The following is a 135304-nucleotide window of genomic DNA, read 5'->3' on the forward strand; positions in this document are numbered from 1 at the left end:
TGAATTGTAACAGAAGCAACAGAGTCTGGGGGTGGTGGTGGAGGCGCTGTGGGAGCAGGGGGGGCACAGGAGAAGTCTGTACCTCACCCAGTGTTGCTGGCAACTTAAACTACATTGAAAATCAAAGTCTTAATATATTCCCATGTGGAATACATGGAGAGGCCTGTCTTTGGTGCATGACACCAACTATTGCCATTAGAGTCCCTCGAAGTCTGAATTCTGTCCTGTAACATATCATTGAGGCTGTTATCATGGTCATCTGCTGGGGATAAGCTGAAGGGAAGGGTCAGGGTGCAGAGGAGCCTCATGGATCCTGCCACAAACCCTCCCTGTGGCCCTGGGACCCTGGTGCCCCTGAGCAGTGCCCTCAGCAGGTGGAGAGAGGAGGAGGAGCAGCTGAGGCAGCCCAAGCTCACACTTCTGCTTCTAGGAGGTTTTTGTAATGGCCCATATAACTGTGGGAGGGTAACTGCTATCTTGTTGACAGTAATAAGTGGCAAAATCTTCAGGCTCCAGGCTGCTGATGGTGAGAGTAAAATCTGGCCCAGATCCACTGCCCCTGAATCTTGAGGGGACCCCAGATTGCAAACTGGTTGCAAGATAGATGAGGGGCTTAGGAGCTTGCCCTGGTTTCTTCTGATACCAGTGTAAACTATTGCTAATGCCCTGACTGGCCCTGCAGGTGATGGTGACTCTGTCTCTACGAGACACAGGCAAGGATGATGGAGACTTTATCATTATGATGTCACATCTGGCATCTGATATTGAAAACATAAAAATAAATACCCTTAAAATTAATCATGTTTCAAGAGGACTTTCCTGAGTAGCCAGGCAGCACTGACCACATTATGCTGGGGACATCCCCAGTGTTGTCCCTTCTTACCTTAGAGGCAGAGTAGAAGGAGCCCCAGGAGCTGAGCAGGGGCTCTCAAGGCCATGCTGTATCCTGACGAGGACTGACTCCTGTGCAGGGTGTGAGCAGCCTGTTATGAAATCTTCATGGCAGTGGGCTGTGCTGTGGGCACATGCAAATCATCAGGGCTGGGCAGGCTGGGCACAGCTGCTGGGTGGGCTCCTCCTGATCAATCAACACAGGCTCAGTGTGTCCAAGTGTCCCAAGTCAGACCAGGGCAGCTCAGATTTTCTTGGGGTGAACATGGTTCCCTGGGGCCACAGGAAACTGTCAGCCCCCTGAGCAGTGAGTCATGATGTGTAGTCACTTTCTGGTTCAGGACAGGCTGTCCTGGTGTCTTAAGCACAGTTCTGTGTTGGTAACCCTTGGAGGAGAAGGAGGCATTACAAAAGCAAGGGGATAGTTTATGCTTTGGAAGTAAAAACAGAAATAAAGACAGAAAGAGAGGAAGATGTATAAACTCACTGAGGTGTTTGGGGTTTCTGGACATTGGCACAGCATGGGTAAGAGGCAGGGAAGGAGGGACCCACCCATGGACCCAGCCCTCCCTGCCTCAGAGTCCCACAGAGCACACTCACACCCATCATGGTGCCCATCTTCTCCAGACCAGCATGTCTAAGCCAGCCAGGCTCTTCCTCTTATCAGTCCTTTATAAGAATAATAATTTTACAAAAAAGTGAAAGTACTATAGAAGACTAGAGAATACAGGACTGGTCCAGCATCTTAGTAAAAACAGCAAAGATCCTGATTCCTTATATATCTCTGCTTTTCCAGTATTAACAAGGGGCCTTTTAATTCTTAGTAATACCTCATGACCTCAAGAGGGCTGCATTCTCTCTAAATATTGTGTCCTGCATTAGGTCCTCTGGCAACTTTTCCAGGAATAAAACAGGACATAGTTCTTCACTTTTGTTCTTGTTAGAGTTACCAGCAACCTTTCTTACTTTACACTTTCTTTCTTTCTTTCTTTCTTTCTTTCTTTCTTTCTTTCTTTCTTTCTTTCTTTCTTTCTTTCTTTCTTTCTCTCATTCTTTTAGTCCTTTCTTCCTCCCTTTGGTGCTGATGACTGAACCCAAGGCCTGGTTCATGAGGCACAGTTCTCTACCTCTGAGTCAGAGCCCCAGCCCTTCCCTCCCTCCCTCCCTTACACATAATTTCTGGGATCATCAGTTGTCCCCTGATATTTCCTCATGCCTTGGTCTGGGAGGGCTCACCTGTTCCTACCACAAACAGCAGGACAGAGCTGGTGAGCAGTAAACTAAAGGAAAGGGAAAATGTTTTATAAGCTTTACTGTATTATAAATAACCCTGTGCTTGTGCTAAGATCCTTAGGGAAGAGAGATGACAATGAAATCTTTACTGTGGGGCTGGGAAGAATACATTCAGGTCAAGTTTTTCCTTAGCAAGGTGACAACCTGCAGGTGGAAAATTGTGGGAATGTGTGCAGAGCATCTGAGGAAGAAAGGACTTTGCTTGTGTAGTAGTGTCATGGTGAGATCGCAATAAATCACCCTGTAAGTCTTAAAGCAGGGGACAGGACATTTATTCAGGAGCTGGTTTGTCAAGGCGCAGGCAGCAAGTCTAAACTCTTGGGGCCCCCTCCAGGGTTTGAGTCCACTTTTTACTCCGTAAGTAACGAATGGCAGCACATTAATCACAAGTAGCTGTTGCTGGTTCAAAACCACAAACAAACATCACAAGATCTAAAATCAGAAGCAGCAGGAAAGTGGGTCAAAATCACTCTAGGTGAGCACAGGTTAAAGAATGGTCACCAACATCTAGATGACCATTCTCTGGCAGGACGCATGGCCCAGGAAACGTGGGGACCACAGAGAGAACAACTTCACATTGTATAAGAATTGCCATTTTGTGTTGCCAAACTGCTGTGCCAGCCCCTGTGGATGGGCACAGAGGCCAGGGTTCCCATGGGAGAAGCACTTCTTACAGGAGGTGGAGTCTCAGGGTAAACTGGAGTTTGTGTGGTCACTGCTCATGTAGACTGACCCATAGCTGTAGATGGGAGAGGCTGGGCAGGGCCTAGCCAAGCTAAGCTCAGGAGGGGCTGCCCCAGAGCTGCAGGCTCAGGCCCTGGGTTGTGAGGACTCAGCTTTCCTGGGCAGAGGGGCTGAGGACCTGGGGAAGCAGAGGCCCTGCCCTCAGGCGGTGGGCAACAGGTCCAGGGAAGGAAGGTGTTCCACACCTTGAGGCTGAGCCAAGCTGAGAGGCCATGGTCAGGGGAGTTTCAGAGACCAGGACTCAGTGTTGGGCCTAGGTCTGTGGGGTGGCTTCACTCTGTGCTGAGCCCACTGTCCTGGGCAGAGACCCTACTGCACCTTAGAGGAGGGTCAACAAAGACCCACCAGAGCCTCATCTCAGCCAGAGTCCAAATTGCTTAGAAATGAATGAAAGGAATATTATATGCCACATATGTAATATTTAGGAGATAAATTATGTGGATCTACCTGTGTTTACTCTGCATTGCCGCAGTCTGGCTGGGCACAATCAGGAGCCACTTGTCAAAAGAAACTAACTTTATTTTTAGAACCACACACGCCAAACAAAACAGCCTCTCAGGAAAAACCCTCAGAGCCTCAACTGCCACCACCGGCTTTCCACAAGCCTCTCTCTCCCACTCAAGCTTCTCTTCACCTCCCACAATCCTCCTGCTCTTGAGGCCGATTGGCTGGGTCACATGGGCGGAGCCAAAAAAGTCCCCCAATGAGCAGCTCCGTGGTCTGAAAGGGCAGGGAAACAGCCCAATGAGCATCACCGCAGAGGAGCCAATCAGCTAGATGTTGCTGGGGCCGCTGTGAGCCAATCATCAGCTGGCAGCTGGAAGTTTGCTGGCAGCTGGAAGTTTGCTGGGGCCCCTTCGGCTGTGGCTCTCAACACTGCATCTCTAGTATGAGTACATGTCTGCACATAGATATGTCTTGACTTTTGGTTAAATGTGTGATTTTAAGGTTGTGTTTGTTACTTTGTCATTTCTGGTGATCTGTACAGGGTCTCTCACATGCTAGGCCAGCAATGAACTACATTCAAATCAGTTTTCTGATTTGATCTGGAAACCCTGAAACAGGAGCAGTAGGTCCCTGCTGAATTAGTCTTCTTAGAATGATGATGAGCATTGTCACTATGGAGACCACAATCAACAGAATCCAGAGCCCCAAAGGTTCTGTGTTGTATGCTGTAGGAAGGCCTGAACTGTTTGGATTGAAGCCACAACTACCAGGAAGAGCTGTTGGTGTAATGGCTGCACACCTTACCTACCTACAGTTTCCAACGTTCAATCCACAAGCATGAGTTTACCCACTGACTAGGCTAAGGCTCTCCTAACCCCTAAAATTTACAGAGTCATGGGGAAGCACAGCACACCCATCAACAGACGCTTAGGTGCCCCCCTTAACAATCGTGGAAGGCTCTGTTTACACTCCTGATAAGGTGCCAATTAACATCGTGATCAGTGAGTAAATATTCATTACCTCTCCTTTGGATTAATTTTTAAAGTATCTATTTTTTCACTTTCATTACTCTGGAGGTCCTACCAAATTCCACAAGGCAAACAAAGATATAAAAGTCACTCATTTTGAAAGAAAAAAATAAAATATATTTATACACTAATAACAAAATTTGTACATATTTTTAAAGATATTACTGAAAATCTCTACTTTTACAGTCTCTGGACTCATTTTCAGTATATCAGTACATGTTGTGGATTAAAGAAGATTTGTATAAATAAAGACTTTATCATGTTCATAAAGTAGAAAACTTGATGGTATTAAGATTGCATTTAACCCAGAATTTAGACACACACACACAAACACACTACACACTATATTCAAATCAAAATCTACAAATGATTCCGTGAAATTGATGAACCTATGATAGAATTCATAAGGAAATTTAAAGTACCTGGTATGACCACAGAAAATTTAAAGAGAAAAATATTAATGATCTCTTTTTTTTTAAAGAGAGAGAGAGAGAGAGAGAGAATTTTTAATATTTATTTTTTAGTTTTTGGCGGACACAACATCTTTGTTTGTATGTGGTGCTGAGGATCGAACCTGGGCCGCACACATGCCAGGGAAGTGCGCTACTGCTTGAGCCACATCCCCAGCCCCTTAATGATCTCTTATTTTGAAACCTATTATTAGGAATATAGCTCAGTGATAGAACATTAAAGAATATTTGCCTAGAATATAGAGTGCCTGGGTTTGTTCCCCAGCACAGCAGGAAAAAAAAGAATGGCTTATAGATCTTCACTAAGAGTGCACTCTAGGTACAACTACAGTGGATATACAAAAACAAAACAAAAAACAACAACAAAACCTGAGAGTCCATAAGGACCCACATGTACAGTGTCATATGATTTCTAATAAACTAGTAAAGAGGGATATACATTTTTTTCATTTTTTCAAAGATTTGCAAAGAGCAATTGGATATAAAAATAAAATTAAATGGACTTTAGAAAAAAGTTCTCACAAGTATCTTATCAATAAACCTGGGAATTAACAGAGGATCAGAGTCCATAGGTAAGATCTAAATTAATGAAGCTTCTAGGGAAAGCTGAGGATGACTTCCAGCCTAAAAGAGTTAATGTTTTAAACAGAAAACATGTGTATAGAATCATCACAGGAGAACACTGATACATTAGACTTAATTACAGCTCATTAAAGAAATTATCAAAGACAAAAATAACTGAAGCTCAGTGGCAGAGCACCTCCCTCGTACATGGAGGCACTGGGTTCAATGCTCACCACCATATAAACAAATAAAGAAACATATTGTGTTCACCTACAAATAAAAAATTTAAAAAATCATAATAATTGGCTAACCCATGTTGGTGAATTGAAAGATGCCCAAATTACACCATGTAACATAGAGATTCAATGCAATCCTTATCCAAAGCCCAAAAGTATTTTTAATGTAAGTTTGTGGAGTCTGTCACAGCAGACCCTAAAGAGCCAAAGCAGTCTCAAGAAACAAGAATAAGCTGGAATCAGTGTCTTTCCTGATTCCACTTCCTGATTTCAAATTGTACTGCAACAGTGGAGTAATGGAAACATTGTGATGTGGGGAAAACAGCCTGATACATAGACCGTGGCACTAAACTGAGAACCAAGAAATAAGCCACCATGTCAATGGCCCACCAGTCTTGAAAAAAGCACTGAGAACACACACAGGAAAAGGAAGTCTCTTCCATAAATAGTGTTGGGAAAAATACACACACACATGCAAAGAATGAAACTGGAACCTCATGCAACACGACATATAGAATTGAACTCAATTGGACTAAAGATGTAAATATAAGATATGAAACTGTATCACCTAAAAGAAAACATAGGAGAAAAGATCCTTGACATTGTGTATCAGTGACTTCCCAGATGTTACAACAAAAGCACTGGCAACAAAAACAATCATTGACAAGTGGGACTAAAAAATTGTGTACAGCAAAGGAAATAATAAGAGGAAGAGGAAATTAAGAGAATGAGAGACGATACCTGCAAACAAAATAAACCAAATAGAGTTAATATCCAAGATATATAAGCTGTTCACAAAACTCAACAGCAAAAATGGAAAATAAAAACAAAACAACAACAACAAAAATAAATAAAAATGGACAAACGACCTGAACAGACATTTTTCCAGAGAAGATGTGCAAGTAGTCAACACATACTTGAAGGTGCTCAATGTCATTGTTACAATTTAAAAATGAGGTGTCCCCCAAAAGTTCATATGTGAGACAATGAAAGAAAGTTTAGAGGTAAAATTGTGGGGTTAGGAGAGCCTTAGCCTAGTCAGTGGATAAATCCATGTGTGTGGATTAAATGGTGGTAACAGTAGGTAGGTAAGGTGTGGCTGGAGGAAGTAGGTCCCTGGAGATGTGACTTTTGACTTTAGGTTTTGTCCCTGGTTAGAGGTGCTCCCCCTTCTCCTTGATACCATGTCCTGAGCTGCTGTCCTCCTCCACACCCTTCCAACAACATGTCCTGCCCCAACTCAGGCCCAGCACCATGGAGTCAGCCATCTATGGACTGAATCCTCTGAATCCACAAATCAAAACAAACATGTCCTCTTCTATGTTGTCTTGTCTGGTGTTTGGGTCACAGCAATGAAATGTTTAGGTTGACTAAATCAGAAATTGTTACCAAAAATGGGGGTCAATTTTGTGATTAACCTGGTCAAGTGTTTCAGATTCTTTGAAAATATTTGGAACTTGTGGGCAGAAATTTGAAAATTTTAGAGATGAAAGTTGGAAAAAGCTTTAGATTGTTGTGAGCAGAGTTTACTGTGTAATTCTTCTGAAAGCTCAAAAGACCAGATGCTGATAGGACTGTGGACTGTAAGGCTGGGCTCATGAGTTTTCAGAGAAAGTAGACTATTGGAAATTGGAATAGAGGTGACTTGTGTTGCTCTCTGGCAATGAAGTCCACAATTTGTACATGTTTTGAGACTATCTGTGAGAGTGAATTTAAAGCTGATGGACTAATTATTCTGTTGGAGAAAATTTCACCCTCTATATGCTTTAAATCATCTCTTTATGTAAATAATGGTTCCACTATATTGTTAAGGGGCTAATATCATGAAAATGTTGGTACAAATGCAGTCTATATTCAATCTATGATTGATTAAATCCAATAATGCAGAAACCTGGAATACAAAGGTTTGACTTTACTTGTCAATAAAATATTTTAAAATTTAAACATAGAAAGCCAACTGCCAAGTGATGGACTGGGAGAAGATATCCCAGGGTCACCAAGAGACCTGTTCACAGGGACTTTGAGAAGAAGAAATGGGCTCCGGGGAAACACGCAGATCAGCAAGTGTGGGGCAGACCTGGACTGGCAGCTCCAGAGCTGGTGTTCTGGGGGCTCAGTTCCTGCTGGTGTCCACATGCAAGTCCCAGATGCTCAGGGCATCCTTGGGGCTGGGGGAAAGCAGTGCTGCCCTTTGGGAGCACTGTGCCCCATAGGCTCTAGGGCAGCAGGACAGGAGCAGGGGAGGCACTTGCTCTATTCTGACTATCAGCAGGGAAGGCCCATATGATAGCTTACCCCCTCTTGTTCCTCTACTGACAGCCTGGGCAGGCTGCGGGGACCTCTCCCAGGGCATTGCAAACCCACAGAGCCCTCCCCCTCCAGCAGCCTCAGACACCTCTCCAGACATCCTCTGGAATGTCCAGGGCCCTTCAGCTCAGCCAGAGGCTTCTCATCCCCAAGAGGGACTAAATCCCAGTTCCCTCAAAGAAAAGAGACTGGAAACTTTAAGCAGGAGCTGGGCCCCTGCTGAGTCTGCAAGCTGGCCCTGCTCCCATCTGCCTAGAAGGCATTCCCCACTTGACCCCAGCACTCCTTGCAACTTGCCTGGTCCTGGGACTGCAGGAGGCAGCCTCTCTCCACACTGGCTGCAGAACTTGGGGGCCTCCTCACAGGAGAAGTGCTGTCTCTAGCTGGGGGAATCCTCCAGCCCAGTGTCCCTTCCCCTGCAGGTCTCAAAGGATGAGCAAAACTCCCCAAGGCAGCTGTTATAAACTGTGCCTCCTTCTCAGGTGACTACAGTCCCATTTCAGTTTCAGTTTCTAAAAAAGTGAGATTGCTGTAACCAGAAAGTTCCCCTGGTCAATTGACACCCAGCAGCAGTGGGTCTCCTGTGACTGCTCATGGCCACTGGCCCATCCCAAGTCCCACTCTGCCCTGGATCCCCCTCCATGCAGAAGACACTGCCTTCTCTGTCTCTGCCACCATCCAGCAAGCTAAGACTGTAGCTCAGACTGCAGGCTAGGCCAGCTTTACCAGACAAACACTGAGAACTTGGGGGAGGTGGGCAGGGGGACTTGGGTGGAGTTGCAGCAGGGGCAGAACCTTGGCCTAACACAAGTGGCCCCCAGAAGTGTGTAGAGCTGCTTGAAAAGCAAGGTTGGAGCTGGGTGTCACTGCCTAATATGGGTGTCTTAGTATCTCACCCTGCTCTCCTGAGAGAGAGGACAAGACAGCTGCCCCATAGGTAACCCTAAGCACAGGTGAGAGTTGGATGAGTCTTATAGGGACAGCTTTACAGCACTAGAGAGGTGCGAGTGGACATGATCACCTCTGGCTGAGCACCGCTTCTGGCAGAGGCCAGCCTGTGCTAACGGGTTGGGTTTGGAGTTCCCAATATCTGGTGGGACACTGCCATCTATGGAGGACCACTCCTTTCCTTGACCACGTGGCATCCAACTAGGGAGAGAGTCATGGCCACTCCAGGTTGAGGTCAATATGGCAGGCCTTGGCTCTTCCCTAACCCATGAATCCCAAAGCACACCTACCCAGCCACCACCCTCTTCTGCTGGTTGTGCACATGAATTGCAATGGGTATGATATCAGTCCAGTACCTCCTTGCTCAGGACTTAAAGAGGTGTGCATAACTCCTGTTCAGGCCAGTCCCTGACACCCTACTGTACAGGAGACTGCTTCAGAGAGGTCAGAAATAATCCAAGAGGGCATGATTCCTGTGGGTGTTTGGTATTCTGGGCTGGGCACATATCATGTATCTGCCCTGCCTGGAAATTCAAACACCCACAAGAAAACTGGGAAGGGACCATCCATAAAAGGTAAGGAAACCTTTAGGAACAACTCCCAGGAGCTCCCCCTCCTTAATGCTGGCACTCGGCAGGTGCTGGAGGCACATGCTACAAGTCTAAGAGTGAGGCACAGGTGGGGCCTACCCCTCAGGGTCCTCAAGCATGTTAATATCTTGAAGATGAGGAACTCTGAGGCTTCACCACCTCCACAGCCTGCCCTTCCCTCTTCAGCCTCTTATGGCTTCAGGGCTGACCCCAATGCCCATGATGCCAAGGTCCTGGGAAAAACCACCCAGCTAGGTTCAGGACTGAAGAAGGTAGCACAAACTCCAGTTCCCACCCTAAAGAGTCCTCTCTCTGGCCCCTCTTTTGAGTCCCTGAGTAGAAGTTCATCTTGTGAAATGCTCCTTCAACTGCACAAGAAGGCAGCTTGCCCTCTCAGTCCCACACTTATATTTTTGTGGGCAAAACCTGGCACAGTGATGCTGTCATGAGAGCTGGAAGAGAGCCTGGAACCAAATCTAAACCTAGATACGGGAAGATGTGAGTCACTGGGGAGTGGAGGTATGAGCTGACAAGACTCATGACACAGCATTTCACCACTTTGTGTAGGGTCCCAATTTTGAAAAGGTGAAGAAATCAGAGAGAGAGGGGATGATGAGAAGTCTTCTGACTGGGGAGTCACCATGGAAATCAGGAAGATGTCAAACTTCCAAAATGTACATATTAATCCAGGGAACTTAGAATCTCTGGGGACCAGTAAAAACTCCTTCCCCTATAGAAGTTCTAATTCCCAGAGCCAAAGATACTCATACCCTAAAACACAGACTGATCCAGAGAACCAGCTTCAGGATATGGCTAAGGGCATCATCCTACAAGACTGCCCCTGAGGTACTCTTGGCTACAGATATCCTAGCTTTCCAGGAGAGATTTTCAAGCTCTCTAAGCATGTCCAGCAGCAGTGCATCAACTTCTTGGGGGCTGCATGGACTCTTAACTAGTGAAGACAGCATCAAGGACCTGCAGGAGCCCAAGATCCCTGAACTCCAGGATCCATGGAAGAGCAACAGAAATAAGCGCAGGTCAACTGCCAAGATAGAGGACAGAGTTGGGCCAGGTCAAAATTCAAACATAGGAAAAAATGTTTGCAGGAGAAGGCCCTCCTGTGCTGGGGAATTGGGCCCCTCTGCCCTGGTCATGGAGGTAGGAGACACTGTGCAGGACAAGTTCTCCCAGGCTCCTTCAAAGAAGCACATTGGGACAGGATAAAGAAATTTCCACAGTATATTTCCCCCAGTAAAGGCAAGGGGCAGACAAACTCCCCACCAAAAATCATGACCCCCATCAACTTCTACCTAAAGCTGAGGGTCAGTCTCAGGCTGACTGTTTACAGACAAGAGGGCATTGGAAGCCCAGCCACCGATGACCTCTGTTGGATGAATCATAGAGCAGAAAATGAGGTTTCATCATGATCATTCTGCCTCAAAGAAAAACATGGTCAAAGAGGTATCCCAAGCCCCTGTGGGGTAGGCAATCCCAATATTTCAGGGGTCCCTCCTCCATGGAACAAAGGAGAGTTATGGGACATAAGGCTTATGGTCACCAGGCCAGCCTCAGTGGTGACAGACATCCTGTGGATCAGAAACAAGGAAAACAACCAGGCCTTCCTGCCCAAGGAATCTGCACCTCTGCCCAGCCCCTGCCAGCATAGGCCCCAGGTGGCAAGCATATCAGGCCATAATGTCCACTGTCCAAGGCACTGTGCTCTTCAGAGACCTATGTTGTCTGGTCAACATCAATATGCTTCTCACTCCTGTCCTTCTGAGAAGAAATTTTTCCCATAATTCAGACCATACTGAGAAAAACTGTCCCCATATGAGCCTAATCTTTGTTTAATAAAGGCTTTTTTCCTAATGAGGTGACAATTGCTTAATGATACTGTTTTGTTGTTGTTATTGTTTAATCAGACAGGCTTCTGTCTGTGTTGTGCTGGGTCATAGGGAAGGTGGTTGTGACTGTTATTCATTAGAAGAGACTGTATATGCATGGAGGTGACATTGAGTACCCACCCTTATGCCAGATCCCATCAATATACCATAAGAATGCATGACTTGATCATTATAGAAATAATAGAGTGCCTTTGGGACTCATCAAGATGGGGCAACCCCGCAAGGACCCCACTCTAAGGTCTGAGTCAGCCTTTCCCTCCATCCTGTGTTTTGTGAGGCAGTAGAGATTGGTGTACAGGGTTCCCATGGGACTTAGTAGCTTCCTATGCCAAAAATGGGCTCAGGAAAGTTGGGGAAAGGGGTTGTTTCCTGGCCCTGAGTTCAGAGGTAGTCAGAATCCTGGCTGTTGGATGTTTTGGTGGGGAACAGGGGAGACCTGCCCTTAGAACCCCTGCCTTATGGAGGCTAACATGGAAATGGGTCTTGTCAACTCCTTTTAGCTCTGGCTCCATGATGTGGCCATGTCACCTCTTTCTGCTCCTGCCATCATCACTCTCTAGAGCCTTAATCAGGATGGAAATTTTAGGTCCAGGTGGGAGTACCTTGGCAGGAACTGCAGGTTGGCTGCTAAGGGCTGTGTCATTTACAGCACCCTCCCAATGCCCCCAGCCTGCACAAATATGCACGCAATAACCATCTGACAGTGGGGCACTGTGGGCAGAGAGTGGGACATGGAGGATTGAAATGGAGACAAAGAAAGAGGCAGAGGAACACACCCTCCCAGTACCAGCCACCAGCCTGGGAGGAGGAGACATCACAGACTCACCCTGGTTGCGCCCCTGTGCACCCTGCTCTGGCTCCCAGACCACAGGCCTGGGGAAGCCTTTTTAGCAATGACACAGGCTAGAGAGGAAGCAAGCCCTTTGGTAGAGAAGATTCATTTCCTGACATTATACTGAATGAGGCTGGGTGACTTTTTCTATTTATAGAAGGGATGAGTTAACAACTGGCAGAATAGCCAGGACCAAGGAACTCTAGCTGTGACTCCCAGTTTGGTGATCTTTAGACACATACATGGTTCTAGCACTTCCTCTGCAGTGGAAAGATGGGGACCTAAAAAGACCACAGGGGGTAGCCTGGGGTCACAAAGCAAGTTTTTCTAGGTTTCTAGAACTTGTCCATAGACTAGAGAAGAGATGGTTCAGTTAGAACTTGTCACATCAGAGCAATGACTTGTCCAAAACGTGGGAGCAAGCTGGATGGTGGGGGAGGGGCAACCAGGAAGGAGTCTTCCTCCATCTCACTCTGCTTCCAGTACAAGCTGCTTCTTCCCAGGGTGGGTCCACATGGGAAAGCAGGCAGGCCCCACAGAAGGAAGAGGAGAAGCCATGCCTGCAGAGTGTTTGATGCTATGGTCCACCTGGGAAGGCAGCAGCATCACTCCAGCATCCTCTGCCCTGTTTGTTCCCTGATGGAGAGTCCCATACTAGGAGGTGCCACCAATGCAGATGATATAGGCGTGGTCCTTCTCTTATGCCTGAAAGTACTCCATAGGTAAAACCTGGCAGTCCTGGCAGTGTAATCCCTGAGCTAGGTCCTGTCCCTTCATTGATCATAATCAACCCCAGGATGGGCCTAGCCTCAAGAACAGACCCAGATGAAAAATGGGCTAGAACAGAGACAGGTCATTAACTCTGATCCTGCTGGGTCCTATCTGAGCCCAGAGAGGCAGGTTCTCCATGCAGAGGACTAGACAGGGACCCCAGGAATCCAGAGTGAATAATGCCACAGACAGTGACACTGTTGGACAGCAAGAAACATGAGGGAGAAAGTCTTGTACCCTGTATTGCTGCCAGCTTTCTCATCTATGAGAAGCAGTAATGCCAACAATCAGGAGACTCTACAGAGACCCATGAAGAGCATGAAGAGACTCTTCACAGAAACTTTTCACAGAATTTTGTTAGACACAAAACCCACAGACACATAGCCCTTCAGAGACCCAACTGAAAGATTCCCCACAGAGACCACCACAGAACCTCCAACACAGCAGTCACAGAAACCCAAGAACCTCCCTCAGAAATAACACCAACTTTAGGGTCCTCACATTGAGATCTCACAGAACTCCTCGCCACAGACCTTCCAGGGGGACCTCTGACAGAGACTTGTACAAAGAGAAACCTCAGAGACATAACACAGAGATCTTCCACTACAACCTTTCACTGCCACAGGGTCCTCATGCAGTGATCTTTCACAGAGACCTCCCACAGAGTTTCAGACCTTGGAGAAACATCTCCACAGAGATGTTCTACAGATTTTTTCAGTGAGAAATTATCACAGAGACCACAAAGAAATACACTATGAAAATATCTCAGAGAAACATGTGACTCCATAGAGGGTACTCACACAGAGACTTTACACATACTTTACCAATTTTGAGAGATCCACACAAAGATGTCACATAGGCACCTCACAGAGTTCCCACAGGGACTGAACACAGAGACATTTCACAGAGACTTTCAACAGAATCTCCACATCCACTCTTCCTTCCTCTGAAACTACTTGGTCAACTGGCAGCACAAGAGGGACACCGCCAGCCTTTTGCTGCCCCCAGAATACCAAGACACTGAGACACTGTAAATATGGTCTCCCAAATGGTGTTCTCTCCTTGGGAAAAAATCTTTGGGAAATTCTGTTCCTTTCTAATGCCATTGCCTCTGAACAAAACTACAGATTCCAAATGTAAACCTGCAAAATTTCTACTTCTACAGGTTTTCACTAGCTTCAACTTTAACCCACAGTTTAGAGAATCACAAATTTTAAACATGAATAAAACACTGTCAGCCTCCAGTGACAGATATTTCCTTATTTGCCCAGTTTTAGTTAACTTTTCAAATGTATAAATGTCATTTCTTTATCTCATGGGAGACAAGAACTGAATTCAGGATAGTTGATTAGTTTGGAAATACAATAAATACCTACAGCAAAAGGACTCTAGAAATGTAATAAGCCAGGGCTGGGGTTGTGGCTCAGTGGTAGAGTACTCGCCTAGCACATGCGAGGCCTTGGGTTTAATCCTCAGCACCACATAAAACTAAATAAAGAAAATAAAGGTATTGTGTACAACAAAAACAAATATTTTTTTAAAAAAAGAAATGTAATGAACCTGCAAAGAGGCATCTGGACAAATGCCACCTCCCAGGGGCTGGGCACCCACACATTTTTCTAGCCATCCACACAAACACAAAATATGCAGAAAAGATGGAGAAGACTTTATGGAGTTACAAAAGGAAAGTGAGAAAGTAGGAAAGAAAAAGAGAAGCTTCCACTAACAGAAAGTGTGCAGTCTCTCTCTCTCTGTCCCTCTCTCTCTCTTTCACACACACACACACACACACACACATACACATACACACACCCCACACATTGAGGAAGTGCTACACACTAGGCACTGTAGTTAAAGTGAAATGAGTTGTGAATTAAAAGAGAAAAATTTTCTGCTGCTATGAATTATATAGTGCAGGGCAGAAAACACAAAAATAGGCATAGCCTCACAGCCATCCAGCTGCAACTACAACAAGGGCCATAACCACTGGCTTCAGCAAGGGAACTGTCAGACCCTCTCTGCACTGAGACTTCACCCTCTGCCCTCATCGTTCAGAACAGTGCCCCACAGGTGCAGCCCTGGAGCACATCATAGTCTTCTGAGGAGACAGAGGGCATGGCTCAATCTCCCATACCTGGAAACAGATTAGAATGTCAGAAATACAACTGGGAGAGAGAGACCCCCCTGGATCCTCTGCAATATCCTCCTCATCAATAGGCAGCATCCTTCCCTTCCCTCCTCCTTCCTTTCTTTCCTGTTCAGAACCCAAATATCCCTACATAGAAAGCCCAAATCCTCCCATGGTTCTCACCTAGTACCTCAAAGTCCTGCAGGGTGGGGCCCCTGGGGGCCTCTGTGGCTTCTCTCATCATGCCCCTCCCCCATGGCACTGCACTCATGCTAGGGTTTTCCCTGAACCATTCTGGATGTTGTTTCTTTCTGAAACCCTCCTTGATTTCCCTGTGCCTGGAATGCCCACCCCTCCCCCAATGCTACAGCACTCCTTCCCTTCTCAATGGGCTTATTCCTGAGTGCCCATCCCACAGATCTCCCATGGTCCCCAGGAAGGCCAGGTCTGTTCTTCCTAGTCCATGCCCTTGCCTGGCCCACTGCTATCTACAGTATTTATGTATTTATTCATTGTTACACCCCTGTCCCCCAAATACAGGATCATGGAAATGTGTGTGTCAGAAACAGGCACTTGGAATGTGACCACAAGAGACTGATGAGTGCATGAATGGATTCCATGGGAAGTGGGAACTTGGGGCTAGAGATGACCTGAATTTGACCTTTGAAACCAGGTAGAGCCACTCTAATAAGTCATTTCCCTGAACCCAGAAACCTATCAGCCTGGCCTGGTGCTGGTTTCTGGAGGCAGGAGATTTTGTGAGGCCATTGTGCAGAGGCTGCTGAATTTGTGGGATACTGTATTACTCCATTGAGTAGCTGTAGAGTGTGGGCAGAGAGGCCTGGGGAGCTGAAGGAATTGTGCATCCAGTTTGTCATCAAGATCAGTGGGGCCTGGTCCTAGTGTCCTGGAAGAGCCCAGCTTTGCTGACAGATCTATCTGCCATTCTCTGTCTCCATCCTCTAGGTCCTCGGAGGCTGTGGTGACCATTCTTGCTTTCTGTGCCCAGTGAGCCCATGAAGATCCCAGCTAGTCCCATGAGGTCTTAGTCATCCCTCTGCAGGATGATCAGGGTGGCTGAGTCCAAGTGCAGAGAACCTGCAGGCAGTGGGCATAGCTGGGAGTCACTGTATTGAGGCTTCAGAGGTCAGGGTAAAGTGGGGTAATCAGCCCCTGGCACAGGCCTTTAATGCATCCCCAAAGTCAAGTCCTGACAGGAAATGCCCTAGGCCACCCCTTCTGCCTTGAACTGCTCAGCTCATGGGACAAAGGAATGGTGATGACCTGGATTTATCTGTGCCCCAAGTCCTCTGGCTCCGAGCTCAGCTCTTTCACAGCACACAAACTACTGGGGGCTCAGTATGTTCTAACTGCACTGTTCTCTCCACTGGAGCCCTACAGTCAAAAGTTGGCCCCAGAGGGATTGTGAACTGAGGACCCAGATCCAGATGTGGAAGGGTGGCTCTGCAGGGCTCCTGGTCATGAAGACAAGGACACCATGGAGGCCTGGCAGACTCCTTCTGTGGGGAAGGTTGTGCATGGTTTCCTTGAGTTTATTTTTAGTTCCCTATAGAGAGTTCCTGGCTCTTCAGGGTTTTTGATATACCTCTGCATCTTCTGCAAATTAACTTTATCCTATTCCTTATTGTCATTTGATTTTATTTCCAATCCATTTTTACAGTTTGAGAAATCCAGTTCCTTCAGAGATTCACCCTCAATGACTCTACAGAATGCCCGTGCAGCTATTGTTTTTCCTATTATTTACTCAGCATCTTCCCCAGACTCTGCCCTTGACTGCTGGGCCATGTACAGTGAGGACCTGAGTGTGTGACCATGAGGCATGAGTGTTCAACTGACCCAGAACCACCACGGAGAGCATCAGGCCCTAGGTGAGAGGCCTCTGCTAGAGGATTTTTCCCTGGAGTATGCATCTTGGTGCATCAAATAGACCTATAGAATAAACTGAAATTAAGTAACTACCAGCAGTAACGTCGTGTGCTCCATTAAGCTTTTTTTCTGTTCCCTTCTATCTAAAGGAGTATTTCAAGGAAAGCACTTCAGAGTCACAGCTGCAGCAGGTGATGGCCTTCCCGGCAAAGGCATCATTTCAAAGGAAGGTTTAGGCAATGGAGATAAGCTATGATTCATGACCAGGACAGCTGCTTTAAAAGTCGGCAAACTTGCTCTACTGGAACTGAGCACAGCTATCACAAGATGGGAAGTTCATGTTGCAGGTAATTTTTTGGATTTTAGCAACCCAAACTATGAGCACAGTTTAACATGTATAATAATCATGAACTTCATATGTTGTGGACAGTGTCTATTTTATTTAATATCAGAAACAAATACTATACCAATTCCTGTTTATTTCCTTGCTGTCCTTTCAAATATGAAGGAAAGTCATTTCCATGGAATTATGGATAGGTTAATGAGACTGAGATAATCAGTCAAGAACTAATTAAAAAAATGCTGAACTAATTGAAGACTTAACTAGAAGCTTTTAAAATATTTTTATCAAACATGAGGCTTTCTGTTTTAATTATCTTTTTTCACACTAAAGGACTCAACCAGAACTATTGTAAAAAGAAAAAGTTTATTTGACAGATAACAGTTTTAGAGGGCTAAGTTCATAGGAGGCTGGCTCCATTCCTTGGGGCTCGAGGTGGGGCAGAAAATAATGACTGAATCATGTGGCAGAGGGAAGCATCTCATATGGTGATCCTGAAGTAGAGAGGTAGTCACTCTCAGAATACAAAATATATACCCTATAGCTATGCCCCCAATGAACCACTTTCTCCAACCATACCTTACCATTTTAGTTACCACTCAATCAATCTCAATCAGGAGATTAACTCATTGATTGGGTTAAGAATCTGACAACCCAATAATTTCTCCTCTGAACCTTCTTGTATTGTATTACACATGAGCTTTTGGGGGGACACCTCACATCCAAACTATAACACTTTCCTATTGCCATTTCTTGTTCCATTGCCTTCTCCTGTTCCATAGCCTGCTCCTCACCCATCAAAATCTCTTGTCTTATTACCTTCTTCTATTCCATTGCCATCTTCTGTGCCATTGCTTTCTCCTGTCCCAGCAATCTCAGTCCATGTTCTCTCCATGTGATCCATGTCATCCCTCTCCTGGTGGCAAATGGCTGCCAGAATCTCATGCCTCTCCAACTCTTCACACAGGGAATTCCAGAAACACCATGTTTGCCACCCACCAGATGACTCATTCTGTGCAAACAACCCACTCTTACAAGTAGAGGCCAAAGGTATCTCTTTCATTATCTCTTATGTACAGAAATTGCAGGAGATACTGGTAAGAAAGAAAGCATAACTAAAAATTTGTAACTTGAGAACAAAAAAGGAATTAGATGACCTCCTTCATTCTCTGAGGAGCACAGTAAAGTCACTGGGCAATGAGCAGGACACTACCACCTCACAATCCTTCTCAAACACAAAAGGCAAGCCACAGCAGCTGTCTGTTCCTTAGCAGCTTGCGTATTCCAAGGTCTTGGGAGAACACTCACAGTAGAAATGCAGCCAGCTTTTGTGGGGCCTTCTAAACAGCAAGGCTCTGGTGCCTATGATAAGGACCTCTGCTAGGCTTTCCTCCATGTTATTCAATGAACTCTCTAATTCCATACCAATACAAATTTATACTAAAGTATCTGCATGACACTTTTCTCCCGGCCCTTGCTCCACCGTATTTGTCAAACCTTAAACATTAAAATAAGATCTTGCGTAAAAAAAAAAAAAAAAAAACTGCTGAGAAACAGAAGGTTGCTCTGGCTTGCCTTTTGCCTTTTGTGTTTGAGAAGAGTTGTGGGGTGGTAGTGTCCTGCTCATTGCCTAATGATTTTACTTTGCTCCAAACTTATCCTTGTCTGAGTCCCCACCACTTAGCTCAGATTCAGAACCAGGGTCATCTAACATTGTCTCTCCAAATCCTGTCAGCCACTCACCTCTGAATAGTACCTGTTGCATTTCCTGCCCTACAACCCAAAATGGGGATGCAATGTCCTGTTCTAATTGCTATTTAACACTTAGAACATCACCTTTGAAAGAAGCAACTAAAAAGTATGAGGGCTTTACCTTATGTGAGCAAAACATCTCAGGAATTATTTAGATAACTCACAGCACATTTCCTCCTGGAAACACAAGGCCACAGCCAGATTCCCAAGTTATTTTATAAGCAATGAATACCAGAAGAAACTGGAGTAACACCATTTTTTCTTTTTTTTTTTTTTGTTTTGGATGTGTGTGGTGCTGAGGATTGAACCCAGAACCTTGTACATGAGGGGCAGGTACTCTACCAACTAAGCTATATCTCCAGACCCTCAAGTAACACCTTTGAGGAGAGGTTTACTCAGCTCTGGCATGGAGTATTCCACAAGATCCAGCTATCTTCAGACACAACAGAGCCCAGGGTAAAGTTGCCAAGCACAGATATGCCAAAGGACAATTATGGATCTTTCTGGAGCTTCATGATTCCAGATGATACCAGCCAGAATGGCAGGGAACCCAGAAATGGTACAGATGGGGAAGTACTCAGGCAATTATCTGGAACATAGTCTAAGGATGATCTAAAAAGTTAGGAAGGGACTTGATGAAATCCTACAGAAGTAACTCAAAATTATTCACAAAAAGACCCAGATACGAAGCATACAGATAGCTTGCAAGTATATTCGAGAAGGAGGCTGGAGCAAATCAAAGAAGGCATGATTCCTGTGGGTGGTTATCATTCCAGGCTTGCCACATATTATATCTCTGCCTTGCCTGAAAATTCACACATTTGGGACCTGGGGATGGGCAATCATTGAAAGTTTGGGAAACCTGAGGGAATCTTTCCCAGGAGCTATCCTTCCTGGATGCTGGCACTCAGCAGGTGCTGGAAGCACACAATAAAAGTCTCCCTGTGAGGCACAGGTGGGGCCTACCCCTCAAAGTCCTCAAGCACATAAATTTCTCCAAGTTGAGAAAGTCTCAAACCTCAGCCCTTCCATAGTCTGCCCTTCTCTCATTAGCCTCTTATGATTCCAGAGCTGACTCCTTTGTGCACAATGCCAGGGTACTAGGAAAACACACTCAGAAAGGTCCCACCCTGCAGAATCCTCTCCCTTGCCCCCTCACTTGATTCCCTGAGCAGGACTCCATTTGGTGACAACTGTGGGCCCTCAGAGGCCCTCTAACTGAGGGGTAGCCTGCCCTCTCAGTGCCCCTACTTAGATTCTTGTGGTCCGAGCCTGGTACAGAAATACTGTCCTGGGATCTGGGAAGAGAGCCTGGAACCAAGCCCAAGCCCAGAATAGGGCAGGCATGAGCCACAGGACAGTAAGGTGTGGACTCAAAAGACCCATGCCACAGCATATCAATACTAGATCAATGGCGAGTCCTAAACTTCAAAGGTCAAATGCATCAGGTAGATAGAGAAGGCTGAGGATAGGCCCTCTGAAGAGGTAGTCACCATGAGAACCAGAAAGATGTCCAACTCCCAAATTGTTCGTTTGTATCTGAGGAGTTCTGGGATCAGTAAAGTTACCCACTCCTCTTGAAGTTCTATTTCCTAAGAGCCAGAAGATTCCTGCAAGAGAACAGAGCTGAGCCAGCCTCAAGGTCTGACCACTGGCATCATCCTTGAAGACTGTGCCACTGATGTGTTCCTTTGGGACCATACCCCTGACATCTGACTTCCTGGAAAACTCTGTTCACCTTCCTGAAGATATCCAGCAGCAGTGTGTCAACATCCCAGGGGATGTGTGATCTCTTAACCATCAAGAAAAGCAGCCAGGACTTGTAGAAGCTCAAGATCCCAAACTTGCAGGATCCAGGGAAGAACAAGAGGAACATGGTTGGTCCCACTGATGAGAGAGAGGGCTGTGTGTGGCCCAGGTCACGCATGCAGGAAGAAAGGTCTTGAAGGGAAGCCCTCCCATGCTGGTGTATGTGCTCCTTGCTCAGGTCGGGGAAATAGAGGGCACTCAGTGTGGACAAGTCCTCTGAGTCTCCCTCCAGAGAAGGAACAAGCCCCTTCAGAGAGACACTTCAAGAACAGGATACAAAAATTTCTGAAGCACATATTCTCCAATAAATGTAAAGGGAAGGCACATTTCTTGAAAAAAGGTAAATCTCCATCAGCCATTTTGCAATCCTCATGTCAGTAGCAAGCACAAACTTTATAGACAGGGGGGCAGCTGATGCCCAGATACTGATAACCATTGTTGCATAGATCCTAGAGGAGAAAATGGGGTTTCAGCATAAGCTTTCTACCTCAAAGAATAGCCTGCACAAAGAGGTACTCCAGACCCTGCTTGATAGATAACTCCTGTTACCACAAGGGACTGTCCCCCAATAGCAAAGTGAAGTGATGTGTAATTTGGCTGGTGTTCACCAAGCTGGCACCAAGGAGGCCACAGCCTTCCTCTCAAGAAGAGATGGATAAGAGACAATGAAAACAATCGGGGTGTCTGCACCACTCACCAGCCCTTGCCAGCAAAGGCCTAGAGCACCAGGAGTCTTGGGCCACCATGTCCACTGTCACAGGCACCATTGTCTACAGAGAAGTTTGATGATGTTCTGGTGAATATCATGCTTCTCTCTTCTTTCCTGTTGGAAAATCTTTCCCCCAAGGAACAGCTCATTTCATGTGGAGGAAAAACTGTTTTGTCATGAAGACATCCTCTGTGTGTGAAGGGTGTCTTCCCACTGAGATGTCTATTGCTTTTAACACTTGTTCTTTCTCATCTGAGGTAGTGTCTTCTGTCTGTGATGTAGTGGGGTGTAGGGAAAGGGTCAAAATGTGCTCTTCCACTCCTAGGGAGAGGACATGTAGGGAGATCAAAGTGACATTGAGGACCACCCTTACTCCAGATTCTCTCATTGTATTATGTATTTATCATTTGGTCATTACAGAAACAATAGAAAACTCTTGAAACTTTCCAGTATGAGGCAACCCCACAAAAACCATACCCCACAATCTGGCTCAACCTGTCTCTCCCTTCTCCCCCTGCCCTTGAACTTTGGCAGCTTTGGGGACAGGTGTTCACAGGCACCATGGAACTTGATGGCTTCATACACCACAATGGGTACAGGCAAGTTGGGGAGGGGCTTAGTGTGCTGGCCCTGAGTTTAGAGGTGGGAGAGTCTAACACCCCCCCCATATCTTTGTGTGTGTGTGTGTGTGTGTGTGTGTGTGGTCCTGGGGATTGAACCCATGGCTTTCTACCTCAGAGCTATACCCTCAGCCCTGTTAGGTTTTTTTTATTTTGAGGCAGGATCTCATTAAGCTGCTGAGAGTGGCCTCAAACTTGGAATCATCCTGTCTCAGCCTCCTGAGAAGCTGAGATCACAGATATGCCTAGATCTTTTGAGGGGGACTAGAAGACCCCCTACCTTACGGACCCTGCTTTGCCTGGTAAAGGTGGGAATGGAGATGGGCCCCACAATCCCCTCTCAGTTCAGCCCTTGTAACATGGCCATGTCACCTTTCTCTGCCCCTGCCTTCTCATACTCAAGAGCAGTGGCCCGCATGGAATGTGGAGGATTATATGTGTGGGTGTGGGAACTGTGAGTTGACTGCTAAGGGTCATGTGGGTGTATCCCTCCTGTACATGGCCCATTATATGCCCCTTTGGGCACAACTATGTATGCAGTAATCATCTACAGACTCACACNCCCCACTTACTAGGGGGTAGCCCAACCTCTCTTCTGTATTATTATTATTATTTTTTGAGGCACTATAAAACTAGCTTCAGTAGATTTCTGAAATGTTCTTGGGTGCTAACTTGTGTCATTAAAAAACAAATCAGTAAAATCTTCTAAAGTCCTCTCTTTTCAATTCATTTTCTTTTAGTCTCAGACTAGTGTCCTGGAGGGAGTCTCTTGTCATGATTTACAGAAATTTGGCAGCCTCATGTCTGCTGTGATCACCAAGTCCTGGCCCAGGAACAACAGAGTGGCCATGGAAGGCCTGGATGAGATTCTTGAACACCTGCTCACGGGGCCAGATGTGAAGCAGCTCTTCAAGTTGTACAGTGCGTATACGGCTGGTTGGGGTTGCTGTCCTTCCTCAGGCAGCAGAACAGGGCAAGGTACTTGACCTGATCCTCAGCCTGCATGTGCTGAGATTTGGTAAAGGCAGGATGGACAGAGGTGCCCAGGCAGGTGCTAGGCATCTCGTGTAATTAAGAACATCTAACAGCAGAGCCAGAGTCTGCTGAATGCCTGCTGGACATGTGCTTCTGGGGGGACACACTTGAAGCAGCCCCTCTGAAAGTCCCCAAGCCCCTTGATTTCCAGATGAGAGAATAGAAAAGTGCCCAGGACACGTTGCTTACCCAGGGTGTTGAAGACTTACTGTCTCCAAGATAACAAATGATTAGAAATCAAGTCCAAGCCCAGCTTGCCTCCCTGTGAAGCTCACATTTTGAGACCAATATTGATAACTAACAAAACATGAAGTGACTCTTCAGCCGTCATCTTCCCAAGTGTCATGCATTACCCTGGAAATGATGGTGCAGGTTTATGTGTAAATTGCTAGATTCAGATCCTGTAGTGGGAAAGCACTGGGTGTGGCAATAAAAACCCAGGGCCAATGATTGTCTCAGCCAAACCAGCTGCTCTGTTCTACACCAGGACGTAGGCAGGAGTGGTGTGTGGTCCTGAAGGTGGCTGCTGTGTGCACGGGCCATAGCAGCCTGCTGGGGAAGAGTACACTGTATTACACGCTGCATACTTGGCAGCACACAGTTAAGGCTCCTCCTTGTCTTTTCCTGGTTCATGGCTCTGTTCCTTTTATCACTGAGCAAAGCCCCCTTGTCTGGATGTTCTTGGGTTGGTCAGTTCTCCCACTGAAGATCATCTCAGCTACACTGTGTGTGTGTGTGTGTGTGTGTGTGTGTGATGCTGGGGATGAACCAGGGTCTCGTGCTTGCTAGCCTAGCACACTACCACCAAGATGCACCCCAGCCCCCGGCTATCTTTGTTTTTAATGGTAAAGATAAACTTGGTCTTCTTATAATACTATACGAGCCTCATATTATTGTGAGATAAATACTCTGGCAGTTAAAATAGTCATGTTTTAAAATGTTGCCCTCTAGTTGCTCCAAAAGCTCATGTTCCAGGTTTTGATTCCGGAGACAGGATAGGCAGAGCATGAAGCTGCAGCATGGATCTGCCTTTTTCCTGGGTGCTGTGCAGATGCTTCCCTGCACCCATGGAGTGGCCTCTGATGTGAGCTTGTCCTGTTGCAGTTTATTTTTGTACTACTGCAGGGTTTCTCAGGACAGGTGAATTTCAAAAATATCTTGTGTAGTCCAAGAACTATGTTCACTGTAACGTGGGCTCAGGCCTTCAATCCTGAGCACTGTGGTTCTCCTGGCTGATTCTGTCCATTGGAAGGGTCTCCTCCTTCCAGTCAGGAGATGCACTAGGGTAAAACTTTAACCTCACAGGTACAGGCATAGCTGAGAGGGACGTCAGCACATCTGGAAACACCACTGACTGCTGCAGGCACCCTGTGGGCGTGGGGCTGGTGTGAGGTTCTAGCTGCAAAGAGGTGAGAGGGGCAGGGACTCACTGCTCTCCTTACCTGATTAGGAACAGAGGAGAAGCTGTTAGCCAACATCACAGAGGACGCCAAGAGGTTGATGGCTGCCGCCAGCTCTGTCTTCATGAAGGTTGCTGGTGACATCCTGGATGGGTCCATATTGGTCAGATGTTTGGAGCTGATCCTGAAGCACAAAAGTCAGTTTCTGGACCTGTGGCAGTTAGGTGAGCTGAGGCCAGGCTGGTAAGAAGACTGTGTTCACATGTGTGCTGGCTGTCCTCCTCTATGCCACCAAGTGGAGGCCTTCTTGTCCTGCTGGTGGTGACTGTGGGGCACTCCCAGGGAGAGAAAGGGATGCCGTGAAGTTTGTTTCCTTTGGCTGACTTTGTCATTGTTTTCCAGAGACAGAAAGTTCTTCATTCCAAGAGAAAAATTGTGACATGGAAGAGACACTGAACTGGAGGATGGATGAAGTCGTGTTTCTGAAGAGAGAGAAGAGACAGGTGGACAGCCTCCTGAGGCTATGTGGGAAGGTGAAGCACCTTGTCCAAGGTACTGCTCCTGCAGTCACACTGGACACCCTTGAGAGCTGTCACAGGGATGAAGCAGGCCACAAATAGTGGGGCCTTATTTTTCAGGGAGAAGCTTTTAAAAAACATTCTTGACCCAGTTTTCAATGTATTTGCCTGGGGAAACACCTTCCCCTTGTACATTCTTGTTTGTGTACCTCCACACCCATCGATGTCCCTGATTTCCCAGTGTCAGTGTCCTATGCTGGCTTCCCAAGGAGGGGAGGTGTAGATCTTTCTCCAGTCTGTGCCCTGAACATGAGGCTGCTTGCTGCTCTGTCACTCGCAGTGGTGTCCTGAGTTACTGGTACCTTCTTCAGGGTCAGGCCTTCGCCGTGGTGTGAACACAGGATTCACAGGCGAGCCATGTGGTGGACCACGGCCACTCCACGGTTCTGGAACAAACTTTCTGTAGCTGGTGGAATTGCATTTCTTGCCTTGGTACTTTCTTTTCCCCTTTTTCATTGTGTTTGTTTCAAATTCAGCCCCAAACTGAACCAGCTATCTGAGTGGATGTCTCTGAAGAGTCTCTCAGGACAGAGGGCTTATTTTCCCTAGCAGGGAGGTGGCCCTCAATCTCCTCTGTCTCCCAGGGTTGCCTTGGCCTCTGGGCTGGTAGGGCAGGTCCTGCATCTCTGGCCTGTGCTTGACTCCTGTTTGACAGAGGGTGGCATCTACTGCTTGCTGGGACAGGGACACAGGAGGCCAGATACAGAACTATGCCCCTGCTGTAGGTTGATCATTGGGCCAGGGGCAGAATTTCCTTCAGAGTGCTGCCTGAGTGCTGCATTGGGATGTCAGATGCATTCTCACTACTGATCCTCTGTATGGAGCTTGTTGTCCTTCTCTGGATGCTCTTGAGAACTGTCGGGCCCTAGTGTTCTGAAGTTGACATTAATCTGTGCCTGGCCTTGGGTCTCTTTTCCATCTCTAGGATGGGGCACTGGCAGGTCTCAGCCAGAGATCTAGTCTCAGAGCTCTAGGGCGTTCTCCTGAATTGGTTAATTATGCTTTCCCTGTTGCAGGGTGCACATCAGCAGCTGCTGGGCCTCCTGGCATGGTTGCCTGACTCCCATGACATCTCTCCTGCTTGGGCTTCACTTCCTGAGCCTTCTCTTCAATCTCCTCCTGTAACCTGGGCATTGAATTCTTCATTTCAGCTCTTATATATAGTTAATTTGAAGGCACTTCCTTTTTTCTTTTCTTTTTTGGCACTGGAGTTGAACTCAGGGGCACTAGAACACTGAGCTACATCCCCAGCCCTATTTTTGTATTTAATTTAGAGACATGGTCTCACTGAGTTGCTTATTATTTTTCTTTTGCTGAGGCTGGCTTTGAACTCGTGATCCTTCTACCTCAGCCTTGCCAGCCACTGGGATTACAGGTGTGTACCATCGCGCCCAAAACTTTTTTTTTTTAAAGATATTTTTTTTAGTTGTAGATGGACATAATACCTTTATTTATTTATCTTTATGTGGTGCTGAGGATAGAACCCAGTGCCTCACATGTGCTAGGTGCATGCTCTACCACTGAGCCACAATCCCAGCCCCTCCCTTTTCTCTTGAAATATTCATTTATATACTATGTTCTTGTGGTTCGTGGTTGCAGCATGTTTTCCCTTTTTTTCCCGTTTCATCCAAGTTGCTTTTATCTGTTGGCTTTCTTTCTTTCTTTCCTTTTTTGCATGTTGTGGATGGATGCTAGGCTTTTTTTTTTTTTTTTTTTTTTTTAATGGCACTGAGGATTGAACACATGCTAGGCAAGCATTCTACCACTGAGCTACACAATCCCTATTGTTTTTTTGGATATATTTCCCACATTAAAACTTTTTCTGTTCTGATTGGAGATTTTCGTTTGTCTGTATGAAGACAGTCCCCACAGGTGGATGGACAGGCTAAGGGCTTCTGGACTGTGACCTATGGGGCTCTGTGGCTGCCCTTAAATTGACCTAGTCCTTGAGGGCTTCTCTTGTGAGCTGGTCTTATTTGCACCCCCTGCCTGCTGCCAGATTTCTGGAGCCAAGAGGGAGAGGAGGAGAGTGAGCCCCACTTTTATTCCAGTTTTCATGCCCTGGTGACTGTGTCATCCTCTTTGTCCTTAGATTGAATACTCCCTGTCCTCTGTAGCTGCCCAAGACAGGTGTGTGTCTAGAAGTCGCCTTCAGGCCAGAGAGTCCTGCAGTTGGTCCTTCCTGCCCCTTGACGGGGCGGGCAGCCCCCATCTGCCTCCATGGTGGAGGTGGACTCTCACCAACTGCTTCTTAAACAGACTTTGAACCCAATTCCAGTTCCCTCTCTGCCTCCTCCAGTCTAGGGTGACCTTAACATCTAGTGTCCTTGAGTGCCAGAAACTTGTGCTGGGCCTGGCTGAGCTTACCTCTGCTGTGTCCTTAGGGTCTCTGTTCTCAGGCCCCAAGTGTTATTTGCCACTGGTGTGGCCATCTTTCTACTTCTCAGGTTGTGTTGTTATTGGGCTTCTTTTCTACTGTCCTTGTTCCTGCTGGTTATGATGTTTTAAAAGCATTTTCTAATCTGTCACTGGAATGGGATTTGGGAGGGAGATGGATTTGTGTTTCCAACTGGTCTCTCCACACAAGAGCTTCCAGTCTGTTCTTTATCATGAAAACTGATAAACAATCCCGTGGCAGGGTGGAGGGGAGGAGGGATGAATTCTTCTTAAGAAAAAAAAATCCCATAAATAATATTAATTTGTGTTTTCTCAAAGAAGTTATTAGAAATACTAGAAAAGTAAAATAAGATGCTACCGTGTCTAGCAGTTTAACTTCCATGTTTCCTTGTGGTTTCCAAAGTGGATTTTGGAGAGATTGAAGCAAGACACTCAGAAGACTTGAACTGCAAAAGACTGAATGAAGCCATGAGGGTGAGACAGCCGCTGTCCTCAGCCTGCAAGCTGATGACGCACTACAACCTGGACCGTGAGGTCCAAAGAATGGCTGCAAGGATAGACTTGCTGATGGACAGCCACATCTTCCAGATCTTCTGGGAAGAAGCTTCAGAGTCATTAAGCCATCCCCAAGGAGAATCTGAAAGACGAACCCTTGCGCTTTTAGAGGCCTATGAGTACTTGTACTCGCCTTGTTACCAGAGGTTCATGAAACTGTATCAGGATCTGAAGTCAGGAGAGATCACCTTTGGAGAAATTAATGTCTTCTTCAAGGACTTTGTAGATAAATACAATGACCTGACTTTAGACCTCCAGATCATGTGTGAAGTAGACTCCCAGGCCCAGAGGGGTTGGATCTCAGAGCGTGTTGAACAGATCAAGGAGTACCATAGCCTGCACCAGGCAATCAGCTCTGCCAAGGTCATCTTGCAGTTCAAAAAGGATTTTGGATTGACTGGTGACTTCAGTGTTATTTACACTTTAATAAACTTGGTAAGTTATTTGCTGGGGACTCCTGGGAGGTGGGGGCCTACCTCAGACTCCTTGGAAGCCCCAGGGATTCTGGGAAGATCAGTGAGGCAGCCCCCTCCAAGGACTCTCATCTGGGCTGCACTCAGTCTGGAACATTCCAAGCCCTGGGTTTTTACCTTTGCTTGAGACAGTGTGACTGTTCCTTAGCTAGTGAGTTTTCTCGGGTCTATATGAGAACCAAAAATTCAGGGTAGAAAAACCTACCCCTTTCCAGAGGAATCTCATCTCTTTAGGTTATGAAAGCACAAAGGGAAATATTTTGTCATCTGTCTAGGTACCTCTCCTAGTTGCAGTGGGAATGCCAAATGGTACATTGCTCCTGTTGTGCAATTGCTCCAATGGTACATTGCTCAGGCCTGAATCTCTTCCTGTTTCTTAGTCTCACATTTCTAAGGTGTGTGGATTTTCAGTAGAGGCAGGTATGTTAATGCTTAAAATTTAATACATAGTGTGGAATTGTCTATACCTAGACGTGAACCCTTCGGTAAGTCTATGAGTAACTCCCCGAGAGAAGCTAACAACATGGACCTGGCTGGGCTGCTGTGAGTAGCAGGTTTCTAAGTCTATGAAAGCTTCCTCACAGGACCTGGGTACTGGGGACAGTAGCAACTGCAGCTTAGCAAGGAGGGCTGTGAAGGTCATGCTATCCTTGGTGCAAGAATGTGTCAGGCTCTGCTATAGCAGCTGCTTGTCCAGGCATACTGGAGGGCAGGTGTGGGTGGTTGCTGGAACAGCCCACAGCAGAGCTTCATCTTGCAGATTGATGATTTCAAGGCCACCCACCATGAGAGACTGAACCAGATTAGCCCACAGCTCATCCAGGCCAAGAAGCTGTTGCAGGACATCAGTGAGCCCCGCCGCCAGTGTCTGGAGGAGCTGGCCCTGCAGAAGGAACTGGTCAGCTGGCTACACGACGAGCTGAGAGGTAGGGTGGGAGCTCAGCTTCAGGTGTTTGCCAAATGGGGTTCCTGACCTCAAGGATGTCCTGCCTCAATCATGTGCATGTGTTGGGTTGGGGGGGCAGTGTCTGCTTCTAGGCCCACAGTGGAGTTTGCATCAGGACAGCTTTTCAGGCTTCTGGTTAATACTGTTTCCTTTGTTGCTCTTTCCATCTGTGGACACTGGCATCATTTTCATAAGCATCCTGACTCCTTTTTCTCCTCCAAGCTCATTCTGCCAGAGGCCTAGGCGTGCTCTTGCCCACAGAGGGGTGTTGCTGCTGTAAGCTTGTGTAACCTGTATACTTCTCTTCCAGCTTAGGGCTGGGCAGCCTGTGTGGTTGTGTGGACTAGATAGAGGCAGGGGAGGAGAGGTGAGAAAGAAAGTTCAAGGAGGTGGAGCGGGGACAGCACTCACACACCACAGAGGCCTAGAAGGCCACCTCCTGCTGGCCACTGAGGCGTCACTGGCTCCAGCTCTCATCCAGAGCTTTGCTGCTTCCACCTTGTACTCCTGAGTCTGCTTTGACTTACATTCTTTGATTAGTAATTAACCCTAGGGGAATTATCTCAGTTTTTAAAATAATTCACTGCCCAATATTATTATTTTTATTAGTTGCTCAAAACATTACAATGATCTTGACATATCATACATTTGATTCAAATTATTTACCAATGGAATGTGTTTTTGTTTAGGTGATAATGTTTGTAGATTAAAGGAAATAAGGTACACACAAGCCTAGAACAGTGCCTGGGACATTGTTTGGTAAACATTAGCTGCTGGTCAGTGGTGTCATCATATGCTGCAAAAGAAAAGGTGTCCTGGTGTCCTAACGGAAGGCAGGAAGTGCCACACACGCTAGGTGTTTACTTAGTGTCTATCGATGGCCTCACGAAGGATCTTGCCCCAGGTGAGAGTTGTGCAGCATCATGGAGTGGTCCTGTGCTGACTCCCTCTCTGCCCCAGGCATCACCGAGCTCAAGGTATTTGTGGACCTGGCCTCCATCTCAGCTGGAGAAAGCGACATTGACGTGGACCGGGTGGCCTGCTTCCATGATGCTGTGCAGGGCTATGCGTCCCTGCTGTATCAGCTGGACAAGAAGGCAGGCTTCAGAAAGTTCATGGAAATTTTAAGAGAACTCTGGAAGGCTCTGCAAAATGACCCCCATCTGCCCAGTAAGCTGGTGAGTTTTGTTCCTGATTCCAAGGTGTGGAGGTCCTGCAGCCTTGGGAAGCAGCTGTGCTTTGAGGGCACGTGGGCATGGAGGCGTGTAGGCAGCCATTTAAACTGATGTTTAAAACCAGATTTTCTTCACTATGGAAATGCTTTCTTTGTCTTGGGTTGGAAGAGAACTACAGAGCTGCATGTCAAGAGCAGTCGCCACCCTACAGGACAAGTGTGGAAAGAGCACAGTAGGAAGCGTGTGAAAGGGTGTGCAGCAGTTTTCTCTGAATTTAGTAACTGCCCTTTTATTTAGTTACTTTTTGGTATTTTTCACAATTGATGTTGATTAATTTTTTTATCAGAAAAAAAAACATTTAAGTAAATTACCTGTACCAGCGTCTGAGTAAACTTACACTCATAACTCACCCAATGAGAAGAGATGTCCAGAGGCCTGCACCAGCCTTGGGACGGTCCTGTATGTGGTTGGAGGGTGGGGGGATGGACAGAGAGAGCAGTTTGCAGTTTTTCTGCTAGAAGCCCATTTTCTGTTGCGATTTTTCCTGTTCTTCTGGTCATGCTCAGAGACCATGACAGGACATTAAGAACTTAGGGCTCCTGTTCAGTCAACCATCTCTCCTCAGAGGGCCTTTGTTCTGGGAACCCAGGAGGATGGTGGCCTGCCACCAGAGAGCATGGCCTGTGGCTATCTTACTAATCAACCATAAGTGCAGGCCAAGTGCATTCCAAGTGTCAGCTAGAAACCTGGCACCAGTGCAGCCACAATGAGTGGCCAGGGTCCTGAGGAACAGGCAAGGTCCTGAGGGAACAGGCAGGGGTACCTGAGGCAGCCTCAGGCAAGAAGTTATGCCTGGAGCCCTGGAGGAGGGTGGCTGGAGTTTGCCCAGCAAGGGCAGAGGCAGGAGGAGGACATCCAGGAAGATAGTCATTCGAACCCTGGCCCATGTTCTCTGCTTTCGTTCCAACAGCGAGATTCCGCTAGGAACTTGGAGTGGCTGAAGACAGTGAAGAAAAGTCATGGGTCCATTGAGCTCTCGTCCCTGTCCCTGGCCACAGCAATCAACAGCAGAGGCATCTATGAGATCAGGGCATCCACAAGCGACCAGAAGGTGAGCCCTCTCAGATTCCAGGTGCAGTGTTGGTGGCATGCACTGGCCTGCTGCAGAGTCAGCGTTTTAGCCACCAGAAAATGGCTTCTAATCATGTTGTGCCTCCCAGATCTCCCCAGATGCCATCCTGCGCCTGATCCTCCCTGGGGGTCACAGTGGCCTGGAGCCAGAGCGCTCCTACACTTTAGAAGAGCTGAAGGATCTTTTAAACAAGCTGATGCTGATGTCTGGCAAGAAAGACCACAAGAATATGGAAGTGGAGAGGTTTTCTCAGGTGAGCAGGTGCCCTGTTGCCTCAGGCTGGGCATGCTCACTGCCCTGCTTCCTGCAAAGGGGAAGGGGCAGGGGTTGGCTTCTGGTGGACAGAGTGGCTCCAGAGAGTGGAGCTTGTGGGTCTGCAGGGTGCACCTTGCCTGGAGCCACATCTGAGGTGGGACAGGCCCTGGAGGCCCTGGAGGCATCCTTAAGATCTGTCACCACTGGTGGTTAATCAGCTGCATTTAGCAGGAGGTGACCAAGTAGATAGTTCTGAGAAGAAGTATGAAAGGCTTCATTTACTCTGTAAATTGGCAAAGTCGAACACCTCAAGATTCTAATGGGCACTCTTCATCAAAACTAAAGTAACTGAGCCAGGTGTGGTGGCACATCCCTGTAATACCAGTGACTCAGGACGGAGTCAGGAAGAGTGTAAGTTAGAGGCCAGTGTCAGCAACTTAGTGAGATCCTGTCTCAAAATGAAAAAGGGCTAGGGACATAACTCAATGGTATAACACCCTGGGTTCAATCCCTGGTAGCACCCCCCCAAAAAAAACCCAAAAAAACCCTAAAATAATTGTAGATATAGGTTGTTGGTTTTTGTAATAGTTTCTCTCTCTTTCTCTCCCCCCTTCTCCCTCCCTCTCTCTCTCTCCCCCCCCCTCTCTCTCTCCTGTTATAGGTTCTTTCCTTACAGTTTATTTGCACTTCACAGTAGACAAGTTTTCATCCAGTGCAGCCATAGAGCCAGGTTCTGGCACATACTAGGCAAGTGCTCTACCACTGAGACCAGCCCAGCCCACAGTCAACATTCTTATCTGCCACCTGATCTCTTCCTGAAGGTAGCTGCCCTCTTCCTAGGCTTTTCATGTTTCCCAGTGACCCTGAAGGAGGAGTGAACCCAAAACCCTTGACTTAGAACCCATGTGTGTCTAGATTAGCATGTCCCCCTGCAGTAGCTCACTGTGACCTCTGCCTTATGCCCTTGTTTCCCCAGTTATTCTGCTATGTGCAGCGGCTCATGCAAGCCTTCCTGAACCTGTACTCTGCGGGAAACATGCTGTTCCGGACCTGGACTGCCGAGGTCTACTGCTGCCCCAGGAATGGCGTCTCCATCTGCATGGACTTCCACTTGGAGTTGGTAAGCCAGTTGACAGAGAGTGGGGATGTGACCCGGCTCCTGGAAGCCCTCTGCAGGCAGATGGAGCACTTCCTGGAAGACTGGAAGGAGCTGGTGAGCAGAAAGCGCAGGGAGCACTTCTACCTCAACTTCTACACGGCCGAGCTCCTCCTTGGATGGACTTCTCTTCAGGTCACCTTTTTCTTGCGTAAACTCTTGACCTCTTCTGGGTCACATTGGTGTGATCAGAGGGGGCATAGCTGCTCTGGCTCCAGGAGAAGAGTGCTTTGCACCCTCCCTTCAGTCACTGTCATGTGTCCTTAATAAGAGGTGGTGACTTCCATTCTGTTGATTTCATCCCATGAGCATCACTTTGCCCTGTCAGGACAAAACCTGCCCTCCCCTCCCTGCTCGGGACATACCTCTGCTTTTACTTTATTATACTTCCACTGATGTCATCATGGAGAATGCCAGGATGCTGAGTGGGTGACAGCTAGGGACTCTGGCTTCATGGTGTAGTTGTGCTCTAATCTGATGTTCCATTGCATCAGTTTTGATTTTTACATAGAGAAGTAACTGTTTTTTTGATTTTTTTTTAAAATGGGGATTTACCTCAGGGGTGCCCTATCACTGAGCCATATCCTCAGCCTTTTTTATTTTTTATTTTGAGACATGGTCTCACTAAGTTGTTTAGGGCCTCACTAAGTTGCTGAGGCTGGCCTTGAATTTGCAATCTTCCTGCCTCAGCCTCCCAAGCTCCTGGGATTACAAGCGTATGCCACTGCTCTTGCCTAAGAAGTAACTTCTAATCTCTTTGGATTCTGTTCCTCTTGGTCCATGGGCTTGGGGTCTCATTTCCTTATTTTAACATTACAGGGAAGTCTCTCTATGTGAAGAGATTGCATGAAAAACTGAAAAAGAAGTTAAATAGTGAAAAGGTGCCTTTAAAGATTGTTCGGTTGACTGACACTCAGGTGGATGAGGGCCGCATCCTGGACTCCCTCCTATCTTTCTGGGATGCTCAGTTTCGGAAAACGCCTATGATATTCCACTTTGATGTGACTGCTTCGGTAAGTGCCTATATGGCAGCTGAATGGCCACATCAGAAGGTGTAATTCCAAGGGCCCTACTTGCTTCTCCCTGTATGAAGAGTCCCTTCTTTTTACACCTACCTGTGGTCAGTACCCTTCTCTTCAGGAACAAGACAGGAGGGTCCTGGGAGTTGGAAGAAATGGTTGGCATTTGTGTATTTTCAACCCATGCTTCTCTGTCTTTAGGTACAGACTGGAACTTGGGTTTTTCTTTTCAAACTCCTCATTTTACAATACCTAATGGGTATAAGTGGGAAAATGTGGCTTCGGAACCCATGCCATTTATATATCATTGAAATCCCAGTAGGAAATTCAGTACTGCCAAAGAGGTCTTCAAAGCTGGTAAGCACACAGGGCATTTGCAGGTGATCACAGCACACCTTTGCTTCTGTGGCCTATGGCCTGAGTTGACACATCTTAATTGTTCCCCACTTTCATGTTCAGGGAGCAGCGAGTATGTGTAAGGCGAAATGCATGCTTAGACTTAGATCTTAATGATGTCTGGAATGAGAATGCTCTCGTATTTATTGATTGGCAGCGTCTTGCATTTGTCTGGATCTGTCAGATCCATGCTGTGTCTGGGTTGAGTCTCACCCGTTCTGAGTGTTCAGGAGATTCCTCTGTTGATGGCCATTGTCTCTTTTACTGCCAGTGAAGATAGCAGGGCAACTTTGCACATAGAAAGCTATTAGCTGGTGGGAGTTCTATGGTCGCACATGTGTTCGTGCTTGGAGGAGAGATCACGCCACAGGAGGCTGGGTTGGAAATGGATTCCTGGTTAATAATACAGCTACTGTAGTTGAGCTTCTTTAATACTCTAAGGTGCAGATGCCAGCCTCTGTGAATGAGAGGCTGCAGAATGCAAACAATCACTGTGTATTTAAGTGATTGTTTTCATAAAGGCCGATCCTGAGTAGATCGCATGGAGGGTTCATATATATGGGCATCTTTCAGGAAATCAAGTTCTAACTTATATTTATGTCTCTCCTTTGCAGAATCCACATGCCCCCCAGTTTAGTTTTCTTGACATCTTCCCCAGAGTCACCTGCAGACCTCCCAAAGAAGTGATAGCCATGGAGCTGAGCCCTGAGAGAAGCTTCAGAGAGCCTGGAATGGACGAGAGAGAATTCCGCAGTGCCACTTTCCAAAGACCTTACCAATATTTAAAAAGATTCCATCAAAAACAAAACCTAGACACATTTCAATACCAAGCAGGCTCTGTTGAAGGTACCCCAGGGGAGTGCATCCAGCACCTCCTCATATATTGTGGGGTCATCAACCCCTCCTGGTCAGAGCTCCAGAACTTTGCTCGGTTCCTCAACTGTCAGCTCAAGGACTGTGAGGCCTGTATGTTCTGTAATCCAGGCTTTACTGGATTTACACTACCAGGCTTCAAGAATTTTGTGGTCACCTTCATGATCTTCATGGCAAGAGACTTGGCCACACCAACGCTTCATATCTCTGACCAGAGCCCAAGGAAGCACATGGTCACCATGGATGGGGTTCATGAGGAAGAGCTCGCCCCCTTCACTCTCCGGAGGAGGTGGGAGTCAGAGCCTCACCCATATGTTCTTCAGTGGTGACCACGAGACCATGACATTCATAGGCTTCCATCTCGGGCCCAATGAGAATGGCAGCATTGATGCCATCAACCATCTCAATGGGAAGATAATCAAGAAAGATGTCATGACAGAAGAACTATACAAGGGGCTGTTGCTTCAGAGGGTGCCCTTTAATGTTGACTTTGATAACCTGCCCAGACATAAGAAACTCTTGAGACTCTGCCAGTCACTAGGAATTCCTCAGGCCCTTGATCCCCATGAAACATATGAGCTTACAACAGACAACATGCTCAAGATTCTGGCCATTGAGATGCGATTCCGCTGTGGGATCCCAGTTATCATCATGGGAGAAACAGGCTGTGGGAAAACCAGGCTCATTAAATTCCTTAGTGATCTGCGGCGTGCTGGTACCCAGGCTGAGACCATGAAGTTGGTCAAGGTTCATGGAGGAACAACCACAGCCATGATCCACTCCAAAGTCTTGGAGGCTGAGAAAACTGCCTTATATAATAAAGACCAACACCAGTTGGACACCATCTTGTTCTTTGATGAAGCCAACACAACAGAAGCCATAAGCTGTATTAAGGAAGTCTTGTGTGACCAGACCGTGGATGGCCAGCCCCTGGAGAAGGACTCAGGCTTGCACATCAAAGCTGCCTGCAACCCTTACAGGAAGCACTCCCAGGAGACCATCTGCTGTTTGGAGTCAGCTGGTTTGGGGTACAGGGTCAGTGCAGAGGACACAGCAGACAGGCTGGGCTCCATTCCCCTCAGGCAGCTGGTGTACCGTGTCCACGCCCTGCCCCCGAGCCTGATTCCTCTGGTGTGGGACTTTGGGCAACTGAATGACACTGCTGCAAAGCTCTACATCCAGCAGATTGTGCAGAGACTGGTGGACCACGTCAGGATCAGCGAGGAGGAGACTCGTGTGATCACGGAAGTGCTCTCTGCCTCTCAGAGGTTCATGAGGAACACAAAAAGTGAGTGCAGTTTCGTCAGCCTCCGGGACGTGGAGCGCTGTGTGAAGGTGTTCACATGGTTTCATGGCTGCAGAGAGATGCTCTTGGTGAAGCTGAACACCTTTCTCTGTGAGACAAGTGTCAGCAAAAATAACTTCAGGAGTGACCCTGTCCTCTGGTCCCTGGTGATGGCTGTGGGGGTCTGTTACCATGCCTCCCTAAAGAAGAAGGAGTCCTACCGCAGAGCCATTTGCAGGTATTTTCCAGAACCATATGACAACAGCGGGGTCATCCTGGACGAGATCACGCAGGCACAGGATCTTTTCCTGAGTGGGGTGCCTCTGAGGAAAACCATAGCCAAGAACTTGGCTCTGAAGGAAAACGTCTTCATGATGATCATCTGCATTGAGCTGAAGATACCCCTGTTCCTTGTGGGAAAGCCTGGCACCTCCAAATCTCTTTCCAAGACCATAGTTGCAGATGCCATGCAGGGCCAGGCTGCGCACTCCGCTCTCTTCCGCAGCCTGAAGCAAGTCCATCTGGTGTCGTTCCAGTGTAGCCCCCACTGCACCCCACAGGGCATCATAAACACTTTCAAGCAGTGCGCTCTCTTCCAGCAGGGGAAAGACCTGCAGCAGTACGTGTCTGTGGTGGTGTTGGATGAGGTCGGCTTGGCAGAAGATTCCCCAAAAATGCCCCTGAAGGCTCTGCACCCACTGCTGGAAGACGGGTGCATTGAAGGTGATCCTGCCCCCCACCAGAAAGTCGGCTTCATAGGTATTTCCAACTGGGCCCTCGACCCTGCCAAGATGAACCGGGGCATCTTTGTGTCCCGTGGCAGCCCCAGTGAGAAGGAGCTCATAGAGAGTGCCAGAGGGATCTGCTCTTCAGACAGCCTGGTGCAGGACAGGGTCCAAGGGTACTTCGCTCCTTTTGCCAAGGCCTATGAAACAGTGTGCAGCAGGCAGAACAAGGAATTCTTTGGGCTTCGTGACTACTATAGCCTCATCAAGATGGTCTTCGCCACCGCCAGAGCATCTAACAAGAAGCCTTCTCCACAGGATATTGCACATGCAGTCCTTCGGAACTTCAGTGGCAAAGATGACATCCCTGCTTTGGACATCTTCATGGCCAGTTTACCTGAGGCCGGGTGTGTGGAAGAGGTCAGCACCCTGGAGCTCATCAAGCAGAACATTTGTGGGAGTATGCAGAACATACTCCCAGCAGTAGGGGAACTGGAAGAAGCTGAGTCCCGCTACTTGCTCATACTGACCCAAAACTATGTGGCCCTGCAGATCCTGCAGCAGTTATTCTTCAGTGAGGACCAGCAGCCCGAGATCATCTTTGGTTCCAGTTTTCCCTGGGACCAGGAGTACACCCAGATCTGCAGAAACATCAACCGGGTGAAGATCTGCATGGAGACTGGCAAGATGGTGGTGCTGCTGAACCTGCAGCACCTCTATGAGAGCCTGTATGATGCGCTCAACCAGTACTACATCTACCTCGGGGGCCAGAAGTACGTGGACCTCGGGCTCGGCACCCATCGCGTCAAGTGTCGGGTCCACCCTGACTTCCGTCTGATTGTCATTGAGGAGAAAAATGTGGTGTATGAGCAGTTCCCCGCGCCCCTCATTAACCGGCTGGAGAAGCACTACCTGGACCTCAGCTCGGTGCTGCAGGGGTGGCAGAAGAGCATTGTGCAGGAGCTCATGCAGTGGGCAGAGCAGTCTGCTGACGTGAAGGCCCATCAGTTCCTGGCTGGGCACAAGTACAGCCCTGCTGATGTCTTCATCGGCTACCACTCTGACGCCTGTGCCTCTGTGGTGCTACAGGCTGTGGAGAGGCAGGGCCCCGGGGACCTGACACAGGAGCTGTATCACAGAGTATCTGAGGAGGCCAAGCTGATCCTGCTGGACTGTGCCACACCAGATGCTGTGGTGCGGCTGAGCACCTCCACACTAGGCTCATTTGCTGCACAGACCCTGTCCCAGGAATACTGGAACAAGCAGCAGCACCACTCCTTTGCAGATTTCCTCCAGGACCAACTTCACAATGCGGACCTGGAGCGCCACGCCATCTTCACAGAGGTGACTGCCCCCATAGCCTTTCCTTTTTCTTTCACCCACGAGCCCTTGCTCTCTGGTGCCAGAAGGTCTCAACTCCATTTAAGGCACTGTTCAGAAGGAAAACCGGTATGTCCCCTCCATGTTAGGCAAAACAAGGATAAGTCCATTTTGGTCTCTCTCACCTGTGTGTGAGCAGAGCTCTCCTCTGACAGCAGCACTGGGCACACTGTTCACTTCCCAGAGTGCTGGGCCCACCCGGGTTATAAGTGATTGGCCTGCTTCTCATTCTTGGACAGCTTAAGAGTAATGAACGAGGTTGGTTCTCCTTAAAGACACCGGCCCACTGTGAGGGCTGGCTGGGTATGTGTCAGAGGCAGAGGGATCCTTGGGGCATAGCTGTTGAGTCTGAATTTGCATCTGTGCAGGATTCAGGAAGGGACTGCTGACAGAGCTTGAAATTCAAGCTGTGAGTGCTGGGTTGTGGGGATGGGATAGGGGGAGAGACATGTGGAGGGCCTTGTGGATAGCCTTGAGCTTGGTCTTGACTGCACAGAGAGGAGCTATGAATGAAAGTGTACGTAGACAGGCCCCAATGACTGGCTGATGGAAAGACAGTGGAGTAAAAGAGTGACATTGAGAGGATAGATCTGTCAGGAAGTTCTGGCATGGTGCAAACTGCAAATGGTTAGCTGGCAGCGTGGGTGGGCTAATCATCAATTCCATGGAGGGTGGCAGGAGGTGGAGGACAGCCTTCCTGAGCTCACTGTATCTTTGTGCTATCATCATGGAGACCCCAGGAAGGATCGATGGGTTTGGGAGCCAGTGGTGACATCTGTTTTGAATAGGTTTGGATGTCTGCTGTGTGGTTAGATGTAGGAATAGGAAGCTTGTCAGTAAGGACAGGCCCAGAGAAGGGGACTAGATCCAGGTGGAGTGGCACATGCCTATAATCCCAGTGGCTTGGGAGGCTGAGGCAAGAGGATTGAGAGTTCAAAGCCAGCCTCAGCAATTTATGGAGGCCCTAAGTAACTTAGCAAGTCCCTGTCTCAAAATAAAAACTAAAAGGAAGGGTTGGGTTATTGCTCAGTGGTTAGACACCCCTGCATTCAATCTCTGGTACAAAAAACATGGGGTCTGGAGAGCTGAGGTCCTATGTGCCTGGTGATATCTGGGTTTGCACTATGGGGTGTGGTCCATGGCAGAGAATGGAGAACTACTGAGGGGAGGGAGCATTGCCAGTGGCTAACTCCTGATAGCATGAAATAAGATTACAAGAAGAAATGGCATTGTGCTGAGCCCTAAAGGATCAGGAGGCTCCCAGGTAGGGAAAAGAGCAAGAAGAGAGACATTGACATCTCAGGAGGAGATCAAAGCATCTTTTAGTCAGGACAAGTCTTCTCTCGGCCTTCTGTTGACCCTGGAGGTTCTGCTTGCCTCAGCCACTCCTTGTATATAAAAACTGCTCTGGGTTGGGCTTCTTTCTGTCTGAGTGCCCACTGGCCCTGGGTTCTGACCCGGTGCTCTGTGCTCTTGCTTAAATTCAGCTGATTGCTTGTGTGCCCATTATGTAGGTCACCACCTTCTCCAGACTGCTGATGAACTGTGACTGCGAAGCTCTAGGGACAGAGGTGAAGGGCTTGGCCCCTAAGCCTGTGATCCTGTCACTGCAGCAGTTTGACACTGAGTACTCATTCCTCAAGGAAGTCCGGTGAGGTGCCCTGCCTGCCCATCACCCTTGGCCCCTGCCCTGGGAACGTGGTATCGCATGCCAGGGTGTGGTAACCACTTGTAAGGAACTCTGAGTACTATGGAGGCTCATTGCTCAGCCTCCTCGTATGCCCCTCTGGCCCCAGTTGTAAGACAGCTGTGTCCGTCTGTCTCCTGAGCACTGTGTGGCCCTTTTCTTCTCCAGTGGATTGCATCCTCACCTTGTGGAGGGAGACCCCACCTGGATGCTGGGTTCTGCATGGCCTGTGTTTCCCTTCACTTTGTGGAGTATTATGATCCATGTTTTTTTGTTTTGTTTTGTTTTGTTTTTTGCTTGTGATGGGGATTGAACCCAGGGCTGCTCTACCACTGAGCCACATCCCCAGCCCTAATTTTTATTATTATTAATTCTGAGATAGGGTCTCACTGTGTTGCTGAGGCTAGCCTGGAACTGGTGACCCTCCTACCTTAGCCTCCTGAGCTGTGGCTGCCCATGTTTTAGGACAGAGGACTCACTGGGGTGATTCTCTTTTCCTTTCAGAAGCAGCTTAATGAAGACAGCCAGACGTAAAATCCTCATTGTCCAGATGGATTTTGATGATGGCGCTCACCGTGCTCAGCTCATTGCATCAGCTAAGTATGTTCTCAGTAGTTTTCTAGGAAAACATAGGAAGCCAAAATCTCCCCAGGACATCCTGAAGAATTTTTTCCATGAAAACAGTGTGGAAATAAGAATGACTCTCCCTCCCAGCTCCTGACATGGGCTAGAGAAGCTAGAGAGTAAAGGATGAAGGAAAAGGCCAGTAATGGCACAGAAATTGTGGAATGCAAGACCCGTCAATAATGGAATTTTTGTAGTGTTTAGGAGAATGTGTTAAAGCTGCATTTGCAGTCATTTGCAGGCCTTTTTTGATCATTTTGATTTTGAATCACATAATTAAAATTAAAGTTCAGTCTGCGATGTAGCTTGGTGGTACAGCACTTGCCTAGCATGTCTGAGGCCCTAGGTTTGATCCCCAGTACTGCCTAAAAAAAAGAAAAGAACTTATCATAAGTTTAAGGGCAGTAAGACTATATAAATAAATTAATATTTATTGAACATTTTTGTGGTGTTCATAAATCTGTTGCTTTCATAATCGCTGTGTTCTGTTACCTCATGTAATTAAGAGTGACTTCTGCCCCTTTAAAGCACTGGGAGCCTAGTACAAGTTAAGGCCCAGCCAGATCCTATAGGGAGGTGGTCTGCGGCCATTGGGTATGCAAGGGCCACCGTACCACACTGTACTTTCTCAAAATGGGAAGGCCAGTAAGCCCCAACCTCTGGCATGTGGGTGCCCTGAGACCTGCAGGGTGGGTGTGGATTCTGATCAGCATTGAGAGGTAGGAAGTGATCCTGCCAATTGGAAGCCACCCTTCTCCTCTCATGAGAGATGTGGTGGCCCCTGGCATTGTGTGGAATGTGGTAAAGCCCCAACAGCTCCTGGGACGCGGCAGCCATCTCACACCTTAGCTTTTGCTCCATTGCTTGCTTTGTTTTGATTTTTGTTTTCTCAATAGGTATTCTGCTATTAATGAAATCAACAAAATACAAGGAACTCAGGGCTGCGTCTTCTATTTCATCACAAAACTGTCCCGGATGAGGAACAGAGCATCCTACGTGGGATTCCATGGAGGTAGGGCCAAAAGATGAGTGACTGTCTTTAAGTATGTCTGGGCTGCCTCTTGGGGTCCCATGCTGCTCACATCTAGGTCAGACACCAACCCCATCTGTCTCTGGGCTTCTCTGGGCTCACTGTTCACAGCCATCGCTCTGGAACTTGCTGCTACTATGTCAGCATGGCCTGGTCTACCTCAGGAGTGCATGGGACACACTCCTGCTCCCACTCCTCATTATACAAATGACTCAGAGATCTTCCCCTTTCACACCAGCCCTAGTGCTGACTCCTTTGCCTGCTCCTGGGAAAGTACTGTGTTCAAATCAGTCCATCCCTTTTTCTGTGGAAGGTCACCGGTTGGCTTATGTAAGACAAATAGTATTTTGGAAAGAGGGAAACAAGTTTAATAATTTTATAGATGGAAAGTCAAACTGTCAGCACCTTGCAGCACTTTCTAATTATGGGACAGTAAGTATGGTAAGATGAACATAAAGAACTGTGAACAGGATCCATGGAGACTTTGCATGACTACATAAATCAGCCTCAACACCCATGTTGATGGTGAGTGTGCTGATGTGATGTAGGGGGTCTGATGGGTTTTGGTGTGTTCAGAGAGGTACCGATCATCACTCTGACAGTAGTGTGATTGAGCATCTGGACAGAGGTGTGCCCCTGCTCATGACAGACAAGAAGAAAGCAGAAAGATGTGAGAAGACTTGGTGGCTTTGTTCTTCACAGGGCTGTGGCAGTCTGTGCACATTGATGACCTCCGAAGGTCCACAGTCATGGCTGCTGATGTGACTAAGCTGCAGAGTGTCACCATTAGTCAGCTGTTCATGCCAGGAGGCAGCCCAAAGTGTGAGTTGCAAGGTGGCAGACTGCAGAGGTTGGGGTGGAAAGGCAGGTGAAAGGTGCCAAGTTAGGCAGCCTCCTGTGAAGCTGGAGTCAGGGCTGCCACATTTGAGTCATCTTTGAGTCTTGGCACCTGCCCTCAGCAGGAACTCAGAATGTGGCACTGAACTGCCTGGCTCATGGTCAACATAACCAGAGCCTTGGGAAGGCCAAGGAGCAGCACCTAGTGTATCAGCTGGTGTGCTGTGGGTCATGTGCCAGCCCTCAGCCCAGGCTGTGGGGCACCTGACTAGTGGATGATGGATGCCCCCTTAACTGGAGCTGCCACTGAAGCTTGGGACAGGAAACCCTGGTGAGGCTCAGCCTAGGCACAGACGTGGTACTACCCACCCCCTTCCTTCTCCAAGTGGTGAATTGATTGTGTTCCCTTCATTTGCAGCGAAAGGCAACCAGGAGGAGGTGATGGAGGCAGAGACCAGCAAGTCAGGGGAGGTGGCAGAAATGGAAATGGAAAAGGAAGTTTCTGAGGAGATGGAATGGGAGGCCGCGGACCTGCGGGGCAGTGATGTGAGTTCTCCTCTGTTCCCCTGTTGGCTGCAGGTGGCTGATCTGGAGGAGCACAGGCAGCTGTGCCAGCGTCAGGCTGAGTCTTGCCTTCTCTTTATGCTGGAAGTGTAGGGGACTTACCAGGACAAGATCTGCCTTTCCCTTCTTTATGAAGGCTCTTAGTTAGCTCTAGGAGCTGTCCCTCAACCACTGGCCAAATTCGTGATGTCAGCCACCACCTTGCCAGTGGTCCTCTGGGGGTTGGGCAGTACACAGGGATCAGCCGGGGGAGCTCAGTAGATGAGCTTTACCATGGAGACTGGTCACTGTTGATTTGGGCAGGTGGACACCAGGCCACCTTCTCGTGTGGGTAGCTTAGCTTTCACCCACCCTGGACATGGCAGCAGCAGACGATGTGCTGTCTCCCTTGGCAGGCACAAGTCCTGGACACCACCAGACTGCTGAGGAGCTGTGTGCAAAGTGCCGTGGGGATGCTCAGGGACCAGGAGAGCTGCCCGCGCAACATGAGGAGAGTCACCATCCTCCTCAGCCTCTTGAACAGGGATAGTGTGTGCAGTGGTATGAGTCATGTCCCTGCTTCTCATCCTAGTCCAGCAAGCCCTTCCTGAGCAGTGGGAATCAGGTGGCTGAGTGTGGCGAGCTGCCCTTCTGGGTTCCTGTGGCTTGGCAGATGCAGCTGGCATAGCGGGAATCTCAGGACATCTCATGAATTCTGCTCTAGAGTTGGCCTGGCCAGAGGACCTGTAGCTTCCCTCTGCGGGAGAACTGGTCAAGCAGCACAGAAGAGCCTCCAACTTGGTGCCCACAGGTGGACCAAATTATGTCCTTTTGCCTTTTTACAGCCGCGTTCTTGCGGATATCTAAGATGCACCTCTCCGTCCTTCTAAAGAAGCAAGAAGAGAACCAGCTCTGCAGTCTGAAGGAGTGGGTGGGGCGAGAGGCTGCGAACCAGGATGCGCTCCAGGAGGCCGGCACCTTCAGGTACTGCAAGCAGCAGGCAGTGCAGGGACCTACTATACCATCCCAGGGGAAGGAGCACACCAGGTGTTTCTTTCTCCACCTATGTGGGGGGGCAGAACTATGTTTTTGCTCCAAGAGGCCAAAACAGACCTGGATGGTGGGCATGTGTGGGTTATTGGCCATGCAGGTGGTGGTCCTGGGGTGTTCATTGGCCACCTGGATGTTGGTCTTGGTGGATTGTTGGCCACCTGAATGGTGCTCACGGGGATGGTTCTCCTCCTTTCTCTGCTTTTGTGTCCTTAACTTTTTTCATAATAGAAAACTTTAAAAAAAATTGTTCTCAGGATGTTTGCCAGCAAGTCATAAACCAAAGCCAGGTTTGCCATTCAAGGTTATTAAAATTGAGATGGTGATGTGCAGGGAAGTAACAGAAATTATCTTCCCATCCCTACAGCTTGAAGTAACAGCAAGTATAAAAATAGGACCCAGGAGTGTCATTTATTATCCGTGATCCTTTTTCTATAATACCATGACCCTTTTCTTCAGACTTGAGACAACCTTTGAGGAGCCTGTGCTATGGGGACAGGAGGGTTGCTCAGGGTCTCAGATGGAGGTCTGAGGGTCTGAAACCACCTGTTGGCAGGATGATCTTAGGCCACTGAGGTTCTCCAAGTCCCTCCAGCTCTGCCCTTCTGACCCCCTGGCTCCAGGCCTGCTGCCCCACGTGGCCCACAGGGGGAATGTGGGCGATGGCAGAGTCCTGGGAGGCCAGGGCCCATGGGTGCTGGCTTCCTCACCACAGGAAGTTTTCTGTTTCAAGTTCTCTCTGCAGTGCTCCTTGACTTCTTTCCTAGTTACATTGTCTGAAGGAAGTTTGTGAGCCCAGAAACTGAACATGGCTTTTGTCCCCCTGAATGGTCTGTCTCCCTTTCCTAGCACACGTCCAAGCCATGTCCCATCGCCCCTTTGCCACTGCTGCTCTGGCCTTGCTGGGTTTGCCAGCCTCCCTTTTCACTGCCCCATGGTCTCCACAGCACCCGAGACCAGTTTCTTCCCCGTGGTCACCAGCAACACCCAAGAACAACTGGACCTGTTTGCATGGTACCCTCAATGCTCATTTCTGAGGCTGGCAGGATGTCATGACACTTCACCAGCACTGTGTGTCCGGGACTTAATGTCACATACCCTTGGGGCTAGATAGCCAGCCTCCTTGGAGTCCTTTATGCCAGGAGTCCTCTGGTTTTTAGTTCATCATGTTATGTAGCCTGTTGCCTTCATTTTTTTTTTTTTTTGATTCTCAAGTTGTTTTAAATTTGGTCTCTTTGAGACCCTCTGCGGTGACTGTGTTACTCTGGAGCACTTTTCAGGGCTCTCAGCTGCTCTGGCCCAGGGCCCTTTTCACCGCCTCCCCCACATCCGTTGTGTGTGTTCTAGTCTGGGGTCTTAAGTCAAGGTCATTGTCCTTGCCTAATGGGATTTTTTTTTTCTCAGTAGATGTTTTTAAATTATCTCTAGAATCCTGTGTACTATATATACAGAAAAAAAATTCCCTACAATGGCTTCACTTTTTTCCCCAAAAACAAATATTTATTAATTCTTGTCTTTTATCATAAGTAAAAAATATATCATTTTAGCATGAATGTGAGATGTGGTTAATTCAACCAATTAAGCACTGTCAGTCTAAAGTACTCAGGGTTAGTTACAGAAACACCTATAAGAAAAGCCGAATTCTAGATAAACATGTTTTCTTATTTAACTTTGTATCAAATTTAGTTTGATCTCTTCATCTTTATTATATTTTATCTATAGCTACTTTTTTTTCTTAAAATATTCATTTAATTTTTTTAGTGAAGTTGGTCTTTATTTGATTTGTTTATAGCACCTAGTAGGCTTGTTCTGAAACAAAATATCAGCAAATATTTCTTCACCTTTTCAAGGCACTAGTTACTGTTATTAGATGTAGAATTAAGTTCTATCCAGTCCTGCTAACTAATCTTAAGACAATTGCATTTGTGAATCTCTTGTACTTAAAAGTGATAGAAACTTCAATTTGCAGCCCTGGCTTGTAAGCTAGATGGCTTGAGGAAGGAGGTGTCAAGAACAGCACTGGCTGTGATACTGAGCCACTGTCCCCTATCCCCTGTCCCACTCAGCTGCAGGCATACCCTTTGGAAGCGGGTCCAAAGCGCAGTCACTCCTCTGCTGGCCAGCATGATCTCTCTCATCGACAGAGATGGCAACCTTGAGCTTCTTATCAGACCAGACTCACCACCCTGGGCCCAGGACTTGTGGATGTTTTTCTTTAGTAACACTAAGTTGCTGAACATTCCACTTGTGATGAATAACATAAGGTGAATGAAAATCCACACGGCACCCTCAGTAGCTCTCCTGGGCTTGAGAACGTAGGCTCTGTTTTCCAAGAAACGTTTCGCCAGCTCCTTCTACATCCTAGAGGCCATGGCATCCTGCAGGCCTTTGTTGCATCTCCTCTCTCCTTATTTTCTTCTCTCAGGGCACCTGTGATAGCTCAGAAAGCCGGGTTGGACTCTGTGTGCAGTGGGGACACTGCCCTTTGGAAAGAATATGTCCTTAATCATGCTCATGTTCCATTATGCATGATCTCTCTCATCGACAGAGATGGCAACCTCGAGCTTCTGATCAGACCAGACTCACTATCCCTATTTTGTGCAGGGCCTTCCCAAGTTTCCTGTTCAGATTGCAGGGTCTTCAGTTCTGGAATGTAGGCCAATAAGGTGCAGGGGAGGGACAGGCGCAGGCACTGGAGACCTGGTTCTGCCAGAGGCTTTGGGCCCCTCCTAGGCCCTGCATAGGTGGCCTGCTTTCATGCTATCTGTAAACAGGGGTTATGAGGTAGCCCACCAGTTCTTGTTCAGCAGGAGTCCTGGCCATCAAAGGAGACAGCAACTGTCTATGCAGCCTTGTTTTATTTTGATGTGGTGCAGGGGATGGAACCCAGGGCCTTACACATGCCAGGCAAGCACTCTACCGTGGAGCCACCTCTGGCCCACAGCACCTTCACCTCTCATTCACCTCACCTCACTGCAGATCCAAGAGTGAGATGTCCTCCATCGTGGTGCAGAACTATATGAGCCTTCCCGAGGGTGCTTGCAACAGTGTCCCCTTCAGCTGGAGAATCAGGGACTATGTGGAAGAGCTCTGGGTCCAGGCCCAGTACATCATGGATGTAAAAGGTGAGACCTGCTCAAGATGGGCCCGATGCAGCCCTGGTGAAGCAGCCTTTATCCACAAAGACACTGCCTGACCATCAGTGGGCAGACAGCAGCCAGCACCTGGTAAATTCTGGGACTTGTAGTTTTCACACTTTGCATGTGGAATAGGCTCAAGTTCATGTCCTGCCTTCATTTTGAAATTTCTGCTGAAGGAGTGAGAGTAATCAGGAGGTCAGAAGCCTGTAAGTCACACCATCAAGTGAGCCTGTGAGGTGATTTAGTAGTGTACTGACCAGCAGGCTGGTGAACTGGAGCATGTTCCAGCAGGGACAGGGCTTGCTACCTGCTGCAAGTTGACCATTCCTGTCCTGAGGCTCAGACCCAGGAAAGGTCCCCTTTAAACTTTCTCAGCAAATGCTAGCAATGAAAAGAGTGTGTCCCCTTCTTCCATGCTAAGCTGTTCATCCATCCTGAGTCACACAAGCTAGAGAGTGTGTGCTTTGCTGTCACTTGCTGGGGACTGAGTTTGGCCATAGTCATTCCAAAAAAGCCAGTGGCAGGGCTGTGTTTTTGGAAGTCATCTTTCATGTACACATGAACTCATCGTTTCAACATTTACTTAGAGAACCAGTATGTTCAAAGTGAACTTGTTTTCCTGGGTCTGTATTCTGCTGCATATCCTAAACCAATGTGAAGCAGTCTGTTCCCTGCTGAGAGGGTGTTTCTTCACCTGGGGCAATGCCCTACCCAACCCTGCTGGTCCAGCAGAGTGTGCAGCTGGGAGCCAACTCCCCATCTGCTGGAAGGCAAATCTCCCTGGTTGGCATAGTCTCTGGCCCCAGCCCCGATGAGTAGCCCACTCAGTCCTGATTCCCTAGGAACCCAGGGTTACTGGAGCCCATTACACTGAACAGTCGTGCAGCACAAAACTCAGACTCCCTCAGATATTTTTTCTTGTTGGGGCTAGCATGGCCTAAATTGAATGTTGATCCTGCCTTCCTTTCTGTGTCCCCTAGTCTATACATCCACCACTCTCTAGTCCCATAAGGCAACCAATATCACTTTGTCTCTGAGTCACCCCCAGGGGCTGCTCTAGCCTATGGCTCTCCTTCCTGGGGAGCAAGCTTCTCTCAGCTTGTGGCTTCAATTGTCTCAAGCCACTCTGGCTTCCTCCCTGCAGGACGGTCAGATAAGTTAGTAGAAATCTTCCAGCAGACTCCCCTGGGCATGTTTCTTGCCAAGCTCCCTGGAGAGCAGCAGCAGGAGCTGGTTCAGTGCTACTTGAGGGACTTCTTGCTCTTCACCATGAGAGTGTCCACCTGGGAGGAGCTGAAGGTAGGTATCCACTCAAGGTCATGTGTGGAAATTGCATGGTCTGGTCTGGGGGCAAACATGGGAACTCAGCTTTTGAGAGCTAGTGCTACCATGTAGGTTCATCTGTGCTTGATGAACCCTGTCAAGTGCCAGGCATTCATTAGAACAGAATGAAGCCATGCAGAACGCTAGGCTGAGAATGTCCCTTAAGCTGCTCAGAACACAGGGCCAATCCTCATCACTCGCCAAGGCCTCCAGGAATGCACATTCTAGTAACTTGAGAAGCTCTCCAGATTCCTTGTATCACCCCTCTTGAAATTGTTGAGTTTCTCTTGACAAAATTAAGATAAATATGTAACTGACCTCTTAAGGTAAGAATAATAAGTGAAATTCAGTGGAAAGATTGATAGGTTTTGTTTTTGGTGCTGGGGAGAAAACCTAGAGACTCAGTCCCACCAGGCAAGTGCTGACTGCAGAGCCAGAGCCCAGCCCAAGATGGAAACTCAGCTGCCTGGTAGTCACACGCAGAACAGAAAAAGAAGGTGGAGAATATGAGAGAATATACTCTAGCCTGCATGACGAAAGGTTAGCGAGGAGTTTGCAGAGAATGAGCAGAATATACTCTTATTTTTAAAATGGGTAGAAGTTACAAGCCAGCTACACAGGGTGTAATTGTGCAAGTTTCTAGAAAGCTTTGCTCACATGCTTAGCCCTACCAGTGACTCAAGAGAACATATAGAGTCTCTAGATGCCAGTTGTACCTGCTCATCTGGCAAAACTGAGTTTTCAAAAAGAAGGGAGGGCTTACAGGCTTCCTGGGCAGATGCTGAGCAGTGGTCACATGGCAGGGTGATTGGAGAGCCTCCCCCCCGCACACTGCTGCTCATCAGAGGTCAGACAGGTGCTCACAGCAAGGTTTTCCTGCTTTTTGTCTGATTTTGAAGAATTAGAAACAATTTAAATGTCCAATAAATGAAGAAGGGACAAATTATAGTATGTCCATTTTAAAATGGTTGTTTGCAACCATTGAAAAACAGTGTTTGCACAGATAATGAGTGATAGAGGATTCTCATAATCTAATCTTGAGTGGAGAAAATCAGGAACACAGTGATCTTGATTTGAGGATGGTTCTGAGGAAAGGCACAGCTAGGAAAATGGCTAGAGGCTCTACTGAAAAGCAATTGGAAGATAGGAAGTCTGGGTTGTAATTCTCTTTTTTGTGATTTTTGAATAGTTCTGATTTCCCACAAGAAAACATCTCTTTGTAATTTAAAAATTCATACTGAAAACCTTTCAAAACCCCAGTTTCTGCAGATGGCGCTGTGGTGCTGGGTCTGTGAGCTTCGAACAGCCTCAGAGAGGCCCGAGGAAGGGCTCTACCTGCCGTGGGTGCACCTGGCCTATCAACATTTCAAGACCCGGCTGCACAAGTTCTCCAGAATCTTGACCATCCACCCACAGATTCTACAGAGCCTCACTGAAGTTGTACAGAAGCACGACATGGCTGGCAGTGAGATGGTACAGCCCCCCGCAGGAGGCGCCTGTCCCCAGGAGCACAAGGAGAGACCCTTTAGGGGCCTGGGAGTCAGCATAGCCCAGAGGTGTTGGGAACAGCTGGATAGTGCTTCCTCTATCCCAAGACCCAAAGGAGCAGGTTATGAGCCTGGAATGCAAGGACACACTCTGCCAGGACCTCTGGCCTAAGGGGCCCTGTGGGGTCATGTGACCACTCTCCTCTTCCCAGACACTAGATGTGTTGGCCGCAATGGCCTGTGCTGAAATGCTGATAAAAGACACCCTGAAGCCGAGTCCCCAGGCCTGGCTGCAACTGGTGAAGAAGCTGTCCATACCGCTGGAGCTCGTCTGCTCGGATGGGTACTTGCGAGGCAGTGGGAGCACAGCCAGAGCTGTCACTGTGGAGGTCAGGTGAGACCCAGAGCCTGGCTCTCCCTGGCATTCTCGGCCTGTGATCATCAGTGGACTCCAGGTCCTGGCACACCTGGCAGCAGGGTGAGCAGGTGCTCCTGCCATGGGAAGGGCTCTTTGTGCACTCACTCTGCACTTGATGAACCCTGTCATGTTCCAGGCATCTCGTTAGATGCTTGAGAAAGAGGAGAACCACATGCAGGGAGGCCATGGTGCCCCAGAGCCACAGAAAGGCAGGTTATTCAGCTGCACCTGGAGAACCACTGTGGTGGCAGGGAGCCATTAGAATGGACAGGGGCAGGCAGGGCAAGCAGAGGGGCAGGCCTTCAGGGTGGGGAGGGTCCCAACCTGTGCTATGCTGTGAGGGTCAAGAGGAACTCACTGTGTGCAGGATTATGAGAGAGTGAGCACAGTGGCTGAGCATGCTGAGATAGCAAAGTGAGACACAAAGTCCTGCCTGCATGGAGAGCCGGGGGAGTGCTGAGGGCAGGGCTGGTGAATAATTCCTCCTGTCAGCTCGCCTTCCCGTGCTGCCTTACACCTGCCTTCTCATCCCCTCCTCCTGTCTCAGAGGTCTCTGTTGGAGCTGAGTGTGTAACACCCTCTTTTGACAGAACCCAGTGGAGTCGTGTTTTCTCCATTGCACTCTTTGTGGAACACGTGCTCCTGGGGACTGAGAGCCAGATTCCTGAGCTGGGCCAGCTGGTGACCAAGTATGTCTTCTCACTAGACAAGGTGAGCACTGGGCATGTATCTTGGTGGGATGCAGAGACATGTGTTGTTCATGAGTTTGCCCTGCCTGATTGCTGTATCGTGCGTGGCATGTCACTTAGGGATAATAATGACTATGTAGAACGGGACTTTTGCAGGAAACTTGCTTGTGGATGCTTTGCAAGAGCTGAAGAGTTAGGCTCCACCCACCTTCAAGCTGACCTAGAGCAGGCCAGCATCCTAGCCCTCAGGTACAAAGTCACCACCACCCTGAGCAGGGTGAAAGTGATGCAGGAGAATGCCACTGGAGCGGGAGACTTCAAAATACATGCAATTCATTGGACCAAGGGAATAGAAAACCACTGAGCCTCTGCTCCCAACACCAGATAAAGCCAATGATAGCACAACCGGTGCCCCTCAGAGAAAGCCACCATCTCTGTGGCCAGGCTATCTGGCAACAATGGTCACTCAGCACAACCGGATTCCCACCTCTTTCACCCCATGACCTGGGCTAGGGTAACTGTTGTGTGATCTCATCCTGTGGTTGGAATGCCATTGACCTCCAGAGTGCCCACTGTCAGGGTATCTGAGAAAGGCCATTGTAGACAGGTATGCAGCCTTTGAAATGCAGGCAGGCACACAGGAAATAGATTGGCATACCCAGACTTGACCAGAATGTCAGAGGCCTTGTGACTGTTGTGATTGCTGTGAACTTTGGTGTTCACCAACTTATTTGAGGCCTGCTTTTACTTCTTTTGGATGTATAACTAGAAGGGGACTCACAGTATCAACTTATTAAATTTCTCTGTCTCTCTCTCTCTCTTTTTTTTTTTTTTTTGTCCTGGTGATGGAATGCAGGGGTGCTCTACCACTGAGCTACATCTCAGCCTCTTTTTAAATTTTGAGTCAGGATTTGGCTAAGTTGCTGAGACTTGCCTTGAACATGTGATCCTCCTGCCTCAAGCTTCTTTATCGCTGAGTATGTGCCACCTTGCCTGGTTCAGAGTTTTTTGTTTTGTTTTGTTTTAAAAATGAAGAATTTTTAATAGAATTTAATAATGAATAAGTTTGTTTTAATAATGAAGAATAATGTTTTAATAATGAAGAGCTTTTTTAGAATACTTCTATTTATTCCTTTATTTTATCGTGGTGCTGAGGATAGAACCCAGAGTCTCACACATGCTAGGCAAGTGCTCTACCACTGAGCTACTACCCCAGTCCTCAGAGGGTTTAGATATTCATTGCCATAATAGCTAGTGATGCTGAGCTCCTTTTCTTGTGCTCTCAGGTATTTATGTATCTTTGGAGAAATGTCTAAGTCCTTTATCCATTGCTGAGTTGGTTTGTTAATTAACAAATCAAATTTATCAGGATAATAAACACACATCATTTCCAAGTTTGATCAATCCTGGGAATTCAAGGATGGCTAAAAAATATCTATGAATGTCATCAGTTATATAAGCTAAAAAATAAACTCTAAATAATAATTTCAAAAGGTAAAGAGAACATTTGACAAAATGTATGATTTAGAAAAAATATACCCTGGGCAAAGTAGCAATAGGGAACTATTCTTACTTGTATAATGCCCTTATAGAACATCAGTACTCACATTGATACCACAGGTTACCAGTGACAAGTTTTGCTTCCTTACATGGTGAAGTTTGAACATTAGAGAAACACGCAGAGGCAAGCATATAAAGCATATTTAAAAATGGGTAACATAGACTTCTCCCAGAAGGGAGAAGGAAGCCATAGCCGGTATCCTGGTATCCCAAGAAGTGAGGGTGTTCTGCCTTTTTATATGTTCTAGGCTTCCTTTGTTCTCCTGTTCTCTTCTCCTTTATCTCTCTCCTTCCTGTGTAAGTGACTAAGCCCAGAAGATGCTTGGTGGGATGGCCAAAAGGTGAAAAGCAGATGGGCTGGAGGGGTCAAAGTGGAGTGATCTGGGCAGGAAGGGGGCTTAATTAAAACTCCCTATAGGGAGGGACAGTCCCTAGGACAGGTTACCTTGGCAACATGTTGGAGCAGGGGCAGGTTATCTTGATGAGGGTGGAGGAAGTGTTCTGAAGGAATTAACATTTCAATCCTTCCATTCTCTGAATTGACCCATCAGCCTGTCTAATTCTGGCTTCAATATCATGCCTGACCACAAACTCTCAGAAACAGCCATTAAATCATTAAATTCACTATCTTGCATTGCTGAAGATGTACATTTCTAAATGAGTGTCCTGGAGACACTTTGATTTATTTTGTGGCCCTCAGGTGGAACTCTGGGCCTCATTCATGCCAGGAAAGTGCTGTACCACCCAGCGGCTTCCCAGCCCAACTTCTTGTTTTTACTGAAGCAGACATACAGGACTGTTAGTACAGCACTCTTTAGACTCGTGAAAACTCAGATACACACTAAATATCCATTACTGGAAACAGGTATCTGAAATATTCACGGGAGCTGCCATACAGTGGTTAATGCCAGTGATCTGCAGCTGATCTCCCAACCAGGAAATGGCACAGGACAATGGCAGGATGTTTACACAGGCACACAAGACCTCAGAGAAGCTTAGGAATGTGGTTACCCGGGAGCAGAGGGGGGACACTTAATTAGAAAGGGCTGCCTGTGCTGCCACAACTGGATCTATGTGTTGTTCCTTTAAAATATGATATAACCAGGGGTGGCAGTACATACCTGTAGTCCCAGCTCCTCAGGAGGCTGAGGCATGAAGATGGCTTGAGTCCAGGAGTTTGAGAGCAGCTTGGACAACACAGCAAGACCCCATCTCTAAATAAGTAACGAAATAGATCTAAAGCCAATATTACAAAAATGCAGAGGTCTCTCAGAGCTTAATGGTGTGTAGCAACGGTCATCACATTATTATCATTTAAAGATTGAAATTCATCAAGAGAAGGGAAGGGGCAGACCTGAAAAGAAAAGGAAGGAAGAGGGAAAATTTAGACACTGGGAATTTGGTTCTTCTCTTTTAAAAGCAGCAGAGCCACAAAGAGATAAAAGGATGGGAAACTGCTAAGAATCCCTGAGGCCTTGGGCTGCCCCAAGGCACAGGTGACCTCTGCCCCTCCTCAATGGGTGCCACCCCTCACCAGGCCTTTCTCCTCCAGTGTCTTCAAGAGAACTCTGACCTCAAGACCCACAGGCCCTTTGTGGCTGTGATGACCACTCTCTGTGAGTGCAAGGAGCAAGCCAGCAAGAGCCTGGCCAGGTGAGAGAGGGTCTGGGCTCCAGGCGGGAGGGATTGCTGCCCCTGGGGTGCTGGCATCTGCCTTGGAGCCCATCGCCTGCTTGGATTTCAGGTTTGGAGTGCAGCCATGCCTCATCTGCCTGGGAGATGCTCAGGATCCTGTGTGTCTGCCCTGTGACCATGTGTACTGCTTGCCTTGCATCAAGATCTGGCTCATCTCCAGGCAAATGATCTGCCCCTACTGTTTAACTGTCCTGCCAGAGGAGTTCTCTATGACAGTTTCCCAAAAGCACAGGTAAAACACTTTTCTCTTTAAAAATCTTCCTCTTTTTTCTGTCCTTTTTTCTCAAATATAATATTCAGAAATTCAATTTCTATTAACCTCCATCTGATAAAAGCCTGGCTTTAGAGAACTCTCTAAAGTGAGACTCCCATTTGGGTACCTCAGAATTCCTCTCCCCAAGGTACACATGTCCCGCAACATTTTGAGACAGCAAATTTCAGAAACTAATAAATGAAGCCCTTGAAAGAGACCCAAGAAACTTAGATACAGCTTTTCTGTCCTCCTTTTCATCCGAGTGGTGTGTACAGGGGTGGACTCCAGGCCTTGTGCAGGCTAGGCAAGCAAGCCCTCTACCATGGAGCCCCACACCTGCTCTTGCCCAGTCTTTGGGAGGTGCGGGAAGAGAGCTATGGTGCTGTGGGCTTCAGACCGTGGTCATGCTCCATCACTGGTTGCTTTGCCTTCTCTTTCCTACCAGTAAAGGGTTCTGTGACAGGCTTTGCCTGGTTCAATGATGGAGGTGTTCCTGGAAGAGATGTGTGTAGAAACTATCTGCAGTTTTGAAGACACGCTAATTAACAGAAGTAGACACTTGCATCTGTTGATGTAAAATGATTTGCTGTCTAAATCTCAAATCATTCTGCGTGCAGGGATTTGGGAACACTCTCTGAATCCTCTGACTGGGTTTTCACTGTTTCCTCGGGGTGGCCATTGGGAAACACGCCCGGTTCCGGCAGATGTGCAACAGTTTCTTCATGGATCTGGTTTCTACCATGTGCTTCAAAGTCAGTACCCCTCCTCGGAAGAGTGTGATTGATGAACTGCTGTCTCTACTCTTTGTGCGGAAGGAGCTTTTGAGAGATGCTCCCCAACGTGAGTTACTTTTTTCCTTCAAACCTTGATTCAGTTCCTCTCTGTTTTGTGCCATGATATGAGCAGTAGCACCTTTTTCTTTCTGGCTAAGGATACCGGGGAACACACAAAGTCTATCTCGCCATTTGATGATGCTGTGGATAAGACTCCTGTCATCCGCTCCGTGGTGCTGAAGCTGCTCCTGAAGTACAGGTGGGAGCGGCTCCCTGAAGGCACACTTGTCTGAGGCCTCAGCTTCTCTGGGCTGGGCTGGGCTTGGTCTTTGTGCTGCCAAATATCCTAGCTCATGATCTGGGAAAGTTTCTTCAGTGCAAGGAAACCTGGTCTCTGTTGCTTATGTTTAGACACTGAACCCTTTGTGCACGTGAGTTGGGCATTGCCAGGGTCTGGTACAAGTAAGAAGACAGAGTTCTGGGAAGGGCCCTTGGTGTGGTGAAGCATTCAGAACCCATGCATTAGGAATGGTGGTTCTGACCCTAGCTTCATGGCCACCCCAGGGTGTGATTTGCAGGGTGGTAACTCAGACTGTACCTTAGCCTCGGTGTCCTCCAGGTCAAGATTCCACAGCACGTGGACTATGTGTTTTCTCAGTTAGACAGGTTGTCAATGATGGTCAAGCATGGTGTCCTCTGGCTGATCCTGTGTGTACATTGAGCTTCAATTCTCAGAGTGCTGGCAGAGACCCTTTGGTGGGGAGGGGGTCCCAGACCTCAGAGTTTTTAAAAATAATCCTGAGACAGTAATTTGCCTATTCAACATGTCCATATTTGCAGTAACTTTGCCAAAGCTTCTTTTCATGAAGGAAATTGCAACCATAGTCATGGTCATCTTCTCCACTGTGCATATGTAGTTTTTCAAATGCCAGTTTCACATATGAGCCTTACTAAATCTCAATCCCTGAGGTTGTGATTTTTTAAAAATACTTCTTAGTTGTAGTTGGATGCATATCTTTATTTTGTTTGTTTATTTTTATGTGGTGCTGAAGATGGAACCCAGTGCCTCAAACCTGAGGGGAAAGTGCTCCACCACTGAGCTGAGGCTGTGATTTTTAATGTTGTGTAGAAGCAGGAAATAGATCCAAAACATTGCATACCAGAGGACAGTGGTTATCTCAAAGAATTCCACTCCTAAATGTCTCCAGATAAGAAGTGGCTGCTTTTCTCAGGCCTTGCCGTTTTGCCTGAACCAGTAACCACCAGACCACAGATCTCTGGTGATGTTGATGAATGTAGGTAGGTATCTACAACAACAGGTTGTAGACTAAAAAGATGCCAACATCTCAAGATCTGCTTTACTCAGCAAACCAAAGCTTTTCCAAATGACCAATGCCTGATGTCACAGAATCAAAAAATGATGCAGTGGCTGGAGATGCAGCTCAGTGGTAGAGCTTTTGACTAGCACACAGTGAGGCCCTTGATTCAATCCATAGCTCTGGGAAAAATTCATAACAGAGTAGTTTATGGGATTGTAATATAGTTGATGATGAAAATAACTGACATGGTATCAAGTCCCATAACCAGCCTTCAGAAATGATCACTTTTCAAGTGTTGGTACAGTATTGAGAAAGAATAACCCCAAATATATATAAGGACTATTGAAAAATTCTTCCTTTTCCAACTACATCATGTGTGAGGCCAGATTTTCTTTATACGCTTCAATGTAGCATCAGAAGCAGATGTAGGAAGTCAGCTGACTTCTGTTAAACAAGGCTTCCAAGAATTATAGGACTATAAAAAAGCCACACTTCTAAACATCATTAACACATGTGGGTTTATTATTTTTATATTAAATGAATTGATAAATATTCTTGAAACTTTTTAGTTTTAATTTCTAATACCATAAACATTGATAGATTTGACCCACATGAACAAAAAGTTTCTTGCAGTTTTCAATAAATTTTAAGCCTGTAAAAGAGCCCTAAACCGAAATGTTTGAGAACAGCTGAACTGCAATATGGAATTTCATATTCCTGCAAGAGTGTGCAAACATTTTTAATAAAAAGCTGTTAAAGCTATATACCTGCATATGTATGTATTATACCTTTATACTCACACAGAGAAATAGATGGATAATAGATTAATAGATGCGCTTTTGTGTAGGGTGATCCTGACATCACCAGGAATAATATTTCGCTTTTCACAGCTTCCAAGCAGTGAAAGATTACATCCAAGCCTATTTGTCCCTGTTAGAGAAGAAAGCGTTCATCACTGAAGATAAGACCGAACTCTACATGCTCTTCATCAACTGCCTAGAAGTAAGCCGGCTGCCACTTTGTTGCTTTTCTTCTGCAAACCATCTGAACCATATGGTTTAGGCAGTGGCAGAGTTTCTAAAAACTGACAGAATGCAGCTTTATTCAGTACAATTAACAGATGCTTCTTTTCCGTGTGGAAAAAGAAAGATGTTTCAAAGACATTGCTCTGCTCTTAGATGTCGCACACACAGTCAGGAGCCACTTGGTGATGTTTCCTTCACTATATGTGTGATGGTGGTCTTGTGAGATCCTTACCTAGTATCTGAAGCTGTCTGATGTTTACATAACATTGAAAGTCCCTAAGGATGCATTCTTGCAGGTGTCCCTGTTTTTAAGTAGTGTGTGACTACATTGTCAGTCACATGCGTGTAGGTGCAAAGCGAAGACACCACAGCCTGGAGGATTACACCTCAGGGTTAGCAATGGTCATCCCCAGCTGGCGAGATCATGAATCCTTTTTAATGTCTTCATATTTTTATTTCCAAATTTCAAGATTATACACATTTTTTTCTATAGGTTTGCTTTTTCAGTTGTTTTCTATGAATCAAAAAATTTATACTACAATAATGATTTTTATTTTCCCTTGAATTCTCACTGGCAATTTTAGAAGGTTGGGGAGTTGCCTGTTATAAAGTATAATATCCTTTTCTTTCTTGTTCTCTGTTCCTTAGGATTCAATTCAGGAGAAGACCAGTGCTTACTCCACAAGGAGTGAACTCGACTGCCTGAGGGAGGAAGGCCATTTCCTACAGACCTGCTCCTCAGGGAGACAAGGCCAAGGACCTGCCACTGCGGCATCTGTAGAGTACCTGCAGGAGCTGGCCAGGACTCGCCTGTGTCTTGACAGAGCTTCTGACCTCCTCTTGGAGTTTCAGGAGGGATCAGGCAGGTCTTCTCTACCTTGGAGAAGTTAGCTACAGGTTCAGAAGGACAGGAACTGTCCTTAGGGTCTTGCTGGACCTTACCATGGTCCCCTCCTCTGGGTGTTTTTTACTGAGTTCCCCAGAAGCAGGCCCTCAGTCCCCAGTCGCTAACCAGCTTTCTCCTTGCACTCTCAGAGCTGGCTGAGGAACAGCAGTGCTACCTGTGGCACGCCCAGCAGTTCTGCACCCAGGCAGGGAACGACTGGCACCACGTGTACCTGGTCCGGAGGCTCGCGAGCCTGAGTGGGATGGAATTTGTGAAAAGCCTCTGCAGGGAGGGCCATCGGTGCCAGTGGGTGTTTCCCAAGGGAGTCATTGCACAGCAGGTGAGATTCAGGTCCCTGGCACAGTGGGCAAGCTATGGGCACTACTCCTCACCCTCCCAGCCCTTACAACAGGCAGGACACAGGCAGGCATCTGGTCCTTGGTCTCTGCTTCAGGGTGGGTTTAGGCCACTTGCTATAGGGCAAAGGTAGGCCTGGACACATGTGTGTGCACACTTGTGTGTGTTTCTGGTTCGTTGTTCACCTGCATTTTATCTAGGCTTCACTTCAGGGAAAGTGAATGAGTATTTTTTTTTAAATATTTGCTTCCAGTAAATTAAAAGGTGACCTCTTGCAGGCTGTGTCTTGTGCTCTGTGCCAGGCAGAGGTGGGTAGAATTGAGAGACAAGTGTAATGAGTTTGGCTTTCAGGCTTCTCTGTTCCCAGTGCTCAAAAATTTGAAAATTCTTACTGTCCTAGGGTTAAAAGATATGGCACTGCAGCTCCTGGCATCTTTAATATGACCAACTGGGACTCAGAGATGATATGTTTTTTGTCACCTCGCTTGGGGTGGTGCCATGTGTAGAGAAAGCAAGAAGCTCCAGGGTCAGCCTCCCTCCTCCCTGGGCTCTCCGACCCTGTGGAAGCCATGCTCCTGAAGATTCCCAGGACTGTCATGCCTGGACCCTACAGGGAGTCCCAGCTGAGCTACCTCCAGCCTCCAGTGGTGTCTGCTGTCTTTCTTAGCCTATGGAGATGGGCCTTGCAGAACACCCCAACCCACTCCACCATGACTAACCCTTTTCTTTTGAGCTGCAGAAAGACCACACGGGCCAGATGGACCAATACCTGGTGCATGGGGACAAGTACAAGGCACTTCGTGACGCAGTGGGCAAAGCCATGCTCGAGTGCAAGGCCTCCGGCCTCGAGGCTGCTCTCATGGTAGGATGGGCTCAAAGATCCTCCCTGATGCAGGTGGCCCCCCTGACCTTGGTTATGTCAAAGGATGCAGATGTGGTGGAGGGGCCTCTGAACAGCCCCTAGAGTGACACTATATGCCAGGAGGCAGATGCCCATGGTCTCACTGGTAAGTGAAAGATGTCAGGACAATTAGCAAAATCCATAGCTGTATAGATTCACAATCCACATATATGCTTATGTGTCTATTTTGATGTTGATACAGAGATTTAGGATTCTAATCTTTAAAAAATATTTTTAGCTGTAGATGGACACAATACCTTTATTTTATTTATTTATTTACTTTTTATGCAGTCCTGAGGATCAAACCCAGTGCATCACACATGCTAGGCAAGAGCTCTAACACTGAGCTACAACCCCTGGAGTAAGCCCCAGGATTCTAATCTTTAAATTGCTCTGGTCTGGCTTCCTTTTTGAGTCCCAGTTTATCTGGGCCTTATGCTGGGAAGAGGAAATAGAAAAACCTCTCAGGAAACATTTCCAAGACCAGTGAAGTAGTTGGAGGAGAACAGGTGCTGACTTCTGTTTCTCCATCATGGCTGCCTGGCCCTTGTGCACTGAGGTTAACCTGAGCATGTCTCATAAACTCATAGCCCCAGTCATGTGTGTGGAGGGCCATGGTGTGTGGCCCATGGAAGGTTGCTCCAGGTAGCGCTGTGTAGCTTCTGAGTGCTCGCTCCACGCCCCACCCACAGGCCTGCAGGAGCCCTGGAGCTCAACAGGCCGTCTACCTGCTGCTGGTGCTGTTCCGAGAAGTGGCTGCTCTCCACTGCTCCCACAACTTGAACCTCCACCCTAAGCCAGAGGTGAGTGACACATTGGGGCTTGAGTTCAGTCTCATGATTAGGAGGGACTTTCTGAGCACAGTAGAAGTCATAAACTTTTATTTCCTATCAGGATAATAGGAATTATGACCTTCCATAATTTCCTATTTAGGATAGAGGGTGTACCCTTGTTACGTGGAAGAACTATTTTCTGTTAAACCTAAATCTTACGGTCTCAGGAACATTACCTAATGTTTATCAAAACAGAGTGTTGAGATCTGCACTTAGGAATGTGGTTGCTGTGTTTCTATATGAAAATTCTCTTTCCTGAAGAATTTCTCCTCCATTAGTAATCCTTTAAATATATTTACCTTGAAATTTGATGTGCACTCAGTATCGAAATATGTGACTTTCAAAGAGAAAACCCTAAGTTCACACAGTATTCTTCTTAGACATATCCTAACATGAAAAATGTCTTTCGTGCCAGCAATGCGAGGCTGTGAGCAGGTTCATTGAGGACAGCAAGATCCTGTCTCCTCCGGGGGCTAGGCCTTTCGCAGCATCCCTTGTGGCCAACACTCTGCCCTTGCTGAGCGCGGGCCCTGGTGCTGACAGCCTTGAAGGAACAGTGACAGAAATGGCCGTTCACACTGCAGCTGTCCTTCTGTGTGGACAGAGCAAAGTCTTGGTGCCCCTGAGGAACTTGGCCTTCTCCCCAGCTAGCATGGTGGTAAGCTGCATGATGATAACTTTGGTTTCACAGTGAAACTTCAGTGGTTTTTCAGCCTGTGGCTGTGGGAACTCTCCGACTTGTCCACCTTCTAGATTCTCTGCCCCATTGCTCCACTTGATCCTTCTGGTGCTGGTGAAAACATGCCCTACCCTTTGCTGTTTCACACAGAGCTGTTGTTCATCCTCTGTAAACAGCTCTTGAGCTGAGAAGAAACTTTCTCTCTCTGTGCCTCTTGCTGGGTTGCAGCTGCAGCCCACAGGCTCACTCAGCAGGGCCACTTCTGCTCTTGGTCTTTCAGAATGCTTTTCTTCCAACCATGCCTGAAGACCTGCTGGCTCAAGCCCAGAAGTGGGAGGGTCTGGAAGGCGTCCACTGGTATAGTGAGTATCGGTGTAAGGGGAAGGGTCTCACTCCTCTCAGCTTGGAAGGTCAGCCTGCGGCCATGCCAGATATGAGGTTGGACTTGGCTTCACAAGGTTCTGCTGAAGGCCCATGTCACCTGTCTCCTCCTGGCGGTTCGAGGGCCACAGACTTGGCTGGCTAGATGACCAAATCATTTCCCTGCATAGTCATGGGACAAGACCCTTTGGAATGCACTGTTGCTCGGCAGAACATGCCATTTGGAATAAGGCAGACCTGGGGACCATGCTGAGGCTCATTCAAAGGCCAGTCACAATTCAGGGGGTTTTGACCCAGAGAGAGCTTCCTGTAGTCTGGACCTGGGAGACAGCCATATAACCTCTGACTGTATGTGAGTTATGCTGTTGCCTTGAGTAAGTAACCTTCTAAAACTATTTTTTAAGTTGTTCTAAATCATTCTCTTGCCATAAAAGGAAAAATCCAAGAGAATAGAAAAGTATAAACACTATCCCTCCTGCCACTAAGTTACTCCTGGTGTGTGTCTGGAATCTAACCTCTCTCTGAAAGCTAAATGCAGACATTTTTCACTGATGACATGTGTTCACTGAGCTCCAGTTTACTTGACATGTCAAGTAAACTTAGCTGATGGCATGGCTCAAGGCTTCTGGTGAGATCATGAGGACATGGGCAACTTCCCCTTCCCACATAGGTCATTTGGTGGAGACTCACTAGCTAACATGTGTCCTATTGTTCTTTGAACAGCTTGTCCCTATGGTCATCCGTGTTCTGTAGGAGAGGTGAGCCATGGTGTTTGGGGGAGGCTCAAAATGTGCAATTCCCATCTGGGAGGCGAGGGAGGGCCTAGGGAATGAGGGAGACATAGGTGTATTCTGAGGGCTATTCAGGGTGTTCCAGCTGAGTGTGCAAATGGCATTGTAAACATGATTCTTTTCTGCAGCTCTGTCTGTGCATTGTAGGATATTTAGCAGCACACCTGGCCTCAGCTCACTGGGTGCCAGTAGCAGCACCCCCTAGCCCAGTGTGATGCCCGAGAATGTCTGCAGGCACTGCCCAAGTCTCCTAGGATGCTATGGTGCCCTACCTCCCTCCCTGGCCCTGCAGCAGGGCTCAGCCACACAGACCTTCAGCTGGTTCACTAGTCAGAGAGGAATGTGGGCTAGATACCAGAGGACAGGAGAGGACAGGAAAGACTTATGGGTGATGAGCCCTGGGAGACAAGCACATGCTGCTCATCTGGGACTCCAGGGCATCTCCCGGGCTGCTCATGGCTTCTGCACTTGCTGAGCAACATGCTGCTGGACTAGACTTATGTGTGCTGCTCCCTAAAGTGAACAGGATGCTCCTTGATGTGAGTTCACCTTCCTGACTCCCACTTGCTTCCTCGTCTGAGGAGTGAAATAAGAAGAGATCCCAGGGCCCCTCTTATCACTGAGTTCTGTGGTCTGAGTGCTGCAGCTGGAGGGGCCTGCTGTGGCTGTGATTCATAGCATGCAGTGGGGTGCCATTTGACTTGGAAACCTGGGCCCATTAGTGGTGGTAAATCTTATGGTTGTTTTTTTGTTTTTGTTTTTGTCCAGTGGATGTGAGGAGGTCTGCTTAGAAGTTATTAACACCATCATTCCTGGTGTTAGATAACGATGCTCAAGAGGCTGGCATGCTAGACACAGGGATGGAGAAGGCAGTGAATAGTGTGGTGAGCCGCTTCTGCCGTTTCTGCAGACTATGGTCGCCATTACAAGATGGCGCTGGCTCCGCTGTGGTCTGTGACAAACAACTCCTTATTTGGGAGAGTTGGCGCATGACTTTTCATCACCCTATGAGAAAGCTCCACGTGGCTGCTTTGCATTGGGGCTTGAGATGCTTTATTAAGGCTGGGAGGGGCATCCGAGAGAGAGAAGAAGAACTATCAAGGGCCTGAAATAAACTACTGAAAGAAGATTCCTGAGTGTCGCGTCTTCCTTGTGGCAAGAAGTCGCGACAGAATAGGAGTAAGGAAGATGGGGCTATAGACACTAGTCACTCGGGAGTAAAAAACTTTATTTTTGGAAAATGAAGCCACATTTGCCCATGGACAGTATATGTGGTTAAGTGCCCACCCTCTCCCCAGGGCTCCTGCTCCTCCCTAACACACACATGCACCAGATGCAGTCTGTGGCATACACCACCTCCTATGCAGGGTGGCTTCTGCACATGTACCAATGCTGGATGCAGTGCTGACTGTGTGTCCCCTCTATGTCCCAGTGTGGCAAGCCGATGGAGCAGAGCTTCTGTGTTGACTGTGGTGCTAAAATAGGAGGTATCAACCACAGACCTCATGCCGGCTTCCAAAGTATCAGGTGTGTGGACTCAGCTTCCGTCCCTTGGAACCTGAGGCTCTGAGCTGTCCATTCCAGCAGATGAATCATATGAACTATAGGATCACTAACACCACTGTTCTACATCTGGACTGTGTTATGTTGGGGATCCACATCAAGCACACCTGTAGTCATGTAGTGCTGAAGCTTTTTGGGTTTTTTTTGCTTTGTTTTATTTTTGTGGTACTGGGGATGGAACCCGGGGCCTCACACATCCTAGGCAAGAGCTCTGCCATTGAGTTGCACCCCTTCCCTGTTTTGTTTTTTTAATTTGAGAAAAGTGAAAGACAGATATAATCAGTGTTTTTTAAAAACTTTTTTAGTTGTAGATGGATAGCGTGTCTTTATTTTATTTTTTCTTTTTTTCACATCTAGAGCACAATTTTTCATATCTCTGGCTGCACACAAAGTAGAGCCCCACCATTCATGTCTTCATACGTGCACTATTTTATTTATTTTTATGCGTTACTAAGGATAGAACCTAGTGCCTTACATGTGCTAGGCAAGCACTCGGCCACTGAGCTCCAGCTCGAGCCCTGTAATCAGTCATATTAACTACAGCCATTCCTCCATATCTGTGGAGACTTGTTTCCAGGACACTTTCCTCAATAGATACTCAAGTCCAGATGTTCAGTTCCTTTATATGTCATGGCACAGTATTTGCTTGTGGCCTACAAATATCCTCCTGTAAACCATTTTTTTTTAATGGTACTGGGGATTGAGCCGAAGGTTCTTAAGCACTGAGCCACAACACCAGCCCTTTTTATATTTTATTTAAAGACAGGGTCTTGCTAAGTTGCATAGAGTCTCACTAAGATGCTGAGGCTGGATTTGAACTTGTGAACCTCCTACCTCAGCCTCCCAAGGCACTGGAATTACAGGTGTGCACCATTGTACTTGGCCTCTCATAGACTTTTTTTTTTTTAAAGAGAGAGAAAGAGAGAGAGAATGTTTTAATATTTATTTTTTAGTTTTCTGCAGACACAACATCTTTATTTGTGTGTGGTGCTGAGTATCGAACCCAGCGCCGTGCGCATGCCAGGCAAGCATGCTACCGCTTGAGCCACATCCCCAGCCCTCCCATAGACTTTTAAAAAATCATCTCTAGGTTTCTTATTATACTTTATGCAAACTGAATGCTATGTAAATACTTATTTATCATATTATTAGGAAATAATGACAAGAAAAAAGCTACTCTTCAGTACACAGTTCTTTCTGAATATTTTTGATTCATAGTTGGTTGAATTCACAGGCGCAGAACTGCAGATACATAAGGCTAACTGTACCAGATTCAGAAACTAGATAAAAATCTGACCTTCAGCCAGGAATATTGGTGCACACCTGTAATCCCAGCTACTCAGGAGGCTGAGGCAGGAGGATTGAAAGTTTGAAGCTAGCTCAGAAAACCTTGTGAGACCCTGTCTTAAAATAAAAATAGAAAGGACTTGGGGTGTAGCTCAAAAGTAGGGTACTTTCTTAGCACATGTGAAGCCCCCACTCAATTCCCAGAACTGAAAACAATAAATAAAAATAAAAATCTGATCTCATAGTCCCATGCTTGATCCTGAGATGAGTGTGGCTGTCAGAGCTCCCTTAAGATGACATGCAGGACCTTCTACCTCACCATTTATCTGGCTTTTCTGTTACAAAGCTTAAAATAGTCTAGACTCTTATCTTCTCAAATTATCAATGTCCTTGAATCTTGAAAACTTTTTCCAGTCTGTATATCCCAGTTTTTGATTTGGGAAAATTGAGAATTACGTACACAATCCCCATATGGATGCAAAAATGCCCCAAACTTGCTGTCATGAGGAAGGTGTTGGTCTCCATCCTGACACCCTGCACTAATGGCCACATTGTGCAGCCATTTAACATTGGGAAAGTTGCAGAGTTTGGCCATCCAGCTGGGTGGGTCTAAAGAGAGAAGGATGTGGAGGCAGGTGGTCTAGCCTTGGAATAATTGGTTCTTTTAGTGTTTTCTTCAAAGCTTGAAACCTAGCTGGGTGTGGTGATGCACACCTATCATCCCAGTAACTCGGGAGGCTGACATAGGAGGATTGTGAGTTCAAAGCCAGCCTCAGCAAAAGCAAGGCACTGAGAAACCCTGTCTGTCTAAATAGAATACCAAATAGGGCTGGGAATGTGGCTCAATGGTCTAGTGCCCCCAAAAAAGTGGGGGCTGGGAATGTGGCTCAATGGTTGAGCCCCTGGGTTCAATCCCCATTACTATTACCAAAACCAAAAAAACAAGAAAAAAAAAAAAAACTGGGAACCTAGTCATTAAGATGTGAGGCCCCTGGAGCTGAGGAGAAACAGACATCTCTAGTCTTCACCCTGTTTCCTGTCATCCTTTCTAGAGACAGCACAGACAGAACCAAGACTGGCCATGTGCTGGGCCACCCGCAACCCAGAGATGTCGTAGTAGTGTCTGACCGAGAGCTGTCCCCAGTCATCTTCATTCTCATGCGCCTACTCACTCATCTGGCTATGCTTTTGGGAGCCACTCAAAATCCCGAGGTATAAGATGCTACCGCTAGACTCTCTTATGTTGCTATAGGAAGAACCTGCTGTGTTTGCATCCAGTCCTTTTGTCTACAAAGTCCTAGCCACCTAGGGATTTTATCTAGTCCACAGGGTAATGCAAAAGTTATAGATCCTACTTTTCCCTCTGGGGCATATGATGCAATGGGGGAACTACTCCTCAGATTATGGAAAATCCTCTTCAATTTTTTTACTTTTTAAAATCTGTTTTAACTGACACAAAACAATTACACGTTTATTACAGTGTGACATCTTAGCATGTGTATACAAGGTGCAACAATCAGATCATAAAGTCTACTCAGAGTATACAACTCTGTCCATGCCCACACCTGGGCATGGGGAGGTGGTGGGACCCTGTCACCTACGCCCTTGTGGTGGCTGCAGGAGGTGCAGGGAAGCATTCCCTGCTGCTCCGGGATGACAACAGCAATCTCTGGCTCTACTCACCTCCCTCCCTTCCTCTGCTGCCTGCATCATGCTGAGAGCACCCTGACCTCACCTAGAAACCACCCTCTCCCCAGTGCTGGTGCTTCGCTCCCTTGGCTTCTCACTGTGTCCTCTACACATTGATCTCACTACACATCTTATCTTGTTTCCCTCACAGGCTGTGATAAACATCATCAAGCCTCCAGTGAGTGACCCTAAAGGATTCCTGCAGCAGCACATCTGGAGAGACTTGGAGCAGTTGACAAAGACGCTGGGGAAGAGTGCTGACGAGACCACCCATGTGGTCCACCTCATGCTGCGCTGCCTTCTCAAAGAGCAGCACCCACTCCCTGACTGGAGTAAGCAAGGGATGTGGGCTGGGCATAACTGCCAAGAGGCCAGGCTCCCTCAGCTCCTGATGAATGACATGACAGGAGTGGGAGCAAGCGCTCTGCTCTCCTTGCGGGGGCTGGAGGGGCTGCTGCGCTCCTCCACACACCACCTGCCTGGCTGGGGCTTGCATCACTGATACCTGGTACTTGTGCATGCACCATTAACCTGTGCCCTGGGAGCACGTGGCACCCCAGCAGGTGACATGTCCCACTTCTGCTTTCCAGAGATGTCACACTTGTACCCTGACCTAATATGTACATGTACACAATTTGTTACATAAACAAAGGAAGCTACAAAACACTGTCTGCTGAGCTAACTCTTGTACTCTAAACAATTAAATCCAGGCCAAAAGCAAAGGTCTGTGAGGGGACTCTGTAAGTGGTTATCTGAGTGGCATTAGGAGGGATTTCAGTTTCTTCTTGCTTACTTGCAAAAATCTTTTAAAACAATCATTGTACCATTGTAGAACAATGTTATTTAAAAGCATACAGATAATAACAGTAGCAATGTCTGTTACCACCACCGGAGAATCTGTCCCACTTCAGGGATGTCTTCATCAGAAACCAGCATTAGCATGTCCTTCCCATCTTAGCAACACTGATTTTGCGGAGCACCTCTTGTTCTGGTGTGACTTCCACAGCACATGGACTCGGGAGCCCTAACCTGCTGCCAGCTCCCCAGGACCACCTTTGCCTACAGGCCTGGGGGCAGCAGTGAGGTGGCTCTGGGGAGCTGTCAGCATTGCTGTGCCCCTAGGCTTTTGAGTTCACCTCTTGTCCTTAGCCATTTGTTTAAAATACTTTCAAGGCCACAGCTGTGGGCTGGAGGGTTGCCAGAGACTAACGTGTCTTCACAAGGCCTGGAGGCTGGTGTTGGCAGTACCTGTTGAACTTAGGAAGTTATCACCCCAAAAGGAGGACTATCTCTATTAACATTATTTAGTGTTTACTGTATAGAGAGCACTGCTTTTTGTTTGTTGGGTAACAGACACATTTTGATTTTCTTTGTAGGACATTTAAATTTTGATGCAAAATTGTCCAAAAAAGGACATAGAAACAATTGGGAAAAACATGTTGAAGCTCTTCTTCTACCTGAACTGGAGGTAAGTGGTGAGTGGTGACCACTCTTCAGCCTCTGTCCAGGAGGGGGTCCCATTCATCTGTGAGCACTGTTGGCCCACCGTCCTCAGGAGGGCTGTCAGAGGCCTTACCTGGAGAAACCCCTCCTTCTGCTATCCCTCTCCTGCACTAGTCTTAAGTAAGGCCAAGGATTATCAGGAGTTCCCATAGGGCAGATGGCAGCCTGCTCCACTGCTTTTTATAGCAGGATGTGAAAGTAAGAGGCAGAGACACTCCAGAAATGCATCAACAGTCTCTCTGGATTCATGACTGCTCTGCTGAGAACATCATAGAGCTGACTATCCACAGCAGGACAGGGAAGTCAGGAAGCAAAAGGGCAGTGAAATAAAGGCCCCGAGTCTCACTCTGTTTGTGGAGGCAAAAACCCTATGAACAAGGAACCCCCCAATCAGTGAAAGATGGCAAAAGCAAGCATCTGGGTTGTGCAGGCAGATTCCTAAGGAGCTACCGTGGGTCCAAGAGCTGCCTGGTTGTCTGTGACAATGTCTCACTTGCAGAATGCTGTGTCATTTCTTTATCCAGCATCTAGATAAGACCCTGCTGACTGTGAGCACACTCATCAGCCAGGATGAGCGCATCAGCTCTAGCCCTGTGGCCAAAATCATATATGGTGACCCTGCAAGCTTCTTGCCCCAGCTGCCCCAGAAAAGTGTGGCTCATTGCTCAAAGATTTGGAGCTGCAGGAAGAAGATCACAGTCGAGTACCTCCAGCACGTTGTGGAGCAGAAGAACGGCAAGGAGATGGTGCCCGTGCTCTGGCAGTTTCTACAGAAGGTGTGTCTGCTTCGTGGGCTGCCCCTTTTCCTGGTAGACTTCCCCTGAGGAATGGGAGGCTCTGTGCCTGGGTTCAAAGTCATCATTCCTAGAGGCAGAATCCTAAGCAACCCCATCAGCACTGTGATTCTGAATGCAAGGCCTTATCAGGAGTCTTAGGGAAGAGCGCAGAGATCTTAAGACACATCTGCTGAAGTCATTACATAGTGCACAGTGAGGTTAGCAGTGATCTCTAAGGAAGGCCAGGAGAGACCACACTGGTTACTCGACTCTGATACCTTGTGTTCATCCCCAGAAGCTGAGTAGGCGGTCACCAGCAAGTGCCTGCTGAACAGTCAAAAATGTGCACCAAGGGGCTGGGGTTGTGGCTCAGCCATAGAGCTCTCGCCTAGCGTGTGCGAGGCACTGGGTTCAATCCTCAGCACCCCATAAAAATAAATAAATAAAATAAAGGTATTGTGTCCAACTACATTTAAAATTATTAAAAACAAAGAATGCACACCAAAACCAAACCAGAGCCCTCCCTATGCCCTGCAGGTGGGAGGCAGTGTGCTGCATGATGGGGCTGCGGGGTGTAGAGTCACACCTGCCAGACCCAGAAGCCATCCCCAGCTTTCACCCACTTGAGCTCTCCTGGGCCACAGTAGAGGTTCACACCACCTCCTTCATGGACCAGTACCACAGCTGGCAGGGAGCAGAATGATTGGGGAACATCTGGTGCTCACACTAGGAAGGACTTCATGTTAGTGTTGTGATCTCTTATTAAGACATGGTTTTATTTGACTGAGGATGCTGGATCCTGGCCCTTCAGAACAAAACCCAAAATCACATCAGCTACCACTGCAGTAGGCCTTGGTCTTTCCTTTCAGCAGCCTCACACCCAACCGTGGGCCCAAGAGTCAATTTTTTAAAAATTTTTCTCAAATTACTTATTTTTATTAATTCATTAGCTGTATACATAATGGGAATCGGTGTGAAATTTCCATGTGTGCATATAGCATGCATTGATCTTGTCTTTGTGTCTGGCTTGTTTCACTTAACATAATATCATCTAGTTCTATCCATTTTGCTGAAAATGACAGGAGTTCATTTTTCTTATAGCTGAATCATGTTCTATTATGTATTTAAACCACATCTTCTTTATGCATTCATCTGCTGATAGCCTTCTAGGCTGATTCTGTGTCTTATTGTGAATGGTGCCACATAAACATGAGCATGCAGTACCTCTTTGATACCTGATTTCCTTTGGAGTGGGATAGTTGGATCACATGGTAGATCTTTTTTTAGTTTGATGAACCTCCATACTGTTCTCTATTATGAGGTATTAATTAAAAGTTGTACCAGAAATATATTAGATTTCCTTTTTCTCTTTATCTATGCTAGCATTTATTATTTTATTTTTGGGTTCATCTATTTTTGGGTATGGGGGACTAGTGGCAATTGAACCCAGGGCCTTTTCTTGGGCTTCCTAAGCAAGCAATGCTCTACTTCTGAGCTACAGCCCCCATTTCCTGCTTTTTTTTTTTTTAAAGACAAGGTATCCCTAAATTGCCTAGACTAACTTAGAACTTGCTGAGGCTGGCCTTAAACTTGTGATCCTCCTGCCTAAGGCTCCTAAGTAGCTGGGATTTCACACCTATCTTATTATTTTTTTTAATAAGAGTCATTCTAACTATGGTAGGATGGCATCTCATTGTAGTTTTGATTTGCATTTCCTTGATGACTATTATATTGAGCATTTTTTCATATATTTGTTAGCCACTTATATTTCTTCTTTTGAGAATTGTCTATTCAGATCATTTGCTCATGTTTAAATTGGATTACTTTGATTTTAAAAAAATTTTTGAGTTATATATTCTGGGTATTTGCCTGCTGTCAGGTGAAGAGTTGGCAGCTATTTCTCCCATTCTGTTAGGTTGTCCCTTCACTCTGTTGGTTGTTTCCTTAGCTGTGCAGAAACTTTTTAGTTTGATGTGATCCCATTTGTCATTTTGCTCTTACTTCCTTTGATTTGGGGGTCCTATCCAGAAGCCCATCACCTGTGCCAATGTCTTGGAGTGTTTCCCCTGTTTTTCTGCTGATAGATTCAGAGGTCAAGTCTTACATCTGGGTCTTTGGTCATCTAGAGTTGATTCTTGTGCAAACTGAGAGATGGGGCCCAGCTCAGTCCTTGAGGCAGCTTTTCATTAGAGGAGAGTGGGGACTTGATCCAGTTCATCCAAATCCCTCACCACTTGGTGAAAGGATGGGATGACCCCTTTCCCATTTGCAAGCTTCAGGGTATAATCATGTAAAACAACCCACTGACCAAATTAAACTACACAGAAAGTCCCCAGCCTGCCCTAAAATCTATACACCCCATGTTGTTTCTCAATTAAATAGAGGAAGTGTTACTGAGCTATCTTCTCTTCTCCAGGAAGCAGAACTGAGACTGGTGAAATTCTTACCTGAGATTTTGGCCCTGCAAAGGGATCTAGTAAAACAATTCCAGAATGTTCCAGAAGATGAATATTCCTGTTCCATCAGAAGTTTTATTAGCAGTCACAGTTCAGGTATGACTGCTGTCTGCTGCAACCAAAAATCAGGACCATCCATGTTTGGTGGTTCAAAAGGATCATTCAGGCTGGGACATGAGGATGGGGCTCAGGTCCTAAGGTAGAGAAAGAGGCAAAGGATGCTAAATCCCAGAGATGGCCATGAGCCACTGCTGTGGCTAGAAAGCCCTCAGCCTCTCCAGCTTCTCATACAGCCTAAAACTTGAAACTCAGGCATGCTGCTGAGTGAGGGAAGGTGCAGGGTCAGGTTCTTGGGAGCACGCCTTGTGGTTTGACCCTGGCCAGCGTGGTGGTGGGGATTGTTTCCATGGGGCTCTTACCAAGTGTTTTGTTCAACAGATGGGCTAAGGCAGCTATTCCACAACAGGATCACCGTCTTCCTGTCCACGTGGAATGCCCTGAGGCGATCACTGGAGACCAATGGTAAGTGTCCTCCTCTACGTGGCTCTGCCAGCACCCTGATGTGTGTGTGGCAACGCAACCTGTCGATGGATGTGCTGAGATACATGAATCAACCTCCAAAGTAACCCTCAGTCATCTTGAGTCTATAAATATGGAATCAGAAAGGAGTTGGGGGCACTAGAAACTTAACAGCCAGGGCCTAGATCTTTGGACATGGCTGCCCGTGGCTTCCCTTCTCTTCCCCTGCCTCCAGACAAACGCCTGGAGCAACATCCCTTTGCTTAGTAATGACCCTGTCTTTTAAAGGTAAAATCAAGTTACCTAAAGGCTACTACAACTCTGAGTTGGATCTGGACACAGATTTTAAGGTCATCCTGCCCCGGCGTCGGGGCCTGGGCCTCTGCTCAACTGCATTAGTTAGCTACTTGATTAATCTACATAATGAAATCATCTACACAATGGAGAAGTTCTCCAAGGAAAACAACAGGTACTGCGTAAACTCACCACCCCTGCCACCAAGCTGGGCTGCAGACTCTAGCCAGCAACAGCTCCTGTCCCCCAGATCCTCTCTCAGCCTTCCTCAATAAAGCCCCGTATTTGCACATGGTTTTCACTTGCTTACACTATAATGCAGAAGCAGGAGCATATGCCCCAAAGCCCTAGGCCTCACACACCTGCTCTGGACACCAATACCTGTATCTTGTGTCCCTCAGCTATGCCGTGGATGCCTCAGAGGTCACTGACCTGCATGTTGTCAGTTACGAAGTGGAGCGTGACCTGATGCCTCTGATTCTCTCCAACTGCCACTATCAAGTGGAGCAAGGTGGGGAGACCTCACAGGAATTTGACCTGGAGAAGATCCAGCGGCAGATCAGCAGCCACTTCCTCCAGGGCAAGCCCCGGCTGACCCTCAAGGTAGGCTGGGCCCTCTGCCAACGATTTGCTGTAGTTATGAACAGCCCTTGTGAGTTTCAGGGGGAACAGACAAGTGACACCCAGGCTCTTGTCTGTGTTATCTCCTCCCCACTAGTGATCTGTGGTCCCTACACTTCTCTGGGCCGGGAGGTATCCCCAGCTCTCTTCCACATCACCATCACTGTCTGCACCTGTCCCCCAGGGCAGCCTCAAGTGTCAGTGGACTGGGTTTCCACTACAGTTAATGGCACCACCAAGAAGACCTCACTGCTGCCACCCCTTCAGTTGCATATGCAGTCCGTGCCCAGGAACCACCACGCAGAACTTCCCCATTCCCTCGTCCTCTAACTGCCATGGCCTTGGCTTCACTTCAGAGCATTCAGCCATCAGTCCAGCTGCCCAGTGCCAGCAGCACCACTTCATCGTAGTTTCCTGCCAGAATGCCCCTATGTGGGGAGCATCAGTGCAGGTATCCCTGGAAATGGGCGGTTAGGAACCCCTACCCCCAGCCAGTCCATAGCATGTGGACAGTGTTACATGGCCTCCACCACACTCTCTCATCTGGCACAGAGGCCCTGTCACCTGGCCCTAGCTCGACCTTCCAGGTGTCTCCAGCCCCTTCCTTCCTTGCTGCATCAAACCCTGTGAACTGCCTCCCGACTCCCTGAACACAGTGGCACTTCTATACTGTCCCTTACCGTGGCTGCACTCATCCTTACAGGTCCAGTCAGGTGTCATTCTCAGATGTATTTATTCCTTCATTATAGTCAGCCTGTCAGTTGTTTGAGCCTAAAGCCATTTTTAATTCATCTTGACAGTGGCTGCCTTGTGCACAGTCTCTGCTCAGTGTTGTTGGATAGATCACAAATATGCACATTCCCATTCCTGTTCCTCCAGCGCTCTTCCTCTCTTGTGGTCGGCAGATACACTATTCTACAGGGCAATATCTGCAAGGTCACTGTAGCCAGGCTAGATTTCTTGTGTTACTGTGTCCAAAGAGTGCGGGTGGAACAGAGTCATCAGAACACAACAAAGTTACATGCCTTGCCCAGGAATATACTGTCCGGATTGGTACTTCCACTGAGTCACTGCTGAAGAATACATTTGTCATCAGATGGAAGCCTCCTCTATTTTAATTTCCAAAAACTTTTTTTTCTTTCTCACTTAGGGGATACCCACGCTGGTATACAGACATGACTGGAACTTCGAACATCTCTTTGTGGACATCAAGAACAAAATGGCACAGGTGGTCATGATAAACCCTCACTTGCAGGGTTGTTCCATCCACATACGTAAGGACAGTACAATCTCATCCTGGTGTCTGCTGTGGGCACCAGGCTTTCTGGCTCCCTGAGGAGCTTAGGGATCCCAGAGCTCAGAGAGGCAAGCAGGATGGCAGATCACCAAACTTTCTTGATGAACAACCCCCTTGGGGGTTGTTTTCTCAATGATGATATCATGACCAGATATCAATATCCAGCAGCAGATTAGCAGCTGCTTCAGGTGCTAAAGGTTACTCCTGCTCCTTAGGTTCTGCTACCGACAAGTGGAGAGGCTCTTGTGTCTCTCCGTGTCCTCATGGATCATGTGGAGGATTCAGTTAACTTGGGCCCATTTCTGTGCAAAGTTTGAAAGGCTGTGGCACTCAGCATCAGTTCAAGCACAAGCATCAGCTCTTACCACAAGTGCTGGATAGTTGGCCCCGCCTGTGCTGGCAGCTCACAGTTAGGCTCTCCAAGTAAGAGAAGCAATAGCCTCTGTCCTGATTTCGGTTTCAGAGCCCCCTCCCCAGCTCAGCCATGGGTGCCATCAGTGGAGAGCTTCGGTCCTACAGCGATGTCTGTGAAGCACTGTCTATCATAGAGGTCACTCTGGGCTTTCTAGGCACAGCTGGTGGGGATTCAAATATGCACCTAAATGTATATGTCCAAGACATCCTGTGAATGAGCAACCAAACAACTCCGGTTTTAAAGGTAGGTCTTGTGTGCTTTTCAAGGAGAATCAGGATCACCTTGTCTTAGTTTCCTGCCAGAATGCCACCACGCAGGAGCATGGTGCAGGCATCTGTGGAAAGGGATGGTCAGGAACCCCACCCCTAACCAGTCCACAGAGTTTCAGTGCACACTGGGGACAGGAGAGGCAGGGACGCTCAGTGCTGACCACCTAGTAGAGCAGGATGCACAGGTGACTGAGGACATTGACTACCTGCCCACTGCGTGATACTCACAGTTACAAGCTGCTGCAGGAGGGGGAGACTCTCAGATGTTTCCAAGATGAGACAGGTAGATTCATGGATGGAACAGAGATGGCCTCATGATGAAAATAGACAAAATTAGGGAGGAGTGCCCTTGGGTACCACTCAGAGTGAGCCTTCACTCCTACTTGGGACTCTCTTCCTTTTCCAGGCTTTAAGCAGATGTCAGTTAAAACATGCTGTTGCCCTCTGGCAATTCCCCTCTGCTCATAAGTCGGAACAGCTACTGTGACTGAAGAAAGTGAGTCTACCCTGCCTCTGCCCAGACTGAGGGTGCTGCACACTGGTCCCAGGCTTTGATGTTGTACTTGTTCATCTTTTTTAGGATCCCTTTTGGGAAATCAGTTCTAGGTACAAAGCAGACCTCAGCCCAGAAATTGCTAAGCTCCTCAGCACCTTCCTGAATCACACAGACCTAGATGCTTTCCTCATGGAGCTCCATGAGCTGATGGTGTTGAAACTAAGAAACACCCAGACCCAGGAGAGCTTCGACCCTGAATGGAGGTAGGGTGTGCACACCTAGAATGTTTGGCATCTCCCTTGACATGAAGGTAGTTCCATCTTACCACAGGACCCTCTGTCTACTCTTNCTTTTCTTTCTTTCTTTCTTTAGTACCAGAGATTGAACCCATGGTTACTTAGCTACTGAGCTGCATCCCCAGGTCTTTTTATTTTTTAATTTGAGATAGGACCTCACTATTGCTAAGGCTGGTCTCAACTATGTGATCCTCCTACCTTAGCCTCCTGAGTTGCTGGGATTGCAGGCATATGCCACCACCCCTAACCAGTTTATCCCTTTTTAAAAAATATTTTTTAGTTGTAGATGGACACAATATCTTTATTTATTTATTCTTATATGGTGTTAAGAATCAAACTCAGGGCCTCACGCATGCGAGGCAAGCACTCTATCACCGAGCCACAACTCCAGCCCTTATCCCACTCTTTAAAAAATATTTAATTTTTAGTTGTAGATGGACGCAATATGTTTATTTTATTTATTTATATGTGGTGCTGAGAATCAAACCCAGGTGAGTGCTCTACCCAGCCCCTTTATCTCTTTTTTAATGATTTGTAAAAGCTCTTTGTATAGAATAGATTATTTCCTTTGATCTACATGTTACAATTGATAGAAGTAAGAAGTCAATTGATAGGATTTTTTCATAAAGCCTCTGTGGGGCTGGGTGCAGTGGTGTGTGTCTGTAATCTTAGGAGCTCGGGAGGATTGTAAGTTCAAAGCCGGCCTCAGCAACTTAGCAAGGCCCTAAGCAACTCAGCAAGGCCCTATCTCTAAATAAAATATTGAAAAGGGGTGGAGATGTGGACTGGGATTGTAGCTCAGTGGTGGAGCACTTGCCTAGCATGTGTGGGGCACTGAGGTCGCTCCTTAGCATCACATATAAATAAACAAAATAAAGCTATTGCTTTTATCTACAACTAAAAATATATTTCTTTTAAAGTGTGGGGGGTGGGTGGGGATGTGGCACAGTGGCTAAGCACCCCTGGGTTCAATCCCCAGTACTTCCCCTGCCCCCCAAAAAAGCTGCCATAGGGACATACTTCCTTATCACTTCCCAGGGTGCTAATCCATACTGTTTTCTCCTGCTGCTTTTATAGTTCTACATTGCACATTTCTTTCATTAGTCAGTTCATTTTTATGGGTGGTATGAGGCAGGTATTTCATTTGACTGGCTTTCTGGATGGACAGTCAGGCTACATTTGCTGTTTCTGCCCTCAGGCCATATGGCACATGCCTGTACAGTAAAGTTCCACTTCCTAGAGAATTTGCAACCTTTGGTAAGATAAACCATGAGAGGGAACACCTTCCTTTTTCTGAGTGGCAAAGCTTTGTTTCTGATGCAGCCAGACAGGCCCATCAGTGGAGTGCCTGAAATGGCCTAGCTGAGCATCATTGAGGAAGCTCCACCCCCCAGAAGCCTTGAGCCTAGGACTCCAGGTCCAGCTCAGGAACTGGGCAGCTGGCTGACCTGAAGCTGACCCTCAGTATTTCTGGTCTTAGCACCCCAGTCCTGGAAAGAGTGAGAGCTGGTAGGCTCCTGAATGCTCTAAACACTGTCTCTTGTGCCTGATTTTGCAGCCTGAGGGACACTCTGGTGAGTCACATGGAAACCAAAGAGAGCGAAGTTCTTCCAGAAATGGAATCCCAGTTCCCAGAAGAGATACTGCTGTCCAGCTGCGTCTCTGTATGGAAAGTGGCAGTTGCACGGAAACAGGACCGGCAAGCAAAATAGGACTCTCTACTCTGTCCCTTTATATGCTGGGGACATAGCTACCCTCCCCTCCACTGTGCCTCAAGGGCAGCTGGAAAGAAAGTGTTGGCATAGCACTGAATTCAAGGCCAGCATGCACTGTGCCAGCTGATGGATTTTTTTTTTTTACTTTTTATTGATTTTATTTTTTTTAAATACACAACAGCAGAATGTATTACAATTCTTATTACACATATAGAGCACAAATTTTCATACCTTTGTATAAAGTATGTTCACACCAATTTATGTCTATATACATGTACTTTTGTTGCATTACAATTCTTATTATACATAATTACCACAATTTTTCATATCTCTGTTTGTATATAAAGTAGGTTGACACCCAATTTATGTCTTCATACATGTACTTTGGATAATGATGTAAATCACATTCCACCATCCTTGCTAATCCCCTTCTTCCTCCCTTCCCCTCCCTCCCCTCTGCCCTATCTAGAATTCATCTATTTGTCCTATGTTCCCCCTCTCTACCCCATTACAAGTCAGCCTCCTGATATCAGAGAAAACATTCGGCAATTTTTTTGGGGGGGGGATTAGCTAACTTCACTTAGCATTATCTTCTCCAATGCCATCCATTTACCTGCAAATGCCATGATTTTATTCTCTTTTATTGCTGAGTAAAATTCCATTGTGTATATATGCCACATTATTTTTATCCATTCATCCACTGAAGGATCATCCACTGACTCCACAGTTTAGCTACTGTGAATTGAGTTGCTATAAACATTGATGTGGCTGTGTCCCTGTAGTATGCTATTTTTAAGTCCTTTGGGTATAGACTGAGGAGTGGGATAGCTGGGTCAAATGATGATTCCATTCCCAGATTTCCAAGGAATCTCCATACTGCTTTCCATATTGGCTGCACCAATTTGCAGTTCCACCAGCAATGTATGAGTGTACCTTTTCCCCCACATCCTCACCAACACTTATTGTTATTTGTCTTCATAATAGTTGCCATTCTGACTGGAATGAGACGATATCTTAGAGTAATTTTGATTTGCATTTCTCTGATTGCTAGAGATGATGAGCATTTTTTCATGTATTTATAGATTGATTGTATATCCTCTTCCGAGAAGTGTCTGTTCAGGTCCTTGGCCCATTTGTTGATTAGGTTATTTGGTTTTTTTTGGTGCTTAGCTTTTTGAGTTCTTTATATATCCTAGAGAATAGTGCTCTATCTGATGTATGAGGGGTAAAAATTTGCTCCCAGGATGTAGGCTCTCTGTTCACCTCACAGATTGTTGCTTTTGCTGAGTAGAATTTTTTTTTTTTAGTTTGAGTCCATCCTATTTATTGATCCTTGGTTTTAATTCTTGTGCTATAGGAGTCTTATTAAGGAAGTTGGGCCTTAATCCCAAATGATGAAGATTAGGGCCTACTTTTTCTTCGATTAGACACAGAGTCTCTGGTTTAATTCCTAGGTCCCTGATCCATTTTGAGTTAAGTTTTGTGCATGGTGAGAGATAGGGGTTTAATTTCATTTTGTTGCAAATGGATTTCCAGTTTTCCCAGCACCATTTGTTGAAGAAGCTATCTTTTCTCCAGTGCATGTTTTTGGCACCTTTGTCTAATATAAGATAATTGTAATTTTGGGGTTAATTTCTGTGTCCTCTATTCTGTACCATTGTTCTACCAATCTATTTTGGTGCCAGTACCATGCTGTTTTGTTACTATTGCCCTGTAATATAGTTTAAGGTCTGGTATAGTGATGCCACCTGCTTCACTCTTCCTGCTAAGGATTGCTTTAGCTATTCTGGGTCTCTTATTTTTCCAGATGAATTTCATGATTTATTTTTCTATTTCTATTAGGAATTCCATTGTGATTTTGTTCAGAATTGCATTAAATCTGTATAGTGCTTTTGGTAGTATGGTCATTTTGATAATATTAATTCTGCCTATCCAAGAGCAAGGTAGATCTTTCTATCTTCTAAGGTCTTCTTTGATTTCTCTCTTTAGGGTTCTGTAGTTTTCTTTGTATAGATCTTTCACCTCTTTCGTTAAGTTGATTCCCAAATATATTATTTTTTTTAGGTTATTGTGAATGGGGTAGTTTTCCTCATTTCCTTCTCAGAAGTATTGTCAGTGATATACAGAAATGCCTTTGATTTATGGATATTGATTTTATATCCTGCTACTTTGCTGAATTCATTTACTAGTTCTAAAAGTTTTCTGATGGAGTTTTTTGGGCCTTCTAGGTATAGAATCATATCATCAGTAAATAGTGCTAATTTAAGTTCTTCTTCTTTAAGTGATATTGGCCTCATAGATTGAGTTTGGAATTACTGCCTCTTTTTCTCTTTCCTGGAATAAATTGAAGAGTACTTGTATTGGTTTTTCTTTAAAGATCTTGTAGAATTTGGCTGTGTATCCATCTGGTCCTGGACTTTTCTTGGTTGGTAAGCTTTTTATGGTTTCTTCTATGTCCTCACTTGATATTGGTCTGTTTAAATTGTGTATATCTTCCTGACTCAATCTGGGCAAATTGTATGACTTAATAAATTTGTCAATGCCTTCAATGTCTTCTATCTTATTGGAGTATAAGATTTCAAAATAATTTCTAATTATCCTCTGTATTTCTGTAGTGTCTGTTGTGATATTAACTTTTTCATCACATATACTGGTAATTTTTGTTCTCTCTTTCCTTCTCTTCATTAGAGTGGCTAAGAGTCTGTCAATTTTATTTATTTTTTCAAAGAACCAACTTTTTGTTTTGTCATTTTTTTCAATTGTTTCTTTTGTTTCTATTTCATTGATTTCAGCTCTAATTTTAATTATTTATTGCCTTCTACTGCTTTTGCTGCTGGTTTGTTCTTCTTTTTCTAGGGCTTTGAGATGTAGTGTGAGGTCATTTATTTGTTGACATTTTCTTCTTTTAAGGAATGAACTCCATGCAATGAATTTTCCTCTGAGTACTGCTTTCACAGTGTCCCAGAGATTTCTATATGTTGTGTCTATGTTCTCATTTACTTCTAGGAATTTTTTAATCTCCTCCTTGATGTCTTCTGTGACCCATTGTTCATTCAGTATCATATTGTTTAGTTTCCAGGTGATGGAGAAATTTTTATGTTTTATTTTGTCATTGATTTACAATTTCATTCCATTATGATCTGATAAAATGCATGGTAGTATCTCTACTTTTTTGTATTTGCTAAGAGTTGCTTTTTGGCATAGGATATCGTCTATTTTAGAGAAGGATCCATGTGCTACTGAGAAAAAAGTGTATCTGCTTGATGCAGGTTGAAGTATTCTATATATGTCAGTTAAGTGTAAGTTATTAATTGTGTTATTATTGAGTTCTGTAGTTTCTTTATTCAACTTTTGTTTGGAAGATCTATCTAGTGGCTAAGAGAGGTGTGTTAAAGTCACCCAAGATTATTGTTTTGTGGTCAATTTGACTCTTGAACTTGAGAAGAGTTTGTTTGATGAACATAGTTTCACCATTGTTTGGGACATATATGATTGTTATGTCTTATTGGTGTATGCTTCCCTTGAGCTGTTTGTAATGTCCATCTTTATCCCTTTTGATTAACCTTGGCTTGAAGTCTACTTTATTTTATATGAGTATGGAAACCCCTGCTTGCTTTCACAGTCTATGTGAGTGGTATGATTATTTGGATCCTTTCAACTTTAGTCTGTGTATGTCTTTTCCTATCACATGAGTCTCCTGGAGGCAGCACATTGTTGGATCTTTTTTTTAATCCAATTTGCCAGCCTGTCTTTTGATTGGTGAGTTTAAGACATTAACATTTAGGGTTACTATTGAGACATGGTTTGTATTTCCTGCCATATTTGTTTATTTTTGTTATTTAACTTGAATTAGTGTTCCTCTTCGATTAGTTTTTCCTTTACTGTACTACCTACCCTCTGATGATTTTCATTACTGTTTTGCATTTCCTCTTCATGAAATGTTTTACCAAGGATGTTTTGTAGTGCCCGTTTTCTAGCTATAAATTCTTTTATTTTTTGTTTATTGTGGAAGGTTTTTATTTCATCTTCAAATATAAAGTTTAATTTTGCTGGATACAAGATTCTTGGTTGGCATCCATTATCTTTCAGAGCTTGATATATGTTGTTCCAGGATCTTCTAGCTTTCAGGGTCTGTGTTGAAAAATCTGACATTATCTTAATTGGTTTTCCCTTATATGCAATCTGATTCCTTTCTCTTGTGGCTTTTAAAATTCTCTCCTTATTCTGTATGTTGGGCATTTTCATTATAATGTGCCTTGGTAAGTGTCTGTTGTGATTTTGTACATCTGGCATCCTGTAGGCTTTTTGAATTTGCATTTCCAATTCATTCTTCATGTTTGGAAAGTTTTCTGATATTATTTCATTGAATAGATTGTTCATTCCTTTGGTTTGGACCTCTATGCCTTTCTGTTTCCCAATAACTTAAATTTGCTCTTTTTTATGCTAGCCCATATTTCTTGAATATTCTGCTCGTGGATTCTTATCATTTTCGCTGTGTGGTCTACTTTCTTTTCAAGATTATTTATTTAATCTTCATTGTCTGATGTCCTATCTCCTAAGTGGGCTACTCTGTTGGTGTTGCTTTCATTTGCGTTTTTCATTTGGTTTATTATTTCTTTAATTTCAAAGATTTTTTTTTTTGTATAACCTCTATCTCCTTGTTGAGGTGATCTTTTGCTTCTTAGATTTGTTTATGTAGCTTATTGTCAAAGTGATATTTCACTGCCTGTAATTGTTCTCTTACATCTTCTTTGAGATCCAAAAACATTTTAACCATGTATATCCTGAAATCTTTCTCTGTCATTTTTTCTGCTATAGCTACCATTTCTTCTAATGTTGTATTTTCTTGATTTGTTGGTGGTACTTTCTTCCCTTGTCTTTTCATGTTGCTCATGTGTCTTCCTTTCCAACTCTGTGGATCTGGTGTGTTATTGTTTTTACTCTATAGATTTGTAGTGTTCTTATAGGGTTCCAAGATCTCTCTTTTGTGGGTAAAGACAATGTTAACAGATCCCAATATCAACAATACATCACCTGCTAAATGGCTATAGGATCTGATAGCCACACCCACCACAAAATGGTGATGAAGGTTTTCCAAGTTGGAGATGGTCTGTTTCCAGCGCTGCTGATGTGGGGGGAGCTGGGTAATGGCCTTGTGCTGTGGATAGCTAGCAGCCATGTGACCTGTGTTTTGAGCGGTGTGCAGTCTAGAGTTCTATAGAGGTTCTGATAGATGATTCTGCTAAGCCGCTTCTGAGCTGTGCGTGGGCTAGAACTTCAGGCTTTGGGTCTGGAGACTTACTTGAGCCCAGAGGCTCTGATTTCTGCACAGATGGTCACAGTGCTGATCGATGGATTTTTTGAGAGCCACGCTGTTTCTGGAACACATGCAGATTCCAGAACTTTCATGTTAAGTTATGAATATTAAGTAATGAGAAGATCAGTTACTTGAAAATAGTAATCAACCACCTTCCTGTTCATTCAAGGATCACCAGAAATGAAGAGTTACAATAGGGGTCGCTCCCAGCAATGACCTCTGTCAGGCCTGCAGCCTCTTCCTTGTGCTTCCTCACATTGCCACACAGAGGCAGAATGCAGGGTTGTTGGTCTCTTTTCTTCCCTATTCTATTCTGCACACACAGAAGAGAATCTTAAGTTCTGAGTACTGTGCTCATATTTCTTGGGTTTCAAGATGTGAAAAAAGCACCACACTCTTTGTCTTCTCACTAATACGAGGAAAGCCAGGGCATCTGCACATGCCTTAAGGCCACCAGAACAAAAGCCAACCCAGACCCCACTGTAAGTCACTGCCAGATTCCAAAGCATCAGAGCCAACAACTCTGTGAAGAGCACAGGACTTGGGATACTGCTAAGGTTTTGGTTCCCCTGTGAATAAACTGAAGTAGACTAACAGCCAAAGCACCTTGCAGTTCTCATATTTTGAGATTCTAAATGAAAATTTTCAATGTTAGCTTGGATCAGAGGTAGGCTCTTTGAGATGCCATGAGGAGTAAGCACTGGGTATGTACATTCTTGGTCCTTTCTTTGATTCTCAACCATTCCATAAACCACTGAGCCTCCAAGCAAGTACAAAACCAGTTCCATTTCTGAAAAAGGGAAAATAACTTGCCTCGATCATGTGCAGTGTTTTTCATTGTAAGTTTTTTCTTTTTTTGAAACCCACTTTGATATCCTGGACCTCCAGATAAATTCCTGTTTCTCACAGCTCAGCATCCATTTGCAGTGAGATCAAGACAGCAGCCATCTGCACAATGGAGGCCATGTGTTTCATTTGCATTCCACATAAATTAGGGACCCAATCAATTTGAAATCTGGCCTGTGTACTTTTGAACTACAGAAATATAAAACTAGGGCAAAGGGCACAGCTCAGTTGTAGAGTGCTTGCCTCACAAGGCCATAGGTTTAACCTATAGCACTGAAAAAAAAAAAAAAAAGGTGGCCTGGCACAGGCCGTGTGCACACCTCCAAAGGCAGGTGCAGAAGAAACAATGCACTCCATTTCCATGAATGATTCTCACAGTGTTTGCTGAAGGAAGTGCAGTGACAGACCTCAGGTTGTAGCTCCTTTCACAGAACATATGCTTGCATTTAGTGAGTTGTGATGAACATTCCAGACTATGCAGAACCCCACCCGCTCCTACTAGAAGCGTGACACGTAGGAGCAGGAGTACTTTGGCCTTAGATGCCTGGGAGTGGGAGTGCACCTTGCCAGGACCAGCAGTGGCACTCAGACCCAATCTGTTCCTCACTGCCACACCTTCATAGGTGGAATCCGGTGTCAAGTAAATCCTTGGTGTGAAGACTTTTTTCCTCCCTTTGGCCTGAGCATTTTTTCTTCACTGTTATGAATTGTTTTTAAATAAGATGTTTTACTTGTATGCTATGCTTTCAAAGCCTTAACTATCATATTTAGCATGATTTATACAAAAATACACTGGGTAGCATAGGTAAATTTCATTATACTTTTAATGTTATTTTGATAAAATTCAGTTCTGCTGCTAAAGGATCCCTCTCTTTGGGGGCCATGCTACTGTGTATGGCATGTAGACTTCAGCTAGGCTATGAGGACAGATGTGGGGTTTTGTGGAAATATCCTTGCAGAGGTATTCATGAAGTGGATGGTTCAGAAGTGAAGAGCACACTCTAGAATGTGAGATGGTAAACTTCCACTTGACAGAACAACAGCAGAACAGCTTGTCCACAGTAGAAAAAGCTTAAGACTCAGCCATGGGAGGGGTATCTTCTGCTTAAAGGGACATCACTGAAACAGCAAAGCCCCAGCTACCAAGGAGTAAGAATGAACTCAGTGAGTCAGGCTGTAGGATGGAGAAGACTTCCTGGTAACAGGAAATAAAGGCAATGAAAGAAATAGAACTTCAAGTCATTGCCCTCAAGCCCTTTCCATCCTTAACACTTAGGAGATTTTGCCACTTGTTAAGGGAGACAGTCATGGGATCCTTCAGCTGTTCCTAGATGTTAAGGCAATTTTGACTTAAAAAACAAACTTCCACTGATGAGCACTGTGAGCAAAACATCAGTTTAAAAGGCCCAGCCAAACTTGCCCAAGTTCTGGCATGCCTGCTTGCCCCAGTGTGCATATGGAAAGCATCTCTGATGTGATGCCAGAAGCACCGAGTGAGGATGCCGTGTCAAAGTACATGCAGAGTGCTCCATGGGACATAAGCCCTGAGGCCTGGAGCTGGGCACCAGTGGTTCAAGCAGCAATTGGCACTCACATCGTGTTCTGCAATGTTCTGACCCCTTCAAGTTCACTAAACATATGCTCAAGCATTCGGAATCCTGGGATTTCTAGTTGGAAAAACAAGAAAGAGTGCTTTCTCCTAAGAGAAAATGCTAATAAAACTCATACCTTCCCTGTAGGGACACGGAGCCTGCTTCCTTCTCAGCCGGTGGAGTGCTTCCGAGAGCCAGCTGGGGAGGGCCCTGTGATGCAACAGCCCTCTCTGCTCTTGAGGCTGCTTTTGCTTGGGGGCTCCACAGTCTGCAGTGTGCTGTCTTTCCCTTCACATGGCCCCACCAAGGTCAGTATTCCTTCCCTATCACTACCTGTACCCCGAGACACCATGGATCCTTATCCCCGAGGACAGCTACTTCCTCAGAACCCTAACTTTAACACAACCAGGCTGACACAACTCAGCCCAGATGGACCTAAGCATAGTCAGGACTTGGCTCTCTTGTTTGCCAGCTTGGAAAAGACACTTGATTCTTTTTAGCCTCCATTTTCTCACATACTAAATGCCTCCCAGTTCTGTGGTGAGAAATTAGAGTAGGTAAACAGCAGCACAGTGCCTGGCATGGGGCGGGGTGCTCAAGAAATGGGACACGCCCTCTCCCCAAAGAGAACTTGCCCTGCTTTCAAGGCGCTGTTGGTTGTTGGTGCTATAGGAAGTCTTTCCCAAACCTGAAGCTAGTTAGTCCAGTCTAATGCAGCGTTCTTTATCGTCCTGTCCTCTTGAAATCTGTATTCAGACTACATGACTTATGCATATACCTTTCTGACTTCTCAGAATAGAATAAGAGTTAAATTGCTATGGCTTAAAATGCAATACTTCAGTCTCACTGGCTGCCTTTCGGTGACTCACATACATCAGCCTCTTTCCTATCTCAGGACCCGCTGTTCCCTCTGCTCTCTCAAACTCACCCTTCAGGTCGCCTCTAAATATCACCTCTACATGAGGCCCTTCCCAACCCAAAGCCAGCTCAGGGGTATTATTTTCAGTCAGCACTAGTTGCAGCTGCACTATTTTAGTTGTAGTTGGATGCCATACCTTCATTTATTTATTGAATTTATGTGGTGCTGAGGATCGAACCCAGGGCTTCATACATGCTAGGCAAATGCTTTACCGCTGATCCATGACCCCAGCCCGCTGCAGCCTCACTATTTATTCACCCCTCTCTCTGTCCCTGGTGAAGCAACGCGAGGAATCTGCTACTCAGGTCCTAGCACAGCGCCAGGCACAGAGAGCACCGAGTAAATAAATGTCCATTACATTGAGGAGCATGGGGTAAGAGGCAACACTGATCTGGACGTCCAAGACTCCTACTGCACACATGTTCTCGCTCGCTGGGTGAAGCCTTGCAGCCTGCAAGACTCTGCTGGGAAATGAGGTTCTGCAGTGCCTTGCTGCAGGGCTTACGAGTGCGACCCAAGCCGACTCAGGCAGCGGCCACGGGAGGTGTGGGGCGGGGAGGCGGGGAGGAACGGGGCTGTACCACCCCTTGCAAGCCTGGTGGCCCTCCTGCCCCGCTGTTGGCAGGGGCAGGCCCGTTCCTAGGCGTATGGGAGAGCGCTACTCCAGTGCTCGACAGGGAACATGGTCCACGCTGGGCCCCGGGCTGGGCTGATGTCTTTCCTTCCAGGGGGCAAGCCTCCTGGTGGACACTGACACTGAGGCATCCCAGTGGGACCCCGCCTTCTCGTGGAGCTTGGGGTGTCCTTCGTGAAAGGGGACAGTGTCAGCGCCTGTGCCTCCTTGATGGTTCAGCTTCCCGGAGCCCGAGGTAACCCGGAGGGACAGGCAGGGGCTGAAGACCTGGAGCAAAGTAGTAGAATTTTCTTTCTTTCCTTTTCTCCTTCTTTGCGGTTCTGGGGTCCGAACCCAGGACCTGGCTCAGTGCCGGGCAAGCGCTCTACTACTAAACCACAACCCCAGCCCGCCTTTCCTAGAATTTCATTAACAAGTGAGAAGTGTTTGAAGGGGGAAAAAATAAAAATATAAAGACTAAGGGAATTCTATGACTGCTAAGAACCAAGTCTGATGTTTACCTCCAAGTCTGGTTGTCAGCTTTGGGGTCTCATAGTCTCAGTGACAGGCAGCACACACCCAGAGGTGCCCAAGCTGGAAATCTCTGTCCCTTCCTGGATTCTCCCCTTCCCCTCACATTCTGTCTGATGTCAGCTCAATATTTTCAGCTTTTTCAGTCTTGCTGGAATCTGCCTTCTTGTCTGCCTCCCTTTGGCCCCTTTCCTGTTTGTGTCACCATCTCTGCTTCTGTAGGTTACTAAGCCAGCCGAATTGTCATGGGCTCCCCATCCCGAGTCTTTCTTCTTGGTGCCCAGGGCTAGGACAGTGATTGCCTGAAAAAAATAAAAGTGAGATCATGTCACCATAAGTCCTCTTTACAGTACTTCAGTGTCCTTTTTGTGACCTCAGGTAAATCAAGTTCACACTTATTGACAGTAGCTTGAAGGCCCTTTGTGATCTGTTCTCTGCTTGGTATGACCCTGTAGGCTGGACTCCCACCACTACTATCCTTCCCACACCCCATTCCCCACACCCATATCCCATTCAGATCAGCTTTGACTCCCTTACACCCCATGCTGTGCCTGGCCAGCTCCCAATTCTCTCTTAGGACCCAGTTTAGACTTGCTTCTTCTAGTGAGCCTCCTCATCCAACAAGTCCAGGAGTGGCCCCCTGCACCCTTGTCTTAGTCCATTTGGGCTACTATAGCAGAATGCCTCAGACCAGGTGCCTTATAAACAGTCCTGGAGGCTGGAAGTCCCAGGGTCCTACTATACATACATTCTCTAGAACCCCATACCTCCCCCACCCCCGTTTTTGTTATTGAATCCTCCAGATCTCTTGGTGATAGCTCCTAAATCACAATTTCTACTCCTCTTTTGAGGCTGGGTTGGCAACTGAACACACCCAAGAGAACTGACTTCTCTGTTAGCCTAGAGGGTTGGGATTTATCTCTTGGCCATTTTATCAGTAACATGGTAAGAACCTTACCTGAAAATAACCCAAAATGCGGAGGGTCCACTCTAATGGTAGACAAGAGAAAGTGATTCTTAGTGAACCCAAGCAGGTTGGGCTGCTGAAATCTACAGATGATTTTCCACAGGGACAAAAGGGGCATCCTGTGTCCCCATAGGTTGATGGTGGTTGCTTAAATTATAATTTCTCCACACAAGCTCCAAAAACCAGTGAGCAAGAAAGGAAAGCCCCCTCTCATTTCCCATGCCCATGACATAAGAGGAGCCTATTTCAGATGTCACTGTGCCCCCTGGTGGGGAATGAAACAGACCAGCCTGCAAAGTAGCCCAGGCCAGAGAGACTAATGAAAAGACACGGTTAAGAGACTCCACTCTCCATGTGCTCTAGGCAGAGGTTGACCTATATGCTCTACCAGGCTATAACCAGACACCCTCTTCCATTGTGGGGTAGGGTCTTTTGGGTTTTAAAACAGTCTGTTTGCCAGAGAAAAGGAGCCCTAAATAAGGGAGCTGAACTTTAAAAGCTCTCTGGGTAGTTGCCAGCCATTCCAGAAAGCCTGGGCCATCTGGACCCTCTGTCCTCCTCACCTCCTGGCAGCATGTGCAAGGGCCTTCAGTCAGTTATCTCCTGTCCCCGCAGCTCCACACCAGTGTGCACTCCCCTCCTCCCTCAGTGTCTCCAAGTTCTCCTGTCCCTGGAAACCCCTATTTTCTCTGATTTCCTAGCTCTGAGGGCACGCCCACCTTTCTAGATGATCAGAGGTCTTTTCATAAAGCCAGTGTTGACACCTCACTGTTACGGCCTCCAGGAGACCTGGTTTTCCCCTCCCCTCCCTGTGTCCACGCAAGGCTGCCTTTGTGCTAGTGCCTTCCTGGGCCTTGTCTTTGAGCCTCCAGTGGCCTTGCATATGGTGGAGGAGCCAGGGTTGACTTACAAGGAGCCCCAGAAGGGCAAGGGGCAAGCAGGGGTGAGGCTAGCCACTGCCCTTAGAAGAGCTCCTGGGAAGAGTGGTTGGGCATCATACACACCAGGTCCCAGGTGGGCACCTTTGAAATTGTAACCGGAAGCTCAGTCCTCATCCTCAATGTCAATCCAATAACAAAGACAAAGTCTTGAGAAAAAGGAAGATGTTTTATTGCTTTGCTTGCAAAGGAGAAACCCAAGGGACTCCTGTCCCAGAGCCAGTGATTCTGCCCATCATGGGAAATAGGGGTTTTTTAAAGAGGTGACTCAGAGAAAAATGAGATTAGGGAAGAGAGGTCAAGGAGGATAAAGGTCAGGGAAAAGAAGTTTTGGAAAAAGAAAAAAATGTAAGTTTCAAGGCAATAAGGTATATAGTCAAAGCATTAAGTCAACCCCTGTTACAAAATGACATTGCATTCAGTCCTCACCGCCATTTGCACGGAAGGTTATCTTGCACACCCCACCTCTGGGTGAGGCAGAGAAGGGAGCCATGGGTGGGACAGAGAGGGGAGGTTGGTTATTGATGGTGAACTGAGCAATAGGGCCGAGCAAATGGAGGCAGGAAGCTGGTGGCCTCGGGCTCCTGCTGACCTGCATGCCTGGTGGCAGGTGGTGTATGAAGAGAGCTGAATGGGTAGCCTGATGGCCTCCTATGTGACAGGCCTTTTTGGCCTTCCGAGAGTTGCCCTTTCTGGTGGATTTGGTACAGTTGCTGTAAGAGAAGGAGCCAGGACTCATGCCCCAGACAGGTACTTCCTCCCAGGGGCAGGAAGTGGACCCTCTGCTTTTGCCTGGGGGAGGGAAGACCCCCTGAAAGCCACTACTACTCATAGTCAGAAAAGAAGAGGATTTTCTAAAAGCTGGACCCCTGTGGCAGTTCCCCTTTTTTCTGCCCCACAAGCCCAACCTGAGGAGTGAGGGTCAGCTTAGCTGACTGTGATTCCCTGTGGCTCTGAAGGTCCTATTTCTGGGTGAAAATGGGGGTGTTCCACCATTGAGGTAATCTTGCTCTCCCAAAAGGAAAGGTCAGAGTGGGCACTGGGAAAGACCAGAAGAGGGCATGTCTGACCCCATGCAAGAGCTTCTGCTGCCATCCAGGCTTTGATGGCTCCTTTCTGGACTCATTTTCATCATCGGCAGTGAGACCACAGGACAGATCCCCCACCCAGAGAAGAGCCCCCCTTTCACCCCGCCTTTACTACATACCCCTTCTCTTCCCCACAGCACCGTACATTGGCCCATCTCCAGGACTATGGTCCAGTGCCAACCTGGCCATTGTGAAAAGTCATAGGGCTTGAGCTCAGGGAGCCCCCTCACCACCGTCCCTGAGCTGGACAGTCTGTCCTCTGTCCATAATCAGACAGGAGTGCCATTTCCTGCAGATGCAGGTACCTTGGCCCAGGAGGGTGCTTAGGTTGATGGTCATCCTGGCCACTGCCCTTGGACTCCATGGCCCCAAAACCAAAGGGTAAACTCATGTTGACCTGGATGCTAGTCCTGGGACCAGCTGGCTGCTCCTGGGCATGGGCACCCAGGCCATGGGAACATATGCATAGGCCTGAGGGTAGCAGCAAAGGGGAGAGGAAGAGGGAAATTGCCAGAAAATGAAAGAAAGAACAGGGTGAAGTGGTGTGAGCATGCCGATTAGGCTGCTGGGCCTGCCCCAATCTCACCCTGAAGTCAGGGCACAGAGGGTCTTGGAGTCTGGGCCCTGAGTTCTCTGCTGGTCTGCAGATGGTGAGACGCTGTTCATCCCCCATCCTGGGACCACCTCCAGGCTGCATGGCTTAGTGCTGCCCAACTCCACTGCCCCAGTTCACCCTCCTCTGCCTACCGCCAAGCTTTGGGGTGGCCTGCTACATTGGCGTCCTCACAAAGCTGCCCTGCACTGGAGTGGCCAAGAAACTCCTACAGGTAGACATGCTGGAGAAGAGCGCCCTGCACAAGGAGAAGGTAGGGAGGCCCGGACAGACTGGGCCCAGCCAGCAGGTGCCTGGAATGGTCCTGGGGATGGGAAGGATGGGTCAGCTACCTCCCGGACACCTCTGTGTCCCTGAATCCTGGCCTGGAGTAAAGCACACCTGGTGTTCTCTGGTGCCTCTCTCCATATAGCCCTGGGTGGTGCATCCCAGCCTGTGGCTTGCAATCCCTGGGGCCCCTGACTCCTCCCTGTGCTATGATTGCCTGTTCCATCTCCACCTCTGTGCTGCTGCCACACTCACGTAGATTATTGTAGGTTATGTCCCCCAGTCACCCCTATGCCATCCCAGGTGCCAGACTTTGGACCACTGCTCCTGCCTGTGACTGCATCCACACCCTTTCTCACCCCTGCACCTCCCTATTCTGGCCCTGCAGCATGCACAGGGGAGGTGACATTAACACTTTGGCTCTTCTATTGCACAGCACATTCTGAGAGCAAAGACCCCATGTGTCCTTTCCTCCGGCAGAGGCACCTGTGTGGAGCACTCACTCCATAAACATCTGGAGGACATGGCGGTCCAGACCCTTCCCAGGACAATGTGACCCACACTGGGCCCATCCTCTCCCGTCCAGAGGAAAGTGTGGAGGTGACACACACATGTCCAAGTTCCCAGTAGGGAGGAAGCAGAAGGAAGCTAATAGCTGAGTCCTGGTCACAGCCTGCTGCCAGGGTGGCCCTGTGTGCCCTGGCCCACTCCTCTACTTACCAGTGCTGTGGTCCCAGGTGAGCTGCTGCTCATATCAAAGCCCTTGTTGTCAGGTCAGATGGGGGCCTTGGGCACACTCAGGGCTGTCTGAGCAGATGGCTTGGCTTAGGTACAGTATCATCCAGGAGAGGTCCCTTTCCTTTCCTGGCTTGTGACTGCATTTTAAAGAGGAAGGGGCTTGCCTCAGCCCTTCACCAAGAAAATACGGTTTTTGCAAGTTTTCTCCCCATTTTCCAGATTCAGCTCCTGCAGGCTGAGGGAGATGCATCCTCTGATGGGAGGTTCTGGAACTGTCCTGGGAATGATGACTGGCCTGGGCCTTCACCCTAGTCTGCCAGGTCAGAGGCACTGCATGCACTTGCATGTGTGCACCCCAGACTCTCCGATGCCAGCACTCGCCCACCCTGCCCAGGGACAGGCACTGGGAAGGAGCCTTAGGGCTGGGAGTCCAAGAACTCCCTGCTACCACCAAGGACCTCATCAGAGCCTCCCTGTGGCTGACCTGGGCCTAGGGGCATGTGTTCCTGCAGCTCTGACCTCCTTTCCATGCTGTAGGCCCTGAAGAGCCATAGCCACAGCAACAAGCCTCTCTGCCTCTCCATGGGCCACAGGATGAGCCTGGAGGCAGCCGTGTGCCTGATCTGATGCTGCACAGGTTCTGGATCCCAGAGTCCTTGTGCCAGGCGGGGTCCAGCACATGCTCCTCCACTTCTCACCATTTGTCAGCTGAGCTGGAGTCACAGAGCAGTGGTTTGAGGACAAGATGGCCCTGGGCTGAGGGCAAGTCCATGAGCCCCTTGCTGGGAAACCTGGTGTGGACATATTGGGCCCTGGAGGCAGGAAGGTAGACAGAAGGGTGCAGAGTTCCTAGGATTCTACCTGAGATTTCCTGCCTGTGCCTCAGAAGCTACTTAGCCTAACACTCAGCTTCTCCCTTACTTGAGCCTCCTGCACCTGGGTACCAGGTTGTCTGGAGGATCATTTGATGTCAGCTCTAATGGCAGAGTGCTCCACCAGTAGCCCTCAGCTGGAGGCCCTTGCAGGAACACTGGGGGTGAGTGCTGAGGAAGGCTCATGCTGGCATCAGGAACTCCAGGGTGTGGCTATGCCAGGTACCCAGCACCTAAACTGGTGCTCAGGGGTCAGGGGATCAGCTCTCTGATGAGCCAGGGTCTCCTGGGCTGGCTCTGGCATTTGATGGTAGCCCTTTCTCCATGCCATTACCAAGAGCCAGAAGGCACAGGGTCTAAAGCATGCCACCAAAGAGGTTTGGGAGAGCCTACTGACCCCTAACGACCACAGCAAAGGCCCCAGGACAGACTTGGAGGCTCCCAGGAGAAATAGGGCTAGGGCCAGAGTAAACTGGGTGCCATGAGCACTTGGGCTGCTGGCTTCCCATTCCAGCTATGAGGACCTCACACACCCAACCTCAGGTAGAGGCCCATTGGAACATAGAGGAGGACCCTGGACATGCCCATTGGAACACCCAGCATGGCCAGTGGCAAGCTACCTTCTCCAGCAATAAGACAGACCTTTCCAAGGCCAGTTCCAGACCAGAAAGTGCCTGCAATCACCCTCCTAGAGCATGTGAAGAGGATTCAGGTTCATGTGCACCATGGACCCAAAGCTGTATGAACACCACAACTTTCCTGCTCAGTCCACTCCTTTGAATATAAACCTGCCTCCACCTGCTCTGTCTTTTCTTTCAGGGTTCGTTTTTAACTGGCGCCCCACCAGCCATAGTGGGCCACAGAAGGGGTTCATGGTGGTGTGACCATGCTTCAGCACCCACAAGTCTGTCCTCAGTCTGGAATGAGGCCAAGGGTGGGCATGGGCTGCTAGGGGTTCAGAGGATGCCAAATGGAAGGCAGTTGAGGCCCCATACCCACCACGAGAAAGCCAGGACACTTCTGCCACCCTCACCCAGAAGCATAGCCTCAAGCCTCATCTCTACTGTGGGAAGGCAGCCCTTCCCCCACCCCGTCTGGCCACTTCCTCTCTTGGCATGGTTTGAAGAGGCAACTGAGAGGAAGGGTATAGTGGGTGACCTGCCTCATCCCCTGTCTTTCACGTACCAGTTTGCACCCCAGACTCCAGGCTCGAGAGTGGAATTGACAGAGGAGAGGCGGGGCTGGCTGCCAGATCCTGTGGTCCCTGTTTCCCCAGTTCCAGATCAAGATGAAAGAATGTGGCCAACAATGGAGAAGAGGAGGGAGGTGTGCTTTCTTAAAGAAAGGGAGAATGGTGAGAAACCATGTCCCTGAAACGCCCTTGTCTATTCCCAAGCCACATTAAGCCCAGACCAGAATGTCCAGGTAAATGCCATCCCAAGGGACATTGACTGTTCACATGGTAAATAGGCAGACTAGTGTTATCAGGAGGATCTTCTTTCTTGCACACACACCAGACAGCTGCTTCTTTGGATGCTGGTCATGCAGGTATCAAAGCATATGAAGCACTCTAATGACGTCACTGCTGTGACCTGACCACAAACCCTTCTCCCTGGGTGACTGGCCTGGTGTTGGCACCAGGGAGATGACAAGTTCCTCTTGTCCAGCCACCTGCCATTGGACAAAGTGTGGAAAGGATGGAATTGCAGGAGGGGTGGGTGCTGCCTGTCCTGCCTTCTGCCCTGGACCTTCCCCAAGAGCAGCTTTCAATATACTGATATCCCTGGGCACAGTGGCACATACCTATAAGGCTCAGGAGGCTGAGGCAGAAGGATCGTGAGTTCAAAGACAGCCTCAGCAAACTTAAGAGGCCCTAGCTCTAAATAAAATATAAAAAAGGGCTGGGGATATGGCTCAGTGGTAAAATGTCTCTGGGTTCAATTCCTGATACCAAAATCAAAAATACACCCATGTCTTGCACACCATCTGTGGATATTTCCTTGGGTCTCTTGGCAACCTGTCGCACTATCCTAGAGCAGCTGGGCTGTGGGCCAAACAGGAGAGGGAAAGAGATTCAGCCATATGCTGGGGTGATGGGTTTGTGCTAAGCCCAAGTGACAGCTCAGTATGTCGTGTCCAGGTGCAGGCAAGCTTCCTGGCCTCTCAAGCCAGTGTGCACTGGTTGTTAGGAACTGTGGGGAGCCGCTCTGAGTGATTCATGTCTTCCATCCCAGAGTAGAGAGGCTGTGATGGTCACTATATCTCTTAGTGACTTGGATATTGCCCCGGTCCCGGAAGTTTGAGGACATGTCTTCAGACATAGATGGCTCCCTACAGCCCTTGGGTTGAATTACACTCACATGTCCCTTGTAACTCCACCCCTTCTTCAGTTTTTTTTTTTTTTTTTTTGGGGATGGATCTTTCTAAGAATGAGCGTCCTCCCAATAAAAGCTCACTTCTGAATGAGCTCACTCTCTGTCTCTGGCCAACCTCTTGTGACATCCCTCGCTCACCCATTTGGGGAACTTGAGGCCAAGAGCGGAGGAGCTGTCTTGAAGCTTGTTTAAAGGTAAAGTGTGTGTCTGTGTTTTATTTGGTGTCCCAGGAAATTCACACAAGCAACCTTAAGTTCAGCTGCCCCCATGGGCCGGAGGCAGCAAGGAACCCCCTTTGGGACAGTTCTACAGCAGCCTCTGAGGAAGCTGAGCACCAGCTCCCACTGTTCTAAATTTTCCTCAACAGGTTTGGAGGTCACTAGATGTGCAAATACACATGAAGTCTCTTGGACATGCAGGAAATTCCCAGTAAGTGAAGGAATCTAGTCTCAGGCTGGGCCCAGGACCAAGATGGTAGGCGGAGAGGTGGTGCCTCTGAGCCCACTGAGCACCTGTACACAGGCCAGGCTCTTGGCCAGGCTCCCTGTGGAGTCCTGCCAATGGTGTGATGAGAACAGGGTCATAGTGGAAGCCCCCAGAGCCTTCCCTCTAAAACTTCATGTCACTAGCTCATGCAGACCTGGGCAAGGCTCACAGGGGCTACACTACTGCCACAGGCCTGGGCAGGCACCGCACACATGAGAGCCAGGAACAAGGTGGTGTTCCCACCCAAGCCCAGGGGTAGGTGTGCCTTTGGCGACCCCTTCCCACTGAGGATGGGCCACACTTGCCTGGGCCTTATGGAGAGAGTACACCTAAGTTAGCAGCTGAGCCCAAGGTACACCCCTTGGGGGGTTGCCCCTCCTTTAGGGGAATGGGGGCACCCTTCTTCCTGTGAGGGATGGGACTCCCCCTCTCAGGGGTTGGCCCTCCTCTAGAGGGATGGGGTTGGGTTCCCCTCCTCCCGTGAGGGATGGAGCTCCCCTCTCAGGGGTTTTCCCACTTTTAGTGGGTGGTTGAAGCTCTTCTATTGTCAGTGTCCCCCTATTTTAAAGAAGCCTTTTCTCTAGGGATGGGTTCCCTTTTGCCAGCGGTGCCCCTTCTCTAGGGGATGTGAGCACGCCTCTTTCTCTAGAGATGTGGTGCATCTCTTGGGGTGTTCTGCTCTGTGGATTTGGGCAGCCCTCCTATAGCATATGGTCCCTCTCTGGTATGACCCACATCTTAGGGATGGGGGCCTGCATCCTGCCTCCTTGAGGGATGGGATCAAGCTTTTGGGGGGTTCCCCTTTTCTAGATATGGTTTTGCCTGGAATCCTGGAGGGATGGGGAAGGTCCTCTCACAGGGTGCCCTTCCTCTAACAATGGTNTTGGCTCAGCTGAGAAGAAACTCAGCCTGCAGCTGAGCACACAATGCCCATGGCTCACCTTCATAGTCATGATGAGGGGACACCAGTCACATACTAATATGTGTTTCACAGAAGCTCTAATGTGAAAACCCAAGAGAAGCCATCCTCAGGAAGAGAGAAATCCTGGCTCAGGAACAGTATTTGCAAAAGCCCCAGGGCAGAGAGGACGTTGATGTGCTCAGGCAGCTCAGCCAGACCAAAGAGGTGTAAAACCAGGAGCCAGTCTGTGTTAAGCTTTCAGATTGCAGACCTCATTGCAGGGACTCAGAGCCAGTGTGCAGGGCTTCAGATCTGCCTTCTACAGGCAGCAGTTCCTTGTGTGCTACCAGGCCCTTGGGCCTTTGGGAGGAGCTGGGGACATGGTCTGCACCTGAGTCCCTGCCTTCCACAGCCCAGCCCTGGAGACTGCTGAGGGGAGGGGGAGAGGGCCCAGAAGCCTCCCTGCTGTCTGATGTTTCCTGCCTTCCTATAGCCTGTGCTGAGCTGGTGGAGGTAGCCACCCAGCAGAGGGGCCACAGGCTACACATACTTGAGTGGGCCTCAGTCCTGCCTTGGCCTCGTTGCAGGTGTACAGAATGGCCTCCAGGTGGCAGCAGCAGCCTGCATACCACCAGGGACAGGCTCCTGGGGCAGATGTGCCAAGAGGTGGTGGATGAGTGGGCTTGTAGGTGTCCACCAGCAAGAGCCTTGCTCTTTCCCCATCCACGGTGTTGCTGGAGTCTTAGGCACATAGGCTGTCAAACCTGAGTGTGTCGTTAACCCTAAGATGCCTTACCTCTTCCATTCTTTCCCAGTGGCATAATGAGAAAAAAACAAGGAGATTCTCTCAGAGGCCCTCAGCCCTAGAACTCTGGGTTGTGCTCGCCCAGACCTGCCGGGCAGGCCTCTGTCCTCTTCTCAGCTTACCACAGAGTGGCCTTCTGTTCTTGTAGGTGAGGGGTCAGCCACATGAAATGTACTTTGACCACCTAGGAATAGGCAGGGTCATGTGCCTTGAGCTGGAGAAGAGCCCACCAAGTCCTAAACCCACACGTCAGAGACAAGCCACCTGCTGGAATGGGTGAGGGTCCTATAGGCTCGACATTTTCTTCCTGGGCCCACTGGCCTCTCAGCCCTCCTAGATAGTATGAGAGAGGGTCTTGGAGTTGGGTCTCCCTCCTGCTGCTCTGGTGGGCCCCTGATCATAGATGCTGCTGCCCTGCCAGTGCCAGGTGCAAGTGCTCCTGCCACGCTGGGCTGCTGCCTGCCAGACGGCCACCGCCCACCCCACCTACTTCCCCACTAACTGAAGCAGGAGCCATCTGGAGATTAGCTGCTCCTGCCCATGAGTCATGAGGCCCCAGAGGTCAGCTAAACCCATCTGAGCCAGGATCTGGGGCTTCTTGAGGCCAGAGTCCCACTTGGGACTGAGCCCTGTTTCATATTCCTCCCCACCCGGGTTGTCCCAGTCTCCACCTGCAACCCACAAGCCCTCTTTCACACTGGTAAAAGGTAACCTTGCTGAACTTTCTAGAGATGGCAGGAGTCACAGGTGACACTAGTTGGAAGGACAGACTAGTTCTGCTGGAAGTCCTCCAAAGAGAGTGAAGTCCCCAGTAAAGCTGGGCAGAGCTGCTCATGTGGGGAGGACCCTAGGACACTCTTCCTTCATGTCAGGACCTCAACACTGAGGTTCTTGGCATCCCTGTCACCCACACACCAGTGGTGGCTGTTCCTAATATCTGGAAGTCTGGGCCTCTGCGGGAGGTGTGAGAGCCTCCCCAGGCTGTGGGGCAGGTAGGTTTGTCCAGAGTCTGGCTCAGAACCAGCCAGCACATGTCACCGAGTTCTGTCTCCTCTAGGCTGACATCCACTATCAAGAACATTTGCAGGACTCTGGGACACTCCAGGCCATCTGTACCAGGGCAAGAGAGTTGAGCACCAGGGGACACTTAAGCTGCCCACAGGTGGTGCTTCCAGAGGCCCAGCCTCGCCCTGCTGCAGTGTTGTGGCTCATGACTGGCAGGGAACACAGGAGAGGTCCTGAAGGGGGAGGAGAGTGAGATGGACTCCTGGCTTGGTGGGAACTCTCTAGAAACATCTGGCCCAAGTCCTGTCCCCATCAGGGCTACTCCAGCTTCTCATGGCCTATTTTATCTTCAAGGGACCCCAGCCTGGGTTCCACAGAAAGGGCATGGCCTCTGGAGACCCTTCACAGCCATCTCATGCATGCTGGCCCTCTGTTTCCTCACCTGTGAGGCAGCACAGTAGTTCTTGTCCTTGGTGTCACAAAGCAGGCCTGTTTAATGACTGTCAATGGGTTAGCAAAGCCTGATGGCAGTTTTACCAGGAGGCAGGTATTGGGTCGCACCGTATGATCGAGGAAGGTGAGGCCCAGGGTGTTGATAAGCAGCAGTGCAGGCCACAGTGGCAGCCTGGGTTCTAGACCCTGTTTCTGGCACTCCTCACTCCCTGAGGGAAGACTGTGTAAGGTGTCCAGGGCTGGATGGGACAAGTCATTCAAGTCCTGTGTATCCTCTGTGCTCATTTCCCCTCTGCCTTCATTTTCTGGTGACTGTTCCTTGGCCTTATTAAGTTGCTTGGAGAACTGCGAGATGGGCCCCTGGTACTGCCCAGCTTCACAGTCAGGTATAGCCAACCCGAGTTCAGGGTGGTCCTGTCAAGCTCTGGCCAGGCCCATCCTCAGGCCTTCCAGGGACCTCATAGGGTCTCCTGGGCTGGCTCTGGCATTTGATGGTAGCCCTTTCTCCATGCCATTACCAAGAGCCAGAAGGCACAGGGTCTAAAGCATGCCACCAAAGAGGTTTGGGAGAGCCTACTGACCCCTAACGACCACAGCAAAGGCCCCAGGACAGACTTGGAGGCTCCCAGGAGAAATAGGGCTAGGGCCAGAGTAAACTGGGTGCCATGAGCACTTGGGCTGCTGGCTTCCCATTCCAGCTATGAGGACCTCACACACCCAACCTCAGGTAGAGGCCCATTGGAACATAGAGGAGGACCCTGGACATGCCCATTGGAACACCCAGCATGGCCAGTGGCAAGCTACCTTCTCCAGCAATAAGACAGACCTTTCCAAGGCCAGTTCCAGACCAGAAAGTGCCTGCAATCACCCTCCTAGAGCATGTGAAGAGGATTCAGGTTCATGTGCACCATGGACCCAAAGCTGTGTGAACACCACAACTTTCCTGCTCAGTCCACTCCTTTGAATATAAACCTGCCTCCACCTGCTCTGTCTTTTCTTTCAGGGTTCGTTTTTAACTGGCGCCCCACCAGCCATAGTGGGCCACAGAAGGGGTTCATGGTGGTGTGGCCATGCTTCAGCACCCACAAGTCTGTCCTCAGTCTGGAATGAGGCCAAGGGTGGGCATGGGCTGCTAGGGGTTCAGAGGATGCCAAATGGAAGGCAGTTGAGGCCCCATACCCACCACGAGAAAGCCAGGACACTTCTGCCACCCTCACCCAGAAGCATAGCCTCAAGCCTCATCTCTACTGTGGGAAGGCAGCCCTTCCCCCACCCCGTCTGGCCACTTCCTCTCTTGGCATGGTTTGAAGAGGCAACTGAGAGGAAGGGTATAGTGGGTGACCTGCCTCATCCCCTGTCTTTCACGTACCAGTTTGCACCCCAGACTCCAGGCTCGAGAGTGGAATTGACAGAGGAGAGGCGGGGCTGGCTGCCAGATCCTGTGGTCCCTGTTTCCCCAGTTCCAGATCAAGATGAAAGAATGTGGCCAACAATGGAGAAGAGGAGGGAGGTGTGCTTTCTTAAAGAAAGGGAGAATGGTGAGAAACCATGTCCCTGAAACGCCCTTGTCTATTCCCAAGCCACATTAAGCCCAGACCAGAATGTCCAGGTAANCTCCCAAAAATAAGGATGGTGTCACCTTTCCAAGCATGCGGCTTCTCTAGGAGATAAGGGCATTGCTCCTACACGAAGGATGGAGTCAAAAAGGTGCCCCTGTTCTAGGGGATGGTGTGCCCCTCATTTAGAAATGGTGGCCCTCTCTTGAGGGGTGCTCCTCTAGTAGGAAATGGGAGCTCCCATTCTCTGGAAAAAATTGGATACTTCTCTCATGTGGTGCCAATCCTCTAAAGGATCAGGTGTTCCTCCTCTAGGGAGTAGGTCTCCCTACAGAGGGGTACCCCACTTCTAACAGACTGAGTCCTCATCTAGAGGGGTGCCCCTTTCTTAGAAAAGTGGGTTCCCTTTATTGTAATTTAAGTTCCCCTCTCAAAGGGCACCCCTCCTGTGAAAATATGGGTTCCCCTCTCAGGGGTTGCCCCTCTTCTAGGGGAATGGGACCGGGCGTCACACCTCCCATTAGGGATGGGGCTCCCCTCTCAGGGGTTATCCCACTTTTAGTGGGTGGTTGCTGCTCTTCTATTGTCAGTGTCCCCCTATTTTAAAGAAGTCTTTTCTCCAGGGATGGGTTCCCTTTTGCCAGGGGTGTCCCTTCTCTAGGGGATGTGAGCACCCCACTTTCCCTAGAGGTGTGGTTCATATCTTGGGGTGTTCTGCTCTGTGGGTTTCAGGCAGCCCTTCTCTAGTATGTGGTCCCTCTCTGGTGTGACCCACATCTTACAGATGGGGGCCTGAGCCCTGCCTCCTTGAGGGGCAGGGTCAAGTTTTCAGGGGGTCCCCCTTTTAGATATAGTTGAGCCCAGAATCCTGGAGGGATGGGGGGCCATATCATAGGGTACCCCAACTCTAAGAATGGGTCATGCACCCCCAACTTCCTGGAGAGCTATGTTTTCCCTTTTGAGGTGTGCCCCTTCTTTAGGGCATAGGGTGCCCCTCCTCAGGGGTTGGGTCACCTTCTCAAGTGATGCCCTTTAATTTGGGTTGGGGGTTCCCAAACAATAAGGATGATGTCACACTTTGAAGCATGCAGCTTCTCAGGGGATAGGAGTACTGCTCCTCCATGAAGGATGGGGTTAAAGGGGGTGCCCCTCTACTAGGGGATGGTGTGCCCCTCATTTAGAAATGGTGGCCTGTTTTGGAGGGGTGCTCCTCCAGTAGGAAATGGGGGTTTCCTTCCTCTGGTAAAAATTGGATACTTCTCTAATGGAGTGCCAATCCTCAAAAACATCTCTCCGTACAGATGGGTACCCTGCTTCTACAGACTGAGTTCTCATTTAGAGGGGTGCCCCTTTCTAAGAAAAGTGGTGCCCCTTTACTAAAATTTAAGTTCCCCTCTCAAAGGGTGCTGGTTCTGTAGGAAAAGGACTTCCCCCTCAGAAGTTGCCCCTTCTGTAGGGGGATGGGGCCACCCCTCCTCTCGTGAAGCATTGTGCTCTCCCTCTTGGGGGGTCCCCTCCTCTCACAAAAGATGGGATTCCCCCTCTCGGGGGGTTGCCCCATGGAGCTACAGGGGCTCCAGGGGACCTGAGCTGGGAGTGAATAGCTGAAAAAGACAACAGAAGTGTCCCAGATTTCTGTCTTCCCCAGGGTGCTCATGGGAAAACTTTCAGGTCATTTCACCTACCTGCCGAGGTGTAGGTCCTGAGCTGGTGCCCAGCACCCCTGCCAGAGTGCCCCAGGCCATCTGTCCCAGGTAGGCAAAGCCCTGGCTGGCTGCCCACCCCACTCCACACCCCACTGCACTCTACTTCCTGGCATTCCCATGAAAGCCCAGACTGGAAATACAGCAGATGACCCCACCAGATGCCTTCCCAACTTCTTCCAGATGTTTCTCTATCAGACCTCCATCAGGACCATGGGTCAGGGAAATCAAAAGCCTAGGGTTGAAGCTGAGCATAGCTCTCTGGGATCTGACTGCCTGTCTCTAATGCCCTGGGTACAACTCAGACATCAGGTTGGAACAATACCTGTTCCACCTTCCCTGAGACTGTGAAGACCCCAGGTGGTAAGGGTTGGCTCAGGCGTGGCACAGTAAGGAAGGCTGTTGTCTGGAGAAGCAAAGACCACAGAGCCAGGGGTGATGGCTGTCTAGCCAGCAGGCCACAGGTAGGGACATTTGGGTAGCCAGACCCTTCTCTCAGGGTTGTGCTCAAGGGTGCAAACCAAAGGAGCAGGGTGCATGGGTGGGGTGCACAGGACTGGCTGGGCCTGGGGATGGGAGGACAGCCAGACACAAGGCCTGAATAGAGGGGTGGGTGGGGGGTGGGGGCTAAGTGTAGTGGCACCTCAGCTCCTTCCTGCAGAACCTAATAAATAGACCATGGTGATGTCCATATCTGCAGACCACAGCTTCTCAGGACTAAGAATATTCTTGAACCACTTAATAATTCAAGTCGCATCCAAATTGAATTTCCAGTTCCCCTGCCAGCCTCTGTGCTCCTTCCCAGCCCCCCAACTTGCCTAGGGTCTGGGAGGGACTGGCTTCCCGTGGTCTTACCCAGGACCCCTCAGGGCTCTCACAGCCTGGGCTCGTGGCCTGTATGACCTCTCCTAGGCCAGCCTCAATCCAACCCACACCTACTCAGACACTGGGCTGCTTGAGGGGGTGGAGCTGAGCCACTTGGTCCCTTCCTCAACATCTCACTAGAGCCACACGCCTCTTGGGACCAACCCTTTGGGCCCCAGGTCCAACTCAGGCTGTAGGGGAGCCCCTTTGATCCCTAGCCTCTGTGCACCCAAAGTTGTTCTTGTGCCTCCTCAGATGAGGGCCTGAAGGGCTTTGCCTGGAGCTCTCTGTCCTGGTGGGGACACCTGGGTTCCAATTCTGGCTTCTGCCCTGTGTGCTGGGGTAAGTGATTTCACCTTTCTGTACCTCTTTCCCAATCAGTGGGCTGGTAGAATCAGTGTCTCCAGAAAAAGCTGTGATAGTTTTGGGAGCAAGAGAGGGTGTCTGCACCCTCCCCTCCAGGTGCAGTGCCCAGCTGCAGACACCCCTTTCTTGCCCAAAGCAGCTCAATCTCTAGTCCCTCAGAGAGGTGAGGAACTAGGGGTGCCACCAGGGGCCTGTGTGACTTAGGGGCTCCCCAGCCTGGCCCACCTGCCCCATCAGCAGCCCAAGCCCACTGCACTCCCCTGGCCAGGCCACTTGTGGAGTTTTGCCAATTGCTAATGACAGCAGAGGTGGCTGCACTGGCATGCAGGTGAGTGGCAGGCAGGTAGTGGGCAAGCAGCATGGAAGGATGACACTGCCTGCTCTGCCCCAACCCAGCCAGGGGACCAAGCCCCTTAGCCTCTGACACCAGAGGCCAGTGCAGGCAGGTGGTGAGGCCCTGCAGAGGGCAACCAGAGGTGGTGGCAGGCCAGATGCACAAGCTGAGGGCCAGGACAGAGCAGAAAGACCTAGGGCACCTACAGGAGGGGAAGGAGGACACTGGGGGTCCCAGACCCAGGAAGAGGCCCGGCTGCCTGGGCTTCTGCCAGGCTGTAGGGAGATGGGTGTGGGGAGCAGCTTGTTTGCTTTTGGTTTTGTTTTTGGTGATTTAAATTTCATTTTTTTCCTAAACAAAATCGTAAACATGCACAGTCTGGATGATCAGATAGTTCTGTGGGGTTGGGATGGAATCCAGCCCCTCTTGCATGGCTCCCTGCTTTCCCCATCCTCCTGGATGGTTCTTTTGGTATTTACTTCTGAATAGCAATGTTGCTGCTGCTTTTTTCCTTTTCAGATTTAGAAATTGCTCGTTGACATCCCACTGTGGGGAGTCAAAGTTTGTCCTCTCATGGAGCCCAGATGCACACATACATGCACACATGTGTGTGCACACATAGCACACTCGTCCTGCTTCCTCCCATCCTCATGAATAATGGTTAAGTGTGTCCAAGATGTTTCTTTGCATACACTGGTTGCTGCTGAGTAATGTGTTGTAATTACATCTCTGTACAATCTCTTGTTTTTCCTGGACTTAATAATTGCCTCACTTGGAGGCGGGTATTTACTTATCCCCAAACCCTGCCATGGAATGAAATGGAATATGAATCTCTTTTTGATACTGAAAACATTAGGCCATCCATGTGCTTAATTTTTCCTGGAGCCTGTGGTAGCAGGCCTCCAAGATGGCCCAGTGATCTGCCCTCCTGAAACTGGTGTCCTTGTCCTGCTACATGGCACAGGGTAGGTCTGTATGACAAACAGAGGATGGCAGAAGCCATGGCTCTCTCTCTGGCTCCAGGTTTAGGTTACAGAACACACTGTGGCTCTTGTCTTGGTGGTGGTCTCTATCTATCTATCTATCTATCTATCTATCTATCTATCTATCTATCTATCTACATACCTACCTATCTCTCCTCTTTATTGCCCCTTCCATTCTCTCCCTGTTTCCATTTCTCTCTCTCTCCCCCAACCTTTCCTCTTCCTCTCTGCTTTGCTCTCTCCATCTCTTTTCCTTCCTGTCTTTCTCCCCCTTTCTCTCTCCTTCTTTCTCTACTTCTTCCTTTCTCTCTGTTTTCCCCCCTTTTCTCTTCCTCTCTGCCTCCTTCTCCTTCTTTTGGCATTTGTTTTGAGGGAGGTCCCCTGCCCCTGCTGCATGGTACAGCACTCTGTGAGTGGGTCCTCTTGGTTACCATTAGCCATGCAAGGGAGCCATTTTGGAAGTGGTCCTTCATCCCCTAGACATGGGAGGATGATGTCCCGGCTGTCCTCTTGTCTACAAGCCACCTCATGATACCTATAGCCTGAGTCCTCCACCACTCTGCTTCCAGATTCCTGTCCCCCAGAAACTGTGTGATAGTAAATATTTGTTTTGGGATAACTTGTTACACAGCAATACAGAGCCATTCTTCCTCAGGCATGCATCTGTCATGGTCACCTTCATACCTGTGCACCATTTACCATGAGGAACTTCCCTCCACTCCAGCCTGGGAAGTTCTTCTGTCTGCTTCTGGGTGGCATCCTTCCCACATCCCCCACAACCTATATTTTGGACAGCTCCCTGGTTTAATACTGAGTGGCAAGAGTACCAGCCCACCCTGCCCCTGTCTCACCCCAGCCAGCACCCCAGCCCTGATCTTCCAGCAGGAAGGCCTGGGAGTGGAGCTTTCTTTGTTAACTTACCTGAGACTTCAGGTGGATATGAACTGCCCTGTTGGATGTCACCATGTTAAAGCCCATCTGCCTGGAGGGCCTGCTGGCTCCTCCTCTGGGCCACATTTCTGTGTGTTAAGCCCACCTGTGCTAGCCAGCTTTCTGTTACTGTAATAAAATATCTGAGAAAGTTGCCTTAAAAAGATGGAACGTTCATGTTTCCAGAGGTTTCAGTTCATGGTCACCTGGTCCTGTTACTTTTGGACCTGTGGCAGGAGAGCACCTCATGGCAGAAGTGAAGCTGCTCATCTCATTGCATCCAGGAAGAAAATAAGAAGAGACCAGGGGCCCACTCTCTCCTGGGAGCACAATCCCAACAATCTAGGACTGACCACTAGGCCCACCTTCTACAGGTTCCCCCACCTGCAGGGCCCAGTGGATAGGGCCACGGTCTGGGGACTAAGCCTCAGGGACACTCAAGGTCCAAACAGTGGCACCACTGGGCTGGGCTTTCTGTCCTGCCAGGTGCTGGGGACCCTCCTGCAGCTTCACTGCTTATCAGCTGTGGCCAGCTTCCTCTGTCCATAGCCCCCAACATGGGCAGCAGACCCCTGAGGGAGGAGTGGAGTCATCCTCAAGCATACCCTGCTCCAAGCCTGGACTTTGACTCAGGTGGGTGAATCCTGGAGCAAGAGTGTGCAGGTATACAAACCAAGTCATCCTGTGTGTGATCAGAACCACATGTCACGTGTGAAAGAAACCACCTGAAGCAAAACTGGGTCCTATGTGTTGACTCCAAGGTGAGCCACCACTGCACGGCCTTGCTGCCTCCTGGCTCTCCATCAGCCCTGCCCGGTGGGGGCTCAGCAGCAGCCCCAGATTTCCTCACTCCTACATCTAGTGACCCCATGCATGGGGACGCTCTAGCTGAATGGCTCTAGGAGAAACCCCAGGTGGTGCACCTTGGCTGGCCCAGCCTGTCACAGGCCTTTCCCTGAGCATGTCACTGTGGCTCAGGGTGGCCAGAGCCAGGGGCAGAGCCAGCCTCCACCCACCTATAGAGAAAGGATTTCTCAGTGGAAAGTCAAGGCACTGTTGTCAGAGGAAAACACCAACTAGGAAAACCGAGGCTGGGGCCTTCTGCAGAAATGTAGCTCTAGGGACTCATAGTTTCATTCATCCCAAGGCCCTAGGAACACACTGTCTCTTCCTACTACTGCCCTGTCCCATCTCCTGGTAATTCCCTTTCAATGCCAACAGGGAACAGTGTGATTAAGGGCCCATTATTAACTTGCTGATCTTGATTCTGAGGCAGGGACATGATAGGCTTAGGGGATCCACTTGGCATATAACGAGGTCTCCATGACACATTACTTGGGTATCAATTAACTATCTGAGGAAATGTCAGGAAGGATCCTTCCTGCTGGCAGGGAGAGAGCCAATCGACCTGGAGCATCAGTTGGATCTGGATTCAGCCTCTAGCAGGGAAGGGGAAGAGGGAAGAACCTGCAGGGCCCAGTGGGGCGGGGCATCACTCCTCCCTCTACCACTGCCACCATCTCTGGGCACACACTCTGGCCTCTGCTACCTCAGTCCCTTCATTCATTCCTCAGTCACCTGCCAAAATGAGTGGTGGTCAAGAGAGGGGACTGACAAGGAACAGAGCAGTGCTGGGGAGAGACAACTGTTCAGGCAGGTGGCATTTGCAGCTCTGTGGAATCAAACAGCATCAAACAGCATCTTCAGGGCAGGGAGGAGGGCAGGGCAGGAGTACATCACAGAGCAGGAGGAAAGGAGGGGCTGGGCCCAGGGACAGGGTAGCATGGGGGTGAGTAGGCCATGAGGTGCAGAGCAGCCCTGGCTTGGCTCAGAGACAGGCTGCCTTGGGCACTGTGCCTGGACCAGGTGTCACACACTGGAAGACCAGGGCAGGATCTGTCTCCTGCTGCTGGAGAGCTGTAAGACTGAATAAGACTCTGAAAATCTTTAAGAGCCTTGTTTTCTCCTCTTAGAATGGGGATGCTAAGCCCAGTTCCCAGGAGTGGGCCTGCTACCCCAGCAGGCACTTACTGAACTTGGTTCCCTCTGGTGTGGAACATTCCCAGGTCAGAACCAGGGGCCAGGGTGCATTTCTGATAGCGTCCTGGAGGAAGTAATGTGGGCTGGTCAGCTGGCACTAGGTGGGCAGAGACAAAGTGCCAGGATCAACCCTGGCCCTTGGGCCAGCAACAATCATGATCTGGGTGCCTCTGCTGGATGTGTCCCCCAGATGAGGACCAGTGACTATACCCTCACATGCCCTACCCCTGGCTTTGATCATGGTAGAGCCCCAGCATGCCCTTTGGTGCAGTAGATGCCCCCACCCTGGTCTACTCAGAAACTGATTGGCAGCTGCCACTTCTCAACTCTCCAGCCTCATATCTTTTCATGACAGTGACATATGACATCTCTGGGTTGGGGGGTAGGGTTCCAAGGAAGCTGCCAACTGTGAGTGCAGCGTGTCCCCATTTGTCTCAAGGCAGATGGCTGCCAGTGAGTTAAGTGTGTGCAGGGGAAGGGGTGCCACAGGAACCCCTTCCTGCAGGGAGTGTGGGGAAGGAGGGGCAGGCACCACTGGTGGAGGAGCAGGGACCACATCAGAGGGAGGGGCCTGGGACCCCGTGGGCTCCAGGGTTGGGGCAGGACCCAGGAGCCAGATCCTGAACACAGGGCTCAGGGAGCTTGGGCCCAGCCTCAGAGAGGGTGCAGGACCCTGTAGCTCAGGGTTGGCATGCCCCTGTCATGCCTAGCTGGGCAGCCATAGGCAAATCCCTTCTCTCCCAGTTCCTCAGGGCCTGAAAGAGTATTTACTGTCTTCAGGCACCTTCATTTTCTGAGCCATGAGCTCTGCAGGAGGGTAACTTCCTCAGCACACAGAGGCCTGCTATCTGCAGGGTTCTCTTGCCAGGAGGTGATGGGGCTCCAGCACACCCTACCAGGCTCCCCCCAGGGTGAACAGGCAGGGACTCCACCCTGCACTCGGAGGCTGAGGCTCCAACAGAGCTTGGGATGGCTGTTAGAGGTCCCCTTGAGGAGCAAGACCCCTGAACAGCTTTCCTCGGCCACCTAGGTTGCAGCAGGAGCCACACATTGAGGGGTCTGGCAAGGCTGCTGGGCAGGAAGCTGACTGAAGTAGGAGACCCTGCCTGCCTTGGCTGCCCCCAGAGCCCAGTCCACTGGACCCAGAACACCTCAGAGACACTGGTCCCCAAGGAAGGAGGAGATGTGGAAAGTCACTGAAGAAATAACCCAGTCACCAAAGCCTTGCTCTGGTTGGGAGTGCCTGGGGCTGGAAGGAAGGCCCCATGAGCATCCCCAGAATCTCTGCTTGAGTAGTGCCCACCCAGGCCACGAGGGCTTCTCCTTGGTGACAGAATACACAGCAGCATAACCTGTACTCAGTCCTAGTGTACTGGTCGTGGAGTCCCAGGCTCTCAGCCTCCTGTAACCAGCACACAACAGTAGGAGCAGCCCCTGTCACAACAGACAGGAGACTGAGGCAAAGAAAGCCTGAGTGGCTGGCCCAGGCCTTGGGGATGCTTAGTGCTGAGCTATGCTGTGAACCCAGGTTCTGGTCAGCTTCTGGGCAGCCCAAGGTATATAGACCTGAAACACCAGGCTAGAGGAGCCCACATTCTCTGGAGGATAGACCTCCTGCCTCTAGGGGAGCATGGAAGGTGGGTCCTTGTCCCCTTCCCCCATCCTCTTATCCTAAGGCTGGCTCCCACCCGAACCACTGACCATGTGCCAGATGCCTCTGCCTGCTGTGACTTACTCCAGCTGTTACTCAGCCTCCCGTTTGCTGGTGGTTGTCCTTTCTTTTTTTTTTTAATTTTCCAAAGTATGACATGGCCACTGAGCCATGGCAGGGTATTCCTGCTGCACTGTTAGGGGATTCCTCTCAGGCCTAAATCCATGAGTGTCCAGGGGGGTCCGTGGCTTGTTCTGGCCAAGTGGCTGATAATTAGATGCTGGGATGAGGCATCCTTGGACTCTGGTCCTGGACAGACTCTGTCACCTCCAGGGCCAGCAGTCTGCACCTCATTTCTACCTGACTCGGGCATGGTGTTGGGACACCTGACCAAAGTCACCCTCCCCAACTGCTTCCCAAACCAAGGGGCCAATGTCCTTGACACTGTAGATTAGGGACCTAGAGGCTAGAAACCCTCCAAGGGAGGGGTGTCCCAGAGCCCTGCTTCTTAAGGAAGGAGTAAGAAATGGAGATTTGTCCTGGGAAGGCTCAGGACGTGGGTCAGTGCCACGCATGGCTGCTGTTTTATTAGGCACTGAGCCGGGTCCTTAGGAGCCAAGCAGGGAAGGACAGCCCTGATGCGGATCCTTCTCAGGATTGGGCCCAGCGTGGGTCAGTTGGTGGAGTGTTAAAAGTGGAGGTCAGCCATGCTGGGCTCGAAGCCTGGGTTTAGTCTGTGTGAATTTATTTAGGATTTCTCTCACTCCTCATCCTGAAATGGAGTTAGCACCCCCTTTGAGGGCAGTGCTCTGGTGCCAAAGAGATGAAATGGGAGCCACCAAGTGTAGACCCCAGTTCTGACCCCTGCATTTGGAAGGTTCTCTGTCTTTGAAAAGGTTCATTGTCCAGAGGAGCCTGCTGCAAAGCAGTGGCCTACACACCACAGGAAATCTGGGAGGACAAAAAGAAGTGCTTCAAGATAAGCACTGAGGGATCCACTGTCTATGTTTTAAATACAAAATCCCAGTGAGATGCAAATAATGCACAGGAAATAACACTGGACATGCCAAAAGCAATTAAATAAAAATATATTTGTTTTGCAAATATCTTCTCCCATTCTGTGGTTTGTTTCTTCATTCTCTCAACATTTTGTTTTTCAGACCCTAAGTTATCTCACTATGTTGCCCAGGCTTGTCTTAAACTCCTGAACTTAAACTCCCAGGTTCTTAAAAGTTTTTAATTTTATCAAAGTCCCAACTTACCAGTATTTTCTTTCATGGATTTTGAGATTCAATTAAAAGAACACCATCAAATGCAAGATTACGTAGATACTTTCTCATGTTATTTTATAAATGTCTTAGAGTTTTATGTTTAAATTTAGGCATTCAAGTTTAACTGATAGAATTAGAGAGTAAAATAATTGTTACCAGATTCTGACATTAAAACAGACACATCCACCAATGGAATATCATAGAAGATGCAGAGATAAATCCACATGTATAATCATCTGGTCCTTGACAAGATGTCAAAAACATATGTTGAAGAAAAGATATCCTTTTTAACAAATGCTGTTGAGAAAACTGAGTAACATGTATAAAATAATAAAATGAAACTCTTATTATATATTTTAAAATAAAAGTAATTTTAAAATGTGTCATCACAAAAATAACATAGATCAGGAAAGGACTAGATAGATATGTTAATGAGCTTGACTTTTTAATAATTCCACATTATATACATATATTAAAAAATCACGTGGTGCCCCATAAATATTCATAATTCTGACTGCTCAGTTCAAAACAATGTTAATAATGTAATAAAAATTAGATCTAAGATGCAGGATGAGAAAATACTCATTGAAAGGAGCAAGTCTCTAATCTATTCCATAGATCAATTTGCAAGTCCTACAACTTTTTTTCTCCTTATCCAGTACTGTTGACTAGTATGGGTCTTTTTCTTTTCTATACAAACTTTAGATTAAGTTTGCATCTATACAACACCTCATCCAACAACAGCACAATTCACAGTATTCTTAAGTGCACTTAGAACTCCAATCAAGATAGATCACATATTAGGATAGAAAACATAACTGAACAAATTAAAAGAATAATTATCATACAAAATATGCCCTTAGACAACATGGAATAAAGTAGAAACGTATAACAGAATAATACACCAAAATTACCAAAATATTGAAGATTGAACAATATACTTATAAATTGCACATGAGCCAGTCTCAAGAGAAATTCAGAATCATTGATATTAAAACAAAATTTAAGGGATGTAGAAAAAGCAGACTTATAAGGAAGATTTTAGCACTGGTTGTGTACATTTAAAAAAGAAAGTTATAACATCAATAATTTAAGCATCCACCTTAGGAAAATAGAGAAAGAGCCTAAATAAAGCAGAAAAATTAAATAAAATCACAATAAAAAATTAATGAAGTTTTAAAAAAGAAATAAACACCAAAAAGTAAATGAAATCCAAAGTAATTTTTTGAAAAGATCAATACAATTAATAAAACCCAAACCAAGGTAATAGAGAAAGAGAAACAGGAAAGAGAAAAAAAAAATGAGGTAGAGAAGGAGGAAAGAGGAGAAGTGAGGAAACAGACATACAAGATTTTAAAAATTACTAATATCAGAAATAACAAAAGTTTATCATTACTGATGTTATGGGCATTAAAAGGTTAACAAAAGAATATTAGGAAAAAACTATGTATGCTTATGATTTGAAAATGGACATATTCCTTGCAAGATGCAGACTACCAGAACTCAATGTCTTAATATATTCATGCCACTCTAACAGAATACCATGAACCAAGTGGCTTTATATTACTTTGAATTGACACAGAAACTTACTTTTCATCCTTCTGGAGATTGAGGATGTTCAAAATTAATTCAAGATGTCAGAAGTTTCAGTGTCTCCCAAGGATCCACTTCCTGGAATATAAGGATTTCTTCTTGCTGTGTTCTCACATGGCAGAAGCAGGGAAGGACACCCATGGCCTCTTTAATCAAAGCCTTAAACCAATTCATGAGGCTCCATCTTCAGAATATAACCATCTCTCAAAAGTCCCACCTCTTAGTACCATCACATAAGAAATTATGGTCCAACTAATACATCTTGAAGGGATACAAATTCAGTCAATAGCATTTACAAAAGAAGAAATAGAATTTCTTGAGTAGGTCTATATCTAGAATGGAAACAGGTGAATAATAAACAGTCTTCCAATGAAAAAAGCACCAGACAAAAAATTTTATTGTGAATTCTACCAAAAAATTAAGAAAGAATAACACTTATTTAAAATCTCTCCAAGAAAATGGATGGATACAGGACATTTCCCAAATCATTCATGGGGCTATAATGCCAAAATAAGATAAAGACATAAACAGAAAAAATATGTGCTGACAAGTATCTTGTATGAACATAGATTTAAAAAATTCCTCAACAAAGTATTAGCAAACAGAATCTAGCAAAACATAATAGCAATTCTACACCAAGACCCAGTGATATTTATTCCAGGTGTGCAAACATGGATGGGACCAAGGAATGCAAGAATGAAATCCAGCTGGGCAAACAAGTCCTGCAGCTCTATGTCCAGTGAAGCACATGATACCCTGATGTTCTGTCCAAAGAGATTGTGTAGCTCCATCTCTGTAGCATTACTGGTTGCAGTTCACATGGTCTCTCTCATCTTGCCTCTCGTTTCCTGCAGCTTCCCTTTGTAGATATTCCACATTACTGGCATCTCTTAATCTTGGGGGTCTCATTTGAACTCTAGCTTCCTTCATGCATAATCCTCTCAGGGGCTGCCTGCAGGGATTTCAACCCTTCTACACTTTTCCTGGTTTCTCAGACCCTCCTTTGAAATCTCAGTGGAAGCCTCCATGACCCCTAAATTCCAGCATCCTGCAGACCTGCAGCACCAACACTATGTGTTTGATAGCAAGGTCTGCCACCATCTTGAGCAGTAGCCAGGGTTCCTGGGCCATGTTTGCAGCCATCTCTAAGTGTTTGGGCAGCTTAGCACAGTGAAAAAACTTCATAGCCACCCCCTGTGAAGGCAGGGTGCACCCAAGGTGCTGAGGCCCAATCTCCTGAATTCATGGGGAGTGTACCCTGAAGAATCTGAATGCAGAGATATTCCAAGGACTGGAATGCTGAACATGGCAGGACAGCAATACCTCCTCATACTAGGCTAATTCTTGTTGGTCAAACCTCAAATGACCTTTCTCCAGCCACAGCCTTCCTGCCTTCAGTTACCATTCAGTTAACCCTTATCAGTGGATTAATCTACTGATTAGTCTAAAGATCTCATTATATAATCAATGCATCTTTGAAAATTTTTGCATTGCACTTTGGGGAGGCACTTCATATCTAAACCATAACAATATGGTTGTATTTGGTTCAATGCTAGTTTTGTCAATTACTCACAAAGTATGTTGAGTTTGCCAAGTGAAATAATGGACTCTACTATTTCTGCTTGCAATTGTATAAGCTTTTCCTTACACATTCTAATGCCTTGATGTTAGATGCATAAGTATAAATAGATTAGTGTTAGCATAGTACACACACATACACACACACACACACACTATTCAAATCTACTTTCAAATAACATTATATATCTTCATGATTTGTGCAGTTACCTTTTAACAGATTATTTCCAGTTTCTTTCTCTCATAATTTATAACATTGATGTCATTCATTTCACTTATCCTTGTATTATTATTGCCCAATACAATTCAATTAATATTCTTGTATTTGATTATATATAGAATAAGAAAAATGAAGATTTTATTTTACCTTTAGTTACGGGTAAGAACGGGTAAGACGGGTAAGAACCATATGTTGAATTGGACAACCTACCAGGCACGGTCCTTAAGCCACATTGCTTGTTGTTTAATTAATCAGAAGGGGGGAGATGCTGGGAGCCATTAGCCAAGTAGGTATGACAATTTCCTTGCCAGCGTACCCCATGTTGCTTAGTGGAAGGACTCCTGGAAATAAGACATTTTGCAGTGACATTGCATGTAGGTGACCTTGCTCAAGGACCAGGGCGGATCCGGGTTTAGGGCGTTCCCGGTTTAGGTTCCAGGTTTAAGGTTTAAGGTTATTCCTGCTGGGAATAGGGCGTATCCTGCTGCCTGAGTTCCCCTTGAGTTCTCACGGGATTCAGACAGTATTTTTTGGGAGACAGAAGCCCAGTGCGGGTGGATTTGGGCAGAGAACGTGGATTTCCCCAGAACGTGATTGTAGACGGCTGGTGTGAGTTCGGGAATAAAGAGTTGCTGTTTGAATCTACAAGCTGTGTGGTGGCTCGTGATTGTGTGCCCAGCCAGACTGCGGCATTTGTGCCCAGCCAGACTGCGGCATGCCTGTACACTGCTTAGCTACTGCCTGAGTATATATACATGGTAACTGCACAATAAAATCAGACCTGCTTTCCTACTTGGTCCCTGGAGGTCTTGATTAGGGAATTTGAAGCCACAATCTCCTCTACACTGTTCCGTGGACCTCCTTGCTGAACAAAAGACAACCCATGCAGAGCTTGTTGCAAATGAAGAAAAAAAATAAGAAATATAAAGTTTCACAAATAATGAAATTGGGACATGAGATTGCCTTGTTTTCTGTGAACAAGAGTCACTTTTTGTTCTAGGGAACTCTCATCCCAAAGGCAAACTGGAAGCCAATGAAGACTCTGCAACAAATTTAACCAGGAAAGAGTTTGCTCCTCTGGGAAAGCAGCTGTCCTCTCTGGGCAATGGCTTAGGCACTGGCAAATGGCTCACTCATCTACCAGTTCTTTCAAGACAGGCTTTAAGGGTTTTGCCTTGCTGTGCCCTAAACCAAAAGTATTTCAATACATTTATTATAATTATTAGTGCATGTGAATTGCACAAAATAGTTGGTTTCAATGTGAAATTTCCATACATCCATTCAACATGCTTTGATTCTATCTACTCTCTTACCCTCTTCTTAACTCCCCTTGTCTCTTGCCCTTTCCCGACAGTCTTCCTCCTACTTTCATGTCATCTTCTTTCCTTCCTATATTCTACATGTGGAGAGAACACATGCAATACTTGTCTTTCTGAGTCTGGCCTATATCACTTAACACGATCATCTCCAGTTCCATCCATCCATCCATGTTTCTGCAAATGACATAATTTTATTCTTAGCCTGACTGGGTAAAATCCTATTGTGTGTGTGTGTGTGTGTGTGTGTGTGTGTATAAAATCTAGTTATCTGTTTATGGGTTCCTAGGCTGATCCATAACTTCACTGTTTTTAATTGTGCTAAAATAATTATGGGTATGCATGTATATCTTAAGTATGCTAACTTTATTTCTGTTGGATAAATTCTGAGAAGCAGTATACTCGGATGATATGGTAGTTCTTTTTCAGTTTTCTGAAAATACTGATTTCCATAAATGTTGCACTAATTTGCATTCTGACTAGCAGTGTATAAGACCATAAGACCTCCCCCCATATCCTCACCATCAATTATTGTTATTTATATTCTAGATGATTGACATTTTAACTAAAGTTAGAATGGATCTCAATGTAGTTTTGATTTGCATTTCCCTAAATGGCTAAAAATGACAACATTCCTTTCTATAATTGCTGCCTATTTGTACTTTTTTCAAGGAGTGTCTGTTTAGTTTATTTGTCCATTTACTATATTGGTGTGTGTGTGTGTGTGAGTGTGTGTGTGTGTGTTGAGATTTTTGAGTTCTTTATATAATTTAGATATTAATCCTCTTTTAGAAGAGAAGCTGATGAAGATTTCCTCCCATTCTGTAGGTTCTCTCTTCATGCTTGTTCTCTCTTCATGTGGTTTCCTTTGCTGTACATAAACTTCTAAATTTGATGCCAGTTAATTTATCAATTATTGGTAATATTTCCTGAGTTCTAGGAGTCCTACTGAGGAAGTCACTACCAGCAACTATATGTTGGAATGTTGCCCCTATGTTTTCTTGTGGGAATTGCAAAGTTTCTGGTCTAATTCCTAGGTCTTTGTTCCACTTTGACTTGACTTTTGTATAGGGTGAGAAATAGTGATCCAGTTTCATTCTTCCATATATGGCTTCCTAGTTTTGCCAGCACCTTTTATTAAAGAGTCTGTCTTCTCCCAATTGTATTTTTTGGCACATTTTCAAGGATCAGATAGCTTTAGTTCTGTTTTCTATTCTGTTCTATTGGTTTACATGTCTGCTTTTATGCCAGCACCATGCTGTTTTTGACACTATGTCTCTGTAGTATTGTTGTAGGGACAAGACACCAAAGATAGCAGGAAACAGTTTATTTGGCTGCAGCCAGGTTCAGAGGGCACAGCATTTGCTGTAATCAATTAATCCCCTGAACCCTGAGTTCAGGGAGTTTCAGGCTTTTATACCCAGCGTGTAAGGGGAGGGGCTCAGAAGTTCACAGTCTGCAGAAGTTCACATAAAAGCAGCTTTTTCTTTTACTGTTTTGGTCAAGTTAACTTTTCAAGGACAACACCTGAGAAGGGGAGAACTTCTTCTCCCTTTTCTTTTCTCCCCCTGCCAGCTGTTACCATGGAGCTCAATTGTAACTTATCTTAAAAATGTAGACATCTCTGTGAAGCCCAGCTCAAGGCCAGAGGCCTTGTTTGCACATTTCTTCAAAGTACTATACTTGATATGTTTGTGAAAACTAGTAAGGGGGTGTCCAGCACCTGGAGTGCTGGTATCTTCTCGGCCAGTGGCAAAGTAAACAGGGTGACATGAAAATAGGAAGTTTATCTACATTGGACTCTTTTGCAGAGACTCTTTTGCTGACAGTCCCCAAATCAGCCATGGCGAAGAGGGCTTTTCTGTGGAAAAAGGGGGTGCCCACTTCAGTATAATTAGAAATTTGGTATTCTGATGCCTCCAGCAGTGCTCTTTCTGATCAGGATTGTTTTGGCTGTTCTAGATCTTTATCATTTGTTTTCCATATAAATTTTAGGGTTTTTTCCTGGTTATTTGAAAAATGTCATTGGTATGTTGGTGAGGATTTCATTGAATTTGTAGATCACTATTGGTAGTAAGGTTACTTTAACAGTATCAGTTGTTAAAATTGTTAAAATGAAGATGGGAGGTGTTTTCATCTTCTAGCATCTTCATTTTCTTTCATCAAATTTATGTAATTTTCTTTGTACATGTCTGTTATTTCCTTGGTTAGATTTGTCCCTAGGGTTTTGTTTTTGTTTTTTGTTTTAAGCTATTTTGAATAAATGTGTTTTCCTGAATTCTTTCTTAGTGGGTTCATTATTGGTGCATAGAAAACCTAATGAATTTGTTGAATTTAGTTTAAGTTGACCAAACCAGAACTGTAAAAGTCATAGGCTTAAGCAAAATCCAGTCAAATTTCTTCTTGAAGAAGCCATTTTAATGCCCTGGTGTTCCTATTAAATCTCTGTAATTGTATAATGATCCTCCCAGGAAACCTGCCTCTGACCATTGCAAAGATTCAAAATGGTAGTTTTCTTTCCTGGTGAAAGTTACATTAACATAAATGCACTTTATTAAAAAAACCCACCAATCAACAACTTGTAATACTTTGTGACAACTTCCTTATCTTCAATTATAATAACTTTTAAGGAATTTGTTTAGATGGTAGGTGCTATTTGATTCATCTTTTTTTAAAAATTTTTCTTACTGAATTTGGGTTCATGGATGTAGAATAAAAGAAATGAATAAGAGACTTGAAAAGAATTTAGACATAGGCAAGATTGTATTTAGAAACGTCTGTTGATCCAGAAGAGAGGCAACATACTATGGGCAGAAATCCCAGTTTGACTCAAAACAAAGGACAAATATGCACAGCTTTCAAGGCATCTATGTGTTAGGTAGAAACTCCATCTTTTGATGTCTTCACATATAGAGGTGAGACTTCATAAAATACAAAAGAGCTTATTCATATTAAAGTGTGTACACCAGGATTTAGAGAGCTTTGATGAACAACTGAGCTCCACCGTGTTGTCTCCTGGTTTGCTGAACTCCACAGAACATCTCCTTTCCAGGCCCATAGGAAACTTCAGCTTGCCCTAAAATTGATTTGGTTTGCTCTTCCAATCAGCTCATTTTGTCTTTATTTCTCCTTTGTTCTCAAAGGCTATCCAATTTCTCTGAGTTCTGACATGGAGAATTTGTATGCAGAGTTATTTACCACATATTGTTAGGAAGTACAACCATATGTACTTTGATTTCTTTTTAAAAAAATATTTTTAGTATTTATTATTTTTTTAGTTCTAGTTGAACACAATATCTTTATTTTATTTTTATGTGGTGCTGAGGATCAAACCCAGGGCCTCAAACATACTAGGTGCATGCTCTACACCTGAGCCACAATCCCATCCCCTGTGCTTGGATCTCTAGCATTGATTTTTTCATGGCATTGATAGGAATATTCTGAAATCATCCCCACACTGTCAATCATTAGGAGCAAAGTTGAAGAGTTCTGGAAGCTAAAATCAAGCATGAAAGCACCAAGCCTTTTTTGTTTGGTTCTTTTTAATCTGAAAATTAAATGAACACATCTTATAAGTAGATTGAAAATAAAATTGTCTCCCTTGTACCTGTTGCTTGCAGACTAGGGTCTGAAAACTTGTGTTGCTGTGTGATCTTTGTCTTGTCTTTGGCAGCTGCCTCACCTCGGCTGTGTAGGATGACTTTGCTTCCCTGACATGTAATCCAGCCACCAAGTGTGGTCAGCCAAGGGAAGCAAGCTCTGTTAGTTACCCTGGATTAAAACCCTACCTTCAGCCAGACATTGTGATGCAGGCTTGCAATTCCAGCAGCTCAGGAGGTGGAGGCAGGAAGATCGTGAGTTTAAAGCCATCCTCAGCAACTCAGTGAGGCCTTAAGCAACTCAGTGAGACCCTGTCTCTAAACTAAATACAAAAAGGGCTGAGGATGTGACTCAGTGGCCAAGTGCCCCAGAGTTCAATCCTTGGTACAAAAACAACAACAACAACAACAATAACAAAAAACAAAACAAAACAAAACAAAACAACAACAACAAAAAAACAATTCTCTACCTTCTAGCTTAGTGCTTACTTTCAGCTACCAGTTGGCACATTAATTATAGAATTATAGACTAACTCTATAATTTCTTTATTTTCCAAAACTAGCATCATCCATAGGAAAGTTGAACAATTACTTCCTTGGGCAACTCAGAGGCACTTCTTGTAGCAAATACTGAGCTGAAGATTGGAAGATTTTGTTAGTGGGTACATTTAATTTTTTGAATCTTTCATGATCTTTAATTATATCATATTTTTCAATGTCTTAAAAAATGAAAATCTGCCTTGAGATTATCTGGAATTTTGAAATACAAATGTCACCATATATAAAATTTTCTCAAAGTTTTAAACTTTTTAAAAGTAGTATTATTGTGGGATGGCATCAAATTACAATGCTTCTTCACAGCAAAAGAAACAATCAAGAACATGAAGAGAGAGCCTAAAGAATGAGATAAAATCCTTTGCCACCTGCCTCTCAGATAAAGCATTAATTTCCAGGATATATTAAAAAACTAAAAAAAATTAATACCAAAAAACTTCACAAATAACCCACTCAATAAATGGACAAAGGAATTGAAGAGACAGTTCTTAGAAGAAGAAATACAGAGACAGGAGTCCTTGTGTTTCTCCTTTTCAGGCAAAGCAATAAACTTTCTTTTTTTCCTTTTTCTCAAAATCTTGTTCTCATTATTGGATTGACATTGGGGACAAGAACTGAGTTTTTGGTACAAATTTGGTACCCTGGGTGGGACACGAGAGAAGCCCCTGCTCTACAATTCTTGGGCAGGCCTGGCTCTCCAAGGAACCCATTTCCATGCTGAGGATGGAGGGTGGCTGGAAAACTTGTTGAGAGCCAACTGCAGTAGAGTAAGGAGACAGGTGAGTTTGTCTCAGGTCAAAACAAGAAGCTATTCCTGTAAGTACAGTGAGTGACTGAGGGACTATCCCAGCAGCTGCTGAACTCTTGTTGCTTTGGGGAACTCCCACCTTTTCCCCCTGAATGGTGCACATTGCTCCATCATGTCCACTTTGAGAAAAAGGAAACTGAACTCAGTAAAATCACGACACCCTTGGTCATCTGATAAGTTCCACAGTGTGCATGTCAAGACCCTTGGTTCCACATATATGGTCCCTCATTGTGGGGACACCTGTGGTGCCACTGGTGTATAGTCATGATTAAGTGGGGACTCAGTAACATAGGAATGTTTCTGTTCTAAGTTATCACCTGTTTGTTGGCATTGGCTTTGAGAATTCCCCCTGGTTGTCTGTCTATGCTGTTTTGTTTGTATCTATCTGTTCCTTCCACTTTTAAGGCATAGCCAACATTGCATTGATCTATATGTAGTCTCTTGGGAAAGATCTTGGCTTGTCAATTTAAATATTCATGTCTGTCAGCCATTGTTTCAAGGTTCCTCTCTGGTTGTCTCTCTGTTTCTTTTTAGGGCAATCTTGCTATTGGAGTTTGTCTGTCAGAGGTAAAATAAGTTGAAGAAAGGGCCACCTACAGATACAAGAGTGTCTAAGATAATGTTTTACTGTAATGATCTGGCTTTTTAATAACTTTCTGGATTATTATACAATCTTGAAGTTAGAGTTGTTCTGTCAAAGGTAAAATAAGTTGAAGAAATTTGTATATGCAGGTCTGTTTTAAAGGTTCCTATATGTTAGCCCTGGTTTCAGTCATCCTCACTTGTCTGTTTTTTGTATCTGTTACTGGCCCTTTAAGTCAAGGGTCAAGCTGCATTGATCTTACCAGTAGTTTCTTGAGAATACTGATCTTGGCTAAAAGGGCCTCCTATATGTATAAGCTTACCTAAAAGAAAGATGTTTACTGTAACACAATTTGGCCTTTGAATATTTTTTTTTTCTGGATTATTATACAGTCTTGCAGTTGAAGTTGGTCTGTCAGGGGTAAAGTATATAAAAGAGATTCTGTATGTATAAGCATTTATGTAGGTACATTATAAGGGGTCTGAACAGTCAGGAACTAAGTTGAAGGTGCCTGAAAGCACTGTCTCTTGTGTGCAAAGATAGCAGGACACCAGAAGAAAGGGTTAAAAAAGGTTTAAATCCTTCCAACCCAGGGCTGGCCCTCCCAGACTGTTTCTCTGCCTGGCCCCAGGCCGTCACAGATCATCTCACTGTGGATCAAGGATACCTGCTCTAATCTCGGAAAAAATTCCAGAAAAATTGCCTGGGCTACCAAAAAGTGGCCAAAGAGAACCTGGCCTCTGCCCTGTCTTCCAGCCTCTTTTGCCCATGGAAGGGCAGTGGGGGTGGAGGCTGATGGCCACAAAGAATGTGGCAGTAGGTTTCAACATTTTCAGCTTAAGACCAGGGGACAGGAAAAATCTCCCCTTTTTAAGGTCTGACAAGGCACCACTGGGGCAAGACAATTCTTTCTATAACAGTATCCCATAAAACTAAAAGCTGCAGAACCACAAACTCCCAGACCCATGTGGACCAAAAGGTGACCTAAATTCAGTTATTGCCAGAACTGCCTTGGAATGACATGAGGGAATAATCCAAAGGATAAGGAAGATGGAAATTATACTAGCCTCGTCCTTAGTATCTGCTCACTTACACTAAAACAAAGTCTAGAGGATATATCTTTCACCATTGTTTTGAGAAATAAATTTGTAGAGAGCCCCAGGACCCTTAAATATGCCATTGGTCAATTTTAATGTAGGTCAGATTTTTAAACGGGAACTGCTGCCACTGAACTGGAAAACTTAAAGCATATAGTAGGAAAAAGCTGATCCTGGGATGGTAGGGGCCAAATGGAAGCACTCAGTAACCAAAGAAAAGGTGATTATGATTACCATGTGGAGACTAGGGTCAAAGGAGCAGTTACATTAATCTGACCTGCAGAGACTATAGCACTGGTTACTTGATCACTGGGTTTCTACAAATTAAATAGATGAGAAATCTATTAAATTCTTACTGGATCTGCATAAGCAGAAGAGTTCCAGATCAAGTAAACAGAAGTCAAACTTGAATTACAAGAAGAGTCAAAGACCTTCCTTCAATCAATTCCCAGATTGGAGCCAGTTTGCAGAACCAGAAGGCTTTGAATGAAAGGGAGACTGGGTACCTTTGTGGAAAGACCCTCTGCACTGCCAACATGTAAACTATTAATCTTTCTCCTAGGCTTATTCCAAGAAACCTATTACTTCTTACCAGGATGACTGCACTGAGGAAAAGGAAATAATCAGGTATATGAGGGAGATTATGGGATATGCCTCTGAACTGACACTGATTCCAGTAAACCCAAACAAAGCACTGCTATGGCCCACCAGGTGGGGGCTGGTTGATGGAGGTCATGTGATCAATGGAATTTTAGTTTAAGTTCATCTCATAGTTGGCTCAGAGGTCCTTGATCCCGCCCATTGTTAGCTCACCAATTTTTCAATGCATCACTAAAATAAACATACTTAGAAGCTGCAGACTCCCTACATTGACCCATGGAGTGGGGGGCTATGATGGTGGAAAAGGTGAAATGGAAGATACTAAAACTCTCTCTATCAGAAAAATAATAAATCAAAAGCAATATTGCATTCCTGGAGGGACTGCAAAAATTAATGCCACCTTAAAGAACTTAAAGGGCATAGGGGGCATTAATTTTTCCCATTGTATCCTCATTCAACATTCCTATTCAGCTTGTGCAGAAAACAGATGGATCATGGAGAATGACAGTGGATTACCATAAGCTTAAGAAAGTAGTGACTTCAATTATAACTGTTGTACCAGATACATGAGCAAATTAACACATCCCTGGGTACCTGGAATCAGCAGGCAAGGCCAACAATATGCTTTCATCACCTTACCTCAGCAGCATTATGTTACAATATCAACTCCCAAGGATCTTTATATATTTTTTCCCACAAAACATAACACTGGTCCATGAAATGGTTAACATTATGCTGATTAGACATAATGAATAAAACATAGCCATTACACTACTTTTTTTTTTGATAAGATGGTCATGGATTTGAGCACAGCATGACTGGAAAACTGTTGATGAGGAAAAATGAGGGATAAATATATGGATAGGCTTCTCTGCATGGTTAAACATCATGAAGATACTTGTGCCCCATGTGAATGCTCACTAAAGAGTGACCTCAGTAGAGCAGGAATTTTAATAATCTGTGGATGCCAGTCAGACTCTCTTCCCAGTCATTCCTGTAAAGTAAGCCCATGAACAGAGTGGCTATGGTGGGAAGGATGGACTTGGTGACATGGACTTCTACTCAGAAAGGCTGAACTAACTTCAGGGTCTCACTGAGTTGTCTACTGCCTTGCAGTTGCCGATGGTGGCTTTGAACTCACAATCCTCCTGCTTCAGGCCACCCGAGCTACTGGGATTACAGGTGTGTGCCACCATACCCAGTTTGTTTTTTGTTTTCTGTGAGACAGGACTCACTATTGGCTTTTTTTCTTTTACTTTTTGGTACTGGAGATTGAACTCAGGGCATGTGACCATCCCCAGCCATATTTTTTTTTGTATTTTATTTATAGACAGGGTCTCACTGAGTTGCTTAGACCCTTGCTTTTACTGAGATTGGGTTTGAACTTGTGATCCTCCTGTCTCAGCCTCCTGAGTTGCTGGATTACAAGCATACACTACCATGAACGGCTGACTGTTGGCTTTATTATGTCATGTCCAGTATAATTTCCTGGGCATTGTTTGCATTTAATTGTAATTTTGCATTTAAAAACATAGAAAATACTATGTTAATTTATGGGAAAGATGCAAAAAAATTATATAAAGATAAAACATACCAATATCCCAACCCGCCTAGGTTATGAAATGATATCCCAATTTTTGAAGGATTTTGGATACTCTCTACAATCCCATCTGTTCAGAATTCTCACTGTTATACATTTTTATCAAAATAAATGTATTAGTAAGTGACATAATAAGTGTAGTTGTGAACTTCAGCCAAAGGTCCCACAAAACTGTTAGGCCAGTTTGAGGTGACTCAGGAAACAAAGTACCAGGCAACCCACGCATGCGAAAGAACAACCAATCAGATGCTGACAGACAAGCAGTGATAGTGCTTTATAACCCCCTGTCAATCAGCGGGTCTCCTGACCAATCCTGGAAGGACATGCATCTCAGCAAAATCCCCTGACCAACCCCCTTTCATGTCCCAAGCCCTACCTTCCTGCCCTAATCCCAATAAAATTCCAATCCAGCTGAGCCTGGGTAAGATTCCCCTGGACCTACTGTGTTGGACTGGAGGGTCTCACCTGGGAGTGAATATCAATAAAGCTTTGTTCAGCAGCTTTTCATCTGCCTCCTTTTCATCACTGGTGCCTGACCCTACCCCTGGTGCTAAAACCCAGGAGGGCTTTTTGGGTCTCCCCCATAGGGTTTGATGTCCACACTCTCCTTCCAAGGAATCAGGAAATTCCTAAGCTGCTGTTTCTTTCCCTCTGCCTTCATATGGGCTGACAGGAGTGGGGTACGTTCCCTCATTTCCCCTGACCACCCATGTGGTCTATCTGTGAGTCATGCGCATACCATAGTCCCCTGCCCATTCTGCTCAAGGCCCCAGGAACTGTGGGGACATCCCAGGCTGTGAGTGAGCCACTCCGATCCCTGGTGGGATGCAGGGATGCCTCAACCCCGGCCCGGCACTTATGTGTCCCTCGGGGGAGTGTGATCAGAATTTGGGACATCTTTTTCTGCTCCTACCCACCCCTGAGTGTGCCAGAAGGACATGGGAAACACTGAGTCCTCCTTAGACAATGGGTAAAAATGGCCCCCAGAAGGAACTCATTGATTTGGACAATTTCTGTCACTAGACAGGGAAGTGGGCAGAAGTCCCTTAGAAAATAACAGCCAACCAAGATCATTCTATCCAATAAACCATCAGAATTGTACTATCAAAATTGAAGAAAAAATAAAAACCTATCAAGATTAGCATAAATGAAAGGAGTTCATTATTACTATCCCAGCATTGCAGCAAATACACATTTAAAAAGATTATAAACCACCAAGAGATCTTAAAAAGAATAAATGACATTACAACTGGGGGTGAACATATACCAATCAGGATAGAAGCAAACATTAAATGTAAATAAAATAGATAAGAACTAACACATTCCTCTCTAATGACACTGAATATAAATGGTCTCATTTTTCCAAATAATAAGCATAGATCATAACACTGGACAAAAAATAAGACTCAATTATTATTGCCTGAAAGAAATATATCTATGGTCAAAGATATTCACAGGATAAAAGAATTTTAAAAATGACATTTCATGTAAATGAAACTTTAAAGCATACAGGAAAATCTATTTATACCCAACAAAGCAGATTCAAGCAAAATTAGAGGAGAAAGTGCGGGTCACGATATCTTGGTAAGGAGAACAATCCAAAAAGAAAATATAAAGATAGTAAACATTTAGACCCCAAACATTGGTGCATCTGATGACATAAAACACAATGCAACATAAAGGTTCACATAGGACCCAATATAATAATAGCAGGTGATTGCAATATACCTCTCTGAGAGGTCATCCACATACAAAATTAACCAGGATACTACAGAGTTAAATCAAACTGGAAATCAAATGGATTTAACAGATATTATAGAGTATTTTATCCAACACAGCTGAATACACTTTTTGTCAGCTTTCTCCAAAATAGATCATCTTTTAGTTAACAAAGTACTCATTAGCAAATATGAAAAAAAATGAAATGATTCCACATATCCTGTTTCAATGGTAATGGAGTAAAATTAAAAATCAGCAGCAAGAAGTAAACCACATATACAAAGACATGGAGATTAAACAATACACACTGTAATGATGAGTGGATCATCAAAGAAATCTGACAAGAAACCCCAAAATTCTAAGACTCAACAAGATTAGAAGTACAACATACCCGGGCCAAGAAGCTGCTGCTGCAGCCACTGTTTAAAATCTGGTGTCTCTGGGGGACGAGGGATCTGCTGGTGGGTGAAAACCAGAGAAAGTGTTGTGGCCTCAGCATATCCCAGTGCTCAACCCCTCTCCGCAGATACACCGAGTCCACTATGGGAGCACATTTAGCTGCTACTGTGGTTTCTAGGTGTGAATGTCCTGGGTTCCAGGTAGCAATGAGGGGATAGCAGTGTCCTGCTGCTGAGTTCCTTCCTGCCCCCTGTCTGCCTAGGCACAAGGGAGGGTCAGAGGAAAGCCTTACAGTGTGTCTGCCTCTATGCCTCACAGCCTCCCACCCCAGAGTCACTGCCTAGGGGTGCCTGCTACCCAAACCTCTGCACTAGAGCTGTGCAGGGTGCCTTCAGCTGCCACCTGCCACCCTGAGGCAACCACCCTCCACTCAAGCTGACACTGCTGGTGATCGTCCTGCTGATGATGATATGCAGAACTGGCCTTAACATAATTAAGGCCATAAACAACAAACCCAGTGCCAACATTGTATGGAATAGGGAAAATCTGAAAGGATTTCCTCTAAAATCAAGAACAAGACAAGGATGTCCACTCTCACCACTCTTATTCAATATATTTTTTTGAAACTCTAGCCACAGAAATTAGGTAAGAAAGGGAAATAAAGGGGATTCAAATAGAAAAGCCAAATTGTCTCTGTTTGCAGATGGGAAGATTCAAAAAGCTCCACCAGTACACTTCTAATGATGATAAACAAAGTCAGCAATGTAGCAGGATCCAAAAACAACATATAGAAACAATCACTTTCCTATACACTACTGATGTATCTGTTAAGAAAGAAATTAGAGGAAAAAATCATGAGCAATAGCTTATAAGAACTTAAAACAGCAACAAGTTTAACCAAAAAGGTGAAAGGCTTCTATAAGGAAAATTTACAAAACATGGAAAAAATCAATTGAAGAAGACAACAAAAGATGGAAAGACCACAAATGCTCATGATAGGAAGATTTAGTATTGTTAAAATGACCATACTACCAAAATCAATCTGCAGATCTAATGTAATCTTCCATGAAAATATCAATGATACTTTTCAAAACCAAAAAAAAAACAAATCCCAAGATTTATACAGAAGAACAAAAGACCCTTGATTGTCAAAATAAATCTGAGTAAAAAGATTAAAGCTGGAGGTATCACAATGCCTGACTTTAAATTATACTACAGAGTCACAGTAATGAAATCAGCTTGGTACTAGCATACATTTAAATATGTAGATCAATGAAACAGAATAGAAGACACAGAAACAAACCCACAAAGGTGCCAAAAAGTTACACTGGAAACAAGAAAGCCTCCTTAACAAGTGATGCTTGGAAAACAGGATATCCATAAGATTAAAAATAGGTACTTATCTATGACTCTGTAACAAAAGTCAACTCAATTGGACCAAAAACCTAGGAAAAGACCTTAAACTTCGCAACTGATAGAGGAGAAAAAAGGAAAAGCTCCAACATATAGTATAGACAATGACTTTCTTAATAGGACTTCTCCAACTCAGTAAATATTAAGGACTTCTCCAACTCAGTAAATAAGAGCAATAAGTTAGAAGGCATCAGATTAAAAAGCTTCTTCACAGCAAAGGAGACAATTCATAGCACAAGGACACAATCTATAGAATGGGAGAAAAATCTTTGCCAGCTATTCTTCTGGCAGAGGATTAATATCTAGAATATTAAAATAACTAAAAAAACCCTCAATATCAAAAAACCCATTCCATAAATGGGCAAAAAAGTTAAAGAGACATTTCTTAAAAGAAGAAGTACAAACAGCCAAAATTTTTTTAAAAATGTTTGACAACTAGAGTCATCAGGAGAATGGAAATCAAAACTACACTGAGATTTCATTTCACTCCACTTAAACTGACAGCCATTAAAAATACATATAACAATAAATGCTGGCAGAACGGGGTGGGGAAGGACCATCCACATAATTTCTAGGAATATATATTAGTACAGCTAATATGGAAATCATTATGGAGATTCCCCCCAAGACTGTAAAGGAACACTTGTGTGGGGAGAACTGTGGAGGGGCGCACAAAGGACAGACACAGACACACAGGGAAGGGTGGAAACAGACAGAAGGATGGCAGACAAAAGGAATGCTTACCCCTCTCTGCCATCATCTTTAATAACCCAAAAAGTTACATATTACCCACTAACAGTGATTACACTTTGACCAGTATTCCTTTAACCCTGAGTGCTAGCTAACTAAGATAAGGTCCAGGTTAATGCAAACACATAGCCTCTCTCCTTCAAAGGATGTAACTATGTAAGCCAGATAGTGCATCAGCATAGTTATCTTAATAGCCTCAGCAGGGAATGTCTGGGCATTCTAATCATGGAAATCAGGGCAACAGTTATGTCCCCCCATCCCAGGAGTTTGCTCACTGGGGGACTGCTTCCCTATTTCCACTGTCAGAAATACCTACAGAAACCACCATATCATCCAGTATACCATTTACTCCTCAGTATTCATCCAAAGAACTAACATCAGCATACAACTGTGACACATGCCTGTCCATGTTTATAGTAGCACTATTCACTCTTGTGAATTGTGAATTATTCTATGAATTACCAATTTATGGAACCAGTCTCGGTATCAGTCAATTGCTGAATGGATAAAGAAAATATGATATATAGACACAATGAAATTTAATTCAAGCATAAAGAATCACAAAATTATGTCATTTGCAGGGAAATGGATGGAACTGGAGATCACTGTGTTAGACAAAGTAAGGTAGACTCAGAAAATCAAAAACCATGTTTTCTCTCAAACATGGAATTTAAGAAGAAAAAGGGAAACTCCTGAAAATAGAAGGAAGAGCAGTAAGGTAGAGAAAGGGAATGAGGGGAATGGAGAAAGGGAGGGCAAGGGGGTACTAAGGATTTAAATCTATCAAATTTTGCAAGGTACATGGGTTGAGGTTGTAGCTCAGAGGTGGAGCACTTGCCTTGCATATATGAGGCACTGGGTTTGATCCTCAACACCACATAAAAATAAATAAAATAAAGGCATTATGTTCATCTACAACTAAAAAAAAATTTGCAAGGTACATATACAAATATAACACAATATAACCCACTATTCAGTGTATTTTTTCTCTTTTAAAAAAATTCTTAATTGATTTTTAAAAAATTTGGGTTGGGGATGTGGCTCAAGCGGTAGCGCGCTCACCTGGCATGTGTGCGGCCCGGGTTCCATCCTCAGCACACATCCTCATACAAAGATGTTGTGTCCGCCGAAAACTAGAAAATAAATATTAAAAATTCTCTTTTTCTCTCTCTCTCTCTCTCTCTCTCTTTAACTCTCTCTTTAAAAAAATAAATGATAGTGAAATGCATTACAATTCTTATTACACAGATACAGAACAATTATTCATATCTCTGGTTGTATATAAATTATATTCACACCAATTCGTGTCTCCATACATGTACTTTGGATAATGATGCCCATCACATTCCACCATCCTTACTAAATTCCTGCCCCCTCCCTTTCCCTCCCACCCCTGTGCCCTATCTAGAGTTTGTCTATTCCTCCCATGCTTCCTCTCCCTACCCCACTATGAATCAGCCTCCTTGTATCAGAGAAAACATTCAGCATTTGTTTTCTTTTGGGGAGACTGGCTAACTTCACTTAGCATTGTCTTCCCCAAGACCATCCATTTACCTGCAAATGCCATTATTTTATTCTCTTTTATTGCTGAGTATAATTTTTATGGACCAATAAAAAATCAACAGTTTACAAACTGTGGATCATCAAGTGCAAAACAGAAAAACTCTTGGAGACACAAGATACTGGAAATACCTATAGAGATGCTTTCTGTAGTCTTGAAACAACTTTCCTTCAAAGCCTGTTGCTAGCATCCACCTGCTTGTGTGCTGTTCCTTGTTGCTGGGTGTGTGCAGTGCATGTAAGTCACTCCAGTCATTGTCCAAGTGTTGCCTTGAGTCCTTGCTTCCAAGACACTGATCAGGAGAAGCTGAACCAAGTACAAATTGAAACATGAATCTTCAGAATTGAGTGTTATCCATTACTCAACCCTTTTTGTGATTTTCTACTTTCATTCCTAGTAGCTGGAAAGATATGGATTAAATGTCTTGACCCCAACTTTAAATATTGAAGACTTAATCTCTAATGTGATGGTGTTAGGATGTTGAGGACTTTGGAAAGGAGTGTCATGAGAGTGGAGCTCTCAAGAATGAGCTTAGCCCTCGTGAACAAGTATCCCCTCTTTCTTCACTATGTGAAGACACAATGCAAAAACTGCCATCTACAATTCAGGATGACAGTCCTCCCCAGAACCCATCCATGGTGGGCCTCTAATCTTGCACTTCCAGTCTCTAGAAGATGAGAAACAAGTGTCTGTTGCTTAAGCTATAGACAGCCAGAGAGCTCACAAAGATACACACATGGACCCATACACAGACCCTACAATGACAGATCCAAACAAAGACCCACACAGAGAACTTCACAGAGACCTCTGACCACTAACACAGAAAACATATTACAAGGATTGCCCTCAAATATAAGGGAATAGATCCTTACACAGATCTCACAGAGACCTCCACACAGTCCTCTGACAGAGATTTGCAATGAGACCTCTTACAGAGACCTAAGGCAGAGACCTGCCAGAGCAACTTCTCAGTGCCACAGGCTTCACACAGCTCCCTCACAGAGACATCACTCAGCCTCTCAGGCCCTATGGAAGCTTCAAAGATTCTCACAGAGATCTCACAGAGACCCCTGAAATTTGACTATACAAAAAAACCACAGAAACAGTACAGGAACTCTTGTTGCAGCAACAAAACCTCACAGAGATTTCCCAGAGACTTTACAAAGCTCACCCTCAGAGACTTCCCCCAATGAGACCTCTGACACAGAACAGCACAGAGAAACCTCAAAGAAACTTGTGTGGTGGCACCATAGGATGATCTCTCACATAGATACCACAGAGTGACTGTCTACAGAGAAACCATGAACAGTTACCAGGTGATGGTGCTGGAATCTCTCAGGGAGTCCTTACACAGTTATTTCCACAGGACCTCATGTTGCCTCATAGACCCAGAGGACCTCAAAAAGAGAATTTACAGGTTTCCCACAGAATTCTCCCATATACACATCACCCAGAGACAACACACAAAGACTGCCCCAGAGTGTCCTGACAGAGGTCTCTCCCAGACCTCCTACAGTGCCTCTCCGGCTTACAAAGCCCTCACAGTCTCCCACACAGACCTCCTCCTATATATACAACCCACAGTTGAGAGTATGTAGATATCTCACCACAATAGAGACCTCAAAGAAGATAAATCTTACAGAAAATCCTCTACACCTAGCTCCACAGAGACCTCACACAGTTTTCAAGAGACCCCACTCAGGTACTTCATAGATATTGGATGTTCATCATGTCACTGGGTTGTTCCCCAGAATAAGATATTGGGACCTGAGCCTTTCCCTCTCCCTATTTTCTTTCTTTTTCTCTTTTCTTCCTGGCCATAGTTTTCCTCCAGCACATTATATTGCCCAGCCTCAAGTCCAAAGGCAACAGGGCCAAGCAGTCATGGATTGTATCCTCCAAACAATGAGCCCAAATTAATCATTCCTTCATTCATGATGTTGATCTCAGATATATTAACACTGTGACAGATGACTGACTAACCCCCCCAAAATGGTGCCAAGTTTGTGCTCATTTTTGTGACACTACCTCATCAGGTGATTCAGAAGACTTTGGAACTGGTTTTCAGGATATATGGAAAAGCTTGGAGAAACAGGCTAGAGAAAGCCTAGAGTGCTAGAAGAGAGCTTTGTAGGTGATGCTGATGTGAGGTTTAGAGGTGAAGTGATTGGGTTTTGAGAGCTTAATACTAATGAGTGCATTAACCACTGGTATGGATTCACTGGACGGTAACTGTAGGCAAGTAGGGTAGACCTAGAAGTAGTCAATCAAAGGGGGCATGCCTTTAGAGTTCATAGTTTGTCCCTGGTGAGCAGAGTTCTCTGCTTCCTCATTATCATATCCTGTGCTGCTTTCCCACTCCCTACATTTCCACCACTATGTTCTGCCTCACCTTGGCCCCAGAGCTATGGAGTTGGTGGTCAGTGGAGTGAGACCTATGAAACCATGAGCTACATAAACGTGTCCTGCTCTAATTGTTGTTGTTAGATCTTTTGGTCACAGTGATGTAAAAGGCAACTAAAACACAGACTGATTAATCCAGCAGAGAATGTTTCAAGGCAGTACAGCATATGAGATGGCCTGGGTGTTTCTAGTGGCTTTCAGCCCGATTTACAGTGGGGCTCAGGAGCAAAAGACCGAGTAGAAAGAATTAAATTACTTGCAGGCTTTCCATAAAGGAAAACCTTGTAATGTTGGGGTCAAGGATGGTGTGGTTGGTAAAGATAGTTCTGATACACAGAAGCCATCTTTAGGCATCTCAGGAATGGGAAGGACCCCACCTTCAGAAGGCTCAATGACTCATGGAGAGAAAAGTGTCAGGGTGCCTTTCTTGCACAGGGAAGCCTTGGAATCCTTATGTCAAGATTCATTTTGCTGTGTAAATAACACCATATTGGCTGACCTAGGCCTTGGTCCAGGTGGGCCTGGCTAATGTCCTCATTCACAGCTTACCTTGGTATTGTCCATATGATTCTGGTTATCAGGCTTACAGAATGAAGAGTGTGGCATTGTAAAGGTTTGCATCAGTACTTCAGAGGAAAGGCTGGTGGCCAGGAAGAGCATGTCACAGTCAGAGTGCAATCCAGTAGCCCCAGAAACAGTGATTTGTCAAACTGTGAGAGTGAAGCCATTGTTGTGGTGGAGAGCTCAGTAAGTTAGCACTGGCAGTCCTATGAAACACCTGCTCAGGGAAGTGAAAGTCAGTGAGCACACCCAGCTCTAGGGAGTGGTCCCACAGACCAGGCTGGGGGGGGTGAGGATGCTCAAGCTCTCAGGGACCCATATCACACCATCAGGGTCCGAGTTTCATACCTGGAGCACTGGACTTAACATGTGCCCTGCTGTGCTTTTTCAGTTTCCTCCTTGCTGGTTTCCTGTTCTTCCCTTTGGGGCTATTTGTGTTTCCCCTGTGCAGTTGTATCTTGGAAACATGTTAACTTTCTTTTTGATTATGAAAGAGGATTTCAGCTAATGTAACTAACTTCAAAAGATTTGATTGTGCTGCTTTGCTTTCACCCTTGACAGCCAGTAACTCAAGAGGCAGAGAGGTGGGAGAGCAAAAGGCTTCATTTGCAACAGTGCAGGGATTCAGAGATGAATGGTTAGCTCCTGGCTTCATCTTGCTTAGTGCTGCTGAGTGAAAATGTATACAGTGTGTTTGTGGGATTGTTCTCTGTCTTGGGCAATAGGGCAAAATGACAGTTCACTAGTCTTGATAGAATGTCCTTCAGAGGGGGCTGGGGTCATGGCTCAGTTGTAGAGAGCTTGCCTGTCATGTGTGAGGCATAGGGATCAATTCTCAGTATTGCATATAAATTAATAAAGATCCATTGCCAACTAAAAACTTATATATTAAAAATAATTTTCTTTAGAGGAGCTGGGGTTGTGTAGGTCCTATCTGGGTCCTGTGGACACTGACCCATTTAGACCTGTGAGTCTAAGAAAATGTGATTGTTTAGATGCTTGCATTCTGAAGGTGTGTGTGCCTGGTTTCCATGCTAGTCAGTGTCTTCTCTATGCTTCTGCCAATACCTTTTCATTTGGAAATTTCCTGTGACCTAGTAAGGGGTAGTGCCCAGTGCAAGGGTTAGTGTTTTTAACTGACTCTATGGTTAGTCATTAAGACAGGAGTGAGGATGTGGGGAAAAAAGAAAGCTATGCTTATAAAGAAGAGAAAGAAGAGAGTGACAGAAAAAAATAACCCTTTCAATTCAGGGTTCAGCATCACTGTGTTCCCTCAAGTCTCAGAGGAGACTTTGAACAAGGACTATTGAGAAATGCACCTGTTGATATTTGTGGACTCTTGGAGTCCAAATGATTATCTATCTATCTATCTATCTATCTATCTATCTATCTATCATC

At 46.6% G+C, this 135304-nt stretch overlaps 1 protein-coding gene and 2 long non-coding RNA genes across 3 annotated transcripts; 2 read left to right on the forward strand and 1 right to left on the reverse strand.

Annotated features, from left to right (window-relative positions):
* The first annotated feature begins 22629 nt into the window (after positions 1 to 22629).
* On the forward strand, positions 22630 to 78700 carry LOC107133667 (E3 ubiquitin-protein ligase RNF213-like). The gene is given in 53 exon segments (XM_048787147.1): positions 22630 to 22713; positions 23011 to 23191; positions 24756 to 24929; positions 25108 to 25257; positions 28084 to 28670; positions 29469 to 29634; positions 30615 to 30832; positions 31800 to 31940; positions 32050 to 32214; positions 33193 to 33507; positions 34128 to 34385; positions 34593 to 34748; positions 35402 to 35973; positions 35975 to 39014; positions 40565 to 40701; positions 41242 to 41337; positions 42258 to 42373; positions 43094 to 43213; positions 43647 to 43774; positions 44188 to 44332; positions 44617 to 44755; positions 46894 to 47085; positions 47801 to 47946; positions 49106 to 49260; positions 50545 to 50757; positions 50984 to 51165; positions 51780 to 51900; positions 54991 to 55091; positions 55183 to 55365; positions 56057 to 56233; positions 56326 to 56418; positions 58369 to 58480; positions 59152 to 59365; positions 59539 to 59729; positions 60480 to 60608; positions 61340 to 61450; positions 61896 to 62138; positions 62440 to 62521; positions 63264 to 63298; positions 64764 to 64858; positions 67234 to 67393; positions 68022 to 68202; positions 69247 to 69338; positions 69898 to 70149; positions 72566 to 72701; positions 73044 to 73127; positions 73413 to 73593; positions 73820 to 74021; positions 75190 to 75267; positions 75800 to 75994; positions 76427 to 76516; positions 76601 to 76779; positions 78371 to 78700. Coding segments are annotated over 53 exon segments (11847 nt in total). The 3' UTR covers positions 78525 to 78700.
* Positions 78701 to 84048: 5348 nt separating this feature from the next.
* LOC107133668 lies at positions 84049 to 104357 on the reverse strand. The gene is made up of 3 exons (XR_001502367.2): positions 104343 to 104357; positions 90102 to 90112; positions 84049 to 84177 (listed from the first exon to the last, which is right to left on the reverse strand). It is a non-coding gene; the product is annotated as an uncharacterized LOC107133668 (long non-coding RNA).
* LOC125611753 lies at positions 84171 to 101449 on the forward strand. Its single transcript, XR_007342005.1, has 3 exons — positions 84171 to 92798; positions 98656 to 98671; positions 99453 to 101449. It is a non-coding gene; the product is annotated as an uncharacterized LOC125611753 (long non-coding RNA).
* Positions 104358 to 135304: the final 30947 nt, after the last annotated feature.

This window comes from Marmota marmota, unplaced genomic scaffold (genome assembly GCF_001458135.2).
Source record: "Marmota marmota marmota unplaced genomic scaffold, marMar, whole genome shotgun sequence".
Classification (NCBI taxonomy): Eukaryota; Metazoa; Chordata; class Mammalia; order Rodentia; family Sciuridae; genus Marmota; species Marmota marmota.